Raw genomic sequence first — 122266 nt, forward strand, 5'->3', positions numbered from 1 at the left:
AGTGGTGGGATCTGGGACATATCCTTTATCTTATATACGCTATTTTATGCCTGCACCATACCACGACATCTCCCCGTCCATCGATGTAGCTGTTGTTGTTGTTTCTCGCCTCTTTCGCCAATAGATTGTGCCACCACACTTTGGCATTTTATAACATAAACTTTCATTTGTTTTCTTCCATTTTTCGTTGTCTTTTTTATGCTACCCCAATACGAGTTGATTTCAAGGGTATATTTCTTTCGCGAAATTTTAACTAACGATGAAAAAGGGTATTACTTTATGATCTTTTCAGTTGAATTGAAATCTAAAAATCAGAGAACTTCCTTTTGTATTCAACGTACTCTAAAATATTCTAGATTATTTCAAGAAATTTTAAATCAAACGTATTACCGGATATTAGATGGTCGAGATCCTTTACAAATAAGATCATATTCGTTTTTTTATTTCTTGTATTTTTTTGCAAACATTTTTGTTGGCCCCACCATCGTTGTTGTTAGTGCTTGTAATGCGCTCATGTAGTTGCCCCTCATTCTCTATATCCTTCCTCCTTTTTCAGCTGGGGCGCATATGTTAAGCCACGAATACATAGAAGATAGTCTGATGTCTTGACATCTGTCTACCAGGCCGGGTCCACAACCATTCCCACCCCGCCACACCAGCCCACTCGGCGAAGCCACCCAGTTTTTCGGCTTTGACAATCGTCCAAAAATGGAGATTTGCATGCACATCAGCATTGGGCATACATTTATCTCGCCCGCCAGTTGTTGGCCCCTTAATGCTATGGATGCCAAATGGGAATGGGAAAGGCAACGATAACAAAAGTACGAGAAAATCATACTTAAAGGCTGTGAAATGAGAAAACTTAATTTTTGGATAAAGAGATTGATGTGAACATTTAAATTTGAAATTATACATATATTATATGTGGTTATGTGTACTCTATATTAGCAGTCAAGACACAAAGAGAATACAATTTTAATTGGCAGCCTCAAACTACATACCACATAAAGGAGCAGACAGGAGGACACCTAAAATGGTATACTGATACAAAATCTTAAAGGAGAGTATAATGAGAAGAACAAGAAAGAAAGCCGAAGTTCTTATACCCTTCCAGTTTGCATTTAAATTATTAAAAACCGATCCATGTTGGTCAAATTAAGATAAATAAAAACTAACTATCAATAATAATTCGGTTGTGATTCAATTTAAACAGCATTTTTCGGAAATCTTGTAAAGTAGTTCAATATCAGGGTTAAAATATTTAATATAATATGAATTACAAATATATATTTTGAGAAACAACGAAGTAATGTGAACTTTATATATTTACCTATACATATTACAACATTATTTCAATTACAGTTTCCTCCACATTTACATAATAAAGTTGTCAAATTTTAATAAAATTAAAATAAAAATTGTAAAATAATACAAAATACAAACAATAATACCTCAAAGTACGTAAATTGATGTTAAAAATCGGAAGGAATATAAAAATTTGATGATGATGTGGATTAAATCAAGCCAAATAGACCCTCCGAATATCAGCTGATCCAAAAACAAGGCTTGTAGGAATATAGTAATCCCTGGCCCTATAGGTTATATACAATAACAGAGAAGAGTAGTGTATCGAGTCTGGTCTGAATGCATCTTAACTTGGCGTGGATAACGGACAACCGGCCGTATTGATTGATTGGAGTAAGTGCAACAGTTTATTTGCATATTCTGTAGAATTTTATTGCACAACGGTAAACAGAAGTGAATTACTGCAAAAATATGCAAAATATTTAAATTGCCAAAATATCCCCTTTGCGAGCACATAAATAAGAGTTCATAGATGTCAAGGGAGGCCGAGGGGATACTATAGATATCCAGTTGCAGAAGCCAAACAAATGTAAACTCGCTTTGTAGTTTATTGAAAATTTAATAAAGTGCAGCCCACAAAGGGATGATTGAGGGAAAAGGCAATGGATGCGGAGAGGAGAAGAAATATCCAAATAAATATGCTATTGGCCTTTATTGCATTTCAATTTGCTATCAAAGCATCATCATCCTTAGACTCACCAATGGACATGCATTCATATTCGGAGTTATGTTTACTGCGTAAAGGACTCCCTCGGCAACACGGTATTTTGTGGTATTTAAATGGAATTTAAAAAGCATTTCTGTTCGGCATGGAGATCCAGAATTTGCTCAGGTATGCTGACACAAATCCTGCCACAGGCAAGAAGCAGGCCGAGACTGCGACCTGCAGCTGCCTTCTGTCATCTGATTTCTTTGCTCTTTTTCGGATCAATAAATGTGGCTGGAGGACACAGAATTAGTTTGAAATAGTAAGAATTTTTATGCATTTTTGGCAGAGTTTATCGAAACATAAAGGGTAGTTATAAGCGACTTAAGAAACCCATTTGCTAATTGATTTGGCCATGTTGGTATGTCTATCATGCGAGCTTAAAAGAAAAGAGAATAACAAGCTCAACAAACTGCTAAAATCAAGAAAAACTATCGCAGGCAATTGGAAGTTATTAAGGTTTGATTTTTGAGCAAAATTGCTACTAATGAAATGAATGAAAATAATGAAAGATTTAAAAGTCATATGTTGATTTATGTAGATTATATAAACCGACTTTATAACTAAGCTATCCATCCAAATATTTCATCAAATACCTATGATTTTCTACACATTACAGTATCAATCTCCAAAATAAACCCACAACATGGTAGTTGTGCTTTAAAAAATAATTCAAAATTCCCTGAAAATTCAATCTTACAGATACCAGCAAGGGACCAAGATACGCAGACAGAATCAAACTATACACAGAACCCGGAACGAGGGCCCACTATGGCTTTCATTGTTGTTCCGAAGACAAAATCAAAATCCAACAATATGGCAATAAACGAATTTTCGTTATAACAATGCAGTTGACCTCTCCGTCGATCCTTGGCCACCAACCCATGCAAAAAGTGTCCGACCGCATGCAATTTTGTTTGGATGCCGATACCCATGGCCAGGCCAATGGACCCTGGCCCTAATGGCCGATGGGGCCGGGACACGACAGCCACAGCCACAGCCACAGCCACAGCCACAGCTGAAATTGCGGGTAAAAAGAGGGAGAGGCAGGGGGACCCAAAATGAGACTGAGGCATAGGGGGCGGTGCCCAAAAATGTCCCTAGGTGTTGGCCACATGGGAGCCGACTGAACGCATCTATTTGTATTTTGTTACAGGACAAGCTCTCAATGGGCATATCCCTTACTTATCCGCCCAACGACGGGCCAAGAGAGGGGGTTAGGTTCCACACAGAACATCGGACAGAGACTTTTATTGAAAATTTGCTACGACAAAAATTCATAACTGCAGCAGAAATATACACGGAACAAAAAAAGAAATTATAATTTCCAATCAAAACCAATCAAATAAATAATTATTAACCTTTTTCATATTTAAACTTATTGATTTTGCGCACTTAAAAATACGTATACTTTTTTAGAATTTATAACATTTAAAAACAATGCACCTTGTTTTTTGTGCCGTGTAACATTTAGGTTTTGCATTTTAAAATCAAAAATGGAAGGTCCCACAGACCTCCCCCAGAATATAGAGTTGGACTCGAACTCCGCTTTTGAAAACACAGAGAATTATTGAGTTTTTGCGAAATGCCAAGCAATACGATTGCGGTGCTAATTTGGGCTGCAATGCTTCAGTTTCAGTCTCTCCGACTATATAGTCTCCGTAGTCTCCCATATCCGGCACTTGTTTGGTGGTGACGTTGCCCAGTCATTGAATCGCTTCGATTGCCGCCTGGGGAATCTAATCAATGGCCAGTTGGCCAAGTGGCCGGCCGGTGGCTCTTGAGAAATCAGTCAGTTTCAACATGTCGTCGTGGGTTGTCTCTACCACCGAGCTGCACGATTGCGGCGCGACTGGTGCATCCTCCTCTTATCCGCGGCGCCTGATCCTGCTGGTGTGGCAAAGCCTGGCGGAGAAGTGCCAAAAGCTCGGGAACCTTATGCGGCGCGAGACGAATAAACCGTTGCCCAAAGAGCTGCGCCGATCGCTGCGTCTCAACAAATCGGCGCGTCGGAAAGGCTACCACAGCTGTGAGAGCGAGGCAGATAAAAGGTATTATGAAAGTCTAGAATAAGTAAATTCGAAGAATACAGAGGGGCTAGATAAGCCCCATTTTTCCATTGTTATTGTTTACCTCAAGGTTCGCCTATGTACAAAAGCTAAAGTGGACCTCTATGTGCTAAGGCTTAGGGTATTTAGGAGATAAAGCAAAGCAAAGACGAATTTGTAAGAGAATATGGTGTAAAAACTTTAAAGTTTGTTAATTTCGAATTTCCTTTAATAATTTACCTATTTTAATATAAAATAAATACCCTTACAAGTTTTAAGTAAGTGTCAACACTGCGTATGAGTTATAACTTTATTAAAATTATATATTAAGTCGTAATCTGAAAACAAGTACTACCGAATGTTAACTCCAATTTTCGTTAATATTTCAGACTAATGAAAGAGCGTTTAAATGAGCCCGCCAATATATCCATTCGCATGGGACCTGCCTACGACTACAGACCCTCGAACTTCTAATCGATGGGCGGATATATACTAGAAGGATTTAAGGGGAAAATCGAATTTAAGAAATCTGCATTATCTGTAATGTTAAACGCTCGCTGTTAGTGTTAAGTGTCTGTTGTAAATTCTTTTATTAAAAGCACAAAGTTTACATATTTTACAAGCATGTCGCAAGCTTTGCCACAGCTGATGAAATCTCAGAGCTTTCATTGGCACTCATGGCTTTATTTTTCTCTTCGGTCAACTTATTATAAACTTGCTCTCTTTAGCTTTTAGTCGACAGCCGGTACTCTTCGCTACGCCCACACAAAAGTTTATTGCCCCGCTCACAACAAGTGGACGTGTCTGTATACCCTACTAATTCGAGTGCATGAGTATTTTGAACATATTTTGTATACATTTTATGTATGAAATGGAAAACATGCTCTTATCCTTATATAAAATTATTTATTTTTCAATTGCATTAGCCTAGGTAAATTTGTTTAACTTAAAGTACAATTTAATTATATTTTGAATGTTTTGTTCTCAGCGATTTCTTATCAATTAAAGTGTATTTAGGAAGCAACTTTTTCTAAGAGTTTTAATAAGTATATTTGTTGTTTAAACATTATTTATTCACATTTAATTATAAAAAAGAAGAAAGTCAGTAAGAAGAAAGTAAAACGATATCTCAATTTTTTATTTATGATCTTATTCTATTTCCGCCAAAGTTCACTTGGTTCTGTACATGTCCACTTTGTAAAACGGGCTTTATATAAAAACATTTAAATAACAAAATTAATAACTGATAGAGCATTTAGCTATTTGCGTGACCCTACTAGTAACTCAAACTTCTGGCTTTTCCTTTCTGCAGCCACCAATACTAATTCGAGCCGTCTGTCACTCTCACTCTCTGCGGAACACTCTCTCTTTGGCTCTTACTCAGTTGTCTTCTACGTCACGGAAAGCGTTATCTCCTCGGTGTTTTTTGTGTGGCGGCCGCTTAGTGTGAAAAACGTGTTCGACGCGGAAATGGCATTGATAGTGAAATTTTAACCGAATTTTACGGGAGCGTGTTGTTCATTATTCGGCCAGCAATCAAACCTGTTACGGACATTCTAAAAAAAAATTCGATCCGGAGCAAAGTGGACTTTGATTAGAGCTACGGTACCTTTTTGACCTGCCTCTAATTAGTTAATTTTCACCGCCACAGCCACGGCAATAAATACAATTAACATAAACCACGCAATCAGTTCACAATGAAGCTATTTTCAACATTTGTTTATTTACTGGTCGCCTTCTACAAGTTCTTCAAAAAATTCTTGTAAGTGCCTAAATTATCTAATAATATTAAGGGAGTGCCTTTTTTGTCTGGGTGTGATGTATCCTTTGTCCTTTTTTGCCTTTCATTTTACAAAAACAACAAATATTTGAGCTTATTGATAAAACAACAACGGAGACAGGTCGCATTTCGTTGTTTGGCGCTGCTTTTCGTAAAGAAAATTTCCTTTGTTTAATTTTTCCGTCTTGGTCTTCTATTTTTCTTTTCCTTAATCTTTCTTCTTTTCTTTTTGTTTATTTGGTTTGTGTTTGGACTTGCAGTTTATTACACAAAAATACAAATTTGCTCCAAACCGCCGACGAGTGCGAGCGAGAGAGGAGAAAAAAGCCCAACCCGCTCATTGTGTGCTCTTTCCTTCTCCTCTTGTCAGTATTTCCCTCTCTCATCGCTCTCTCTTTCACTGCCCACCCCCTTTATCTTCCCCCTGTTGACGCCATCGCATGTTATTGTTTGGGTTTGAGGCCGCTTGGAAATTGGCTGTGCTTTCTTTTTGTTCCATATGGGGAGATTGGGGTCTTTTGCATGTAATTTACTCAAGGGCCTGTGTGTTTGCTTGTGTGGGTGCGAGGGTGTGTGCCTGTTTGTGGGCTGGTGACAGCAGAAATGGTTTTTTAATTACTATAACTGTTCTTTGTGTATCCGACCTCTGAGGGCGTTGTGTACATTATTCTCCACAATCACAAAAGATCTGTTCTGATTAAAGTGAAAAGCTCTTGTCGGCAAGACCGTAATTTAATCACAAATAACCGGAATTTTAAATGATTCCACTTCTCGGTTATAATGATAACGAACGGAATATAATCATGCTACAATAGTGATTGGAAATGAATGGAAATTTAGCTGTCTGTCAGAAATGGACGTTGGTCCTTGGCTTCTGAAGACGCAGACCAATTATATTACTTCCTCTTCCAGATCCGTAAACTAGAAATTAAAGTTGAATATAACAAGATCCTTTTGGCTTTAAGCTTAACCCACTAATCAAATTTGAAACGCATAAAATAAGTATTGTGTTCATGGTAAGGTTCAAGTTTCTCTTTAGAAAGCACCCTTTATGGGGCCCCAAAAAGCAGGCAATATTTTCAGATATGCCAATTCAAAAAGGACTTCAGCTAATGCATAACTATAAGAAAGTAGCTGTGCGCTACCTTGGGGGTTTTAATATAAAATACTATAATCTTAGAATATTGAGCCCAGACTTATGTAGAATTTATGTGTTAAGTTATAGCAATGCCGTCCCTAATTGTTAAAAATTAAAATAATATTGAAAACAATATGTAAACCCCTTAAAACATTAAATTTCAAAATTACTACGAAATACTAAATAAATAATCAACATACTAAAATTGTATAGTTGCGGTTGCTTTCACACCATCCAAGGTGCCTTAGGACTACATTGATAAGTACAGTCTAAAATCGCTCATGATTGATTGCCTAACCTACCCCAAAGTTGATTAAATTCCTGACACAACCGGAATAACTCAGTTGTTGACTCTATATTCAAAAAGTCACCAAATCGCATGTAATCCATATTACGCCAATACTAAACTTATTATACCTCAATGGACTTTTCTAAAAAATCCCACTGTGATAAGAATGTGTACAGCCCGGAATTTAAAAACAGTTCAAATTCCAACATTAACAAAAGTGAATCGTTGTCTATCATTTAAACATATATGTACATAAATGTGTACTTGTACACACTTCGAGTAAAAGGCACGCGTATGCCATTTTTATTGCCAATTTGATAAGGTCCCAAAAAGAAGTCTGGCAGACGTGAACACATGACATTCAGTTTATTCATATGTATATGTATATAGATTGCTCATTAGAACTATGTACATATTTATTATACATAGAAGATAAACGAAGAGCGAACTTTATACCGAAGCATTTAAACAAGGCCGCGGTTGGTCCACTCGAAATCCTTATCTAATCTGAATGGCTAGACCACTGGCTGCGAGTAATAAAAATACTATATGTCATGGAACTAAATAGTTATATTACCTCCTAATCGCCGGCAGTCGCACTCACCAGTGACCTTGACAGGCCAACTGGGAGCGGGATTCGCGAGAACTACGCAAATGCAACCGCCACAAACTAATTGAAACCAATTAGATCCAGGCGACGTCACTTTTTTCTGCATTCTCCGTTCTTATCAAGGCGCAGTAAATTAAATCCCCATTTGAACGTTTTACAACTAACCCGTGCGAAGGAATTATGCTGGGAGAAACATTTTCAAGTGCCGCCGGCCAATGGCTCTTGGTCCCCACAATAAGTGCTCCCGATAAGATATATACACACCTCAAGCCAGACACCAAACCAGACACGATCCCATGTCATTGGCATTGTTATCAGTGCCAATTTACAAGTTGTTCCCGGTTGACCCACTCAGGCTCCACAAAGTGTGTGGGCATATCAAGTGAGTCATTTGATTGACGACTTCGAGTCTTTGTTTGGGCGAAAGTGATTGAGAACCGCCTTTGAGCAGTGGCAAAGATAAGGCCTATATAAAATGCTTTGGCATTGAATAGGAATTTGGAAAGTTGATTAATAATCGTAGAGTTAAGATATTTAAGACTACATTTTCTATAGCTAACTTGATTTTTAAATCAAGTTAAAGGGATTCTCCTGGGAATACTCAGAAATATATTTAAATTTTGGGTTCGGAGATTCCTCCTGCACACATTCCCGATTGACACAATATTAATTTAAGAGAATGCCGTTAAAGGTGCCAAAGTGTTGATCACAATGTAAAAGCTATTGCTAAGCCAAACTGAAATGGAATCAAAAAAGACCCCAAAATCCCACTATAAAACCAAAACTCGCGTATTTACGGTGGTGTTACAGACCCTGAGAGAGCGTGAGCCATTGAACTTATTACGATAATGAGGTGGCGATCGTGAGAGCGAGAGGGTTTCTTACTCACCGATTGTGCAACTGTGCCTCCGGCAGACAGAGAAGCGGCGACAAAGCGGGATCTGGGAAAGAAGAGGGGCCGGGGTCTCTTGGCGTTATCCTTATCAGCTGCTGGTGAGAGCGAAAAACGGAGAGCGTAGGTATAAATGGCGCAAAGCACGTACCACCAAGTTTAGTTCTTTGCAGCTCGCCGAAGCATTTGAATCGTTTTGAACTCGCGCGCTCGCCATCCCCACCAGATCCCACCTCGAACCGGGACAGGCCTCTGCGAGCAGTTTGGATACTCTCTACCATTGCGATCGGTACCTAACCATGTGTGGTAGGGCCTAGTGCCGGCTGCAAAATGGTGAGTCCACCACCTAGATCCATTTGCCCCACTGAACCACTTGCAAAATGCGACACAAACCTTTCGGGGGCCAAAGAACGGGGCGAAGTTCCAGCATTTTCGTGTCCAGATGGAATCAGCTTCTGCCGGAGTGGAACCAGTTATTTCCAAGCCAAGCCGACGCGATATTCCCCATATGTAGTGCGCGTATGCGTCCCAATCTGTCGCTAGGCAGTTGTATAACAAAAAATAATCGCAGAGCTCTAGCAAAGCGTTTAATATATGTCAATACCCTGTACTGGGCCAGATAGAGCCCTAAGGAAAACGGATATATTCCAACTGCGGGGGTGTTAGAGGATAACGCTTGACAGTTTTGGTTTCGACAACTTTCTATAAAGTTTCTTTGAACACATAATATATGTATATGTGAAAATATTCTAAATCACTGGATTTTTCAACTAAGACTAATATTATTTATGCAATTGATTTTACTTAAAACTAATAGGAAAAACCTCCCGTTATATGATCGATCTATTTCAATTCGTAGAATCAGTTAAATAACCCTTAATAACCAGATGTGCCTCATGCAGGTCATCTGATAGTCGAACATCCCAAATGGTCAAATGTTAAGTCTCCTGATAAGCTTATCAAATCGCAGGCGTCTCTCCCTTTCTTTTTCGTTTTTTTTTTTTAATCTATATCAGATGCTCGATCGATGCCCCATCAGCCAGAGAGAGCAGGTGTCCAGCAGCTAAAGCTGAATCCCCAATAAAGTAACAAAGTATACTTTAATATATGTATATGGTATATTCGAATGTATTCCTTTTATCTCTGCCACGAGGGTTACGCCTGTCATAAATTGAGCGGACCTGTTGCCAAGTTCATGTGCCATTTGTACGAGTCTCTCCTCAGAGCACCACACTCACGTACATATAGCCATATAAATATAACTCAATGTCGGCCGCTGCTCTTGTAGATTCCGCTCGACTTTCCGCAGTGCATTGCCAAAAAAAAAAGAATAGAATAGTGACCCGTAGACGACGCGTTTGTATAGAAGTCACACCCGCGGAAGGGGAAGTAAATATTATTTTCAATTAGTGGCATATCGAAAATTGATTCTGTTATGTACGTATATATGTATATAAATAAACATTGAAGTAGATCAAGTTCAATACCAGCTGAGCAAAGAGCAAGAGAGCATGTTAGTAAGGGTATATAGGTTAAACAAGTTTAAAAAAAAATTATTTAGTATAAGTTAATATTTACGGATTTTTTTTTTTTTTTTTTTTAATTCTTTGCGGAAAATAGTCTTGTATTTTTAATAATCATTAAATGTAGTCAAACGTGAATATACGCGACATAATTAAAACTTAGTTTCCATCAAGTAAATCATATGTAAAACACGAAACTCTTGCCTACTTTTAGGCAATAGCTAAAAACAATAAATTAACTTAAAAGGAAGATTTTTATTGTATTATAAAGCACTATGAAGCGTCTCATGTTCTCAATCTATTATACTGACAAACAAATTAATAAATAAAAGGTTAGATCAATAAAAGCTTTAATTTAATCAACTTTTATTAAATAGTTTTCATGCTAACTTTCAATCATTCATATTCCCGTTTTGCGGAAATAAACAAAAGTCAGTAGGAGGTTAATTCAATTCACTTTTAGTTTATTAGCCAAATAAAGTGCAATCAATTTGTTCTTGAATTAATGCAAATCATGAAAGTGCATAATAATTTATTAGCTACAAATTAGCATTGGTTGTATTTCTTTCCCCGCACTCTGTGTTGATTCCATTTTGGAGAGGAACAAACTGAGGCGTAAAATTAATTATGTCTATGCGAATGCCAAGTGACAGGCGGCTGACATACTGTGTAATTAATCAATCGTGGCTGATTGGAAATTGTTCTTTATTTATCTGTAATTGCTTGTTTGCGGAATACGGAATTCCTTTGGCATTCTTTGGCACACTCCACATCCAGCGAGTTTGAGGTTCTCAAACATTTTGTAAAATTATATAAATTTGACTGATTAACAGGAAGAACTTCCTTTAATTTATATTATCTGTAAACATCGTTTCTGAAATATTTGCAATTATTTCAGTCATGTTTTAACCTTACAACAGCTGCAAGTTCAACTGAAATCGTGTTTGTTTGTTACGCTTTCGAAATAATAACAACTCGCACTGCGTTCTGATTCATCGGGTCAAGTTTAAAGTCAGTTTGTGACGACGAAAGTAAAGCAGTAGTAGGTAGTATAAGTTACAGCCTCTATTTCGCTTATAATAAATTTGACATTTTGGAAAGTAATCAAACAAAATGTGGTTTGCCTTTACCCGAGCGTTTGAATCAACACAAGCGAGAGAAGCAGGCGAGAGCAACGGTTTTAATTTTTGTATATTTCACTAGTCCACAAAGGAAGCATTATGTTTTCGAATAAATATTATATACCAAGCCTAAATCTTTTCAGAATCTGAAAAAACCTTCTCTTTTTCGCTTATGATATAAGAAATGTAAAGAAAACTCTATATAAATTATTTATTTTGAAGTCAAAAAAGTTAAAGTCAAGTAATAAATGATAAATTAATAAGTATACCTATAATTTGATCATTAAGTACATAATGCTTAGGCTTAAATAAATCTTATAACTACAAGAATATTTCTTTCAAAAGAATATTTATTTTCAAAGAAAATTAGTATTAAAATTTTACTTTATCATGCGAAGATTTTTCGTGTAAACCTGTGTTACCTATGACTATGAACAGCGGCAATCTGTCTGCTCGCTTAATGAAAAATGAGAGCGCCGCGGATCAGGGAACTGAGCGGCAGCTGGCACTTGATTGCCTCGATCTCGGCTAGAGTCAGCCAGAAGATATAAATAAGGAAAAGCAACGCACGCGCGTATTAATTGTTGGCTGTTCTAAACGGTCGCAAGTGCGCTCGAGTAATAATTGCTAGAAAATTACGCATACGCCGCGTGGTCAATGAACAGTGCTAGTGCTGGCTTTCGAAATAGAAATAAATGTCAAGTGAAATGGATAAAAAGAGCGGCATACAGGAAAACTATGGCCATCGTCGCCAGCCAGCTCTGGGCAAGGCCATGCCAGTAACATCCCTCTTGCTGAATCTACAGCTGGACCATACAAATCCAGCGGTTTACAGGCGAAGTGATGGTGGCGCAGAGGTACTCCTAGAAGAGGATGAGAACCCACCGAAATTTTTCAGGGTTACCGATGAGCCACCCTCGCCGAATGGCGGGGATTCCCCGCCACCCAATCACTACTTGGACAACCAACAACTGGCCGGGAGCTTACAGACAATGGATATCCCCTGCCGGAATTGCCTGCAATTAGGTCCGGATCACTTGACCGAAAGCGGCTCGGCCATCAACGAGATGTGCCAGCGCTTGTGTGGTCCACAATGCAGACAACCTCAAGGCCTTACGCTCGCTGGATCTCGCCAGGATTTCCTCAGGCAGTATGAGATCGCGGAAGCTGTGGCCAAGACCTCGGCCATGACCTCCACCGTTCAGATGAAGCAACGTCTGGCCGCGCGAAAACTGGAAATCGAGAAGGAAATGGATGTGGATGTGGATGTTAATGGAGGCGTGGCTAGCGCCCATATAAATATCAATCTCGACCAGAGTTCCGCTGCAACTGGAGACAAGGTGCCGCCTGCGATCGTTGAGTTTGAGCCGCCCCGCGACCTGCTCTTGTACCTGGTGAGGTAAGAGACTGGTATATTGCGTAGTACCTGAAATCTGGCACATAAGCCGGCCGACTGCCTGTCGTGCTTATAAATCAAGTTCATGGCTGGCAGCGTGTCAAGTGTTCTTAGGCGAAACCTCAAAGCCTCAAAGCCATTTAGCGGCAATCAAGTAAAACAACGACGTGCTCTCTGAAAGCGACAAAAACTAACCTTGCACAATTTTCGCGAAAGTGATCATGGCAAAATGTACAGGGTTGTCGCTATAGTTTCGCCCCAGTGAAAGGAGAAATAGAAATGAATGCCGAAAATGTCATAAAACAATAATTCAGAAGATGAACATTTAAAAATAAAATGATCAACTGTAAAAGGAAATCCAAATTATGTGAATAGTAAAATATATTCTTTTGTGTAACACACACAGTTTTTTCAAAAGCCAAACATAAGGAGATATACATTTCGTATATATTAGTTTTACAACAAAAAATATTAAAACTATATTAATATTTTTAGTAATATTAAATAGTTTTCGATATTTCAATATATTAAAATTTAAAATTACTGGTAATATGAGGGATAATACAGCCTAAAAATATTCACCTTTGTGAATAACGTATTCTGAAGGCTTGCATTGATTTGATTAGGAAATAGAACAAAACGGATATATGTATATGGCTTATTGCATATTGTAATAAAAAAGTGCGCAGTACTGTAGGGTAAATATAGATCAAATATTTGATACATTTAAATTCTATAATTACGATTTTTAGGGTCAATCAGAAGTCGTATACGGAAATATTATTGAGAAAATTGTGTAGTCCTCCTCTATTCGATCTCGATATACATATGCAGATATATGCACATATGTATGTACATACATAGTTTTGGAGTCAGTTTGTATTATCTTTTTTTGCCAAATTGATAAGCTTATCGAACACACAGCTGGGAACTTAATGGCTTTCCATTAAGTTCGAGCCTCTTCATAAGTAATAATTAGGTTTTAATCGTGTCAACGTAAATGAATTGAAAATATCCTATCTATTAGTATATATATATATATGAAATAATTTCATTTGGGTCACGAACGCGTCTGATAATAGCCCCGAAAGTGACACGTGCCTAATTATTAAGTCACGTTGAGCATTCCATTCTGATATTTGTGGGTATTTTGCAAGTAAAGTTCAGCCAGAACCCAATAATATTCTAACCCTATTATATAATTCATTTGCCTTTCTAGGAAACACAGATGGGGCCGCGTCTCTTTGACATTGCTATACTGACACTAAATATAAAACATGTCAAGTTATCTTAATACATGAACTAGAGTTTTCAAAAAGAAAAACTAAACGAAGAATCCCAGAAAAAGAAAAGCAGAAACCGCTCTAAAACTGAAAGTGATATTTTACTTGGTCCAGAGAGAGAGTAAAGTTGCAGATACAGTTCAAAATGGAGTTTCTAATGAAAACATCGCGTCTGATCGTCACATCGAAGACGTTCGCGCGACGTGTGGCCGTGCCGATTCCCAGGTAAAAATCCCCCAAATCGGATGCAGATACAGATACAGATTCAGATACCATACCGCAGACGGAGGCAGAACTCATTACGCATGTAACTGCGTTGCTGTATAAATTCTGCAGATACAATTGTATCTTTTGTCTGTCGCATTTGCATTTGAGAACATTTGGGATTCTGCTTAGTAATACAGCACAGTCGGGCATTATCTAAGGATGCTGCTGGCTATTTTTCCTTATTTTTTTTTACTCGTTTGAAAGGTATAATAGTTTTGTTAAGATTTTTACAGTCTTATTACTTTTCTAAACTAATGGGATGGTCGATACAAATTAAATTATACAAATATTATGTTGTAAATGTAATGTTAAATTACTGGAAATTCAAGAATAATAGTAATAACATACATTGATTAGAGGGAGAGATATCTAAGTTCAAAGAAATTTAATGTAGAATTAGGTAGAAACTTAAATTTAATGGGTATAAGAACTTCGGCTTTCCGAATTCGGTTCCCTGCCAGTTTTCCTTTTTTTCCATGCATATCTCCGCGAGGCGAACACTTTTGTTTTCATTAACTACAGCCCCCCAGCATTCTCCACACTTTCGCATAAATGTTTAACAAGCTGTCAGAATCAGAATCGTTTTTCTGCTTAGCATTTTCGCTCTCGCACGCACGTGAGCCGTACTGCGAGCCATTCTGATCTTGTTCTGGGGTATCTTTCAGATACATCTCTTATGCGAAATACTCGTTTGTGCGTACTGTGCCTCTCTGTCACACTCTCCCTGTCGGCTTGGGTCTTTCTCCTTCTCTTTTTCGCACGTTCTCTCCCCGGCAATGATCTCTCTAATAAAACCCCGCACTTCGTTTGGCATTCAGTTTCGCCAAAGTCGCTTGCAAGCGCACCTCGTTCCGACACATTTCGGCTACCCAGAACCCCAGAAAATCTCAGAACACAAGACCCTAAATCGACAAACGCGCACGTTTCAAAATATCCTTAGATCCTTCCGGTCCTGCTGCAATGGAGCAAGCCCTGCAGATGAAGCGAGCCAACAAGGCTCCCTGCAAGAACGACCGCAAGGCCTTCCTGCAGAAGGTGATGCTGACCAGGTGAGAGAAAGAGAGAGATCTCGGTTCCGATCCGCAAGATCCGAGCAAATACGAGGTGATTGATTGCGGTGACAGGCCGAAGAAACCCGTAAGCCCGAAATCCAGTCTCCATTCGCGAATCGCGATCCCCAACGGGAACTGGTTTCGATTCGATCCGATTCGATTCGACTTCGATTTGATACGATTCTCGCGGAGCAAACCAGCCCAACAGCTGCGAAGCTATTGACCGAGCGACATTTTTCGCCTTTGTTTTTATTTCGCTGGATTTTCGCGTGGGCGGGCATCTCCCAGCATCTGCCAGTACCCCCCAGCCTCGTCGTTATCTCCCTTTCCCAATCAGTTCTCCTGGGGTCTTCTTAGAATGATAGAATATGTGCTAAATGCGGATAGCTTTGATTCATTCATTTAGTAAATTTAGTTTTAGCATGGGGTTATTAGTATCTTGAAATTATATCAAGCGTTATAAAGGGCCCTAAGAAAACTTAAATCGATTTAAAGGACTTTATTCAAGTGTTTTTTTATCTTAATTATCACAGTGCCTTTAAGTTATGTGTCACAAATTCGTAAAATTTTATATTTAGATGAATAAAAAAAGTTTTATTTTGTTTGTTAAAGTGTTTTACACATTTTACAGCTGTAAACAAAGTGAAGATTAAAATCTCAAAGCTTTTCTTTACTTCTAAAGTTAATTAGCATTGTTAAGAGCTCGATTTAATCAATTAAGTTTAATTGTTTTAATATCTTATTTTCAAACTTTTATCAAGGTATTATATTTTTTTATATTTTACAACATTAAAAAGTAACATTGAGTATATGTAAACCTTTTTCCCTAATAATATATTTTCCCCTAATCTGCTATATTTGCCATATAAACTAATTGCAAGGGTAGAAAATCATCGATTTACCAAAGAAAGCTTCCTTCTTAATCTAAAACTTAAACATAACATTTAACCTTCTTAAACATTTTTCTTTCTCCCACAACACACAAAAACAAACAAAATATTGCAGCCAAGTGAAAATGGGAAAATTTTACACAAGTCAGCGTCATAGTCATAGCCTATTCATTTTCAGCATAATACTGAGAAAAATTCTTTATAGAAAACCAAACGCGTTGTGAGTACCTTCAAAAATAAATTTGAATTTATGTTTTTGCTGTTGTTTGCTACAAGTTGTTTGTTTGTTTAAAAAGCTTCAAGTCGTTTTTTGTTGTCGATTGAAATGCCAAAAGAAAACATACATAAGAGCAATATACATATATACCAGATATCTTTGGTATGGCTATATATTTTTGTTTTAAATGCAATGTAATCGAAATGTGGTAAAAAGAACGTTTGTTTAGCTGATTTTTTTCCACCATTACTTTCGACTTTGGAAGCTAATCGAATTTCATGATTGATTTTAGAATGGGCTCATTCAACTCGGCGCCAAAGATCAACAATGTCGACTCGCAGGACGATGGTCTCGAGTTGCCCACGGGATTAAGCACAGCCGCCCTCCTGCAGCATGTCCAACAGTTGAGGAACAGTGGAGGCCTGGAGCAATCGTCGCTCCTTACCCGCGGATTTCTGAAACCGCTTCAGACGGCCGACGATGTCACCGACGGACTGCGTTGCCTGAAGCTCAACTCCGTGTCGAGGGGTACGGTTGCATCTTTGCGTCATTCCATCATGCGGATAAATTCTAATATATTTGTGCAGTTTGCAGTGCGCCAGTTGAGGGAGAAGCCTCGCAGAATATCCGATTGCTGCAGTGGAACATTCTCTCGCAGAGTGAGAAACAACTGAAAATTAGTTGTATGTCTTATACTCATTTTAGGCTTTTCGTAACAGCTCTTGGCCAGCACAACGATGGCTTTGTGCGTTGTCCTGAGGAGGCGCTCACCTGGGAGCACCGCAAGTACCTGATCGTCCAGGAGATCCTTCAGAACCAGCCCGATGTGATTTGTTTGCAAGTACATTCTTACCCCATTACTACCTAAATGGCAGTAGTGCTTTAACCTGCCTTTTTTGTTTCCAAAATCAGGAAGTAGACCACTTCAAGTTCCTCCAGACCGTGTTGGGCAGTCAGAATTATGCTGGAATCTTCTTCCCGAAGCCGGATTCTCCGTGTCTGTACATCGAGCAGAACAACGGCCCGGATGGATGCGCCATTTTCTACAAGCGCGACAAGCTACAGCTCCAGGGCTACGACACCCGCATCCTTGAGGTGTGGCGAGTGCAAAGCAACCAGGTGGCGATCGCCGCCCGGCTGCGATTGCGCTCCAGCGGACGCGAGTTCTGCGTTTGCACCACCCACTTAAAGGCCCGCCACGGCGCCCTTCTTGCCAAGCTGCGGAACGAGCAGGGCCGGGATCTCATCCGGTTTGTGAAACAGTTTGCCGGCGAGACGCCACTCCTATTATGCGGCGACTTTAACGCGGAGCCAGTGGAGCCTATCTACGCCACCATCCTTGGCTGCGATCTGCTTCGCCTGGGCAGCGCCTATGCTGACGTGAAGGTGGATCGCGAGAAGATCCTCGCCCAGCCCAGCGAGGAAGTCGCCGAGTTTGTGGCAGAGTCTATGAAGCGGGAGCCACCCTACACTACCTGGAAGATACGCGAGGAGGGCGAGGAGTGTCACACCATCGACTACGTTTTCTACACACCCGATCGCCTTAAGGTGGGACTCCGAATCAATTAGAATTTACATTCAAACTTATCTTTTATTCACTGTATTAGATTAAAAACTGTCTGGACTTCCCAGCCGGCGAACAGATTGGTAAGAACCGCACGCCCAGCTTTCAGTATCCTTCGGATCACTTTTCCCTGGTCTGCGACTTCGAGTTGCTTCCATCGATGGACAACGGAAAGGGTAGCGACAGCGAAGGTGAAAACGGCACAGAAATGGAGGGCAGCAAACACGGATCCTTTCAGTAGGAGCTTCCAGTTTCGAAATTCACCACTTTAGAAGTTTCAATTACATTACATCGATTGTGATATTAGTGTTAGATACATTTTAGCGTCATAAACGAGTGTTGCACGTCAATTTGCAGCTTTTACAAATGATAATCCAAAATTCACAATAAATAAAGTATATAAGATGGAAGAAAGTAAACCAAATTTTCAAGCGGATAGTTTTTATTTTGGGAAAAAACGTATAGGTTTCAGCTACCGTTTCTAAATTGTAAAATATGCTTTATTTTTTAAGCAATGCAGGTTGAAAAATTATGCAAAATTTCTTTTCTAAATGTTTAGTTGTTTAAATCTATACGGCTTTCGTTTGGAAACTGAAATTAAAGCTACGGCCGAGTTTGTCTGATTCTATGATACCCGGTACTCAAAGCTTTATTGTTAAATTAAAAGACGATTGGGTTTTTCGGCAACACAACCAGCGCAGAACCTAAAAAAAAGAGTTAAGAAATTAATTTCTCCAGTTCGAAGCCACGATTTAAGACTTAACTAAATATTAAACTAAAACTAAAGTTGTAATACCCTTCAAGGGTATTAAAAGCCTTGAAGAGTATTATAATTTCAGTCAGAAGTTTGGAAAGCAGTGAAGGAGACATATCAACCGCGGCAAAACAGTAAAACTTTTCTAGAATTACTAGGAGAATGCAAAAAGTCGAAAGAAAACGCAAATATGCTCCTAAAGTTTACTTTATTAGTGAAAAACAACATGTTAAGTATGGAGAAAAAAATGGGACAGGGATTCAAATTAAATATAAAATAAACTATTCGATATTTTTGATCGTACTTAAAAGCACATTAAATGGACATTAATGCATGAAAATTTAAAATTTGTTTCATCAAAAGAATCCTTGTTTATGCGCCTTGACGCGCAAGTGATTCTGTATTTGTCACGTTCGAATTCTTAAGTTTTTTTTTTTAATTTCTTGATAGTCCGCTGAGTACTCTCACTAATATGTAAGTTGGAACGGGACGGATCGGACAACTATATCATATAGCTGCCATAGAAAATTCGAAATCCGAAAATTTGTTGAAAAGCTATTATAACTTCGCAGATTTTCAGCACATTTCTATCTACTTTGAGATATTGCCACTTTTTATTATTTCAGAATTTCATTTTTAGTTTTATGACAATCGGACGACTATAGTATATAGCTGTCATAGGGACGATCGGTAAATTAATTGAAAAGAAAAAATATAACTTTGATGTTTTCCTATACATTTTTATCTTATCTGAGATGACCACTTTATGTTATCTCCTAATTTCAAATCTTAACTTTGTTTATTTTAATTGCCATTAATTAATATAATAATAACCGAAGATCAATACATATATTTCTGGGGTCCTGGTTGATCTTAAAAATATGGAAATGCTAATGTTTTTCTAAAGACAACACAATTAATAAAATGTTACATGTATTTGAAATCCGACAATAAGGAATGCTAAATCTTCAGGTTCATCCTTTTCTATGACCAATGTGCACCTAATTCGGGCAAGGCTCGGCTGTAAGTGGCCTACTTTCAGGCGGAATGGTACAAAATAGCCCGTTTTACGTTAGCTGATACCGCGGGGCGTATACATGATTTCTCAGCATTATAATTGCCAAGAAATCCATCAACAATCTGGGATCGTGTTATAAATTACCCAAGTTCGTCACAAATTCGTCGTCATTACTACACATGGCATCGAGAAACGAGCAAATGCAGCGCATTTTACGCAGCCGAACTGGTTACGTAACACAACAAATATCATTATAAATATATACTTTACATGTATTTAGCATATAACAATTTTCACACCATGTTCACACTAGATTTTAATAGGTATAGCTGTCCTGTGGAGACCTTAGAGCAGGGCCAGAATAGCGGTCAGCACAAAAGAGGTGGCAACCATTGCATAACCGGTGGAGTAGACCTCCTTGATCTTGAGGAAGCGCCCAGTGTCCCACAACAGATGGCGGATGCCGTTGGCCGTGTGGTAGCCCACCGGATAGGCAATGATGAACTTGATGGCGGTCAGCGTGGCGCCGCTTAGCTGCAGACCCTCCACCATGGTCACATAGTGGTTGATGTCGTGCGACGAGATCAGGGCACCGAGACCCAGCGCCCAGACACCCGCGCCCAGGGCTAAACCGGTGCCGCGATGCATGATCGACAGCATGGATGTTAGCTGCGGCTGGTAGATGGTCAGATGTGGCGACAGCTTCCTGCCCAGGCGCTCGTTCTTCTCGAAGAAGCTCTCATCCTTCTGGGTCGATCCCACCGAGACCACTTTCAACGACACCTGCCGGTTGGCAGCGGCCACCTGGAGGCCCTTGCGCAGCGCCGGCGAGCGGATGAGCGAGCTGGAGAGTGCATACCTGCCAAATCGGTATAAACTCAGTGTTTTGGTAATGCAAGTGCAGAAATTACGTACATTTCCCTGTTTTTCACTCTTTCTTGTATGGGTGAGACCGTATTCTAATCGAGGAAAAAGGCCACAGCCAGTGATGCCACTTCTCAGTGCTTATCCGCCAGCGATGCCAGACTGCTTATTTTATCGTTTTAAAAGTTTGTATTGGAACAACTGTTTTCATTTGATTATATCGGTTTACTATCGCAAGACATCGTCGATAATTTCAGTAATCTAGTTGTCAAGCAAAAACCCATAATAATTTTTATATTAAATTCATTTGGACCCTATTTTTACCGGTTCTAGAAAATAAATTAGTTATAAAAGGGGTGTAGACCGACAAGCTGGCCGTTACCCATTAGTTATTTTTGTTATTCCCCAATTGCGGCAGTCTGACAAAATTGAGATTAGTGTGACCAACCAGGAAATATCAAAAATATCTTTTACAAAAATATCGATACTCGATACATCAATCGTATCGTTTCGCCATTTTTTCATACTCATTCTTTTTTCGTTCCAAGTGCGCGTGGCAAGTCGTTCCCGCTGTGGTCCCGGTGAAAATTCGCAAGCGATTTAGACGCAGCCTTCTGAAGACTTCTCCCAACCAACGCTAGCACCATGAAGATCTACAAGGACATCATCACCGGCGACGAGATGTTCGCCGACACCTACAAGATGAAGTTGGTGGACGACGTGATCTACGAGGTCTATGGAAAGCTGATCACCCGCCAGGGCGACGACATTAAACTGGAAGGCGCCAACGCCTCTGCCGAAGAGGCTGACGAGGGCACCGATATTACCACGGAATCCGGCGTGGATGTGGTACTGAACCACCGCTTGTCGGAGTGCTTCGCCTTCGGCGACAAGAAGTCGTACACATTGTACCTGAAGGACTACATGAAGAAGGTGTTGGCCAAGCTGGAGGAGAATGCGCCCGACCAGGTCGATGTCTTCAAGACCAACATGAACAAGGCAATGAAGGACATCCTCGGCCGCTTCAAGGAGCTGCAGTTCTTCACTGGCGAGTCAATGGACTGCGACGGCATGGTGGCCCTGGTGGAATACCGCGAAATCGATGGCACCAGCCAGCCCGTTCTGATGTTCTTCAAGCACGGCTTGGAGGAGGAGAAGTGCTAGACGACGTCCCAGATCCCGGCAGCAGGCCTGTGCGTGCGGGCTCCCAGTCGCCGCCGACCTCTGGGCGGAATTCATTCCCCGGGCGGACCAGGAGCGGATCACCCAACGCTGCAGGCCTACATACTCATGCATACCTTCTACATATTTATCAAAAACTTAGTTACAATTTGAGTCTTAAATTTATGTTAATCAAGCTGACAAATCCCTGTATCTCGATCTGTGCGATTTTAATTGATTTTGGTTAGAGAGCCCATCAAATTATTTCGATTCTATGTGTTTATTGTTTAACTCAGAGCAGCAGCCACAGCGGAGCAAGTACGATAGCTAAAACGAATAAATTACGCCAACTATTGTAATTAAAATAATATTTTGATAGCAACACCATAACTTTGTATGCAATTTCAATTTCGCTGACGAATACAGAAACTGGGAACACAAATACTGAATTAAACGGAAACCATATACAACTGTAAATCTGCATGCCTGTACTTCTTTGCACTCCGATTCCATTTACAGTTACATATATGCGTAGGTAGACGCCGACACATTGCAGCCGTCGCCGGGGGTCGGTCGTGTAAGTGCAAGCGAGAGGGCTACTCATAGCCGTCTGAGTCATGGAGTTTTTTGGGCATTCTCAGAGTTATTGACCTTTGACGCGATGTACACGTGCGGGTATACGTCCATGTGTATGGGCGCGGACATGCGCATTGGCCTTCGGCATGGATTACTATTTTCTGCACGATGCAGTCCCATTTGCCCTAGTTTCGCACGTTGCATTCGCCCTAACCTCAATCGGCAGGCGGACCGCTTATCATTTTAAGAAAATGCGCTGCTGCTCTCGCCATAAGGTGGAATTCTATAATCTAGTTCTGGGGCGTCGAAAACGTTCGTTTTTATCTGCTGGAAGGGAGGGCTGGACGCACCAACACCGGTGCTATTCTTGTTTCAGAGAACGTGTGGACCTGTTGGACGTCGGCGGCGTCGCGTGAGAGACGCGTACAGTGGGATCCCGCTTGGAGGAACTTGAGTAACTTGATGTTTGGATTTTTTAGTTTTCAAATACATTTAGAAAAATAAAAAATTAATGTTTAATAATTACAAAATATTTAAATGCATAATTTACTTGTGTTTTAATTTATGTTCTTCAATTACAAAATAACATTTATCTTCCATGTCAGGTGGACAATTTGAGTTATTTTAAGTAAATTTAGATTTAAACAAGTATTTTCCATTGTACGAAACTAAAATGTAGAAATTTTGAATGTGCAAAAAAATGTTCATGGTATGTTAAAGGCAAATGGATACCCTACTATATATTAAAAGTCGTAAATAATAAATTTTAAGTAGTTTTTAGTTAGCTGTACGCAGACTTTTGCGTATACACTTTTTCTTAGCATTTAGTTTAAAATTAAAAATAAATCGTAAGACATTGTTGAATAATTCTAAAAAAAATAAGTCATTGAAGATAATTAAATGACGTTATGTTATGAAAAAAAAATTGCTTACAAAATTGTAAAAAATGGCTAAAGGTTTGTGTTTGAAGTTTGAATTTGAAATTTTTATGGGGTGTACGCAGAGATATGCGGCTGAGATATGAAAAGAGCCATTGTTGAAACTCATGTCCATCTGCCAGGTTTAAAGCTACGTAGTGATATGGATGAAACGTTGAAGATAGTCTTATTTTCTTTGCAAATCATTTTATACCCTGCAAGGGTATTCAAACTTCCTTTCCATAGCTAGCTGCATCCTTTCTTGTAGTTCAAAATGTCCCATTTTTATAAAATAAAAAGAAAATAATACTCGTCGTCTTATAATATAATATATGTTGACAGAGAATATGTGTTTATGATCATTAAATGGCTAAATCGAACGGCCTGGTGATGCCTTTTGGGTTCAGAATACCAACCCAACCGAAATTAAAACGCCATGACATTCGGTTTACGTATAAAAATGCTAATAACAAATTAAATTTTATTCGTTCATAATTTTGATGCTTTAAACTGTGGCAAAAACGGTTTACTTAATGCACTTCCACCGCACAGCGGAATGTTCGTGGAAATGTCAGTCAGATTATGTATGATAGGTATGCTTGTTTCCGGTTTTGTTCATTCTGAATTTAAAAAAAACTATATATATTTACTCTTGCACAATTGGGTTTGCTTAGCTTACAATTACACTAGTGCTCCTCCATATCGACTACTGCATAAGTTCCCTTTATGCCTTCAGTGTGTTTAGAATGGAATGAATGCCGAACGCATTTCAACAAATACAAAAGTTAATAAGTTAACAAAATTCGCAAAATTACTAAGTAGTACAACTGAAGATTACACTTTTTGTTTTGCTTAGCTCCTGGGGGATTTTTTGGAAGTGATGGAGTGGTGTGGCGCCCTATAGAACTACAATTTTCCGATTATGTTGATAACATCGACGACTTTTTGCACTACACACGCTCTTAAATATACACATCATTAATTGTACAAGGACGCCAGGGTGGGCCGGTCTCGCCTGCATCACACATAATCCAGCTGAATGTAGATTTGCTTGACGCCCACCGCCTCAAAGATCATCCGCGTGTGCGTGACCACATACTTGGGATCCACGTTCTTCGACACCTCCAGCTTGATGGCTCCCACGAAGACGTCCGAGCACAGGGTCCAGAAGTGCGGCTCCTGCACCGCATACACTCCGGCCAGTCCCGTCACCTTCTGGTAGCACTGCGGCAGGGATCGATCCAGAGCCGAAGGCTGGCGCTGCATCAGGATAAGTATGGATTCCTTGATCAGCCCCAGGACACTGAGTGCAATCAGCAGGGCGATGAAAATTGAACAGATGGGGTCCGCTATCATCCAGCCGAACATCTGCATCAGCACGGCCGAGATGATTACACCCACAGAACCCAAAGTATCAGCAAGGATGTGCAGGAAGACGCCTCTCATGATCTGTGAGTTGCTGCCGGAAATATCCCCATGCGAGTGGCCATGGCTGTCGTGATCGTGGGAGTGCCCGTGACCTAAAAGCAAATAAAAATATATAATATGCACATACAAGCGTGGAAATAGGTCAAACCCGAAAAAAAAGTTACCATTATCCAAGGTGATGGCCTGGTGATTGTGATTGCTGGCGTCGTTGTGGCTGTGCGAATGCCCATGGCCAGCGGCGCTACCGCCATGAGAGTGACCGTGTCCGTGTCCACCGCCTCCGTGCGAGTGCCCGTGCCCGCCGTGATTAAACGCATAGATGCCAACCAAGTTGACCAACAGACCCAGGACGGAGACGACAAACAGACGCTCGTGCTTCACCTCCGGCGGCTCAATTAGCCGCTCCACGCCCTCCGACAATATGAAGAAGGCGATAAAAAGCAGGAACAGGCTGTTCACAAAGCCTGCCAGCACCTCGGCGCGCACATAGCCGTACGAGAACTTGTCGTTGGCCTTCCACTTGGTGATTACCGAGGCGGCCAGGCCCGCCAAGAGGCCAGTGCAGTCAAAGAACATGTGGAATGAGTCGGAGATCAAACCTAGTGATTAGCAAATAAGAGCATTATAAACCCCGGATAAGATAAACGCTAATTAACATTATGTTTGAGCACCCACCCAGGCTGTTCGTCCAGATGCCATAGAAAAGCTCCACGAAGGCGAAACTCAAGTTGAGCAGCAGGAACAGGAACAGGTTGCGGGAATTGCGGTCGGAAAAGATGAGTCGCTTCCAGCTGTTGAGCTTCTCACGCACCCGGTAGCCGAAGCTGCTTCGGTCCTTGTGCGACAGCGGTATCATCTTGGCGGCTCTGCGAATAGAGACACAGGAAAAGAAACTAAAGACCGGACCGTGTGATAACACTTTTGTTTGCATACGTGGTATTATCGGGGGGTTAGCTGTCGCGTCGCCCGCGTAACGCCGCTGGTTCTGACTCTGATTCTGGCCGGGCCCGAATGAATCTCTATCGGCTTGCGGCGGCGACGACTGTAGCGGCAGCCTTTTGATTTGCGAATTACTCCACAACGCAGACGCTTCCTGGTTCGGCTGGCTGGTCGTCTTGTTTGCACAGTTGCCGGCGGGGCGGGACAGTCGTGGAGCGGTGCGGGTGGGTGGATCGCAGAATGGCTTTCGCTCAATTCATTCTTGGCAGCCAGAAACCGAACCGAACCGTCTTTGCCAGCACCAATCTGCTGTGTTGTCATCAAAATAAAGGTAACCACGTAAACATATTTGCTGAGCGCACGCTTGCAACGTTTCGCCGTGAATGGCAAGGGCACAGCGTCCGTCTGGATGCTTACTGGGTTACTTTCTTTTTGGAGATTATAAAATTTTAAAATTTCCCTTATTTTTAAATTTTTGTTCTCTTTTAACTTTAAATTTAATAACCTAACAAAATATTTTCTAAATTCTGACAACAAAGGAAACGTTAGGGAAAGTATACTTTCTGTTTATATTCTTTCAGCATTTTTCATATGTAGTTAATTTTCTGAATATGTACATGTTTGTTCGCCAATTTAATATATGTTAAACGGCTTTCATGATTTTACAAAAAAAAAAAAAAAAAAATTACAGCGATATTTTTACCCCTGAATATATGAAATAAATAATTCTTGTGTAAAATATGTACTTTAATGTTTTTATTTTATTAAATATTATTATTTTTATAATTTATTAAATTAATTTGAATTTAATTTCCGATACCCAGAATATACTTACAGAAGTAAATATAAAAGGTTTTAAAGCTAAAAGAAATTAATTATTATTAAAAAATTAAATTAAATAAATTAAATTTCATTTAATTTTTTAAAGCTAAAAAATTTAATTTAATTTAATTTTTTAATTTTTAATTTAATTTTTTGCAACTAAAAAATTAAATGTAATTTAATTAAATGTAATTTAATTTTTTGAAACTAAAAAATTAAATGTAATTAAATTGTTTAAAACCTTTTATATTTACTTCTGTCCACCTTAATTGTGGAGCTCATGAAGCCCGTATCGTAGTGAATGCCAGCTAGTGCAGCCAGGTAAAAAACAGGAACAATAATTTTGTTAAAAATCTTTGTATACTTTAAGCTTTTCGGCCCTGCAACAATAAAATAAAATACAATGGACCTCACGGAAATGTAATCAATTTGGTTTTTGTTTAATCTGATATTGTTTCAATATTTAAAATCGAAACCAAGAATAAAAGTATAATTCAAGTATACAAAAAAAGGTAATACCAACCTTAAGATAAATTTCAAGTAACTAGCAATGTGTTCAAATCAACAGTCATTTAGATAAAAAACGAATTTATAAAAGTTAAATAAATAAAACAATTTTTTTGTACATCCCCGAAACCATGATAGAATTATACATAATTCTACTATGCCCGAAACAGTCGGCTCCCAAAAGTCCACATCTTAGATGAGACTTAAAATACTTTTGATTTAAACTTAGTAAGTCTCGATTTTGTTATAATATTTGCGAGTTCTTATGAATATATCTTCTGTAGTAATAGTTTTTTAATACCCCACTCGATGTAGTAAAAAGTACTTTTAAGAACTTTATTACCTATGTTTTGCCTGGTGAATAGTTGTCCACAGCTGTTCATGTTGTCTTTTCTTTAAAAACGACAACAAAATTTTAGATAAAAACACCAATAAGTTTTTTTTAGCCGGCACCTGCTCCGCATCTCTTTTTAACAGAGCTCATCGAACATTAAAACTTCAAAGAAATGTTCCTTACATCAATAAGAAAGCAAGTTTATTCAACATTTCACACACACGGCGACGTCCTAGTGCTCTCGAATACAATCATTGTTCAATTGTAAAATGAATGCGACTAAAAGAATGCGTTGGGTAAAACATTTACGCCTCATCACCCTTGGTGGCACGTGTGTAGATGACCTGGGAATGATGCTGCACGACCTGCTTGATCAGACCTGGAATGGGGGAGTGAGGGGGCAGACATTAGGAATGTGTTGCAAATAACATAATGGTGCAAACAACGTACCCTTCTCGCGCAGCTCGATCAGAGCACGCTTGGCCAGGGAGCCACGGATCTTCAGACGCTCAGAGACCACCGAGGGGGTGATCAGCTTGTAGGCGGGCACTTCCTTGTACAGCTTCTCATAGGTAGCCTTATCGAAGAGCACCTGGTTGTTCAGCTTATCCCTGACTTTTCCCTTGGACCACTTCTTCTTCTTGGCCTTGCCGCCGCCGGAGCCCTCCTTCTTCTTTTGTGTCTTTTGCGGCTGCTTGGCCGACGACTTCGCGTCCTTCTTAGGCGGCTATGGGATGAAAAATGGTTTCGAATTAGTTATTTGCTTACAATTCACTCACTTATAGATTTATTTATTGCCGGAGCAACACCTGGAGCTGGCCGCTTTCGAGGTTAGGGCATGCGTTTGTTTTTCGCCCGGATTTTCACACTTTTCCACGCAATTGGGATATCACATTCATGGCACAGCCCAAGGGCGACACTTCAGCCATGTTTTGGTCTGATTTCCAGGGCACTTTCACAGTGAAAAACCATTATTTTCGAAGAAATCTGTAGCAGCGAACTCACCATCGTGAAAAGTCAATGCAGAAAGATGGAGGGCGGAAACTGCCAGAGTTACCATCACTCGCGCAGGGTCGCACGCAGTTATACCGATAGTTTGCGCCGGAGTGGCAGCCCTTCAATGGTATATTTAGTATTTTTAGTTAGCATTCGGGATTTCTTCCTGCCTTATCGCCACGGTCACACCCATTGCTTAATGTCAAACAAATATTTAAATAAATAAATAAATTGATCGATATGCAGGAATTCTGCCGCACCTGTGGCCAGACTATTGTTCCGGAGCAGTGCCTGCAGATCTTTTCGCGGGAGGGACGGAAACTGTTGCACTGCGTGCGGTCTATCACAAACTGCTGGGTGTGAAGACGATAGAATCCCATTTGGACTCCAGTTAAAGATTGTTTACTCCGTTACAGCTGCAGAATGACCAGGACTCACCCAGCTTCGTGTGCCCGGACTGCCAGGCGCTGCTCAAGCAGGTGCAAAGGTTCCGCCGGCGGTGTGCCAAGATCGAGAAGTATCTCGTTAGGCGGAGGGCCAAGATGAATCTCGGCGAGGGTCCCGCTTCCGTAGCCATGCAGCTTCCCGTCCAGCAAATGGGAGCTCCCGATCCCCTGGGCATTGATGAGATACTGTCGCCCATTGACGTCAAGCTGGAGAACACGCAGGAACCCAAGGAGGAGGAAGACGCAGAGGTGTATCTAGAGGATTATTCCGATGAAGACGGATTTGACAACGATCCAGGCGATGATTTCTTGCCTCTGCCAGAGGACTACGGAGAGCCACAGACAGCAACGGTCACCACAGCCGACAGAAAAGTGGATAAAACAAAAGATAAGTCCAAAAACCGTCCCAGCAGGCATACGATGCGGCTGGGCAGAAAACTGATCCACGTTAAAGTGATCGATGATAAGCAGCCGAAGCGCATTGTGGACCGAAACGGGCAAACCGCCAAGCCGTGCATCTGTGAGCACTGCGGACGCCAATTCCGGGACACCAGCAATCTCAATGTCCACCTGCTGCGGCACACGGGAACCAAGCCCTTCGAGTGCGAACAGTGCCACCAAAAGTGCTACACACTTCACCTGCTGCGACGGCACCAGCTCAAGCACACGGAAGGACCCTACGCCTGCACCTTCTGCGGACTGGAGTACAGCACCAACAGTTCGCGTGTGAGACACGAAAGGTATGACCTGTACATGTCCCTCCCTTGCTCCAACTATATAACTTTAATTCCTGTAGAGAGGCCTGTAAGAAGGGACGCGCCCCGCAGTCCAAGTGGGAGATCATCAAGAAGGGCGAGCGCACCTTCCAGTGAGTTTTCGCAGCAACAATTACCCTCTCCGCCTTGCTAATTATTTTCCTCAATTTCCTCCAGCTGCGAAGTGTGCGATCTCTGGTTCCTGCGTGCTGGAAACTTCACCCAGCACATCAACTCCAGCAGCCACATCGAAAATGAGCGCAGGAAGCAGCGTAAAACGAAATCAATGCAACCCGTGGACATAAATACATAAAACAAGAATTCGGATAGGAAAACGATTTGTTAATTAAATTTCAACAATTTGATTGGACTGCTGCGCCTTCAAGAGGTTCTCCTGGTGCATTTTGCTGTTTGCATGTACCTTCATGTTGTACTTGTAGCGGAAATGAACATCACAGATCTCGCACCTGGAAGAGATTCAGGAAACCATTAACGGGGGGGATAAATCGATCGCTGTGCTATGCCAACCCACCGATAGGGACGCTCGCCAGTGTGAATGAGCTCGTGCTCCCGGAGCTTTGTTAGTTGGTAAAACCCCTTCAGGCACACCTCGCATTGCAGCGGTCTCTTGTCGTCGTGGGTTATTTCGTGGCGCTTGAGCGTGCCCGGATCCGAGTAGCTCTTGTCGCACAGCTGACACTTGTAGGCGCCCGCATCCGTGTGCGACTTGACGTGCCAGGCCAGGGCGTACTTCGAGGCGTAGTGTTTCTCGCAGAGTTCACAATGATACCGCGTTTTGGTGCGGGGCATGGGCTGGGGATTGATTCGTTTCACGATCCGGCGCGGCGGTGCTCCATGGACACCGCTAGAAAGAACAAAAGTAGGAGCGTGATCTACGACCTATGATATGCAAGATTACCCACCTTTCGTGTTTCTGACGTGCTCCCGCATAGGCAAACGTTGCTTTGCAGTATCTGCAGCTAAAGGGCGTCTCTCCGCGATGCTTGATTCGGATGTGGATGTTGCGCATGTAGGCATCGTAGAAGGTCATGGGGCATTCGGAGCACTGGTAGTTCTTGGTACGGGTGTGCCGGAGTATGTGGATTTGCAGATTGTGAGCCATGCGGAAGGCCTGACCGCACTGATCGCACACAAAGTTCGTTGGCCTGGCTCGGATCTGAGCTCGACGTATAAGATTCCTCTCTTCTTTGGTCCTAGCGTTGGCTTTTCTCTTCGGTTTTTCCTCGGGACCCACAGTAGTAGGTTTGGGGTCGGTTGTCTTTGCAACAGGCGCCTCTTTTCTTGATTTGGTCGTGGACTTTCCCGTATACTGGCTTATCAGCTCCTTGACAATCGCAGCTCCAGGGGCCACACTAAGCGGGTCGTGTGAACCCAACTCGGGAGATTCCACCGACTCTGGCTTCGAGTCGGTATGAGGGAGGTTTTCGTCCACCACAGGCTCCTCCGGATATTCGTCGAGATTTGAATATTCCGAGCCCGAATAAACATCTAGTTCTGATGACTCTTCCTGGACTGACTCCAGATCGGGTTCTTCATCAACTTCCAGCTTGGGCTCGGTGAGCTTCAGCTCAATGCCAATGCACATCTCCCGGAATTCGATCGCCAGCTGAAGGGACATCTGACAAGCGGGACACATGAGCTGGGGTTCCCCTTCGATTTTCCTGATCTATAAAAAAAACAAATTACTTTAGTGCCGCGGTTTAAAAAGTTCCTAAGTTCTCAGGACAAACCCAAACTCCGCTAATGACTTCGATGTGAAAAATCAGCACACTGTTGGCCGGGTCGAAGAGGTCTTTGGCATTGTCATCGACAACAAAGTCCTTGTAGCAGGTGCGACACTTCTCCCTCGTTTCTGCCTTTGCTGCGGGCACAAGAGGATCGTCCTCCACGAAAACAGACAGCAACTCATCTTCTGTCGGCTTGGGACTAACGAATGGGGGAGCCGAAGCAATTCCCGTGTTCAATCGAACATAGTTGGGCGTGGGAACCACTTCTGTGGCAGCACTGGACCTGGCCTCATCCTCTAGGAGTAGTTCAGCCACCAGTTTATGGTTACTACGCCGCTTTGAGCGCTCAACTCGTGCTCTTTCCGCAGGGCTTTCCAAGCCCTTGTTTATGCACGGAACCGCACCCGGGCGCAACGTTCTCTTCTTAGCAAGCCCTGGTCATAATAAAAGGATTTATTGTAGTTAAATTTCCAAAGACACAGGCCAGTACTTACCCATTTCGAATTTGATAGACCCCTCTATGTCCTCGTCTCGGAAGTGCTCGATGCAGATGCACGGATTTTTTACTTTTAAGGCATTCTCTGAGCCGCGGCAGAACGCTAGCCATTTGTTGAATAACTCCGGGGACTTGGGAAACTGGAAGAAGGAAACCGGCTGCGGGTCCCTGTGGGATCTGCGTATGGAAGCGTTTCTACAATTGAGCACAACACATCTCATTTTTGTGCGCAATTTCGTTTCTTATTTTTAGATTATGTGCCGTGTTCTTTAGTAAATGAATTAATTAGTAAGAACTGCAGGTGCCAGACTACTTTATAGACTTATAATGTCCAGTTGAAGTGCAGTTTAACAAAAAAATAATAATAATAAAAAAAAAGTGTACAGTGTGAGTGTGGTCACTGAGCTAAAATTAGACCAAAAAAATATACCGGCAGCTGGTCACACCATATTGGCGTTGCCAGACTGACCCATAAAAAAACAACGATTTCATTAAGAATATTAAAAAAATTTAATGAATATTAAAAATCCGTGCTTGACTATTTACTAAATAGTATTTAGTTATATGGCCACTTATACATAATATATAATAATTATTACAAATTTAAAATACAAAACAACATATAAAAATAAGTCTAAATTGTATTACAATATTACAAAAATATTCTTAATACTTAATAAAATAGATTGTAACCCAATTGAAACATCCAGATATTAGGCGACTAACTGTAACCCCTTTTAGTGACATCAAAAATAATTATTGTCTTTTTTTTAATTCAAGAAGAATTATAAATCCCAGCAGGGCAGTAAGAACAAACCCCTAAATGTTTGGTATTAAGAAAATTCTTTTTTATTTGACTTTCTTACAAACAGAGGGACACTGTTTCTGTGCTCGACAATTTAAACGATATTTAACCTTTCCTGTGCATCAGCTTATTAATGCAATATATTCGTACATGGATAAATACATATGAGTAAGTAAAACTAGGACTAAAAAATACACAAATTTAGGTGATTATACGTAAGTAAGTGGAGGTTGGCTCTAATGCTTAGCCTTGTCCACCCGACCAGTCTTGACTCCACTTAGCTTCTTTTTAGGCGCTTGCTTGGCGGTCTTCTTTGTCTTCTTCTTTTTGGTCTCGAAGGAGCTGAAGTCGACAGTATCCGAGTCATCCTCGTCACCGTACTTCTCCATCAGACGGTCCATAAGTGTGCCGAAGTTGTTTTCACGCTGGTTGCGACGCGCCAGAATCATTTGTTGCAAGTCGCCACCGTTGGCCGCCAGATCCTGGTCGTCCTTCTCCTTCTTTTGGCGCTTCATGCGCTGCTCAATTACCTCGGCCTCCTTGGACTCACGGGCGTACTTCTGGTGGCGCTTCTTTCGCTTGGCGGCAGGCTCCTGGGTGAAGATTTTGTACTCTGGCACATCACCGGCTGCAATCATGCCCTCGACGATTCTTTTAATGCGCGGCTCGTCCTCCACCTTCATGAAGGGAATATGGTTCATCAAGTAGTTTATGCAGCCCTTGCCCCCCAGATAGGCCTTTGTGATGTCCCTGCGCTCCATCTCCGAGTCAATGTAATCCTTCTCAAAGTTGTTGATGTCCTCCTCACTGATGGGCTTGAATATCTTGCTCCAGAGGTCCAGCCACGAGGACAGCTTGTTCTCGACCCCGTCGTCATCATCGATGAGGCCCTGCTCGTCGTACAGGGCGCGCTTCTGGGTGTCCGTCAGCACCTGGTAGAGCTTGGACAGCACCTTGAACTTCTCGGTGGCCTCCTCCTTTTGGTCCTCGGGCACTCGGTCGGGATGAACCAGCAGCGACACCTTGTGATAGGCCTTCTTCACCTCCTTCTCGCTGGCTGTCTTCTTGAGGTCCAACAGCTTGTACACATCCCGCGTCCCGAAGAATTTTTCGCACAGCTCCAGCGTCGACATTGCAAATTTCGTTGTTTTTACTTTTCGGCACGAACACAAGCTCAAAATGCGCCAAAACGCTCCATTAATGTGACCGCACAAAGGATGAGCAAGAAATACTAGAAAATTACAGACCAGTCCGAGTACATAGCATTTAATACGGCGACTACCCGTATCGATGATTTTTTTGTTTTGTAAAAGATTATAATAATATTTAAAATATCACTGAAAAATATCGATATATTTAATACTTTTGATATTTTTTGTTCAATTTAAACAAATTGGTTTTTCTGCACAATTTGGGGATTCCCTTAACTGTTGACAATTTTTGTTGAATTTTCAACGATTCTGCGATTCAACAGTTAAGAGAATCCTCTAAATAAAAAGACGACAAGCTTCTGCATGTTTATTTCGCAAGTGCGACGACAAATTTGACGAATTTCCACTCGTCTTAATCACTTTTTCGCAATGCTTGCACTTCGCTGTGCCGTTTGTTATGTTTATGTAATTAGATTTTACATTCATATTCTTTTTTTTCAAAAAAGTTTCCTTTTTCCACCGAAAACAAAAAAATATATCAAAAAATATCAACAAAAAATATCGTGATTTCGATATTTGGGCAAAAAAAAATCACGATATAAATTATTGTTTTTAGACAAAAAATATTGATATATTGATATTTTAATATATTCCATATTCGACTAAAAATATCGGCAGGATTTACATACAAACAGTCCGAGATCCCGTTTACGAATTACCCAGCAGAAAAAGAAGCGGACATAAGCCCAAAACTATCGTTTCAAAATTATAATACCTTGTTTGTATTCCCTTGACGACTGAAAATATCGGCATCGGAAAACAAATGTTTCCATACAAACTGCTTATACGATATTTTCAGTCATTTAACGAGTCTGAGGTTGCTGAAAATATCGACTTAATATGGGATCATTAAAAATCAAAAATAATGATAACTTTTCTTTTTTTTCACTCAAAATAAAACAGATGAAAAGAAAAACTAAAAAATTATTATTTTTCATTATTTGTATAACAAAAAAAATTATTATTCAATTATTTATAACAAAAATTATTATATTTGATTTAGATTAATTCTTTTTGATTTATTTATTTTTTGCCAAAAATAATGATTTCGTGCTGATTTTTATTATTTTGATCATAAATAAAATTTTTGGTAGTTTCCCTAACGGTTGAAAATATCGGGGATATTTCCAGATATAAGTCATTCAGTCCCCAAGGCAAATACCCAGAAAGTTTTTGTCTGCTGGATACTGAAAATATGGGCGATAGTTAGCCGATAATTTCAACTGAAAACTGCAGTTCAATACAAACTGTTGAAGGCCTTAGCTGCTATGGCTCTTTACCCCTAGTTAGCTCTGAGTTTATAACTATCTGTTAGCTTTAGATAAATAAATAAATAACTTCATGTCACTATGAATAGCTAGTTTAGCTACAGAGCCAGGGCAAAATGAATAATAAATAAATAAATAAATACTGAAAACTGTGACTACAGACGGTTAAATTTGATAATCGGTATTTATATCGATATTTTGACAGCTCTTCCTCTTCGGTCACACTAATGCCACCGCAACCAACTTAGCTCCGGTGGTTGTCACTTCCGTTCTTTTTGTTTCATCGTCTGAACTGAACAGACGTCATGGTAAGTTTCTTCCCCTGATAAAATAGTTGGATAAAAGTGAAGTTTGATAATTGAAAAATTGCAATGCGGTGAAAGGCATCGCAGTGAATGTGATTGCCCTTGATCAATGCAAAGTGAACAACATGATCAGAGTTTTAAACGAATTTGTGTGCGCAACGTCCACGTGTCGGACATAACCTGGTGAATTTTTTCTTACGGCTTTTTCTGTCCGTTTTACAGTCTCATCGCAAGTTTTCTGCGCCTCGCCATGGCTCCATGGCCTTCTACCCCAAGAAGCGCTCGGCGCGCCACCGTGGCAAGGTTAAGGCCTTCCCCAAGGACGACGCCAGCAAGCCCGTCCATCTGACCTGCTTCATCGGCTACAAGGCCGGTATGACGCACATTGTGCGCGAGGCTGACCGTCCCGGTTCCAGTAAGTATCCATTTCCCCAATTCAAGCAGTCTCAGACCTTTTCCATGATGAGTAAACTAGAAGATTTATGGTTAGAACATTTATGATTAACCGTGATTATTTAACTAGGGCGGACTGACTAAGCACATGTTTAGTTAATCCTTGTTGAATGCGCTGGCACGTGTTTAATTGAGTTTCTCTCCCTTTGCAGAGATAAACAAGAAGGAGGTCGTGGAGGCCGTCACCGTTCTGGAGACCCCGCCCATGATTGTGGTCGGTGCCGTCGGCTACATCGAGACTCCCTTCGGTCTGCGTGCCCTGGTCAATGTCTGGGCCCAGCATCTGTCTGAGGAGTGCCGTCGTCGCTTCTACAAGAACTGGTATGTATTCAGGTCCACGTGTGGCATTAATTTTAGCCTTGGTGTCGCCGCCATTTTGTTTGGCCGGGTGCAGCATGCAAACCACTCACGAACACATGCACAAACCGCGTGGTTTCCAGTACAGACTGTATGATGATAAGATGGTATCTGAAAGAGAAAATATTGTTGAAAAGCCTTCTACCATCTCTGCTGCCTTCCTTCTGATCAGTTCTGTAAGAGAAACTGCGTGTGGTTGGTCTTCACATCAAATATTGGTTTTTGAAAGTTCCGAGTATACATTTAAATAGCTAATCTCCTTTATATTTTACTTTTAAAATGCTTAGATTTTCTTTTAAAATCCACAACCTTGCATTAGAAAGGTTTTGTTTGATTAATTCATTCATTATTTTGATCACAATTCACGCAAAATTAGTTTGATTTGAGTTTTACAACCTGTGTTTGTGTTTTGTGAGTGCCATGCTAGAGACTATACTTTATACACTATAAAGAACCCCTAATTAAATGTAAAATCAAATCATAAAGTTCTTCGATCAGCTTGCTGAGAGAGCTTTTCAAATCCCTGAAAGTTGTGTGAGCTGTCAAGTTTTTTTTGGTCTCTTTGAGCTGAAATTACTTGCCGAGTAAGCACGGCATGGAAGACTGCATCTCCGCTCGCCATTTGATTGCGATGAGGTGTGCTTCCTGTTCTGTCTCGCCCTCCCCTTGCAAACAGCGGCTAAGAAGTTGGAGTTGTTGAGACACGACACCCCAATGGATTGCGCCACATCTCGCTCGTGTTTCTGACTTGTGCATCTCCAACTTGACCATCGTCTACCAGGTACAAGAGCAAGAAGAAGGCCTTCACCAAGGCCAGCAAGAAGTGGACCGATGATCTTGGCAAGAAGAGCATCGAGAATGACTTCCGCAAGATGCTGCGCTACTGCAAGGTGATCCGTGTGATTGCCCACTCGCAGGTAAATTCAAAAATATTTTCTTTTACCTACATTACGACGTCCTTGGCCTTGTTGCGCCTCTGCTGCTGCTGGGTCCTCGGACTCGGCGCCTTAGGTGCGCCTGGCCTAAAAAGCATTTGCGCTGTGGTTTTCAATGCACAGTTTAGGAATGCAACGTCGCAGAGCAAACTGCCCCTCGGGTGGCGGAGCTTGATATATTCCAGTAACGGTGCGGAGCCGCTCAGGCTATGATAGCGCGGTTAAACCATATCACGTACAGTCCCAAACATCAAGCATCTTGCGATTAAAAGAGGCTAACCAAAGTCCTTTTTCTTTTCCTTAGATCCGCTTGATCAAGCAGCGCCAAAAGAAGGCTCACGTTATGGAGATCCAGCTGAACGGTGGCTCCATCGAAGATAAGGTCAAGTGGGCCCGTGAGCATCTGGAGAAGCCTATCCAGGTCAGCAATGTGTTCGGCCAGGACGAGATGATCGACTGCGTCGGAGTGACCAAGGGTAAGGGCTTCAAGGGTGTCACTTCCCGTTGGCACACCAAGAAGCTGCCCCGCAAGACTCACAAGGGTCTGCGCAAGGTGGCCTGTATTGGAGCCTGGCATCCGTCGCGTGTGTCCACCACCGTGGCACGTGCTGGTCAGAAGGGCTACCACCACCGTACCGAGATCAACAAGAAGATCTACCGCATCGGTGCTGGTATCCACACCAAGGACGGCAAGGTAAGCACTCGAAGCCAAAGCATTTTAATGATTATACTCTTCGGCTGGTGTATTCTGTTGCACTGATGATAAAAAACCAAAAAACAACGACATCGAACTATAAAAAGCTTGATAAACCGTGATATTTATAATGATAGGACTGATCACAACAGACATCAGCAGGAAGGGATTGAGTCCCAAGTGTCGCTTTTAAATTAACGTGGACTAACCAAATCCTAATTGTTTGCAGGTCATCAAGAACAACGCCTCCACCGAGTACGATCTGACCGACAAGAGCATCACCCCCATGGGTGGCTTCCCCCACTATGGTGAGGTCAACAACGACTTCGTCATGATCAAGGGCTGCTGCATCGGCTCCAAGAAGCGCATCATCACTCTGCGCAAGTCCCTGCTGAAGCACACCAAGCGCTCAGCTCTGGAGCAGATCAAGCTCAAGTTCATCGACACATCGTCCAAGATGGGTCATGGTCGCTTCCAGACCCCTGCCGACAAGCTGGCCTTCATGGGTCCGCTCAAGAAGGATCGTCTCAAGGAGGAGGCCGCTGCCACCGCCAGCGCTGCTGCCGCCGCCGCCGCCACCACCGCGACTGCTTAAGCTTCTTGACACTAAGTCGTATCACCTGCTTGCTTCTACCGTCAATTGCTGCGGTAGGGCGGCAGTTAATAAAAATATTTGGTTTTCAATAAGCTAATTTTTTAATGTTTTCATTCAGCAAGTATCAGAGGGGACTAATTGTCTTTTAAGACGATTGGCGAATTAAAAAGAGGGCCGAATGGTCCAAGCTCGGCTTTTTTTTAAAATCATGGATGCACATGGGCGACATTTGTACGCATTTAAATTGAACAAAAAAACATCTGCAGACTTTATTTTAATTTTTGAAAATTTGAAATATATCTCTTGGTAGCACTATAATTGGTGCTAATCGATTTTGGGCAATTCTTCGTTTTCAATGTAACTATGGTAACGATATTACTTTCGAGAACTTTTAATTTTTTTTGCCACAGTTGTCTGGAGATTTACCCATATACTATTTATAATATGTGTATATTGGGTCGAAAATACGCTAATATTAGGATGGTCTTTTTGATAACCAACTTATGTATACTCCCACCGCCTTCTCTAGTTCCCAATTATTAGGCCAATTACATTTGTAGGTTTTAGCACTTTTTATCTGCTTGAGCCTTATAATATGAATAAAAAGCTTTAATCATCAATCGTTATTGTTTCGTTGACTAGACCACCTTGGTTCCCTCGACGACCTGCTCGTTGTCATAGATCTCCTTGGCGTAGCACAGGTTAGGGTAGTCGAAGGCGGCGCCGTAGCGGTTCTTGCATCCGGAGGTGGACTTCTCGCCGGGCGTATAAACAGGCTTACCAACAATGTTCGAGGTGGCGAAGTTGCAGGTGAGCACAAAATGGTTGTAGAAATCCTTGGAGAAGCGCACGGCGGCGCATCCCACATGGGTGTTCTTCTCAGCGACGGCAATGGTGAACTTGGCCATGTTCTTGTTGGGGAGCTCCTCCGGGAAGCTGGACATGATGTCGGGAGAAGCATTGGAGCTTTCTGCGAACCAATTCTCGATCTGCTCCTTAATTATTTCCGCGTCTGTGTACTCTGCTTCTGCGCCACTGTAGCTGAAGATGGCGTTATTCTGTCCAGCATACGCGAATCTCTCCGTGCTGCGGCACTTGTCCGGCAGAGATTCACAAGTCCTAACATTAAGGAGAGCCAGATGGGCAAGTTCCTCGCACCAGGACATCTTGGCCATGCGCACGGCCACGGGTAAGCCTTCTATTTTACCTCCAGCAACCTTGTTGCGAATCTCATTAAAGAGAGTAAGAATAAGTTTGTGGTGGGGTTCGATCTTTACATCTCGTACATCTTGGGGACAGTTCTCGCTAAAGTTCTAAGGGAGACGAGTGAATGAGTGGATGTCGGGGGGACATTCGGTAACTTACTCCCTTGTTATTGCAGGCAATGTGCTTGTCCAGGCATGTGGGCAGGGCGCAGTAGTCCACTGCTTTGGCGGCAGCAACCAAAGAAACTGTCAACAGCAGGAACCCGAAAGCCTTGGCCATTGTCGTCTAGCTTTGCTCCTAGCACTTTGCTGTAAACTAACTCAAATGACCGGCTTTTATAGTCGTATCGCAGCCTGGTTTGATTTTAAATGTTTATATAATTAGTTGGAAGAACGATTTGAAAGCAGAGATTCTCCTGAAAACAGCTGCACACTTGACAGGTGGTGCTTTGAAACTTGGGGAGCGCATTTCCGTGGTCCTCTTATGTATAAATAATGGCTCTGGGCTGGTGGCAGTTCAGTTGTAAGCCAATTTCCAATAGCACCATGAAGGAATTCTTTGTTCTAGCTGTCCTAGCTGGAGTTGCCGTTGCCGTGGACTACTGCGCCCTGCCCACGTGCCTGGATAAACATATTGCCTGCCATAACAAAGGAGTAAGTTATCGAATCACAGACCCACTTTTAATCACTCAGAGTCGTCTCCCTTAGAACTTTAGCGAGAACTGTCCCCAAGATGTACGAGATGTAAAGATCGAACCCCACCACAAACTTATTCTTACTCTCTTTAATGAGATTCGCAACAAGGTTGCTGGAGGTAAAATAGAAGGCTTACCCGTGGCCGTGCGCATGGCCAAGATGTCCTGGTGCGAGGAACTTGCCCATCTGGCTCTCCTTAATGTCAGGACTTGTGAATCCTTGCCGGACAAGTGCCGCAGCACGGAGAGATTCGCGTATGCTGGACAGAACAACGCCATCTTCAGCTACAGTGGCGCAGAAGCAGAGTACACAGACGCGGAAATAATTAAGGAGCAGATCGAGAATTGGTTCGCAGAAAGCTCCAATGCTTCTCCCGACATCATGTCCAGCTTCCCGGAGGAGCTCCCCAACAAGAACATGGCCAAGTTCACCATTGCCGTCGCTGAGAAGAACACCCATGTGGGATGCGCCGCAGTGCGCTTCTCCAAGGATTTCTACAACCATTTTGTGCTCACCTGTAACTTCGCCACCTCGAACATTGTGGACAAGCCTGTCTACACGCCCGGCGAGAAGGCCACCTCCGGATGCAAGAACCGCTACGGTGCCGCCTTCGACTACCCTAACCTGTGCTACGCCAAGGAGATCTATGACAACGAGCAGGTCGTCGAGGGAACCAAGGTGGTCTAAGGAACGAGGGATATGCATGTAATGATACAAATGTACACAAATTGTTGAATATGGAATAAATTCCTGAAAAAAGTAAATTTGCAAGAGAAATAACGGCTTTAGTACATCAGCTGTTTTGTCAGCAAGTTGGCAGCGCGCATTTTTGGATGTTCACTTACCCATTACTTACAGAATCAAAGGTATATTCGGCATAGCAGATTTGAACACAAGAAAACAAAAAGAAAATAATTTAAAAGTCTTAATACCAATATTTTACCATCATAAACTCAATTTCTTATATTAATACGGTTATATAAATGTAGTCTATATAAGGGAAGTGTTATTTTCTGGTAGTCTTTCATATTGCTGGATATGCTGCAGTCCAAACAGTTTCGATTAATCCGTCCGATTGTTTTTGTGGGAAATATTCTGCCGGGTCGAAATGTTACGCGAAGCTTTAAGGACAGGCAGCAGGCGATGGTACAGCTATAAGTCTGTCCGTCGCCCTAACCTTGGGGCCAGCAGTGCCCCAAAGGTTGAGCCGGTGACGGAACAACCGGGAGATGCATCTACAACAGGAAATCTGGCCAAGCAGATGCGGGCCAAGATTCTGGCAACTGGTCCCATAACAGTGGCTGAATATATGCGCGAGGTGCTGACAAATCCCCAAGCCGGCTACTACATGAACCGGGATGTGTTCGGGCGCGAGGGCGACTTCATAACTTCGCCGGAAATTTCACAGATCTTCGGGGAGGTGAGTTATTTCCATTTAGAGTCCTTTCATTGAGACCTTTTCTTCCAACAGCTCGTGGGAGTCTGGCTGGTGAGCGAGTGGCGCAAAATGGGCAGCCCATCGCCATTCCAATTGGTGGAACTGGGACCCGGTCGCGGAACATTGGCCAGAGATGTGATGAAGGTGATCACAAAATTCAAACTGGGCGCCGAGTTTTCCATGCATATGGTGGAGGTTAGTCCCTTCCTGAGCAAGGCCCAGGCCCAGCGGTTTTGCTATACACATGACACCTTGCCGGAGGACTCGCAACTGCCTCACTATCAAGTAGGAACCACGGCCACAGGCACCAAGGCCTATTGGCATCGCCGGCTAGAAGATGTGCCGCCGGGATTCTCGCTGGTGCTGGCCCACGAGTTCTTCGATGCTTTGCCTGTGCACAAGCTCCAGCTGGTCGATGGAAAGTGGCAGGAGGTGCTTATCGATGTGGCTCCTGGGGCGGACAAGAACCTTAGTCAAGCCGACTTCCGCTACGTGCTTTCCCGCAGCCAAACCCCTGTATCGAGCGTTTTTCAAGCCATGCCCGGGGAGACCCGATCGTGCCTGGAATACTCCCTGGAAACAGAACGACAGGTTGGCCTCTTGGCCGGTCGCATCGAAAAGAATGGAGGCATTGCTCTGATCATGGACTACGGACACTTTGGCGAAAAGACAGATACTTTCCGGGCCTTCAAGCAACACGCACTACACGAACCACTGCTGGACCCGGGCAGCGCCGATCTGACGGCCGATGTGGACTTTAAGCTGGTGAGGCACACCGCTGAGAGCCACGGAAGCATCCACTGCTGCGGCCCCGTTGAACAGGGTCTCTTCCTGCAACGCATGCAGGGAGAGGCCAGATTGGAGCAACTGCTGGCACATGCCCTGCCCGAGAACCAGCAGATCATACGCTCCGGCTACGAGATGCTCACAGATCCGGCTCAAATGGGCAGCCGCTTCAAGTTCCTGGCCATGTTTCCCGGCGTTCTGGCTTCCCACCTGGAGAAATATCCGGTGGTCGGGTTCAGTTAGTAATTAATAGGAAGGACACCGATGTAAGATTATAAATATGTTGCACATGATTGTTAAACAAAATACGAATGCTATTTCTTCTGGAATGATGCGTTGATCGCCTGCATCTCGGTGGTGGTGAACTGGAGCACCGCTGAGATGGCGTTCAACATATGACGCTTGCCATCCGCGTCCCGGGTCACGATGTAGCTTATGATCACATTCTTCAGGTACTCCAGGTTGGCGCCCTCGCGCGTTTTGCAGCGCTCGAGCCTGGAATGCAGAAGGGAGGATTCAGAGTGAGCTTTAAAAGGAAGAAACACGAGACACACCTGTCCACCTGCTCCTCGAGGCATTCGATCTTTTCATGCATCTCCTGCTGCGACGTGACCTTGTCTTGGATGGCCTTCCTCAAAGTGGATTCAGCGGCGTATTTGGCCTTGCGAAGGGTCGTAATCTCGATGTCCTTGCGGGCCAACTCGTTGGCATAGTGCAGCATGTGGCAGTTTTCGCCCAGCGACATCTTCTTAGAGCGCACCTTCAGTTTTCTCTCCCGCTCGCGCTGCTCACCCTCCACCTCGACACTGTCGGCATCCGATGAGCCGGCCAGGCTATCGGCAGCGGCTTCGAGAGCGGGAGGGACCAGCGAGCTCCCCACACCGGTGGCCGAGTGGAAGACCTCGAAGGAGGTCTGCAACGTCTTGATCTCCTGCTCCTTCTCGTCGAGCAGCTGCAGCGATCGTTGGCGTTGCTTCTGGAGCAACTGCTCCAGCTCGTTGAGCTTGCAGCGTGTCTCGTTCTCCAGTTCGGCCTTCGCCTCCTGCCACTTCGTTCGCTCGCTCTTCAACGCCAAGCGCAGCTTTTCGCCCTGCTGTTTGAGCTCAATTTCCGCCTCGTCGATATTGCGGTTAAGCACTTGCACCTTTTCCTGCAACGTTTGAATGTGCGACTGCTGCAGCTGTGCCTTTTGTTCGAGCAGCTGCCGCTGCTGTTTGGCGGCCTCTAGCATTTGCTGAACTCCCTGGAGCTGCTGTTCGCAATGTACGTGGCTTTCGGCTGCCGTTGTGTTCTTGCCGCTTAGGGAGAGGATCTCCCCCAGATCCAGGGGATTGGCCGAGCGGGCATTGGCACTGGTTAGGAGCTTTTTGAGGCGCACCATCTCATCCACAAGAGTAGCCACATCCCCATCGTCGTTGACAGATTTAAGACTGGATATTGGTCGAGCATGCGCTTGTTCCAGATCCTGAAGCTGCTGCTTCAGAGCATGAATACTCTCCTGATCCTGCTGCCGCAGGCGGTCATAGCTGCCAACGGTGGTGCTGAGCTCCGCTAGGCGAGCTTCCAAACTGGCCACCCGGTCCTCGTGCAGTGCCGCCTGCCTGCGACTCTGGTCCTCCGCCCGCAGAACACGTCTCTGCTCCTGGCGAATGGCCACAGAATGCTGCTCCTTTAGCTGTTGCATCTCTTGGCGCACCTGCTGGAGGACAGCAGCGCTATCCGCATTGGCGGCAGTGGCCGCCGACTGCTCAGCTTTGGCCTGAAACTGTTTCAGCTGGGAGCGGGCTTCCTTTAGTTGAGATTGCAGTTCGCGAAGCCGACTGTTCTCTGCCTCGTTGCTGGCGAACTGCGTCTTAAAATTGTTTAGCTGCATCTCAATGTTGTCCTTGAGGTGCCGTTCGTCGGCATAGAGCTTCTGCAGCTCCCGAATCATAAGCATCTGGTTGTTTGTTTCCTTCTCGCGCTCCTGTCGCTCCACAATCCACTTGGCTTTGACCTCGTCAACGTCGCTCTTGGCACGGGCTGCCTGCTCTTTGGCTCGTGCATGCAGCTCCTGGATAGATTGCTCCTTCTGGGCAATTTGGCTGCGGAGTTGCTTCTTGTCCGCCTGAAAGGACGCCTCCATGCGTGACTTCTCCGCGGACAGCGTGGCCAGCGAGTTCATCAGTGTGATTATCTGCGTTTGCAGTTGCCCTTCGGCTGAAGCAGAAGCTGGTGCTGTGGCCGCTGCCCCCTCTTCCGCTCCATCCGCATTATCTGTGCTGCTGTTCTGGGATGCTACTTCTCTGGCCGGAGATCCGGAATCCCCAACGGCTGTGGCTTCCGCATGCGCCGCCAGGCTCGTCTCCAGCGCCTCCTTCTCCTTCAGCAGTCCCTTGTAGGCAGTGACCACGTCTGCAATTGGGTCAATATCACTGTGGGTGCTATAAGAAATCCCATTTTCTTTACCTTTGAGTCGCTTCTCGTATCGTCCCAGTTGCTCCTTCTGCGTGGAGACTAGGGCCTCCAGCTCTCTCTGCCGCTTCTCCATCTCGTTTCGTTGCTGTTCGTTGCCCTAAGTGTTTACCTTATTTCTCTCCCGAGGCATTTTCGCATTTCCTTCAATTAACAATTTTTTTTGTGGCAGCTTACCAGGCAGGTCTGCCAACTTGTCGGGGATGCCAACTTGTTCGGTCAGCTGATCAACTAATTTGTGTAATTTTAATTTAATAATATTGTTTATTAAAGCACTTAAATTTAATTATTTCTTAGAGGATATGCTGTTTCGATTCCTAAAATTTGGTATAGGAAATATAAATTATAATTAAACATATTCAAAACTAACACAGCTTAGTGATTTTTTAATGTATGTATTTCATGAATGAAACTAAATTTTTACATAAAATGTTTTTTTTCAGTATTTTTTTTATTTATTAACTCACATTTATGCTTAGTTATCAAAATGTTTCTCTTATAAAACATAATTTTAATATCTGAAAAAACAACTAAATCATTTTCCGTCTTAGGTTTGTAAATAAATAACGTATTAATTGTATTCCTAGTTTGTGGGATTTGAATAGTATCTAAACAAGTTCATTCGTTGTCCTTCTCATCCTTCATCATCTGATCAATTAGTCGCTTCCGCTCCTCGGCCTGTCGCATCTTCCTCATGACAAGGTCCTCGTAATCTGTAGCGGATGCCGTGCTTCCAGAGTTGGTTGATTTCAGTGGCTGCTGATCTGCCGCCGGCGGCGTAACCCACTCGAACTGCAGAGGCTTTGCAGGATCGCCCTTCTCGTACGCCAGCACCATGTCGCAGGCCTCACGGGTGCTCAGCTCGACCATGGCCCGACCGCGCCGCTTGCTGTTCACCACCAGGGCAACCACTTCGCCGTACTTCTTGAGGTACTTGAGAAGCTGCTCCTGCGTGTAATCCTGTCCGGGATCAGCCTTCCACTTAATCTTGATGCGATGCTGGGAGGAATCAAATTTGGTTGGCTGTTGCTGCAGTAATTGCTGCTCGGCGTGGCTGCGCTGCAGTTGCTCCCGCATCGCACGCTGCTCCTCTTCTAGCAGACGGGACCCCTCCCTTCTCAGGCGCTCGATTTGATCCTGCAGCAGCTCCTCATCGCTTCGGGCCACCGTGCTGTAGGGCTGGCTCTTTTGCAGCTTGTGTAGGGCCTCCCGCTCGCGTTGCTCTAGCTCCTGCTTGAGTTTCTGGCGCTTGCTATCCAACTGCCGGCTCCTCAGCTCCGCCGCCTTCTTGGCTCTCAGCACCTTGTCATAGGCAGCGCGGGCGGACTCGTCGGTAAGGATCTCAAGCGCCTTGGACAGCTCATGGAAGCGCTCGGCCGCTTTGGGATTGTCCGGATTCTTGTCCGGATGGCAGTCAAGGGCCCGTTTGCGATATGCCTTCCGTATATCATTTTGTTCAGCATCAATGGAGATGCCCAAGAGATCGTATAGGTTGATGTCACTGAACTTTTTGCTGGCCATTTTGCTGGAAGTACAACCAGTAGTTATTTATTTCAAAAGCTTTGCCAATTTGGTGTGTATTTCACCACTGTGAGCCGGCCAGCAATAAAATGAAAATACAAAATGTTTCGATTGTTTACAAAACGACGCGTCGCTTGATCAGCTGTTTTGGGTAGCAAGTTGGCAGCCCCGCAACACAACGTGCCCTTTTGCTTGGCGTGGAGTCTGGGAAAAAACCAATGATTTGACACCACCGGGACCAGGAGGAAGCGATAAGCACGGCATGAGCATCTATCACGACGAGGTGGAAATCGAGGACTTCGAGTACGACGAGGAGGAGGAGATGTACTACTATCCGTGTCCCTGCGGCGATCGATTTCAGATCTCCAAGGTAACCACGACGCGTATACGCAACATTTCCGGACTTGCCCGTAATATGGTAAATTTCCACTCCTACAGGAGGAGCTTATCGAGGGCGAAGAGGTGGCCACCTGTCCCAGCTGCTCCCTGATAGTCAAGGTCATTTACGATCCGGTAAGTGACGCATTCCCCCCCTAGGGTTGTAATTATCCATTAACTAAATAGTTCCGATTTTGTAGGAAATGTTCAAGGCTGAGGAAGACGAGGAGACGGCACTAAACGAGAAGCTTAGCGACCTGAAGCTCGAGACGAACTAAGAGTAAAGTGGCCATTGGTGTAATTAAATAGTTTTTATTTATATACTTTTTATATATAGACTTTGTTTTAGTGTAAATAATACGTTGACTAGTAAAACAATGAGTTCAAATTATTTAAGCTCGCAGAAACATTACAATTTGTTATGGATTTCGTCGGTTGTGTGATACAAATGATTTATACAATATCTAAAACTAAAAACAATTGTTATTACACAGTGTTGCACTGAGCACATTTCGGTTAACTGGTGGAGCAAACGCTCATATTCGATCCCAAAACGAAAATGAAGTGAGAATTTCTAAACACAAATCAAAGGAACTATGGCAGACCGTGTGTGGTATGTGGAAATGTGAGTAGTACAGAGTTACATACAGGGGAAAGCGGCTGGAAAAATATATATATGTGTATATAACATACACTTTACCACTTTCTGCTTACGGCTTAGGAATTCGACTTAAACTTAGCACGTAAATAATGCTGTTCGTGCATGCCTGGGCTTGGACTTTTTAACTTTGGATTCTTTTAGAGAGCGTGCTCGTTCAGCAAGTGAGCGGCGGAGAAGAGGCCACTGCTACCCCAATTAGATGCGTTTAGATGCCGTCCGAAAGGGTTCTTCGAGTGTAGGAGGGTCAGATACGACTACTGTTCCAGCCAGGATCCGGTGACGGCATTGGGTGACTTAAGCTTTGAAAAAATAAAACGAATTTTTATTTAGTTTTTTATTCATGTCAAGGTTGATTTATGCTCACCTTGATATTGAACTGCTTCAGAGTGCTTTCCAGGGCCATGGCATTGCCGGAAAAGTACGCTGCGATGGCATTATGCAGCAAGATCAGTTGCTTGTGCATCACTTTAATCTGTTGGGGGTATTAACTTAATTAGTATATCATCGAGTTCTCTTGAGTGAGGCCAGCTTACGCGATTTTCGTCAAGAAATTGCATTTTAACGGCCACGTCAGAGCGTAGTTTCTCGTACTGCTCCTTGTGTTGCGCATAGCTGCGCTGAGTTTCCTCTAGAGTTGCGGCCGATGGCGTCAGCTCCGGCTTTGTGTTCTCCAAGTCCATGCGGTAGGCATCAAATTCGATTCTGAAATACGGGGATTTATGGATAGTTGCATGTTTTTTTATATACATTATTTCTTTCTTCGATCCTTACCTGGCTGTTTCATATTGTCGTATCGTCAGCAGAGTGTCGTCGATCGTCTTGTTGCACAGCGTGTTTACCGACGATATGAAAAAGTTGAGCGCATTCAACAGCAGTTCCCCGTTCTTGGTCAGATTACGCTGAGTCTCAGAGTTGCAGGTAAACTCCTTCTGAAGCTCTGGGTTCTTCTGTGCCAGATCGGCGAACGAATCGGCCAACGCGTGCTGGGTGACGACCACGTGCTGGAAGTGCGAGCTGAAGGCGCGCGTAAGCCGCAAAATGGACAGATACTTGCGCTGCGTCTCGCGCAGCTGCTCGATCTGAGCCTCTAGCTCAGAGTCAACCGTTCGCTGTGACTTGCCCAGCTTCTCCAGCATAATCTGGCGCGTACACTTGTATGTGGATATGCTCCAATTCTTAAGGCTGTCGATTTTGGAAGCGCTTGTGCGTATGAGGCTGCCGCTCCCGCTGTCTGTGGGACTGAGGATCCCATTGCCAGAAGGCGGGCTTATCGGCGACATCGGTGTGGTGGGTGCTGTGTTGTAAATCGATTTAAGCAATGAGTCAGATATGGTACAACCGGAAACACTGATATGCTTGGGGCTCACCTGAATGATTTCGCAATGGCAAACTGTTGGGGGCACTGAAGGGACTAACGCCGCCGGTTCCAACTATGCCACCTCCACCGCCGCCAATGCTGTGGCTACTGGAGCTTCCAATGACCATGCTGCCGCCTTCGGTGCCCGTGTGCACAGCCCCGCAGCTATCGTTCAGCGAGGGTGCATCTTTCAGCATCTCGTGAATGCTGCGTTCGCGTTCCGCCATGTTAATCGCTCTTTATCGGACTCCAACCGTATTTAATTGCCTTCGGAAAATTGTTTTTCGTCGCGGTGTATGTGTGCGTGCTCAGTGGGTGGAGGTGCGGGCGGCTGCGGTTGAATTTCAACGCGGAAATCAATATCGCACGTTGTGCGAAGCAAGTCCCCAATGTTGATCTCCAATTCTCCACGCCAGGTTTTTTTAAAGGATCAGAATCTCTAAAAATTTGTTTTAATCTTCAACAAAACTGTGTTCCGCAAAGCTGAAAATAAATATGACCGTGCATTGAAAGATTTTTAAATACCGCCTGTCGCATGTCCTGCAAGCTGCCGGCTCTTAGTATTTTTATAAAAAAAAAGTGTTTTGACGGGTGGTCTTGAGAGAATCAGAAAGAAAGAGATTCAACTATTCAATTAGTTTCATGATTAATTAGGGGATAGCGATGGTTCCAGTAATTTAGCCATTCAGTTGTACAGGAATCCCCTAAATATATAAAAACAGAAAAATACATACAAGAAAAAAAACTTGGTATTTTGTACATAATAGACTGCTGTCTCACTAAAGCAAAACATTTTTTGGGGATTTTGTGAAAACCCTTATTCTCCTTGATTCGCATCGTATGCTTGTTATTCAATCCTTTCTTTCACTTTTACCTGCGAAAAATGGTTTACCTTAATATATTGCTCGGACTAGGCGTCGTGTTGGTGTCAGCTGCCGCTGCCATCTACTTTAGCCAACCAAGTTACCAGCAAACGCCGCCTTATCGCCATCGCCGCCGCAACGACGAGGAAGATGATGCTGGGTCTTTCTGTAGCGATACAAAAAAGCGACGAAACTTAGGCCAACAGCAAATGCGCGGCAGGTTTGTCCGGAAATCAGCAAATTCCAACAGAAACCATTGCAACTTGTTATTTAATTGCAGCAAGCCGGGCGACAAGTGCTCCGTGTGTCTTGATGAAATGGCGGTGGAGAACATACACAAAATGGAGTGTGGACATGCATTGCATAACGAGTGCTTCGAGGAATATCGCTACTTGCGCAGGAACTGCCCACTATGCAGCCAGACTGTAAATCCCAGCCTCCCCGGCGACAACTGCACAATCTGCCTGGACCCACTCAATAGGAATGACATGGTGTTCCTTCGTTGTCAGCACGCTATGCACCAACTCTGCTACGAGCAGTTCATTGATAGTGGAGCTAAAGTGTGTTCGCTTTGCAGGAAGGGACTCTAGGAATCCGCGAAAGCAAGCACAAAGACCGAAAAACAGGCTCAACAGTGAAACCCGAGAACCCTCGGCCTTGATCTTTAAAAGACAAAAGCGATAAGCAATCAAAGCAAGTCTGTCTTAGCGTTTAATTGTCATACTCTTTTTCTAAATAAACAACACAAAATGCCTTAGAGAAATGCCTCTAGTACGGGTGCCGCAATCAGACTCCAGCTCTCCCGCCAGCGCAGCTCCTGGAACTGCTGCAGGCTGCGTTGGAAGCCAGCTCGCGTCTCCAAAATGCTTGGGTTTTTCGGGAAGTGCTCGAACCAAATGCGTAGCTGTTCGGCAAGCTGGACGTGGTCTGCAAACACGAACCCGTTCTCGCCGTGCTTCACTAGCTCGTTTAAGCTGAAAATAACATTAAAAAGAGTTAAAAACAAGTGTCTTATGCTCTTATCTAACTTTCATTTCTGACTTATCTTGTGTTACAAATATTTGCTTTAGAAATGACAAATACCGAAGGGCATTGGGTAGTACTTACCATTTGAAGTCATAGGCGCATACGGGCAGGCCGCTTCCGAACATGTCCACTACCTTCATGGGTAGATCAAGACCACTGGTGCTCCAGTGAAGGCACACTCCTAGATCGGCGCTGGCCAGCACAGTGGGATAATCTTCGATCTCCAGCCATGGCGTGATCACAGACACCTTTTTCCACTGCAGCCGGGCGATCTCCGCTGCATAGTGTTCCTTTTGTGGCCCCTTGCCGGTAATGATGCACAGCAGCGAGGGATACACTAAGGGCTCGGCTTGGGCGGTCTCCTCATACGATTGCAGGGCCTTCAGAAGGATGCCGAAGTCCTCGTCCTGCGTCCAGCTTGTGCTAGATACCAAAACAGCATGGCGCTGCGGCTTGTATTGCACGGTACCATTGGCCAGCTTTTGCGTTAGTGCTGTAGCCTGTACCACATCGGACTGGTTGTTACCGACGCTTTGGAATTGCGGATAATCTTTGGCGAGCTTAAGGAACAGCTCGTGCTTCTGGGGAAGATCAATGGGGTGGAATTGCGTGGGTGCTCGATCATAGAGAACGTTAACGGGCCTAAATATGAGACAGATTAAAGATTTAAGGCGGTTGTCAGCTTAGTGCGGATAAATGATGCTCACCCAATCTTCCAGTTTTCCTGGAGGTCCTCCTGCATCGCCCGCGTCACACAGAAGTGCGTGTGCGCCTTGGAGCCGAAATAGCGCTCCAGACGCCGTACCAATCGGATCAGAGGACTTTTCTCTCCGCCGGACATGCCCAGGGCCAGCACTGTGTAGGTGTAGTTGTGCCAATCGATGGCCAGCTTGGTGCGGGTGAGGGCGCAGTACAGGTAGCACACAAACAGCGTGGGAATGCCGGGCGGATTCTGGACGAGCAGGAAGCTGGGTCGCCGTATGGAGATGAGGGCCATCAGCAGGCTGAGCGTCTGCCAAAAGGCCTTGAAGAGCAGTCGCAGCTTGGGAGTGAGGTTGGTCACCGGCACTGCCGTAAGCTCGTGGATGCGGCACCGCGGCTGCTGGGTAAGTCCCTCCAGAGGTCTCGTCTCCAGGTAGCCGATGATGTCCACGTGGTAGTTCTCCTCCAGTAGACTCTGGGCATGGTACTGCATACGTGGGCTACGGCCAATGTCTCCCAGCACTATGACGCACGCGTTTCGCTTTTTCGGCGGCACTTCCGTCATCGCGGGGCAGGGGAAACAAGAAATGATCAATAATAAAGGAAATTGCGCGTTTTGTTTGTGGTTGAAATCCTGCGGAGCAGTGTGGCTTCTCCATTGAAAAATCAGTGTTACCGTGACTTGGCCGATCAAAAATACCACCCGGCCGAGTAGTTAGTTCTATTTTAATACCGCTACCAAAAAAGTCTGGTACTTCTGGTCGCTCGGTCTGGTCTGGCAACGCTGGTCGCTCGGACCGAAAGGTCTGGCAACACAAAATTAAAGTTGATTTTTTTAAATTAAATTAAATAGTATTTCATTGCCGATTTTCCCGAAATAAAATTGAATAGGTAAAGCATTTGAAAAATAGATATTAAAATTTAGAGTGCGTTTAGAAAAACGTACTTATCTTTTTTTATTTTTTATTAACAAAAGCTTGAAATAATTATAATTATATGTATATATGCCAATCTTTTAAATAAGACGCCCAGTTTAAAATATTGCAATTGAACTTTTATGTTAAATTAAATTATTTTTTATAAGTCAGATTTTCTTTTAGTTTTTTTTAGCTGTTTATTTTGGTAATCGAGCTTTTTTTCTCAGAAAAAGTGACATCACTGCTAACCAAACATTCAAACTAGAGCTGGGCAATCATCGATGTTTACCTACATCGATGTTTCGATGTTTTTCGGAAAAAACATCGATGTATCGATTCATCGCCGCTGTTTTTTCCAGCTCTAATTCAAACATTCAAACATTCAACGAAGTCGGACGTGTTCGGGCGCGAGTGCGGCACTTTTTAACGGGATTTAAGCTCTGCGCTCCCTGTGTGTGTGTGCGCGTGTGCGTCGCTGTGTGTGTTTACCCGCGGAGCTATGCTACAATATTTGAAGCAACTAATGCTGATATAGAGGAAATTATCAAATTAAATGCAAAGTGAGACAAACGAAAAGCAAAAACCAAAGTAAATTTCAAGTCTGCCATATTGTGGTGTGTTCCGTTCATCAGAGAACCGCAAATACGCCGGTAAGTAAAATCAGGAAAATTGCTTGCAACTGCCGTTATTTTACGCATTTTCGCCGGCAAAACAAGCCGGTTTTCCACCCCCCATTTGGCGCCTGTCTACGCTGGTGTGTGTGTGCGTGTGCTTTGGGGGTGTGTTGGTGTATGTCTGTGTGTGGGGTTATTTCAAACCATCGAATTTCGATGAAGTGGAAATGTAAATTTTTGTACACGGAGCACTACTACTATTTCCCGGATAACCTTATGCAGGTTTGGTTTTTCCTGTATGCATCTTTATTTGCTTAGTATTATTCCTGTGCTATCATAAAATTTGTCACGCAAGTGTCTGGCTGTGCAGACGTACAGTGAAGCCTCCCGAGAAGAAAAGCTTTAAGTGTTTGTGTGACATTAACAGGATTCCTAAATTATGAGGAGATACCTTATACCGAACTTAAGAGCGTTGACTAGTTTATTGAGAACACAAACTCGGATTGAATGATTTTTCTCTAAGTAAAATTAGAACATTTTCGGATGAAGTCTACATTCCATTAATAATGGAAATTACCAAATTAAGTTTCATTTTTTACTTGAATCTTGCTTTGATTAGTTTACTATATCGAGTATGCACTGTAAATATGCTCGTGTGCTACACGTACTTTATCCCATTAGGCCCGTCTGCAATTCCTGATCCAGACGCGATACTCTCTCGCTCGTTGTCCTTCCGCTTCCTGCGTCCTTCGCAAAAGGCAAATAGCCAAACTGCCACCCCCAAGTAGGCGGTGGGTGGTTGCACTGCTTTCCTCTGGGTGGCTGCTTCTCAGGGGTGAGTGCCTGGCTGCTGCTGCTGCTTTTGTCTCGTGGGGTTGGCCGGGCCCGCAAGCTTCCACTGTTGATTTTTGATTTCTGTGCGGCTTTTATTGCGCTGCAGAAGTTTTTGCGCTCCTGTCGCCTTTTTTTTGCAGCTCTCTAGTTTCTTTCTTGTTTCTTATTGCGACCATTTGGCATAGAAAAGTTGTCGTCGGTCTAGACACAGGTCGTCTAAAGGACATTTTTTTATTATAAACAAATTTGTGCCTTGGAATAATGAATTTCATACATATGTATGTTCGATTTAATCACTGTGAGATGATTCTTAATAAAAATTAAAAGATTTTGGATTTAATTATCTGAGTTGAGCATAACAGACATACGGAAAGGTTTTATAGAACTTATAGTGGATCTAAAAGATGGATTATTGTGTTCATTATTTTATTTAATAAATAAACTGCACAAATAAAAAAAAAAATATCAAAGTTTAAATCGAGTTAGATCTGTGTTTATGTCGGTTTTCCCTTATAAAAGCGTACTCTACTTTATAATAATATTTTAATGAATATAATAATAAGCTTCATTCTTAAAATATCTAGTTATATGGAGATGGGTGCAACTGGCGGTTACTGCTCCTTCTTTCTATTTTACAAATTATTACATTAAAAAGAATAAATTCACATTTTCGGAATTAACATGTTTTGCTTTTATACACATTTCCTATTTCCTAAAATAAGTAACTGCAATTTTTCTCTTTACCTCGCTGAGAATGCATTTCAATGCATATTTTGAATTTATGCGAACAAAATTTATTTTTGTGCAAAAAACTAAGAACTAAAAATGTATATTTCATCTCTTTCAGCTACTCCGGCAAAACATATCAAAGACAGGATTATTTGTGACTGAGAAATTCACTTTAAACAGCGCTTGAGAGAGAATAACTTTGACAGGTAAGACTCCCAGCAAAGGGCATATGTGTGCGTATAGGAAGTGGGTGATGGTGCGAGGTGGCTGACTCACCTGAGTCAGGCATCCGAGGCAGTCAGCCTGAATAGTCGATTATCGCTGCATCTAATTTGTATGCCAAAGCCGTTGAGCTGCTGCCCGCATCCATCCCGCTCCGAACAGCAAAGGCGCGAGCTATTTGAATAATTCGCATCATGGACTCTCTCGGATGCCTGGAATAGAGTCTCCAAATGGGGCAGAACAGAGCGGATTCCGATGGGCAGCGGTGCCGGGAAGACGGCGCCGCATGCAGGCAGCTGCGTGAGCTTGTAAAATGCCAGCAGCACACAATGCCAAATATCCTAAACAAACTTCCGCTTTGCAGACGCCCCGACGGAGAAGAGGTGGCTATAATTAAAATCTGGTCGGAGAGACACCGGCAAGTGCAGCGCATCCAGGCCCCTTTTCCTATTTTCGTTGGTTCCTCCCATCGCCCCCTTTTTGATTTACGGTCCAAACACTGAAAATGCTGACAAAGGGGATGTTGGTGATTAAAAACAGTGTCGCTTTCTAAATGTATAAATCGAAAATAGTACAAAAATGAGTAAATAAATCATTAACATTGATTTTAAAGAAGAAGTTAATATAATAAAAGTACTCATTTGTTACATTACATAATTACATACATAATTCTATGCAACAAAATATCTGTACTTTAAAAAGTTGGTTTAATAATTTTGATTAATAATAATACCTATCTATAGGTACAAAATCCATTTCACTCTTCGCCAGCACTCAGTTTTTCTCCCAGTGCACTACGCAAGATCTCTTGCTGGGCACTGATCGACACCAAGTGTCTTTGACATTTTCGAAGTCACAAAGACAAAGGGAACTCGGGAATAGACAAGTACTTGTGCGGAGAAACTAGCGGCGGAAGTGCTCGTTCTCTTTGTCTAACTCTCTGCCAGCTCCTCAATTTGTATGGGATGGAGGGAGGTGTAGGGTAATTGGGTTCAATCGCCACACGTGACAAACATGTGGAACAACTTGGGCCGAACTGGTCTGGACTACGAGCTCTGTATCAAGAGGCAAATTACGCGGTCCAATTCAGGTAGAAAGAGACTGAGAAGTCGCCTCGGGTCAATGACTACAGTTCTCTTCTTAGTTTAGCAATTTTTAATTTAGAGTAAAGACGAATTCAAAATGAAGATTCTTTTAATTTATATCTTTTTTGTATCTATGAAGTTACGTAAATAAAATCTGGAACATTTGTTGTTGCTTAAGGGGTTATATACAGTTGTACCGCTCAAAAAAATGAAATTTTGTCGATTTTTTTTTGACATCATAAAAAATATTTTTTAAAAATGTTTTGCCGACGTTGTTTAGTACATGTTTCTGGGTACTTTATAAAATTTTTTCATAAAAAAATATTAAATATTAAAAATGTTATGGCCGAATTCCAAGATCGTCTTTTTTTCGATGTTGACTTGCGGTGGACATCATATCCCGAGAACGGTTCATCCGAAATCAAAAATTAAAAAAAATTTCGTTAGTATATTGTATTGCCTAGTCCTCTAAACCATGGATTTGTAAAAATTTTGATTAAAAAAAAAATGGCGACGGTTTTAACAAAAAATTTACTTTTTCAAGGTATAAGATTTTCGATTTTTATGCTCTAAAAAAAAAAGTTTAAAAAAAAAATTAAAAATTCTTCGTTAGAGGACTAGCTATTGTTATAATAAATAAGTGGTCCAAATTTGGTGTTGATCGGATTACTAGTTTTTTAGTAATCGTGTCCACCGCAAAGGTAACTTCGAAAAAAAAACGATTCTGAGATAATCGCGTTTAAAGTTTCAAGTTTGTTCCGGCCGACGTGCAGGTCGTGCGCTATAAATAGCTACAACTTCGGTTCTAAAGATCCGATCGTTATGAATTTTTGTGAGAGTATTCTCAACAGTATATACTTGAAGACTATGCAATAAAAAAAAAGTCGATTTTTTTTATCATCACAACTGTATATAACCCCTTAAATGCCTAGTGCATGTCTTTAAAAAGATTCAAACATAATCGAATATAATTCAAACATGTTAATATTTAAATATACTCCCATTTCTTAAATCTTAAATTAGTGTACCCTTTACTTATCCTTCAGTACTTAATTCAATATATTCAAATGTTACTGTGAGTTCTTTATATTTTTTAGGCTATTATTTAACATTAAATTTCTGAAAAGGCTGTACTGAAAAAGCAAAGTTTAACAAATATTTTATAAATATAAAATCCAGAAAAAAAATCCAATTTCCGTGTAGCCACTGCAAAGGAACTGGAAATTCCGTTCAACTGTCGGATGCAGATGCAAGTTGCCAGCGGGTCATTTGCGTTGACGCTTTTATCCCCGCACGTGGACACGCGAATGACTGAATAACTGACAGGTTGACTGACTAACTGACCGAATGAATGACTGACTGACTGAGTGACTGGCATGCAACAATTGCAAAGAGAAAGGTGCGAGTCGAGGAAGTGATAAACTTCTCTTCTTCCTTGGCTCTGCTCTCCAAATTTATGCAGTCCCCCTTAAATGGAGAGAGGGGGTCAGAGACTGGACGGTTCAGAGGCGGAGAAAGGGGATAACTGTGTGAGTGCCTTGGGCAGCGACAACTGCAAAGTGTTATTAAGTTGAGTTGTTGTTGTTGTTGTCACCGGTGTTCTGCTCTTGTTGTTGCCTTTGTTATGCCGGCATTTCAGTTGCTCCCTTGTTGGGAGTACAGTAAAATTGCTCTAAAAGAAATGTTTTCAGTTTGATTTTATAAACGGTGAATAGTTTTAGTAGTCATATAACTTAAAAATATGCTTTTTATATTTAAGTTTTTATTTTAATAGAAACAAAGAGAACAAAAGACCAACATTTAAAGCGAAAACGGTTGGAGTAATGTAATTCACAAGTACGAAGTCAGTGACATAAAATATTTATTGATGAGGGCTTTTGGCTTTAGGAGTATACTTACAAGCTTGCTGTCTCGTTATTTGTAGATTTATTAAAATGTTTGTTGTTGCTTTGTTTAAGTAAAAGATACTATCGAAATGCAGAAAATAATCAGAACCCACAGTTCCATAAAAAATATTATGATTTATCATTAATCCTTACAAAATAGGTTTAAAGATTAATGAAGAAAAGTGTCTCCTTTGGCTTATAATAAGGAAAACATTATCCTGTTAATATGTGCATAATATATTCCCTTATTTCTCTTAGATTATTTGCCTGTAGTGACTAGAGCAGTGCCCACTGTCAGTGCTCTCGCACTCATTGTTGGCACTTGCTTTTGCTTGTTGCCTTTGGGCCATATTTTGCACCTTTTACGTTTATTGTGACATTATGCTTTGAATAATGGACGACACTGCAGCAACAATAACAACAACACCAACAGCAAGAGGGCAAACACTTTTTAGAACACAAACCAAATAAACGATAGGATGGTTCCGAGGTGGTGTACTTTGTTGGGTTAGTGCCTGCCACTTTCCTTGTGTATTTTGCATCCTTTTTACATTATGTTTTGATTAAAAACTGAGCCACAGCTTCACCGCCGCAGCAGCTGGAACAAAAAAACAACTGAACACACAGAGAGAGAAAAATCACGAGAAGCGCAAACAAAAGCGAAGAGCAGAGCAAAGGCAAACAGGACATAACAAAGTGCGGTGTGTACCGAGTCCAGTCAAGGCAAGTGGGCGTGGCAGGTGGCAAGTGGGCAGGGCGCGGGGGTAAATAGCCTCCACTGCGGCGGTCACTTTCAGGACATCGGAGCATAAAATAAACATAAAAAATGCGAAAAAAAGTTATGTTGCGGCTAAGTGAAAAATGCTGATTAAAATGGCCAAGGCCAGGAGCCCCCGCAAATTTATTAAAAAGAAAATCCGAAGCGAAAGATGACATAACATGAATTAAAATAATAATCAGCCATCTCCCTGCTTTTAATATCTTCATAGCTGTGCAAATATCTCAGATGTCATTCTCAAATATCTCGATGTCAGCATCTGCGCCTCGTTTGTTTGAATTTAATTAAAATGTTCTTTGTGGCATATAGTCAGAGTATTAGCACTTGAAAATAGGAAAAAGATGAATGAATATGAAATGATTCTTGTGTTGCCTAAAAGCTTTGCTTTATAGGCTTTAAAGTTTAAACATTAAACAGAAGGATTGTAATATTTTGCAATCAATATCCTCCCATTTGCAGTTAAAAAATCCTCATAATTCTGTTAATTTCAAACACGACTGTATACGTATGTACCAGTTGAATCGAGTTTTAATGAGACGCACATGTTGGCCATGTTTAACATAATTTCTTTTGTTGGCCACAAAATGCTCATTTTTCATATCCAGCTTTGAAAACCAATTAAAATTACCCCCTAAAAAATGAAGGGAACAAAATGTTGTTACATGTTCCAGAGGACACGGGACCACGGATATAGGATACAGGACACGCTTTCCTCAGCTGAGCCAATGGCTTGTCACACCTCCCAAAAAAACGCAGGAAAAAAGGGGAGAACAACCAAAAGAGCAGCGAAACCCGACTCCTCTGCAGTTGGTAAACTCCGTTGCCGCAGAGTGAGTGAGTCATTATGGTGGCAACAGGGGTTTCTGTGGCCAACAGGGCGTCGAGTGGTCGAGGGATGGGGCTTTGGCGTTGGCGCCTGTCAGTTTTCGCAAATGAGGTTTAGCCATCTTCCCAGAAGGATGTGTGAGCCCTGCGTGTGTTTACGGGGCAGCTGCATTGTCGGGCAATTAAGCGCGGTCCCTGCCCGAAACTAAGCTCGTTTGCACTGAGAAAAAACATGCTAAGCCCGGCTTTTGACGGGTGATTAAATTAACAAGGAAAATATAGTTAAAAAGATACTTTTTTCCTTAAGCATTATTTAAGTTCGCTTGTTTTTACTCTACTTGAATTCTTGTAAATAAGCTGAGTTTGGTTTTAAGTTCATAAGTTAGGACACATTTTAAATATACTTCTTAATTAACTGTTTAAACAAATAACAATTTATATCTATTAAATGGGGTTCAATTAAGACAAAGAGATGTTCTCTAAAAATAACAAGAGGACTGGCTTTCTCTCGTTATTAGATCAACTTGTTTAAATTAACAATATAAATGAACAAATATTTTTCACTGCGGGGTGGAGAGGTGCAAAGGCTGTGATGGGTCTATTCCAGGTTCCTCTCACCTTCCACCAACCTCTACCCCTGTCAACTTCCCTCCCCTGCCTCCACCTGGCTCTCTTTTTCACTTTGCCATCTTCAATTTGGGTTCATTGTCGTTTCTCGTGGCTTGTAATCAAACAAATGACTGCGCCCAGGTGTTGCCGCAGGCGTAGCCACACCCACCCAATACGCACACCCACAACCAGCGGCACACACCCCCACGTTTCCCGCTTGAAACTCCGTCCTATCCCGACCAATTTGAAGGCATCCTTGTGCCTTTAAAGCTTCTTTCATTGCCTGTCAGTTGCCGGGCTTTTGGTCGTGTATCGTTCCTAACGTGCGTTTGCCTTCATTATTGGCTTTTGGCAGGCTCTTCTCGGTCGGCACCTTCTCCTCCTGGAAGTCATGCGTCCCTCGTCCTTCCCGTTTTCCCCAGTCGTCTCTGCCTCTTTACTTTTAATGATGCGCAATTTGTCGTTAATTTTTTGGGCATTTTATTTTATGTTTTATTTTTGCTTCTCATCGTTTTCCAGCTGAGTCTTGCTTCTGCCACTTCCTGTTTCTTGGCTAATACACGTGGCGAAAAATAAACATTAGCAAGATAAATCTTAGAAATTATTACCATGTTAAATTAAGACCAAGTATACAATTTTAATAAAATTATTCAAGATTAAACTATATTATTTTGTGCACACAAATCGAAGCTACATTTAGCTATAATCATCAATACTTTTCTTACAGTGAACTTCTACTGTTGATTTGTCTTTGTTTTGCTTGGCTGTGACTTTGGGGAATTTTTGTTTTATGTGTTTGGGTCGTGCAAAACTTTCTTCGACGTCATCATCATCATTTCATTAATGGCATTTTTAGTTGTTACTCTATTCACCAAGTTTCTGTTGTCCTTGTCGCCATTGTGTTGATCTATGCCCGTTTTGGGGGGCTATTAAAATCTGATTATGTGCTCCAATGGGATTCCGAATACATAGATGGGAAATAGCGGAAGCCCTAACATTTTCCATTAGATTTTCCACAACGTTTCCCGGCTTCCGCTCATTGTGTTCATTAAGTTAAGCACTCGTTGAGGCTAAATGGCGCTTAAAGGATTCCCAAAAAGGAGAGCAAATGGCAGATAGCAAAAGAGCGTAGGGGGAGCGGAGTAATGCCGGCCACGTGGCAAACCCTTTTACGACTTCATTTTCATTAGCGGCGCCATTGCAAAGTGCAAAATCCAGGCAAACCCCACAATGAATAACTCCCCTTTTGGGGGGCGAAACTACCACCAAACTACCAAAAAACTAAAGTGAGCCAGAGCCAGACCAAAGCCAGAACCGCCAACCGAAACAAATGCCCCGCGGCATTGTGGCAGCTGCGCATCTGTTCATCTGCTCATCCACTGCAACTCCTGCCGGCGGATGCGCTGCACCACCTCATCATCGTTCCAAAGCGGAGTGGGAGTTCCAGGGCACCGCCAAGGGATAAATAGCAGCACAGCGGATTCATGGGCTTTAGTCCAGTTGAATGTACAGTCCCCTCGCTGGCTGGCATCAAATACATTTCCAGAAATATATTATAGGTGTTTATTTATAGTATTTCCGGATGCTTCGGGGTTATTTCCATAAATTACTGAAGATGTTACGTTAATTAGCTATTCAGAAAATGTTGTGGAATTGCAATGCGCGTGAATTCATTATCATACATATTTTGTAACTTATTGATTAAATAATATCATGTCAATGATATTTATTAGTGTTTAAGTAACTGGGCTTCTCCCACAAGACACTCATACATATGTTCTAAGAGGGTTAAGAGAGTAAGATATATTTCAAAAAACGGTTTCTTTCATGGTTTAAATGCCTGTAATAGCCTGAATTCCTCTTAAAGTGTTCTCAGGCACCCCAAAATATCCTTCAGCATTCAGGCTGCATTTTTGTGAATCCCATTCCAGACCAGGCAATCATTTCTTTCCCTCTTCTTCTACTTCTGGTTATTGTTATGATTGCTTAGAGTGCTGAGGAAAACAGAGCTGGGAATTCCGAAGGAGTTGCTGCTGCTCAACAAGCTTTTAGCCAAGAGGCGGCTCATTTCACTCGACGCCTCATGGAACACCGGGCATTGGCCCAAACGCCTTTCTCTCTCCATCCTGTATTCCAAGTTGCCCCGATAGCTCCTGCACGTTGTCTCTACTCGCAGTCCAATCCAATTGCCATGCAAATGTGCAACAATTGACAACAGAAACAGGCGCCAGACGAGATGCCATAGATGGCAACGAGTGGCGCTTGGAGGAGGAGTCTGGAGAGGGGAAACATGACGCACATGGACATGGACAGACAATTAAGTGTCAAGTTTTTCACGAACATTATAATGGTCACAGAGCAGGGGGGGGGGGGGATTGAAATAGCGGGAAGCACTGCAACTAGTGACGACGAGTGTTTTGTGCTGTTTTACATTTGCCTTTGTGTGGAGATAGCGGATGCATAACTACACTGAGGGAAGATGCAGTAACCTCAATACAAACAATTCAAAAATAATAATTCAGAATATGTATTTTACCTATATTTCTTTAAGGAATGTTCAGAGTATAGTTATTCACCTTTTCTTTATTTGGGAAAAGTGATTTAATTTAAACTGTTTTTTGCAGTGTATTTGGATGTCATTGCTATGACATTTGTCAACTGGATTGCGACAAAAGCAAAAACAAAAACGCCCAGATCCAAGGGCTAGAGTTTGAGGGAGACAGACGACACAACAGGGCGTATGTGTAACTTCCGGATTTGCTTGTTGTTATTGTGCTTTTCCTTGTCTTTTTCTTTTTTGTTTTTGTTTTTGCTTTCATTTTTTGATTTGGGATGTTGCCTCGCTAAAGTGGATTATGCTAGTGTGTGTGCAGTAGGGATATTTCATTTTCCTAGCTCCCCTATATCCCATTTCCTTTCCAGTGTTCCTGCACCTCTGCCACTACCACTACGAAAAAAGAAGCACTCTGAAAGCCATGCAAGCAAACAATTGCCTAACAAAAGCCGCTTACATACAACACTTGAGGCTCGCACAATTCTGGCTGTTGCTTTTTGCCTTTTGCTATTCGCCATTTGATGCTGCCAACTAGAGTCTGACTGCAGTTAAGTTACAATTGTTCGCTTTGTTGCACAATGTTTTTTTTTTTCGACCGATTCTGCTTGGGGTTTCCCATTCCGGCGTACCCATTTATATATATGTATGTTAAAGAGTGTATGTGGAAGGAATATTTGTTAGATTTCATTTATAAATATTGCTTATAATTAATATAATTATTATTAATGCTCTCATAAATTACTAAAATCATTTTGTTTTCTTTTTTTCTAGGTAATTAAACATTGGTCAGGAATTTGCTGTGTTTGCTATAAACTGTGAGTTGAAAAATAGGTTTAGAAATAGTCATTAATATATTTTGAATTATCGTAAAAAATTCATATTTATCAGCTAAACTTTATTATGTACGCACGAATAGTATACCCATAATCAAACAAAAATTTTACCTATTTTGCTGACGATTACTGTGTCGCTGAATTCGTACTTGGGAATTTTAGTTGGCCTTGTGTGTGTTTTTTCTTTTCCTTTTGTATATTGATTTCAAATACTTTCAAAAACTCGAAGATATTAATTAAATGAGAATATTATTAGTTTAGTACAGAGTACCCTCGATTCGAACCCATTTTCATATCAGGGAACATTTTCTAACTCTGTGTTGGTTCCCTTCCATATAAGTAATATGTAATTGTGTTTGGTCTGCTTGAAGGGAGATGCACACATTCAGTGGTAACGAGAGCCAAAAAGAGAAAGGTATACCACGGGAGAAAGAGACGGAAAAGGGGAGTGAGACCCAACCACCAGCTTTGACACAATGTTTTCCGCTTTTCTCCGCTGTTGTTTTGCATTGTTTCTGTTTTTTTTGTGGCGTTGTGTGCCACAGTGTTTAAATGGTATAAAATGCTAATCGCATTTGGCCCACACGGCGTTGATTTATGCCTGTTTCCCTGTGTGTGTGCGTTTGTATGAAGGAACGAAAGGATTCCCTTGCCCATTTGTGTGTAGGTGTAAAGGATTATAGGGAATTTGGCTGCCACGGCTTAAAATTTCATGTTAATTATAACGAAATTCAAAATTAAATCATTAGACATAAATCAGTTGGCGCACCAAATAAAAAAAAAATCATTTCAAAGAAGCGGGAATCCCGAACGCACAAATTCTGCTGCGAATGGAAAACGAAAAACACAGACAAGGAAACCTCATTTGCATATATGCAAGTTAAATTCATTTGCATGAAATGCGACGCCGCTTACCTCCAGTCCAACAGAAACAACAAAAAAGTAGGAAAACAGGACCCAAACAGGAGGTACGGGAGGGGATATGTGTGGGTTAACTTGGAGCACCAGGACCAAAAGCAGCGACAACATCAACAGCCGTGGAGACTTCAGAACGTTCACACTTAAGTGCCGAGTAGCTAAACAGTTCAGATACAGTGCTTGCCAAAATGAATGCTGTCCTAATGCGTTAACTTAATTTTACTGCTGACACTGCAGATGTGGTCAGTATACTACTTACGCTTAAATATTCCTACAAATTTACATGTTTTATAAATTGAAATTATGATTAATAAACCCTTTCAGAATGACTTGTTTAAATTCAAAGCTAAATATTTGTATAACCTAACTCCAAGGTTATTTCATATTTGATGATCTTGCAAAACATTAAAAAAACTTTAAGATTTAAGATAGGCGAATATCGCAAGAGGTGGTCAAAAAGTCCTCAATATACTGGAATCGAAAGGACCGTTCAGGATGGCGTTTTCCTAATACTCTCTCGCTTTTTCTTCCATGCTTTTCCTGCAATGTACAAGGAATAACGTACTCTGCCCTCTGATAGAGTTCCGCGAAAGAACGAGAGAGGAGTTTAAGTAGGAAATTTTATAAGACTAAGTAGACTTTTAATTCTAAAGCGGACTGTACTGTGCTTCCTGTAAACTGCAATACGTCAAGTACATAATGTGGGTAAATGGGATCCACACCGTTAGGTGGGTGGAGGTAGTCGGAAAAGGACGACATGAGGGTAATGAGGAAAGCGGAACGAAAAGGAGATGTGGCTATGTAGCTGCTTGCATTCTCATAATGAAGCATCACGAACTTTTGTATTAAAACTTATTAAATTTCTGCGGCTGCCGTTGCCTTTGCAGCAACTTGTACTGAAATACACTGGCAGAAATGGCAAGTAGTTTATCCACCTCCTATTGGAGCGCTCAAGTTCTCTGGCCCCCAGCACACTTCATCGCGTATAGGGCTTAATTTTGTTTAATTATTTGTTACGGGCAAGAGCCATAGCTCGAGGTTCGTTCCGACCTTTTCACATTATTCTTTTGGTCCGAATTCATTTTCATTTGTGCAGCCCGTAAGTTTTCCCCATCGCCACATGGCATCCTGAAGTCATTTTTCGCCGGCTTTCCTCTGTCTGTCTCGCTTTCCGGGCTCCGCCTCTCCCAATCTTCCTGTCTCCCTCCACTTAATCCTTGTTAGCTTTCGTCGTGAGCTGGTTTTTCTCCGTCTGTCTGTCGCGCTTTTTATGCAAATTACTTGCTTAAAGCTTAAAGAATAAAAAATAAAAAGCAAGTGCAGATTGGCGCTTTTCCATGGAATGGAATGGAAATTCCTGGGAAAAACAAGCGCATAAAGCCAGTCACGTCACATATGGCTGTAAGCCGGGGGAAAAGTATGCCATTCGGCTTTGGACTTATCGGCCGAGACTCTTTGGATACTTGGATACCAAAGATCCTTTCCTGCCGCATTGATGTCCTCAAATGCGAGTTGCGTGACTTGTGTGACTTTTATTTTTCGTATCATCAACGAAGCCACTTGCGCCAAGTCATCAGGGCCCCATCATCTTCATCATCATCATCATCTTCTTCCGCTTTCCTGTTGACAGTTGAGTATTATAAATGCCAACGAATTGCTACCTCCGACTTCAACGTCGCCCTTAACTTTTTCGCTGCTCTTAACTCTGCTCCCCGTCCTTATTAAATGGAGCATAATTTATGTGCGGATTCAATTTTATTGCCCAAAAAGGGACTTTTCATGATATGCATATTAGGAGATTGTCCCGCTGCTATATAATGTCTGCATTTGAGGGAATAAAAAGTAGGGGAGTGCTAATTGAAAGCTAATTAGTACAAGGTGCGCCCTATCAGGTTATGTAACCTGATAAGGGATGTCTTCTGAGGATCATTGTAAAAGTTTGAATATTCCAATTAAATATTCTTGTAATCTCCTCCACAACCATTTAATTTGCTTTGCCCCATTGCTATGTGGGTCACCCTGGTGTCCCAAATTAAATTGTCTAACCCGCAGCAAACTCAGTTCAATCAAAGTTCCTCTGAAACCAACCCCTAAACAACCCTTTGGGTCAACCACACCCACCACCATCACCCAGCCATCAAGTTCAAGGCATGCATGTAATAACCAACTCAATTACCGGCTTCTGGCTTCTAGCAATTCGCTATCGATTTAATAATTGCCTGATGCCTGATAAAAGTAAAAATACATGTCAATCGATAATATCCATTAGCCATAAACAACCGATAGGAGGTTCTGCGTAGTTTCCTGGCCCCGAACCAAACCCATCGTTAAGAAATCAAAAATCGATTAAGCGCCCCCCCCATGCGTTCACCGGGTCTTCCCCGTTTTCATTTGCGGCTGGCAAAAACTTTTAATTACGTGAAAATAAAAAAAAAGGGAATGTGTATCGCTGTTAATATGGCAAAAGTTCTTGAAATTTTCATCGCAAATTGCCATTTAAAATGCAATCACATTAACCCCAGACTTCCTTTGATCAATTGAGCCAATTGCGGAATGCTTAATTGCTGGTGCTTAATATGCTTTTGCTTTGGGTTCTGTGTGCTCTGCAGCTACTTTTATTTAATTTGTAGAGTCTCCTGCCGGGAGAAATATTATTTTGGGAACAAGGGTAATTAATTGTTACCAAACAGATTGAGTATTTTTAATAAAACGTTTTTTTTGTTGGTATTCTGAAAGCGTTTCATGAGCTATAAGAACCACAGTTAATCTCTTTGTAGATATATTAATATTATTACCAAGAAAATGTATTTTAAACCGATATCATATTCTGTATCTCCTTGGTCACATAATTTAACCTTATCCCGAAACTTTGTACAACTTAAACCTTGTTGCTTGGTGTAAGTATAACCGACAAAAAAATATATAAGGCAAACGAGTTTCATCTTCCTGACTGAACTGCATCTGAAATCTAACAGCTGCCTTTAAACACAGATGAAATCTCCAATTGCCTGCGATGCCTGATCATTAATTTGAACAAAGCTAATGCCGAAAATTATATGGCCAACGGTATCCGCCAAAATTTGGGTTACCCTCGACCGCAAAAAATACAAATAAAACGGGTTTGACTGCGACTGGTTCGCGAAATAAGTTCCGCTCCCTTTGGCCCAAAATCGTTGGGAATCCAACAACAACAGATGTCGGCGATCGCGATCGAGTTACCTGCGATGGCTCTGCTATATGGTGTCTCCTTTGATTTGAGTTGTGGCAGGTGCAAAAGACGATCCACGTATGGATCTGGGCTTTAGGGCCTCTGTCTCGGCACACACAGAGAAAATATTGAAGCAGAAAATATATATTTTATGGGATATAGCAACTTATTAAATATTTACTAAGTCCTCTTGACATTTGGGTTTTTGTAAGACTTGCTATAGTATTTTTTCCTAACTTTTCTGTGCTTGAATGTTTAATCTTGTTTTATATTTAACTATTTATTTAGCATATTAAGTAAAAATAGATTTAAATATCAGCTTATCAGGCTTATATTTCATTTATTTAAATTCATATTAGGTCGTCACAAAATCCATTTGCAAATTAAAACTATATACAATATTTCTCAGTGCTTCTGTATCTGTTCCTGTCCCTGGCTTTGTGTCCGTTGCTTTAACTGATTTCCATTGCTTTGGCACACCTGCTATCCTGTCCTTGTTTGCGATCTCCCCTTGAAGGAATATATGTATGTATGTATGTCCCTATTCTTCCTTAAGCGATGTCTGTCTGTCTTTCTGTCTGACTCACTCGCCTACCTGAGTCGTCGTGATCCTTTGTGGCCATAATAGCCTTTTCGCAATTTGTTTGCTTTGGTTGTTGTGCACTGCGTTAATCGAAAGTGCTTAAGTGTGTATCCTGCGCAGGACTCTCGAAGATTACGATCTGCGGCTTAGGGAGGATGGGTATGGAACGACCTCTCGTCATTGTCCGTGTCACAATAATTGCCATCAATTATTCGACTACCTGCTACTGTCCGCAGAGAAACTCAAATCAGTAGATCAAAAACTGAACTCGAAAAGGGAATGTGTTAATTTCCTTGACTGCCCTTTTGTGAAGTATTCTTTTCAGGCGTCAATTGAATTACTTTCATAATATATCGATCTGTAGGTACAATGCAAGAAGAATAAAATAGTGAGGATATTTATATATATATCGAATATAATCCTAAAGAGACATATAAATACTCCACTGTCCACGGGTTTAAATAACGTTTCCTCCATTTTTCCCCCTTCGACTCTCTGCTCTTATCATGGCTTGATGAAGTGATTCCACTTCAAGTTCACTTGACCAAATGAAATTTCCTTCATTAAAACTAAACTTGAAACTGGAGGAGGACCAGTTGAAGAGCTTGGGGAGTGGGGTTAGCTATCTCTGAGTAGATCTCCCAACACACCCAGTTCATCTTGCTTTTTCGGCTTTTACGTCGTGCCGTTCGTTGTCGTTCAGATTTACGAAAATTACAATTGTGTACACGAGGTACTTCAGCTTGAACTGTCGCTGTTAGTGTTTGCTCCACCCCCTACTGGCCTGCTGCCTACCAGCCACCCACCTCATCCTCTACTCCCTACCACTACTCTCTGGAATCCCCAAGTCTCGACTGCATTTGCCAGTGTTATTCAAACGCCATTCGCCGTCGCATTGTTTGACAGTTCTGTCTCTACTACTCGCCCTGCCCCTCGGTTTCCCTCTATCTCGATGTTACTCCGCCGAAAACCAGATGAAAAAAGAAAACTTTATTTTCCGACAATGCACACATACACACAGTCAGACATACACACGGAAATCGTGGAGGGAAACTAAGCAAAACCAAAGTAAACCAAAAATCGATAAGAATAACAGGCGGAAGAATATCAAGGGAATTTCTTTTGCTCGCCGAACTTTGAGACCTTTTGTACAATATATAATGGAACAAACTTTAAGTGCAGTTAAAAGCGGTGTTGAGATAATTTTAGAGAAACTCTATACATAAATTCTAACGATAAAAACTATACATATATATAAAAAATTTAGACTAAAAAAGCCAAAGTAAGAGAATGATGAAAAATCCTTACATTGAAAGACTTGACTTACTTTACAAATCCACTGATATGAGTTCGAAAATTATTGAAGCACTGGGATAGAATGAGTTTCACTCTGACTCAGATTACAATTAAAATGAGCTCTGGACATAAAAACGGTTGTGATGTATTCAAAAAGATGATCCTTATTGTTATAATAGTAACGGGAATTGTGAAATACCTTGAGCCAAATGTCAAAACTTTCATAGAGCTGAACGGCATCGGAAGAGTTCCCCCTTCGTTGTTCGTGGTTAGCCAATCACATTCCCATTCCATATCCATCGCCACCACCTGTCCATTTTTATTTCTGGCATCCTCCCACGGATGTGTCTGCCGCTTCCTTTCGTTCATTTACGTTTGACAGACGCTGAAAAGTACGTGTTTAGCTGGTGTCCTCCGGGGGAATCGAGGAGCCTGTCGGAGGAGCCTGTTTGAAAATCTTTGTCGATAACCGCATTGAGGCTGTCTACTGTCTCCTGTCCGCCAGAACTTAGTCATTCTCCAGGAGCTGGAGGAGGAGGAGGAGCTCCCTGCGGGTCCATGCCTATCAATTGAGGAAATATCACTTCAAGTGGCCCGGCCATAAAACACAAAAACCCCTCCGAAAAAGTGGGAGACCAAGTGGTAGCCCGTGTGCCACTTGAGTCGCCTCGAGTGCAAATGAGAAAAGACGGACGAGTGGTCGGAGTAGGTCCGGGGTCGTAGAAGTTGTAGTCACAGTTGGAGTGTCCTATGTCCTGCGCCCCTGTGTCTCTCTGCTGTCCCTGGATATTTATCATTTTGCACTCTGGACTCGAGTGACAAACGAGTGGAAAGCCAAAGACACATACAAGGAAAATATTGAAAAATGACTCGAAAATAGCCTCTGGTTTTTGGTCTCCGATTTTAGGGTTTCTGGTGTCACATAATAACGGATGCCAGACTTCATTTCAATGGATTACAAATTGTCAAAAGGCCAGATCAAGTTGTTAGTAAAATAGCAGGAATTTTATTCTGACGAAGACTTTTCATTTACTGATGTTAAAAGCTATTTTAGTATCAGGAAGTACAGGAAGTATATATATTATTTGATAATATTGTCTAGAAACGAAATATTTATATAAGCCTGAAGACAAAGAGCCTATATCAAATAACAAAGATTATTAGTTTTTCTTTACTCTAAGTTCAACACTTTCCATTTTATCATGACCTAATTGAAGGTGGTTTTAATATCACCAAAAACTTCTCTATCTAATGGTGTGAGTATTTCTATTTGTTTTGCGAGTGTGCCTATGCTATCTATGTGTGTCACTTAGTCAACTTTGGTGCTTTCCCGCTCCCTATCGCATTTCACGCCCTCTGATATGTACATTTCCCAGCGATTTCCACTAGCCTGTGACTAGACGAAGGTGGCAGAGGGACGGAGAGCAGACCGCTCTCTTTATCTCTGCTTACTTTACCACCTTTTCCCGGACTCTCTAATTTAGATTCAGATTGCCCGAGTGGTCCGAGTGCTAGAAAGTTGGCCTAAAACATTTTTGTGATTCTGTCCGCCCGCACGGAAGTTTTTCAAATTTTTGCAGGAGTCCAGCTCTGGTGACTCCTCGAGTTCCCCCATCTAAGTCCTTCCCACATTGCCTTAGATTTTGGCTTAATTTATGTTTCTATGTCGAGACCGTTGGTCTGTTTATCTGTCTCTTTCCTTGGCCCACTCTCTTTTTCTTTCTGTCTGTGTTTCGTTCCCTGTCTAGGTTCTTTGGTCTGTGCTCCATTTTTAATGCTTTGAGTACACTGGAATATGTATAAATATATAAGGGAAAACTGTATATAGGAAACAAGTTTTCCTATAGAAAAAATATATGGAAAAGGCATGGTTTTTGTGATTATTCTTACGATTATTGGAGCATTTTTCGTATTAAAAATTAAATGTTAAGACTAAAAGACTTAAGTAAGAAGTATTTTACAATAAAAAAAAAGGATTTATATTTTTTATGTATGTAACTATGTATTTCTGTCTTAGGGTGCCTACAAGTCGTGAATATATTTTATTTCTTCTCCAACTTCTCTTTTCTAGAATTTAGCTTAAAGTCTCATATACCAGGTATTCACATTCCCTCTCCTTTGCAGCTTCTCCTGTTCCCTCATGAAACTGCTGCTGTGAATGCTTCCTTAGGTCTGCCTCCATTTTTACGGTCCCAATTTCGAGTTCCTCGCAGCCCCATTTACCGGGGGCTTTAAGCTTTTGGTTGCATGATAAAGTTGCCCAGATTGCGTCAGATCTTAATGAGCAAATGCAGCGGCAGAAGGAACAGGCAAGAGAAGCAGCAGCAGGCACAGGCACAGGCACAGGCACAGGCACAGGGACATTGGAGCAGGGATTTGAGGACATAAATGGGGACGCAGTTACTTCCGCGACCAGTGCGGCCGCCATGATTAATCTCAACACTTTCCGACCCATTAATTTCACTCAGCCGAAGGGGCAAGCCGACGGTAATGGATAGGGCATAAAAACAGGGGGACTTCGAAGGGGTCGGCGAGTTGTCATGCGAGTGCTTCAATTCGCATTACTTCACACTCCTTTTTGCAGCTGCTTTTTTGGAGGGGTTTCAGGCCTACAGCCTGTAAGGACTACTCACCTTCCCTTAATGTGGGACTCGACTCGGTGTCCAGCTCCTGATGATGATGATGGGCAGATGACGATGAGGTGTAAAGGTAGCAAAATGGCAGATTGAAAGTGCTCTCATCTCATCAAAAACACACATTATAAACAGTCTCGGCTGGAAATTGCAATTTGTTTGGCTAGAAAAAGGTGGTTTTCCGGTCGTATGTATGTACATATATGAGGAATGCGTGTCATAAAATGAGTAAAATATTGCCCCAGGCTGAAATCGACATGAGAGCCTGCCGAGGGTGAACTAACTGGGGAAGGACGACTGGGGAGTATCGATAGGGGGAGTAGGACATTAAGACGTGACCTGGGCGGGGGGTTTCATTTTCAGCCATTGCCATGGCTACACCCTAATCTATGTCCTGCCCTAAAAATGGGGAGGAAATATATATATATTTATTTATTTTTTCTGCTCTTCCGCTATTTTATTTCTTTTTCTCAAATGCCCTTTCAACGGGGATTGTTATTTTAAAAAAGAGCTTAACATAAATGGAAAATATATTGTTTGGGTTTGTGCAAAATCCATCCTGAATTTATTGGTTTGCAATTTTAAAATTAATACATATTATTTTATTGGTTTAAAAGGCTTAAGGTATTCAAACTCAAAAGAAAATCATAAACAAGCACAGGATTAAAAAGGATTATAATTAATTCAAATAAGAAACCAATACTTCGTTAAAATCCTATTTTACTTTTTGGGTTTTCCTTCCTTTATATTTAAAGAAATCCTACAATAAGTTGATATTATCTACAAGACTAAGGATATCGATTTCGTAGAGCATTTAAAGCCTCGACTCTGTCAGTTTACCTTATTTACGGCTTGGTATTTCTAGATTTTCTTTTGCGCACCGTTGTCGGGCTGCGAAATTACATTTGTACCTTTAATTTATTGATGTTTGAATGCGCTTGCCTAGTCAGAGGACATTCCATGGTACGGGGGAGTGGTGTTCGGGGGTGTGTCGTGCCTAGCAGCTGTGTGTGTGGGAGGGTTGGATGGGTGGGTGCAAGGTGTGCGTGGGTGTTTTTCAAGGTGCCGATATGTGAGGGGTCACCTTACGGGGCCCAGTTTAAAGGTTCATTTGCAGAGCACCCGTTCGGGGCGTGAAAATGGCCAACTAATAGAATGTCTTGACCCGAGAAAAGGGTTCCCAGCAATTTGATTTACAGGCCTGGCCTAATGGCAGGATGCGAATGTGCCATGTGGGACCCGGTCGGTGGCGGGCATTGTTGGGGAACGTGACAGCACGAAATGCTAATGAAGTGGGAAATGGAAACCGTTTCATTTGTTTTATGCCAGGTGGGAATACGTAGTAGTGGAGGATAGGGAAATCTGCTTCGGCAAATTGCTCGTGGGATGGAGCTCTGCTGAGCTTGGGCTTAGTCAAAGGTTGGCTCCTGGCTCCTTGTCCCTTTAAGCCGCCATTCAAATGGCCATAAATTATAAGTGACGAAGGATCTAGCCTCTTTGTTAACTTTGAGAACTAAATCCATGCAGCAGCAACGTTGCAACTTATTTACATGCCACACCAGTCTTCCCATCCTTTCCTTCTTATACAGACCCCTCTATATATCCAACTATTCCCTGCCAGGACACTCAATCTGTGCTGCCAAGAACTTAATGCCACGCGCCAGACAACAAAGGAACAGAGTCCCGAAAAAATGTGGAGACCATGCAAGAAAATGCAAAATTTATCATTTGCTGCAATGAGCCAGGATACGGAGCTCGGCAAGGATTCCCATCCTATCCTTTGACATGCCACCAGTTCTGTGTGTGTGTGTCTTTGTGACAGGATGTGTTACGAAAAATGTTCGTGCAAACTAATGAGGACTTTGGTGATGGCACATGGTTGTACCCTGGGTTCATTGCTGAGAAAAATAAATGGTAAAGGTTCATATAACTTGCCCTTTATGTTATGTTTTTCGTCTTTACTATTGCTTCTTGAAATTCTTTTGATATTGAATAAATTTATATTAATATAAAATAAATAATAAATGAGAAAACCGACTGCTATGAATTGTCTAACTTTAACAGAGTCACTCCCTCGTATTTTATCTTACTCTTCCATCTTCAAAATTTTGTATACTTCTCGAATAAAATGTGGAGTTCATGCAAAGCATAAACGAGGTGGCGACCAAAACTTTTCCGTTGACAATAAAAAAGTTTAAAGTCCTCGTGCACCATTAACCAGACCGAGACAAAGACCCGGCACACACACTCCCGGAGAGTCCAAGTTGAGTCACCCCGTAAAGTCTCGAGATTGCTGGAGCCAAATGTTTGCGTAAATTTGGCTGCAACAATTTTGCCAGTGGCCAAAAGGACAATTTAGACGAAGGATGTGAGGGGTGTGAGCGAGCTAGGTGACACATTCCTCTAATGGCGACCAAGTGCCTGCATCCACTCGGTGCTTGTTGACTTCTCTCCTTTGTTTTTTGGCTCCTGGTGAAAATTTTTCATTTTTCAATGCCAACGGACAAAGGAAAAAAGGATATATTTTTGCCAACTCTCACTCTTCCTAGTTCTTTCCGCATGGCAATCATATTGGGATCAGCATTGTAAATTGCCCGACTCGACGCTCATATTTCTTTATTTCTTCTGGTGATTTTGATAAATGAGGCAAGGAGGCAAATCCGGGAGATGGAAAACTCTCCCCAGGCACAGCTTGTACAATTTGATTGCCCCTCGCCACGGCGAAAGTTAAACGTTATTTCCTTATTTATTTCCCTCAACTTTCCAGACTCCCCAGAACCCTTTTTGCACGCATTTCCTTTCGCTTTTCCTGGCTTTTGTTGCCCCAAAACATAAATTTGCTTTGTCGCAGCTTCCGTCTGGTCATGTTTTATTTTTTGGTTTTTTTCTTTCACTCCCACTCCCCGCCCAAACAGTTTGACAAGCTCTGAAGGAACCCCCGCCCCCCAAACATTGGTGAACTTTTTTCCCCGCCCATTTTTCCGACTTCTTTTGCAAATGAGATTTCGTTCAGTTTGCCGTGATAAATTGTTGATGCCGCTGAATGTGTTTACACGGGTGGTGCGGGTCGGAATGTGTTCCGGGGGTGATAAGAGGTTAAATTCGGATTTTTGGGGTATGACTCTCTGGGTGGCATTTGGCATTTTGCTTGTTAAGAAATTTTTGGTTAAGCTGAGTGAGGAATTTTCTCGTTTTTTTTTGTGTTCGTTTCATAGACCTCCTTTTAATCCATCTCAATGAACCTAATATGGAAATTATTCTCAGGAATGTGCGGACCGCAAGGATCAACTGACCTTTGATGGGAGAAAGGTAGCCCAGAAGATTCTTTGAATTAAAACAAGTTAAAGTAGGGATTGCCATCTGCTGAATAGAAAACTTAACTTAATTTTTGAACATCACAGCTTAAACTAGCAGACTTTTGCTGTAGGACAATTATTCAAAGGAACACCGAGTGAAGCGTTGAAATTCGAATGAAATATGCAAATGATTAAGCAGCCGAGGGCCTGGCAATGGGGTTTTCAGTGGTCAGTCGGTGGAAGTAATTGTTAAAATTATGCGCTAATATTTTGCATAGACCACCAACAACAGCAATAAAAACAACTGCGACAGGAGCGAGTGTTGAACTCATTTAGCCATTAACTAAGCCAAAAACTGAAATCCAATTAAAAGTTAAAAGCCACAAAGGCAAACCCCATTGAAGAGTCTCGGTGGGAAGAGTGGCCAGAGAAGAAGGCAAGGTGTCTAACAGTGTACAAAATTAGTCATAAAGTTATTATTTATAAAGTTATATTAATAAAATCTAATGGGAAAATTAAAGAAATGTTAAGTGGTGCCTGAGGTTCAGGGTGCTCAGGCTTCATTTTCATTTCCAAAGCGGTTACTCCAAACATAATATAGCAAAAATTATACAAATAATATAACAATAAATTAAGGAAAACAATTTTAAATTGAAGAAAAAGTAGAGCCACAAGATTGACCATCAACTTTTTAACTCGGACTTCGTTTTAATGCATTATATCCATAATTGTTAAAAGGAAAGTTCTTAACTATTATTGTTATCCATTCACGATCTTAAGAAAACTCTAAAAGAATTTTTCATATTTTTCAGTGTAAGATCTTTAAGTAGTGTGCTTTTCCTTATTTGCCTTGCTGCCTTGGTCAAGTTGAAGGCTTCCGGCGAGCTTCAGACGAGGCCAAAATGAGAGGCGAGCAAGGAGCTTAGCATATTATAAATAACATCCAAACACGCAAACCGTTTGGCCAGGTGAAAACAGAAAACCAAGAGGGAAGCCCCCGAACGAGTTAACGAAGCCATTGGCCGTAGTGTTGCGTGCCCAAAACTCTTTTGGGCCAAAACCAAACCAAGCCGAACCAAACCGACCCGAAAGAGAAACTTTTCCAGCTGCAGGACCAGAAGGAGCTGAGCGCCAGAGCTACGGGTAGCCGTAAGGAACTTTGATTAAGTTTTCCATCGACTTAAAGTTCCTGCCTGCGAGGCGGCGAAATTAACTAACCCGGAAAGGAAAGGAGGCAAAATACTCGTACTATGGAGCAGGAGACGTGCCTGGGTTCTCTATGAGCGCCAGCCGGATAAGTATGCTATAGAGATTCTCGCAGGCACGTAAACGCATTAAAGCGGGAGCGAGTGAGACGAAGTCAGGGCAGACTGAACCTCCTTAATGATTATTGTCTTAAAATTAATCAAAGTGCGTGCCAGAATTGGCAAAACTTTTCGGCTAACATCCTAATAGATTTTCGTCGCTCCACCCAACGTCCTTGTTTTGTGTTTGTGTTTTGCATTTAATTGATATCCAAAAATTGATGCGGAAACAGTGAGGGCTCGTTAAGTGAGCTAGTCAAAACAAATATTTGAGATTGACAGATTTCATTAATTCCAAAACAGTAAATTGCGTTTTAAAATGTTTGTATTAGAGGCGGTGGTAATGCTATGACGTTATGCTTTTTAATTACTTTGTCTCAACTTCAGCGCTATTTAAAAATGTTACTGGAAACGTTGACACATGCAGTCTGATTGAAATAACATATTTAATTTTTAAATATTTTATAAAATAATATAATTTATTCCAGAGCCACTGGAAATTGCTATAGCCTTCTTTTAAACACCACTTCAACTTTATTGCATAAGCCACGCATAGTTTTCCAGCTGCAAAAGTTTACTGTGCTAATCCCACAATCCATTCCCATTCCCATTCTCATTAGCTTCAGGTCAAACTTTCATACTTTCGTGGGAGATTAATTAAATTACAAGCAATATTTGCTATGCAGAGGACAGCCTCGGCCGAGGGCTTTGTCTCCGAGCCAAGCAAATTGTTCCGGCGTGTGGAAAGTTTTGCGGGGGATGGGGCAGGATATAACTTTCCCACTTGCGGTATGGTACTGTATGTGCTGCTGTGGGTGGTTCCGGGGTTTCCGGGTTATGTGGGTGGTGCTCGGGTGTGGCCTGCCACTGCGGTGGCAATATTTGACACTGTTTGTGGCCGATTTGTCGTCTGATATGCTTGACACTTTGTGGCACAAACGCCTGGCTTGAATGTCATAGGACACCTGCGGCGCTTGCTTTCGATTTACTGTTTGATTTTCGGAAAGCCGCACTAAGGCCTTCTCCAAAGAGAACAAAAAAACGAAAAACATCAGCGCTCAAAGGCAGCGCAAGTCATTTGCATAAGGCTGAGGAGTCACACTTTGCAAAATGTCACGCAGCTGCCTCTGACTGCCTCTGTAGCCTAACAAGAAACTCGTCATTGACAGCTAACTGCACTGAAAAGAAATCTATAGCCAGAATCCTTTGAAATTGAACTTCAATCAGGAACAAGATTGATCTGAATTCGATGATTCATTTTCACTTAATAATGTTTTTAAGTGCGTAAAAATGAAGTAAGTTTTTGTGTTCTTTTAAGAGAAACTACTTGAAATAGAAACAGAAACATGACAAAAATTCCCATTTCTTAAGCTTTTACAAATCTCACAAAAGTAAGCTTGAAATATTTCCCTCAAGTCTGCAATTACGAATGCTAACAAATATAGGTCGATGCTAATAAAAACAAATTTCCCTCAGTGTTAATTTCTCTCGCGGTTTTTTTTCTTCTCCCGTCAAATGTCAACCGCCATTTTATGTATTTTTAAATATAGAAAAACAGCCAGGAAAAATGGTAGAAAGGAGGAAAAAAGTCGAAGCACATTTTTCAACTGTCATCAGTTTAAGCTGATGAAATTGCTGACAGACAGGCACGTCCCCCCCCCCCCTTGATCCCCGCCTCATTTCCAACGCTCCTCTCGCTTCATTTGCCATCATCGTCAATAATATGACATAAGTATACTTCCAAGTAATGTTCCTTCGCCAAAACTTTTTCCCTTTTCAGCTGGGAGAGCGCCCGCTGGGGGCTGAGCCTCGCTGATTTCATAATGTTTTCCCACTGCTTTTCTATTTTTTGATTTAGTGCTCGACATTCGATGTTTCGTCCTTTCCCGCTCGCTCTGTGGCTTTGGCTGGAGGTTTTTATTTGCCAACTTGATGTTTGTGTTTTTATTAGCTCTGCTGATTGTGATGCTATTTTTGACACTCGATAAAGTCAATAAACATACAAAATGGTATTGTTAAATAATGGTCTTGGCTGAAGAGGGGTGAAGGAGGACTTAAGAAGGGACATTGTTTTAATTAAGGTCTACTGTTCAGATTGATTGCTTGCGATAGCCTAAATGTTTTCTTAATACGAAAGTCTTATAAAGCTGTTAAGTGAAATATATAAAATCGTTAGCCCCAACTGCCCCCTCTCCTACTAAGCCACTGTCCTGTGGCCAATAAGTAATCATCATTATATATCCTCGCAGACGATAGGCTGTCCAGCCAGGACATTTATTAAACGGATGGCTTTGGCTTTATTGCTTAACCGTGCATTTGATTCATCGATTTCTTGCTGCCGTCATAAAGCAATTTATTCATATTTCCATTTCGGATTTTTCCGGATTTTTGTTTTTTTCCAGCATCCAACCCAATACGAATTGAAGCAAACCAATCGGAACCAAAAGTGCGTTGCGGTTCCGCCAATTAATATCGATGGTAAGTTGATTTTTATTCACGAATATTTATTTACCTTCTTGTTTTTTAATGCATTTCCCATAAACTCAATTTCGCATTGCGATTTCATTGGATATATACTCAATTAAGACTATACGCTGTATAAATATTTTTATATATAGAGTTTAATGGAATTTATGAGAGCTGTTTCTGTATTTATTTTTGTACTTCACTAGGTTGTAAATCAAATTTATATTAAGTTTGAGTTATTTTCGATTACTAAAAATAGAAATTAAATAAATTAAAAAATATAGATGGTGATATAATACATTTTCTCAGTAGTTCTCAATATTTTCCGACTCTAAAATAGTTTATTAACATTGTTATTTGGCAAGCACCTACATAATTTATTTACTTGCAATTCCTTGAACAAATTGAATCAATTTTTCTAAATTATTAAGCTTATAAATTCTTTTAACCTTTTTGGAAGGACATTTGGGAAAAGTTTGCCTTTCAAAACTCCCCAAATCGCACAGATATTAAATCGATAAAATGGCAATAAAAAACAGCCTGAGCTTGGACCCAGCACATTTTTTACCATCATCCTGGATGTGTTTGGGGTTTTTCAAGCGCTCTCTTTCTCTGTATTTGCTCCATTTTTAATGCAGTTTGTTGAACTTTTCCCGTGCAATTTGTATTACTAATGCGAACGGCAAACAAAGATGAGTTGGGGAAAAGTGCAAGGAAAAAAAAAACAGAAATGGCAAGCCAATGAGTCGAATGATTCGGGCAATTGCAATTCCAAAGGAGCAAACTACTGCTCCTTCTTCTCCTCGAAATATCCTTGTCGCTGCCCGCTTTCCCTCTGGCCCCGATATCACCCTTCGGTTTGAGCCGGAAAGATGCCCGTAATAATTCACTTCTGGCCAGAGGGAGCCTGGGAAAAGGATTAAATATGCAGCACAAGTCGAGGCCAGGAAGACTTTTAGTCACACGGAAGGAGCATGGAAAAGCTCGGCAGCAGCTGAAAAGTTTAGTTTAAGTGTATGACGACAGCCAGCAGAACTTGGCTCGAATGCGCTCATGTGCAAAAATGCCATTGTTTTGGATTTGGTCGTAAACAAAGCGGTGAAGCGAAGGCAAAAAATTTCCTCTTTTTCTCTAGTCCCTTCCTCGGAGCTCCAAGGTGGGTAAGGTGGCAGGCATTGGCAGTCCTGTCCAAGTCGGAAAATAAAACAAAACGGAAGCCCGTGACTAGTACAGCAAATAAGTGAAAAAGGTTGGTCAAACTTTGAGACTTGGTTAGCACCCTGGAAGAGAGTCCTTCAAAAGAGTATGCTCTTCTAATTGATTAAGCTGTGGGTTTTCGAGATTTTTACTGGATAAAGCATAGTTTGAAATTAGATTTGAAATTATATTTCCTAGGAGAACATATAAAATATAGGAAATATTATAAAAATTTCTGACGTTTTCTTCTCTTTGAATTTCTTAAAAATCTCAAAAAATACTTTTTCAAAGTTGATATTACTTAATTAATTCGAGTGTATCCTTGTACAATCCCTTTTTTTTTGAGGGTATGGACAAGTAACAATAGAAACGGCAACGACAACAACAACAATGTTCTTTCAACACTTGAAAACTTGTACACACACACACAGATGGGTTTTGGAACACACAGGACTCAAGGCATAGGGAAAGGGTACGAGAGTGTGTGAGCAGGCGTCGTGTGGGTTTTGAACTAAGAATTCCAGATCCTTTCTGGTTCCATTTCTACTTGAGGAGTGTGGGTAAAAAAAGGCTATTGGGTTTTTGGGCTCTTGCTTTTGCTTTTGCTTTCAGCTTGCGTAGTTTCCAGGCGGGAGTGGTGATGGGAGGCTTGGGGCTCTCTCCAGACTGTGCCACAAATGGCGTCACATGCTAAAAACCCAAATAGCAACCACCGCAGCAGCAACAACTACAATGTTGAAAATGTTTGCCTGCAATCGCACTGCAAAACTTTTGAAATGCTACAAAAAGGACGAAGGGGGCGCAGGACAGCGGAGGACATCTCGAGTGACTACAAGTCATAAAGTACACAACACAACGGGGCAAAACACCGAAAGGACAATGCACAGACATTCAAGTCCTTCTCAGTCCGGCTCAGACGACTGCACAAAATGTCCCCCAAAAATGTTCGTGTCTCGTCGGGGCTCGCTGCTCGTTTCTCGTTTCTCGTTTCCTTTCTGAATTGCAGTCACATTTTTGGCATATGTCACCACACCATATGCAATTACAGGGCTCCAGGCAAGCAGTTACATTGAAAACATTTTAACCAAAATTGAATTTACTCTCCCAGAAAATGGGTATTCCTTCATCCCCTGGAAAACTAACAAAGCCAGCCCATTAATAATTCTGAATGGCCTCCAACAAATTGACCATTCGAAGCGAGCCTTCCCATGCCCCCCGCCCTCATGTGAGTAAATGCTTCACCAGAAGTGCCAGAAAACAGCAACAGTTCCGCAGAAATGGCTTATAAATTATTATGGGGGGGAGGGTGAGGGGACACAATGGAAGTAAAAGTATTTGTTCGTTCACTTTCGCAGTAGAGCCGAGTTTATAAATTGGTCATAAAAACCAGAAGCGCTGTAGAAAAAAGCACAACTTTGCGACAAATTGTCGAAAAAACTGCCACTAAAATATGGGCCAGACTCGATGGTTGGCCATTCAAATTGTAGGGATTATAGAAAAGCTTTTAAGGCGTGTTCTTGAAAATGTTTAAGGTATATTTATTTCTTTTCAGGTTTTTATAAAATTTATTTATTGAAAAACATTAAAAAAAACATTATTTCCGTTAGGGCATGGTAAAAGAAAGCCTAAAATATATACGAATAGTGGTAAAAGCCTTCAATGTGATCTCTTAGCTTTAGAATGTTCAAGAAAAATATACAAAAAATAGAATCCTGTCCAATATGCCCCAAAGTCTTGTTCTCGATGGTCATTCAACAATGTTGTAAATGCTTTAGTCAACAATTGGTGGGTCGGTTTATTTTTGTAAAATAGATTCTCTCTAAATATTTATGCTTTTAGTTCGGACTTCAGTTCATAGTCCGTTGGAATTTTCCTTTTTCCACTCTGTTTGCCCTTTTGTTGTTGGCCAATATCTCGGCTTTGTTTGCCTTTCATTTTGGCAAATTGATTTGTCCGTTTAGATGAATATGCATTGTGTACATTCCCAGCGAATACTTTGTTTATAAAGATGGTTAGAATAACGGGTCCATTTAGTTGATTAATTGTCAATCAGGACCAATATTTGGATGGCAGGGAAATCAATGGGAAGTGGATGTGCCACTTGGGCTGATTTTAAAATGTATATATATATATAAATATATTTATCGCTGATCCTGCGCCTCTCTTTTTCTCTCCCTCTCTTATCTCGTTCATCGGGACTTTTCCTTCGTCATGTGGCAGCTGCTTTCACGTTGCAAATAAATATTTTATGGCATTTTGTATGCGCTCTCTCTCTCGCTTTCCCGCTCGCGCCTGCTTACAAATACAATATGGCCGCCGCCATTTTGGCATTCACTATTTCGCCATTTTTACCATTCCGCCATATTTCATTTCCGCTTCTTCCAGTCCGCATTTGTTATTGTTGGTTTTTGTTCTTGTTCCCACTGCCTTTGTTTGTTTGTTGTTTGTTGGCGCTGCCATGGCGCATTTTGTGAAAAGTCAATTATTTATGCATGTCACGTTATTTTCTGGCAAAAGAGCACAAGAACTGAGGGAAAAGAAAAGAGCACCCGCCGCACCGAACCAAATCCAACCAAACAATCATGAGTAGGGTAGCCCAGAAACAAATAAACAGTACCAACAACAAACGAAACCAAAAAAGAATGAAGAAATTTGCGCTAAAATGGCCAAAAATTCAAATGTCACCGCCAGCAGTAACCGCATTTCCCCCCTTCTCCTTTGTCCCTCCTCTCCTTTGCTCCCTTCGAACTTTGCCACACTTTTCTCATCGTTCCTATGGCTTTTCCTCCTCGCATTTCCACCATCAACATTTTCCCATTCGTTAGGTGGCAAGCTGATTATTAGATTTGTAATCTATGTGTGTGTGTGTTTGCTGGTGTGTTTGTGTATTTTGATACCCGATACTCGAAGGATATGAGTGTGTATTGGAATGGCGGAAACTGTAGATAGGAGATTTAATACGTACTTTTTTTTTACAAGTCTGTATAATATTAAAAATTTGAACTATAAATAATATAATAATAATAATTTAAGTAATATACACTTTTACATCTGCAATCTTTTATAAGAGCTCTAAAATGATAAAATGAATATGTCCTCTAGGCAGGCACCAAAAATCTACAATGATTGGTTCTCAGTATATATTATATGTACTGCCAAAATATATTTGTGGGCTGGGTATTCAATGGTCGGAACTGAAATAAATACTTATTATATTTGCTTAGCTCTGTGTTTGCTTTGAGGAGAAAAGCACGAACATAAAGCGGGAGTGAGCTACAAAGGCAAGGCTTCGACATCAGGACAACATATGCCATCGAAGGCAATTGAATTGTAATTTGATAGAATGAAAAATTTCTTCATTTGCTGCCGAAATAATTTTTCATTATATGATATTTTGTCAACTCAGCGCCGAGAAGAGTAAGAAGACATACACTATGAAAATAATGATATATCTTTGATTTTCAGAAATTCAGAGTTGTTTAAATGCAAAATCATTCAATGGTAATATTGTTTTAAATTTTCTGAGATTAAAATTATTAACTAATCTAGGCTTATAATTGTATTAATTAAATTAATGAGACCAATTAATTAATTAAGAAATTTTGATCAAATTGGTCATAGTCAATGTAATATTGAATATATTTAGTTTGATATATTTTAAGTAAGATATCGATATATAAAAAAAATATCCGAAAAATAACATTTCATATTTTATAGCCGATATATCAGACAAAATATCGATTATTTGCCAATATATCGCAATAACATTTCGACTTCCATCTTCCTTCGCCTAAATATCGTTACACCGATATTTTCCGCCATTTCCATTGTTTTCTTAAAATTTTCTCAGTGTTTAATGACAAAAAAGCCAAGAGCAGGGGAGTTTTGGTAGACCAAAATATTGACAGCTACTCAAGAGTCAGACAGCACGCCTCATTGCAATTCCTCAATCCAGCCAGCCATGCATCAGTCAATCAATCTCACTCCGCTGTCATATTATGAATTGACAGCTACCAGTCTGGACATCGCAAAATATATACGATGTGTGAGCTGTTTTAAACAGCAATTAAATGGATTTAAGCAAGCTCTTGTGTGTCGGCGGCAGTCAAAAGGAAATGTAATCAATTGAATTAAATTTAAATGAAATTTAATAGAAAACAGTGCACAGAAAAAATAAATAAATAAGTGAGTAAAAAAGCGAAGAGAAAACAATGGCCAGAGAGCATAGCGCCTGTGCTCAGTGGGGCGGTAAATTGAATTGTTGTCACCACAATTTACACAGCCACGCCTTTGGCAGCCACGCCCCTTCTTCCGACTCCTCTGACTTGCTTTTTCATCTATCCATCCTTACTTTTTTGTTTGCTGTTGTTGGTTTTTGTGTGCATTATCGGGCTTCTTTTCTTCTGTCATATTATTACATTATTTGCCATTTGCTTTGGACCAACTGGCACACAAGTTTTTCCTCGCTTTTCCCGCCTAATTTCCCGCCAGACTCCAAGTCGTTCTTTGTCCCCGGCCCACGGGGCGTATGCGTATTGTAATCAAGTCATAAATTTGCTCGACTGCGAATTGGTCTAAAGCGTTGCCAGGCATTTTCCTGGCCCATAAGCCACTGAAAACTGCTTTTCAGGCCGCACGTGCCCTACAAACCCACACATACAGACACACACACACACCCCACCGAGAAGAGCGATTCAGACACATAAAGATTTATCTAAAGGGCTGGGGAAGTCTTTTTGCCTCGTTTTGGTTTTCAATAAGAAGGGATTAAGTTGAGTAAGAAAACTACAAACGACAGGCGAGCTTTTTACCTCCTTCGCAACCCATGAAAGCCAATAAAAAGCAAAGATCGCATATCTATAAACCCACTTTTATAGAGGCCACCCCCATACCAGCCCCACAGAACCCCCATTTATCCAGGGCGATAAGTGTTATTTTCAACTGCCAGCTGTGATTCTAAACCTCTCTTCCCAAAAAGAGGAAAAAAAACGAACGGGAGGAGATGAAGAAAGTTTCATGTTACCAGAAGATGTTCCTCCCCTTATCCCACATCTTGCTGGTAACTCGAATTTCGCCCGGCTGCGTGTGCATGTGTATGTCACTTATACATTTTCTTATCTCGACATTAAATTTGTCTGCTTCAATTTGGAGGAAATCTTTAACTTTGCTCCAAACAAAGTTGAATGTAATAAACTTCAAAAAAGAAAAAAAAGAAAGAGGGAAGAGGGAAGAAAAGCGAGCGGAGGAAGAGAAGAATGACAGAAAGAGTCAAGCCCAGCGGCAAATAAACAACGGGGAAAAAAATTTGAAAAATTTTCCTTCTGTTTTCCGGGATTCTCTTTGGTGAGGTGGAGTCTGAGCGGCAAAGGGGCGGGCAAATTATGAACAGCTTGCGTCATATGAGAGGCACGCCCACTTAACTCCCTAAACCAAAACGATTGCGGCACTTGACTTTAGCACCCTTAGCGCCCTTCCCTCCAGCCCTCTTTTATTTTTCTTTCCTGTCCGCCCCTCTCCCCTTTAAGCATGGAGTTTGAGGCTTTGGCTTCATTTAATTTTCATAAGGCCAAATGGAAATTTCATTCTTCATTCTTCAAGTGGCTTTCGACCTGCAACTTAACCAACCAAGAAACCAAAAGTGGCTGATGAATCAAAGGGAATGCGAGTTGACTTTCGCTGGAATTTCATGTAACTTGAGGTTCTTGAAATGCATCAAAACTAATTTGGAATTCAAGCGAACCAGGTTTATGTTTTTCTTTTGTTTAGTAACGTTATTAAATGTATATTTTTTTGTAATATACGTTAAATAACTATTCGTAGCTTGTTAACCAGGTTAAAAGGCTTTACTTCAATGATTATGTTGTTATAAAATATATTATAATAGCGATATTATTATTATAAATTATTACTAAATATTAACATGTAGGATGTTTAGTCTCCATTTAAAGCATTTACATTTGGAGTTCTGTGTTCTTAAATAAAATCAAATATCCCGGCCTTCGAATAAGCTTATTCCACTCTACATACATACCAGTGAATAATGCTTATAAAAATATATTTTAGAATTGTGTCTATTCCTCTGTTTTGCCTTTAGGTGCAAAGACAGACTTGTAGACTTCTTTTCAATGTTGTACCTAATATTATGTAAAACTAATTTGAAGTTGCGGGAACTCAGTCCTTTGGTGTTTTCCCACAGTTCCGCCATCTCCTCCTGCTTATCCGCCAGTGTTTTGTGCAAATTCCTTTTAGAATTTCAATTAAACTTTGCGTCACTTTGTCGCAGCGCTTCCATCGCTGCCAGCAGCTGTCAAGGCGCCGCCTAATGGAGCTGCCCAACGGAGGGTGTGAGGTACTCAGGAAGGGAAGGCGGCGGATCCCGCGTTAGCTGTCAACATTTGTTCAACACAAAATTTCAGTTTAGCATTTTACGCTTGACGCTTTGACTAATGGTTGGGATGAAGATACCGAGAGAGAAAGAGAGCTTACAACAAAATGAAAGAGAAAAAATATATAAAACAAAAACATTGAAAAAGCTTCTAATCCAACAGGAAACTCTTCACTATCAAAGTTATCTAAAAGAATTTTCTTTGTAATTAGGAAATTATGTTATCCCTGATACACACAATATTTATCTTTAACCTACAAGAACTGCAGTTAAATGTAAATAAAAAATGTTAAACAAAGTAATTAAAATAAAATGGAACAACAAAAACTTACACTTGGTACTAATTATCCAAAGGAAGATCTTTTATATCCAGAATATTTCCTTACAAATATTCTTTTCGGTGTAAGAAAGAAAAGAGAGCGAAAAGGGCGTTAAATGAATAATGCATTTTTATCCACAATTTAGCCAACTTTGGTTATGCACGCTTTTTTATGCTCGCCGGCAAAAGTTTTATTTTCCCAGCCACTAACTAAGTCAGCAACTTAAGCTGCAACTAGCCGCCGTACCTGGTCATACCCTCCTCCGCCTGCTTTTATAACTTAATTGTGCTCTGCACCGGGGTTGGTTTCCTTTTCTTCTCATCCATTACTCGATTTCAATGCAAATTGTTCAAGATTTTTCCTTGGTTTTCTCATCTCATTTTATCTTGGCCTATCGCTCTTATCTTTGTTATGGCCAAACAACTTCATTCATATGCATAAAGTGCAATCGAACGGAGGAATGAAATGGTGGTCTCTTTTCCATCCTTTTTCATTGGCAAAAGTCCTTTGCTGGGTACAAAAATATTTTCCATTTTTAATAATCGTAGCTTATAGACTTCCTCTATCAAACCGGGTGTGTGTGAGTATGTGTTTGCGTGGAGATAAAGATGCTGGCAAAGGACACGCTCACTCGCTCCACTCACCACTCACACAGGCTAAGCGCTTAAAGCATTATGGGAATACATTTTTGTAATTTTGTTTGTTGTTGTCAGCAGTTTTTATGAGTTTTCTTCAGGCATGAACTTTCACAATTCCCAATAAGTACCAAGTCACCCGCCCACTCCTTTGCATCTCTGTTCCTTTCATCCTGGGGCCCGCCTCTTTATGCATTTCACCCAACTTGATCAAGTTTTATGGCAAAATATTTACTGTGGAACGGCAGTATTGATTCTTAGGAGCTAGATTTATCAATTAAAACTAAATAAAATATACATTTACAGAGCTGCTTTAAATGTGTTAAATATAAAAACTTTTACATTATATATTTTCAAAGCTTCAGCATCAGTACTTTATCTATTGACACCGCGAATTCGATAAGATTAGGAAATGTCAGTTTGGTGGAATTTCCGATTAGCAATTTCCGTTTGCACACTTTCCCATTTCCCTTTCGGAGAGTGCATCAGGGCTTCGTGATGTCAGAGTGAGCCCATTTTTAATGTCCATGTTTGAGTTGCTCTGGCATTTCCTTGCCAAAGCCCTATGCTGCCTTTTCGTCCTTGCAGGCAGCGAGTTTTATGCAAATATGCGCAAATGTGTTCATTGCTTGAAAGTTTTTCCCCATCGCTCCTGGCTTTCCCCTCATCCTCTGGTGAATCTCTCCTGCTTGTGGCATTCTCGTGTCATAATCTCTGACAACTATCGGCATTCATGTGGCAGCCAGCTGAACAAACCCTCCCTTCCTTTGGGGTCTTCCCCGACCAATCCTCTTTGCAAACCCGAACGAACGCACTTGGCATCTGCATCTGCATGTCATTTGATTTGCTGACTTGGCTCACGCTTTTCTTTTAGAACACTGCGGAAAACGGAATATCTCTGCTGCCAAGAAGATCTATACTTTTGACCTAAAAGGGAAGCTATAAGACTTGTATAGTTTAAAGCTATATATACATTTTTACTTTTTTTTATCTGTTCAACTTGAAATTCAATCTTCTGATGAGTATTCTTTGACACTTGTCAAAGAAAATAAAACCTGTGGCAATAAGCCAAAAAATTGTGCTTATTTCTTTGGCTCATCAAAATAAATTGATAATGATTTCGGAGACTAGCTTAAACAATGCCATTTTTCCAGTGAAATACTTGCTAAAAGGAGAAGGGAAACTCGGTTTCTCAGGAGAAGGAGAGAAACAGAGGTGGTGCAGGAAAGCCAGCTGCCAGCAGCTGTGGTTGCATTTTCCGCTTTGTATTTCCAGCTTCGGCAACAACTTTGCTGCTCTCTCAAATGTGACCACTGGCCATTTCTCATCTTTCGCAGCTCCTTACTTATTTTTGCCCCTGTGTTTTGTCGATGATTTTTCTCTGGCGCTGGTCTGTCCGTTGAACCGTTGAATCGTCGGACCGTTGCCTCTTGCGGTTTTGTTATTAAGTGAAATTGAAACCCTCTGCTCTCGACTTGGGCTGGCGTCTCAATTTTACTGGCATGTGCAATTTTTAATAGCCAGTGGTGGTGGTGGTGATGGTGGGTCAGGTCGGGTAGCTCCAGTTTGTCCTGTCACTTGGCTGGTTGATCCTTCATTGCCCTGCGGTTTTGGCCTTTAGCTTGTTTTGTCTTCACTTCTCGCTTTGCTGTGGTCTGGGCCTGGGCCTGCGGGCCAAATACTTTTGGCTCAAATTTCCTGATTGATGATAGCCCTGTTGCCGCTTTGCACTCTCCTCCGGCAAATAATTGAACTTGTCATATAAATCCCAGCATTTTCAATTGTTTTTGTGCGGTTTACCCCCCCTGCATACTTGAAATTGCTTCAATTTATTGCTAAAATGTGCAGAAACGTACGGCATTGGTTGTGTTGATAATTTATTCAATGGCTTATTGATGGCTTTAGTGAAAATGCTTGTAACAGATTTTCCGATTTCCCCACACAATACAAAATCAATTAAACCCTGTCCAAGTCATATTATTTTGTCGTGTGTCCATGGGTTAGTTGCTGTATGTATGTCTGTGTGCTTGTATGGATTTAATGTGCCGAAATGTGTTTATGATTCAATATTGCTCATACGCCCCGTTGAGCTGCGGTTTTTGTGCCCATCGAAGGGCCGTCAATATAACGATGGCAAACAACATGCCAAAGTTGATTTTGAATTGGAATGCAATCATTATGAGCCATGGGCAGCCAGGCATCCTCGCCCTCTCTGCCTATTCCCCTTTTTAGCTATGCCGGAGGCTGAGTTTTTCTATTTTTCCGCGCTTTTGTTTTCCCTTCTGTTTGTTCGCCACTCACATCAGCTCGGCGACTCATAGCCAGTTGGTCAGTTGGTCGGTTAGCTGATGGGATATCACTACTGAACGAGTTTACAATAAACGGCGACCGAGAGAAGGGTCTCTGCTGCTGCCAGGGCATTGTGAAATATTGTTGTTCTTGGCATTCTAGTTTGGCTTAATTAAAAAACCAATTTTAGCTGCTGTAGAAGTTGAAAGGAATTGATTCTGAGTTGGCAGGGGAAAGCAAAAAAGGGAAAATAAATAGCCGAGAGCTAAAAATATTAACAAGAAAATAAACAAACGGAACATCGACATTGTTGATAGCGGAGAATTTAATACATTTGCGAAAAGGCACTCATGCGAACTGTAATCAGTCCGATGTTTGATTACACATGTTAAAAATATCGAGTTTATTTTATTTTTATTTTATTATTTATGAGAACGAATTCGAATTATTCGTATTAAACTAATTAGGTTTTGCTCTTTGGTATACAATGATTTGACTAAGAAGTAAATTATAAAGGAATTCTGAATAAATTTTTAGATGAAAAGGTGATATAGTTTTGCTAACATTATTGGTATTGATTAGGAAAACTTTTAAATTAAAAAATATAACCTTTCAATAAATTTAAAAATGTAATTATTTTATTTTGAACTAGCTGCAAAGTTTTGCTATAGAAATTAAACCGTTTCTGGAACAAAATTTTTACTAAACTGAATCTAGGTTTTACACTTTTGTGATAGATAAAGTCTATAGCTAATAGATCCAAAGTTTTCCTCCATCCTTTTCATATCAAGGCTTCGAATCGATTTTTGTTGTGACAACCATTTTAGAATATATCGTTTGTGGCCCTATTCCTTTACAAGAGTATTCTTTCCAATAGTCTAAGGAAAACTCCTTGACTGGCCTTAGATGGCCCCTGTTAAAAGGTTACATTTTCCGCTGCGCCTTTCGTCTACTTTTTGAGCAACATTTGATGAAAGGAGCTTTCATGTTGTTCTTACTTTCTTTGGCCAAGTGCGCAGTTCCAATTTCCCTTTAACCTTTTTTTCGTTCCCCTCTCTCTTCCCCTCTTTCCACTATAATTTTTTCCTTTTCTTGTTTTGGTTTTGCTTTCGCTGGAAAGTAGGCAAACCCGAAGGAAAATGTTCGTTGGCTCTGCGGAAATGTCAAAACAAAATGCCGCTTAATGTGGCGTGTCCTGCACCCACCTGTGTGTGTATGTGTGTGTGTCTATATGAGGCGGGTGGCTCAACGTCAAGGGGATGTTGTTGTTATTGGGGGGGATCCATCGATTTTCTTAAGCGGCAAAAGTTTTTGGTTTGAATATTTTTTGAACCTGCCAAACTCACTCATGCAATGTGCACAACAAAAGCAACAACAAACCGCTGACTACAACCATTGCACAATAACAACACCACCACCCCTTCTGTTAAGTTCCACCCTTCGGAAAATCCATTCGAATGCGATAAATTCGCCGGCATTTTTACGACCCAGAACCCAGAACCCGGAACCTGGGGGCCAAATGCTCTCTGGGAATGCAAGCGACAGAATGTCCATGGGGGGTTGCTTTTACGCAGGCCCTTCTCCTCCTTCTCCTGCTCCTTCCCAACCCTCATCCCCCTTCCCTGCCTGCGCCCCGTGTAACGCAATTTAAGCGCTCTCAAAATTGGTAACATTTCAACGCGATATTTGGCTTAGCCCGTCTGAAAGTGGTGGCATGTGGCTCATTTGTTGTTGCCCTGGTCTCGGGTGGTTTTCGGGGTATTGGTTTAAGGGGGAGGTTCCACGATGCCAGTGTTGGTTAACACGCCCCTCGATGCGATAATTTACATGCAGACAATGCGCCCCGCTTTCATTTGGTGCCATTTTATGCGATTTTCATTCTAATTTATATAGTTTATTATGTTTTATTTTAATTTTATTTGGCCGCTGGTAGCCATTTAATTGCAGTCATAAATTTTGCCACTCTCTAGTGGCTTGCTTATTGTTTGACTTTTGTTTATACGCTGGTAATTTCGGGTTTCCCTGGCTATTTATGGGTTTGTACTGACCTAAATGTGGGGCTGTAACTATCCGAAAAAAAGAAATTGATTTTAGTAACGCGTTTTGAGTAATGTTTTGCCTAGTTTTCATAATTTTGGTTAAAGCGCACACGGTCGCTTCAATAAATCAAAATTAATTGCCACATTTTTGACTGTTTCTACCTATTTCAGTTGATCCCGAAAAAGTAGGCAAACCATTTACAGCTTTTGCACGTACTGTGCCTGCTGGAAAGTTGAAATTGAAAAAAATGTCACCGTACGCTGTGAGAAAGGGGAGGGGTTGGGGGTCACGTATTAACTCGGCACATGTGTAAATCCAATTCAAAACATGCCACGTGCAACCCCCATCTCTTCTTCTGCAAGTCGAGCCAAAAACTTTTGCCAGCCAATGCAGAAAATAAATTCTTCTCCTTTTTTTTCTTCTACTTCCTTCATGTTTGTTCGCAACTCTTGCTGAAAACATATTTAACAAGTGAGTCACGATGTTCCGACGGGCATATAGAAATTTAAGGGATGCAGGAAAGCTAATGCACTTATAAAAAATTGGATTAAAAATTAAAGATAATCAGGAACAGAAGGGATAATAAGGTAACATTTACAAGTAGGAAAATGGCATTGGAGTGTTTTTATTTTTATTTTCCTCTAAATCTTCAAACTGCTGCTCAATAGATTTCTGTAGAACTAAATTAAATATTCTCAAGTTTGATACCACGGTTCGAAACTCGGCTGTAGTGAGTGTAAGTGCGAGCGAGATGCTAAGACAAGGTTGCAATTTTTCTTTATTGTTTTATAACTCTAGTGCTTATCATCCGATTGTACTCAAATTTTCAGAGTACGCCCGCACTAATAATATATTTTGAAATTTAATCAAAGTTGTTAACAAATTTGTATATATTTTTCTCCGAGTGCTTTCACTTTGGTCACGCTTTCAGTAACAAAACCAACTGCCAAGATGCAGCAAGAGAATGAGAGTTTGCATTGTGTTTGATTTTGAAAGGAATAAGTAAAACGAAAGTAAATGATGCGGCAAAGAAAATGCAACATTTTCATTTATGCAAAATGGCGAAATAGCAGAAAAGCCATCTCAATGGCAGCTTAAATAAATAAATATATACGCAGCAGGGGAAAATTGCCACTGTTATTCTTTGTCCAGCTCTTCAACATTGTCCGCTCGACCATCAAAAATAAAATGTGGCAGTTGTGGGTGGTGGGAGAAGGGTTGCGTGAAGAGAAACAAATGAAGCAGAAAAGAAAATGGGCCAGGGAGGAGGCCAAAAGAAGCTGCTTGGCCATATAAATTAGCCGGAGTGGGCCACTTGAGTATGCCAGAAGCAATGTGTGAGCCTGGAATTCGTGGACTGGGTTGCCAAGAGCCATTTAGCATATTTTGTTGTATATTTTCCCCTCTGTTGAGGGTGGCTGGAGGGTGAAGTGAAGTGGAGTCTGCGCCCTTCGAGGGGGGAAATAAGAAAACCCGAATGAATGACTCACCCACGGAGAGGTGGAGTATGTGAAAGTTGCAAGACGTACTGAGAACTGTGCTAACCAAATAAATGCAGTTGAGTGAAGTTTTTAATTTGCATTAACATCAGGAGGGAGAAGTAGCAAATACGAGACGGAGCTGTGCTATCTTTTTCTGCTTCCACAGCAAAACATTTTAATTTTACGCCACGACTCACAAAGGAAATGCCAGTAAACACAAGAGCACTGTGCAAAATGAAATGAAATATGAAATGTTTGAAATTAATTAAAGATTATTTTTGGTAAAAGTTTTCAATTAAATAAACTTAAGGGAGCCTTCTGTTTGTAAGGCTTTAAGATATCTATAAAATCTAAAAGTACTTTCATACTGGTTTTAAGTCAATGGCATTCTTCCCATTAAATTTAAGTTGCAGAAGTAATTTCTTTCCGTGTACCTACACACCTCATGATGGCAATAAAGTGGCAGTTTCATCTGCGTAAGAGTCGTGCGAACGCGACAAATTGCCCCAAGGACGGGGGCAAAGTTCTTCTTCCCTGTCTATCTACCCCACTGGCTGTCGAAAACCACCCCAAAAACCACCTGAAACCCTCCCCCGTGGCCACTGCACTGGCTTAAGACAAAGCAAATGCCCCAAAGGAAGCCACCGGAGGAGATGAAGGCACCGAGCTGAAGCGGGAAAAGAAATGTAAACATCTGCATTTATGACTTTTGCGGCTGGCTAATCTGATGTTGAGTATGTCACAGGACAGGAAGTAGGCGAGGAAGGAAGGAAGTTCAAGGAGTGGCAGTGGCAGGTTGCCTTGGGAGCACATTAGCCACCCTTCCAGGAGAGGCAGCCACATGGCCCCCGGATCTGGACTCCTCCGCAGACAACAAACATGAAACAGAACTCGGTACAAAGTCGGTACTGAGCTGGCGGAGATTGTAATTAACATAGAATTAATATCAACACGAGAAACTGGCAAGAGCAAACGGAACTGGACTTACAGGATCTTATCTGACACTGTTTGAATAGCTGCTTGCTGGTGTTGTTTCGGTGTAAATTCTGTAGCAGATTGGAAGTAAAGTGTATAAGGTTTATCTTTTAATTGAGAATTGAATACCTTATAGTTTATTATACTAACTAAATTTCTTTAGTTACTTATTATACATATAACATACTAATACAAGAATCGTGTTTCTAGTTTATACTTATTTTTAACTGGGAAATCGTAAAATATTTTCTTATTTTAGAATGTGTTTTGTTTACTAAAATTCCAGTTGAAAAATCTTCAAGTCCTTGGGAGATTTATAGAGAACTTGAGAGTTTTTAAGAGAGTGAATACGCTATCTTAATTCCAAAAATCGTAAATAATTATAAATACACATTTTCTTCAAAATACCGATACATCTATTTGTTATAAATATAATTAAATGGTTCCAAAATGTTGTATAATTTGGATCAATATTTTCGTATTGCTAGGAGCAGTTGTTCAAGTGACTTTATTCCGACTCCACGGCGATTTCCTGTCCCTTGGCCATTGACATTTTGCTGGACACAACCATTATCAATTAAATCGTGTCAATTAATGGACAGCGAGAAGAACGAGAATAAAAACACATAGACCGCCCATTTGTTAACCGCGTGTTGCTGCAACACGCGTAATTACAAACAGCGAGAACGCGAACAAATTGCAAACATTTTATTATTTTTGCATAGCCAACAAGGGCCTGGGGAAGGCCAAGGAACTGCGTTTTCCATTTTCCATTTCCCGTATGTATTCCCTTTGGCCAACTCGCGGTTGTGTTGAACAAAACGCAACATTTCACTGAAAGGCTGAACCAGAAGCGGCATAAATGTTAACGGTTTTACACATGTTAGATGCAACACCGACACGCAGAGCTGCAAATAGTTTTACCTGCCTTACACATTGTAAGTGCACTGGAAGAAAATATTGGAATAATGAATAATTCGCTGTTGTGGTTAATCAGTTAAGCCTTTAATTCGTTTGCAATAATCTCTGTTTAGCAAGCATTGTTAAGCTTTGTGTGTTTTTAGACACACTTTAAGTACCATTCAGTTTTTTCCACACTGGTGTAACCAATTCTTTTCGACAGTGTTGTTTTGGCCTATAATTATGTTGCTTCCGATGTGGCAGAATACGAGGCGCGACGCATTAAACAAGGCCCCAGACAAAGGAGGCTTCTCCCCGGAGGATCTGGTTCTCCCGTCGCATTTTGTGTCTGTCTGTCTGGCAGCGAGCGTTGCCTTAATTATGCGACAGCCAACAGAGCCAGCAACACCCAGCAGGGGCAGCAGCAACACCCATCAGCAGGAGCAACAACTGCAACAACTGCAAGTCCCATGTGCCAAAATTGGTTTATAGACACCGCACGGGGAGAAACTCCTTCTTCAGCCTCCCATCGGATTGATTTATAGACCCGTTCCGCGTCCCTCATCCCCCATTTGGGGAAAATGGTAATCTTATTTAAATTGTTGCCAATTTGAACGCGTCAATTTGGCTATCGGCCAACATCCTGCATCGTCCCCGTAGGTGACTAATTAAAATACGGCTCGGATTTGCCGTCTGCCGTACCCATAATTTATTTACGCTTTAAGTGGGTTTTTAAATCCCGATGAATTTTTAAAGCGCTTTGCAGATTGATAATTGTCTGCCTAATTACATAATCGAATGCTTAATTAAAAAAGTGTAATCGCAATAAAATGGCTGCGGGTTTTAATTCGTAGTATTAATATGTTTGTTTGACAATAAAATAAAATAATTGTTGTCCCTAATTGGAAGTTATATGGGGAAAATGTAGGAGTATTTATAATTTTTTATATATTAAATAACAGAAACTAGTTAATGATTATACTGTTTTAAATGAACAACTAAAATAATTAAATTTTTCTTGCTAAGGAGGTTAAATTTCTAATCCGTGCAACTCTAAAACTATTAATTAATTGTTCGTTTAGTCATTAAATCTGTTTAAATGATCCACATAAAATTCATATTATTTATGGCGATATTAATTATTTTAATAGGGAATAATATTTCAACGCTCTATGCTTTTTAGGACATTCAATAAACTTATATTTGCATAAATACATACATATCCGTACGGTTTATGGCGACCACAACTAATTCTCACATTCATTTCTCTCTGTCATTGCAGTCACAGCGAATCAGTGTCAATCAAGGCGGGGGAAAACGGCAGAAATTTCCCCAAATATGCGCCGGCAAATAGAATCGTCGGACGCTATAATGAGCCATATCAGTGAACAAATATTATCCACGCCAACAGCCACTCGAATGGGAAATGGCCAAAACAATGAGCAGCAGTATCAGCAGCATCGTCATCATCACCATCGACAGCACTTGAGTAAATAGAAAATCAGCGTTCAGAATCAATACAGAATCAATACAAATAGTGAGCGGAGATAGACGGAAATTGATTGTCAACATTATTCGCTGTCGCGCCGCCGAGCAAAGACCTCAATAGATTGCAAAGAAGCCACCGAAGCGAGCGACGACGAACAAAGCGTGAATCCCCCAGCGAAGATGGGGGGCAAGCATCATGGATCCGGCCCAGGAGCCTCTGGAGGAGGCGGTGGCGGTAGTCTCAACTCGAGCCTGTGCAACTCAGTGCTCACGAACGCCACCACGGCCAGCAGCAGTCTTACGCAACAGCAGCAGCAGCTGCAGGCCAAGTACATCAAGTCGAAGCGCCACCAGAGCCGCTACACCAGCCTGCAGCATCCCGGCCACGACTCTGGCAGCTATCTGCACCTCAACTCGCTCTGGTCCATCTGGTATGGGGTGTTGCTCACCTTGTTCCAGGGCTATCTGGCCATGCATGGAGCCTACAGGTTCCTGGGTAAGTTCAAACAACAGATTTCATACGATTTTTACAGGTCTTAAAGAAGAGTAATTATAGCGAAGAAGGTATCAACTGTGTTCAGAATGGTTTTGTAATATTTTTTAAAGCATTTTTGACTACTGAAAACTAAAATATATTCTGTAAATTTTGCTATTTTTATAGGCTGCTCACTGATTCCCTGGAAAATAGAGCCCGTGGCCGAGCTAAATCTGCAGATAGTTCTCTCCGGAGTGGTCTTTATCCTGCTGCCGGTCTTTTTCACATCGGCAGTGTTTAAGGTGAGTGGTTGTTGCTGTGGTTATATTGTTTCAATGGGGTTTTAACCGGGATCATGCTCCTGCAATAATTAACTGTGCATGGGAGTGTCCGTCCTCAGTTGTCCGGGGTGTGTGTATGTGTGTTTGGGTATTTTGTGTGTGTGCTCGGTTGCACTCAATAATTAATTTTTTTGTGTTGTTGGCCTGGGCTCCCAGCTGCCTTTGTGTTTGTGTGAATTATTTTTAGTGGCATTATTCTCGTTATTAAATTTATTTGCAAACAAAAACAGCAGCAGAGGAGCACAAACAGAAGCAGGATCAGGACCAGAGCAGCATACGTTGCGGGTCCTTTTCAGTGCATCCGCAAAATGGCTGACGACACCCAGACACACTCGTGGCGAGAGTCCTCCAATTGTGTGTCCTGTGTGTGTGTGTGCTGCCCGCTCCCTGTGCCAGCTCCCCCAGTGTCTCTGTTTTTATCAGCATAATAAATGCAATTATGGCTTTCCTCCGTCGTATTTCCCCCTGGTCTAGCCAAGCACCTCTGGTACCCCTTTCTCAGCGAACATATATGCAGTTCGGTAGTGTTTTATAGTTATCATCTATCTATAAAGTGTATGGCAGACGACGATGTTGGCAGAGAGCTCGATAGAAAAATACAATCACCGACAAACGGCATTTACTCCACCACCTTTTACTCCTTTCCCCTTCCTTCGACTGCTAAAAGCCACTTAAAATGAAAGACAGGCGGAAAGAGAGGTGTGGGGAGATAGAATGCACTGCAAAATAAATTTATAAAACTTAAAAATGGTCAAGTAATTAAGAGTTGGTATTGATATGAAGATATGGAATTTTAAAGAGTTATTTGTTTTAAGTCATTATCAGTAAGAATAAAACAAAAAATATTTGTTTAAGGAGTATTATTATTCAAATAAATAAATAATTTAACCAACAAATGTTACAAAAATATACATATATGATAAAGAAGTTCTTTAGTTAAATATTAAAAACAAAAAAGAGAAAAAAACTTAAAATACTTTAAAATTTTTAAGTTATCCCATTAAACACAAAGATGTATTAAGTTGATTGCTCTTATTTATTATAAATAACTCCATTTATATTTGTACATTATAATTCAAAAAGAAAATATTTTGTGGGCTTTCTCCGTAGTTTTTTTTTCTGGTTTCTCTGCCGCTTTTGGCTTGGTCTGTGATGTGAGTGCTGTAGTGGCTGTCATTCCAGATCCTCGCCCCCATATCCTCGTATGTTGTGTTCCGTCCAGTTCCCGCTCCATCTGAAAGTTTTCACAAATAATTGGCTTGTTTTTAAAACAAGCGAAATGGAAGGAAGCTGCAGGCATCTGGTGTGGGAGATTGGGGCAGGAGTGGCTCCTGTATATACTCACAGACCCGCAATGGACCGGGGCCATTCGAAGTGACAGCAGGCAGACCATAGATCCTATCACGGGAGGTCCTTTTCCCCCTGTCCCCCTGTCATCGAAAGCATAATTCCATTAAGTGTCTGCTCCAGCCCCAGAACAGTTGATTATACTCCTTTTAAAGTAAGAGTATTGTGGTCTGGGGAAGGGATATATTGCTTGTTAACATTCTAGGATTTAAATGAATTTTAAATTAGCTGTGGTCTTTGTTTAAAAATTTTAAGACATCATTTATTAATATATATTGAATTAAGAATATTTTTCTGACGAATGTTTGGGCATTAGGTTAAATGGGTTCACATCTCATAAAATGTATTTTTCAATTAGTGTAGTATTTTTTATTATTTTATTTTCTATTGAAACAGAAGAGTTTTTAAATCCCAATTGCCAATTGATTCCTGAATTAATATTCATAGGCCCATCACAAAAATCTCTGCCATGACTTTTTCTCCACTACAAAAGAGTATACAAATTGTATGCAAATATTCCCTTTTTACCGCCGCCAGACAGCCACAAAAGCGGCAGCAGCATCAACAACACGAACAGCATCATCAAAAGCGACCAAAAAATGCTCGAAAAAGCTGCCTATCAGTCAGCGGCCAGACAGAGGGCGATGAAAAGCCGGGGAAAACGAGGGGAATTGGGGAAAACTACCGAAAACCGCCAACGAGCCGAGTCACAAAAGGGGTAAACAATCAGTGCTGACACTAGATATTGAAAAATATAAAAGTAACTGGTTGGAAAAAAAATAAATAGGGAAAATCCCAATATTATGAGAACACAGTTGGCTCTTCCCTTGAATAGTATTTGATGTTGAATATATTATTTTTGAACTTGTTTTATTAATATTAATTTTTAGTAGTAGGTGAAAAAGTAGTTTAATTATTTTAGGGTCATAGGAACGCACACACACACGATGTTTGAATGAAATTAAGGTACCATTCGTTGTACATTTATTTAAAATTTGTAGCTCTTGTTCTTATATATTTTTCACCGCTTTAAAAATGAGCTTCATCCGCAAAACTGACAAATTGGCTGCACCGGCTACAGACAGATAGCGGGGGGATTGCGGTCCATCACACGTCGCCGAACGTTTAATAAAAGGCAACAGCAAGGACAACGAACAGAAATTGGTTGCAAACTAAAATCCCAACATTGACCATTGAGGCGTGGCTATCGGAGCCTGGCCAGAGACCCAGAGTCCCGAAATCAGGACAGGGGCAGGGACAGGGACTGGGAACAGGAACATAACAGAAGTTCATAGTTTTTGCTTAGTTTCTCGCCAGCAGACCACCAGACCAGTCACAATTACGACCACTCTTCTACGAGCTGGAGGGAGTATGTGCCGCCCGCCCGCCCGATAAGGCTTTGGGGCAATTGGAAAGTGGGAAAAGCGGTGGTTAGCCGAGTCACCAGCTGGGGGAAAGTCGAGTAAAGTCGGCAAAAGAGCAGGCAACAACGGAGCTGCAAACTGTCACCGCCATAACAACGAGATGCGAAAACTTTGCGACTTTCATATTTGCACAGCATTTGAAATTAAACGAATGAAACGACGGCGTGGCATAGCAGGACCGCACCCCAATCCTACCATATATAGTATGTTGGGAGAGAACAACTAACGAAATGGTTGACCAACACCTCCTCCTATCTGAGGTGGGCTGTTTCGAGTGAAAAACTTTGAAAAGCCGGAAACGAGCTGGTTGATTTGGTACTGGATGCCAAAAGTTTATGATCCTCACTGAGAAGTCTATTATGAATTATCTTAGTTTCATTGCATATAGCAAATAGCATTTGTTGGTCTTAAACGTTTAGTTTGGTATATTCTTAATAGCTTTTATTTACTGACAACAATAGGATAATATTGGTCCTTAAAAATATAATCTCTTAGATCATTTTGCTCATACGGAAAGAGAAAAAATCGAATCACCTCACTCTTCTTCCTGTTTATTTATCGGATAATGTATCGATACTAAAATTGATTTTTTAACATTACTATGGTATATATTTGCGATAAGTTTCTTTTAGATATCGGATCCATTTCAATCGAATTATGTTGCATATTTTGCTATAAAAAACAAGATACCATTTCACCGATAACATTTAGACCTAGAATTCGATAATTTCAATAAATCAAACAGCGACTTTTCCGATATAATATTGATCAAGCTTATTTTAAAACACAAAAAATATGTTCACATACAAAATTCACGCAAACTGCACTTTTTTTTTATCGATATATCTAATCGGACTTATCCTTTCGATTAATCCCTAGCTGGCATCCATGTAGATCTACACTTTTGTATATATATATTTACCAGGCTAAAATTTCTTATAATAGAACAACCAGCTGCCAGGATTTTGTAAACCGTAAACGTTAATGAACGGCTGCACCACATTCCGACAAGAATTTGAGTTGATTCGACGGCGGTGAAGCAGCCGCGAAATGTTGGCACATTTAAATGCATTATCATCCTGGCACTCATCGCCCTCCCTGGCCCCGCCCTCCGGCTGTGTGCACTTCAAATGCATTTTCGCTCTTTGCAAATTGCAATCATTGTTGCTGCTCGAAACGGACCAAAACGAGGCGAAACCAAAACCAAACCAGACGAACCAAACAAAACCGAAACCGGAGCGCAGAAAAACAAAGTGAACGAGTCGAGTCGAGTTCCATTTTCCGGTCCCGGTCCCGGTCCCGGTCCTGGCCTGGCTTCAGTTCCAGCTCCAGCTCCAGATGCAGATGGAGTTGGAGATCCACCTCGAGCCGAAGCTCCTTCATCATGCTGATGTCTGCTTGTTTTTAATTTAAAAGCCCGACATCTCGCATTTATTTATATAACGTGCACGTGATTTTTATGCTCTTTTTTTTTCCACCCGCGCTAAATAAATGGCGAACGAGCGTGAGCATATATCTGTATGGATATATATATATGGGAAATAATAGATGCATGTATATTGCATGTGTGCGCGTATATAAATATTTCATTTTGCCATTTGTCACGTGCAACGTTTCCTTTATTTAGTTGCTGTTGTTTATGCGCCAACGCGCCGTATGCGCAATGCTTTGGTTTTTCTCACGCCGCTCAAATCGCTTGCGAGCCCATAAAAAATGCATTAAAACAGGCAACATACAAAAACACTTTTTGTGCGTATTTTTTTTTGCAATTTAGGTTTTCACTCTACACATGTTCAATTGAAGTTTCGTTCCAATTTTGTTTTGTGTGAATTTTGTATGTGCATATGTATATTTTTTGTATATTAATTGCCTCAAGGCCCTAGGGAGGAGAACACTAAACTGTCTGTCCCTCTGTCGGTGTCCTTGTGTGCGGTCAACCTCAGTGGTTGGCAAGGATATTGCTCTGACAGTCCCTGCGGCCAGTCGCCTGTTGCCGGCAATTATGAAGTGTTTTTGCCAAACGAAACAACTGGATAATTTATGCAGAAAATATACTGATTGAACCCGAGGACTCAGAGCCAGGGAATTCGAATTGTGTGGCTGCTAATATGCATAAATGATGGGACAGTATGATTTTGATTAGTATTAAGTTATACGTTGATTTCGACCAAGGACATACATATCAAGTTAAATCTTTAGAAATTCAATGGTCAATCTATCTATATTAACTTTCCGTATATTGAATTTTGAATAGGTATTTGTTAGTTGAGCTAATTACGGGAGTATGAATAGCTTTTTACCTTTTAAATTATCATGTGCTTATCATTTTGTACGTACTAATTTATTTGATTCATATCCTTTTTTTAATTTAAAAATCTATTGGTTGCTCCATTAATTAAACTCAATAAATGTTTTCAATTTAATGTTAGTTAGGCCTTTGTTGGAAATATATTTTAAATTTTTTACAACTTGGAAGTGCAAATGGCTCATTTGATTAATGGTGATTATTAAATTTAATTAAGCTGCGATATAATGAACATTTTTATGTTCATTTTTGCAAGAAGTTCTGTCCTTTACTAAATTAGTTCACCTAATATTCCAGAATATTAAATTGCATATGATATGTACGTTTGCCAGGAAGTTGAGTTGAGCATTTTGGGAAATTTTCAATTTCCGTTCGTGAGCCAGAAGCGAAAGCAAGCTTGAATCAATAACACTAGCTTACAAATTTTGGTATGGAAAATTTCCTTAAAAGAAGGATAGTTGGGAACCATATAAACATTATTTTATCGAATTATAATCTATCTTCACCACCTTTTCTGGATAATCCTTTACAAAAAGAATTAAAATGTGGGATTTAAAATAAAAAAAAAATTTTTGATTTATACTTTTTATGTACAAGCATCATCAGATATATTTTCCTGTAAAAAATAGAAAAGTAACCAAAATTTCATTAAGAATAAGCTCATGACAAATTTAAATTCAAATTCTGTACTAGTGTCTGCAAACTAGTGTATGCATTCATTGCCAAGTCCTCTGACCTCCTAACTTAATCCCGCCCAAATGGCAAATCATTTGCATATGTGAACTATTTTGGCACACACACACACTTGGCACACACTCACGCATACTCCATCTCCCCCATCCCCTGTTCCGACCCACTGAATCCAAACTGCATATTACATTTTAATAATCTCAAATTCTGTGAACTGTTCGTCGACAGGTTGGCAACTTGGCGAACGACGGCATCAAACTGGCCACCGGTGCCAGGGAGCGCCGCTGCACCCTCTCGCCGCAGGATGGCCTCGAGGAGGAATCGCGGGGCGGCACTCTGCGTGCCCTGTGGACACATGGTGGACCCACTGCGGCCTTCGTTCACATCCTGATCGCCCTCTGCCTGCTCCTGCCGCGTCTGCTTCTCGAGGCTCGCATCATCGAGAATGGATTGCTGCCAAAAGGTAAGCTTAATTAACCCGGGGGCACACGTGTGTGGCACACACATTGTATGGCCGAAATCAAGAGCGGAAGGTGCCCATAAGTATGCAACGGAAATGGGACAGTGGAAAAGTGCAGAAAACTGTTGCAATGTTTTTTTTTTTTTGCACTTCCGGGTCTTGATTTTCAATTATTGAACATTATATTTGGTTCACTTGTAAAGGTTAAAGAAGTTTATATATTTCGAAATTAGTAAGAGGAACAACTAGTAGGATAAAGATTTATAGGTACCTTGAATAACATGTGATGTTTTATCAGATATATTATTAAAAGTCTTAAAGTCTTAAAAGTCTTTAGAATAGGGGAATTCAACATTTCCACTAAAAGATTACCAAGAATACTACTTCTTTATTCATTTGGAAGAGAAACAAAGCAAGGCTTTGTTCTTTTGTGGTAGCAATATTTTATGTTTGGATTAAATTAGCTTAGAAAATGTCTTATGGGTTAATTTCATAAAATCCTCATGTAGTTTGCAATGACGACCAACAGAGAAGTGTTACTGAAAGGGTACTCAAACTTTCGACGCCCTCAAAGTAGCTACTTTCAGTGCTGTTTTTTATTGCATGTCGATTATGCATTTCCCGCGGATAAAGAGGGAGCAACAGCGAATAACCCGCGCACAATGTTGCCGAGCACGAATTGCATTTATCGCCATTTTCATTGTTGTCAAGCATACGCCACGTTGTACATTGTCATATTGATGACGGCTATGAGTCGCGCGCTGACAACTATTAAAGTGAACATGAGTGCAGTCGATGGGTGGGCTTAAATCAATCATAATTCCCATTGTCAATTCAACGAATTCATTATGGCTTTTAATTCCATTTATTGTCCTTAAAACGAACTGAAATTGCCATCAATTTGGGGCATCCTTTGGGAGGATGGCATTCGAGCGGGCCAATTTAAATATGTTGCCAGCAAAACTGTTTAACCAAGAAGTTTAGGATGCTCCGAAGGACGCTTAACAAAGTGAACTTGGGGGAATATGCGAGGGAAGCTCGAAAAAATTCCGAGGAACAGCCGGAGCAGCCGGAACAGCAGCTTCAAAGGAAATCGCTGGGGAAATCTGCTGGCCAAACATCTACACTCCGTGTGTGTGAGTGTATGTGCTTCTGTGTGGTGTATATATGGTGTGTATGTGTGTGTATATTCATGACCGCTCGGCAAACAAAAACACAAGCGAAGGAGCGAGCACACAGGCTAACAACCGCAGGAGTAAACACTACCCACACGAGCACACGGACAGGCCAGGACAAGGCAGCTCGAGGGGAACAGGTTGACAGGGAACGAGGTGGCCCATTATGGCCAGCAATAAGCCATGTTAATAACAAGGCAGCGGCAACAGAAACAGCGACGGTGCCAGCGGAAGCCAGCCAAGCGACCCAAAACTGTGCAAATGTTGGCCAACTGTCGGCAGGACACCAGTCGAATGGGTCCTGGGCCACAGCAGCCGTTGCAGGCAGGCCTCTGTTTGTATATCATCCCGGGGGCCCCGTGAGTTTGTATGCCTGTGCGCAATCGGATCGAAGGGACTCACATGATGCCGTCGTCCTAGCACAGTAAACTAATTCCACACTTAATGACAGGCGGGGCAAAAAAAAAAAAAGGTAAATGAAAATGTAAACTTAGAATGAGCTGATCCGGATGGAAATGTGATATCGAGGTTTAAGGATCCTAAAAGGATTTAAAATAAAAAATTAGCAATAAGTGCTCAAGGAACCTTGTCTATGGAAAAGTTAATCTTGACAGTCTTTGACATTCCTATGGAAGCTGGGTGACAACTCCCCTATACAATACTCGTTCATCACTGTATTATATAGAATGTCTCCCAACTTTCTAAAGCACTTCAGAAAGTTCACATACTCTGCGCCCATAAAAAACGAACGTGAAAACTCCGCTAAATGGCCACGAATGGGGAACGTTGCATGTTGACGGGGTTGGCAACAATGATGGAAGGTTACAGCTGCAGCATCGGCAGGCAAATCAAAATTAACTACACTTGAAGTGGGTCCGAGTTGGAGTCCGAGTTCCATTCGAAGTCCCCGGACAGCAGTTGGTAGCGAATTGTATGGGGTTTATTGAACCAGAGGGAAAACGGAAAAGAGAGAAAGACGATGACCAGCAGGGTGGGACAGGGCAGTGGGAGATTTCATCCTGTCCGCGCGGAGTAAATTAAAAATGTGGCAACGACAGCGGGGCATCGGGCTGCATTGGCATCATAAAAACCGTGACGAGGCGGGCTTAAACTCAGGCCGACTGGCTCACTGACTGACTGACTGACTCGCTGGCATGTCCCGTGGCCCTCTCCATGTGATTTTTCAATTAATTTCGATGTTATTTTTGTTATTTCTTCTATTGCACCTCCTGCAGCTGCTCCTGCTACCCCAAAGTCGATCTCTTGTCGCCGGCAGACATTTTGCGGTGCTTGGGTTGCGAAATTCATGCTGGGCGGGAAATTGTTTTTCCAAAACCCATCCGCCGCCGCCACCCGCTCTTAAATTAGAAAATCATTGGCACAAATAAAATGTGCAGTCAAAGGCAAAGTTGCACTTGGCGAAATGGAGTAAATGGCTGCGACGGGACCTGGTAGAAGGGAGTAGTTGGTCAAGCTAAGTGCAATGCCTTGTCGCGCGACTCCTTTTGGCCGTTTTCACGCTTGGCTAAATGGCTTTCCTCCGCTCCTTGCTTTTCCTTTTTCTGCCTCTCCGCAATTTGTCAACGGGTCTGACATTCTTAAAGACTTAAGCCGGCCAAGATTGGCCTGTCGTGGCCAGTTGACGATGCGCTTATGTCTGTAAGTTGAGGATTATAATTTCCGCGAGCAATTAGACAATTTTTCACTATCCATTGATTGATTGATAGGCTTTGACTAGAGCTGAAAACTTGAAAGTAGAAGTTGGTTTTTTTTGTTAAATCATAAAATTGGGACCACAAAAAGAGTAAGTAATGGGCAAGGAGAATCGTAAAATATTCCTTTTAAAAGTTTCCCTCAACTCACATTAAAAGGCTGCAAGGAAAAGCCATTAAAGGAGTGGCAGGCAGCGAATGCATTTCATTTCATGATTATGTTTCATAAAATTCCCCAAGATTATTAACGACTTTTGAGAAATTACGTATACGCAATGTTAGCCCAGGCAGCTGTTAAAACTGGACCAGAAACTGGATGAGCAGGAGAAGCTAACAAATCTTAAATCTCTTAAACATATTAAAGTCTGTAGTTATAAAAATTCCGCCCAACTTCTCTCAGGCCCAACACAACGCCTCATTTACATGCCAAAGTAAAAGGAAACTTATTAAAATAATATAATAAAAAAGTTTCCAACAGCCGCCAGCTGTCGTCAGCAGCGAGAAAAGAAAACAAATAAAGCGTTAGGTGTTCCAGGGATGGCAACCTCATGGAAGTGGTCACAATTCATTAATTAATCTCATTAATAGATGACACAAAAATCACTCGGAAAGACATTTTATGGCGAAATCACTTATACGCCATGGCGTACTCATAAATAATTAATGCAGACATCTCGGGCGGGAAACAAATGAAAATCCAGATGAGATCGGGGAGTGGATGGATAGCAGTAGGCCCCTGCCAACACTGCGCCATATTGAGCGCATAAAAGGCTGCTAAACAGGCTCGCTCAGATTACCACGTAGCCTGGCCTGTGAGGGGGCGAGGGGTGCGATTGAAGACGGGGTGGATTTCCCTGACGGGTGGTCCGGAAGTGGCTGACTGCCCACTGGGGGTGCTGGCCTCCGGCACAGCAGCGGTTAAGATAATGTAACTAGGCCGAATTTGAATCGTTTGATTATTGTGCAATGTAAGTTATTAATTTTTATATTAAGGCCTTGGCTAAAGCAATTATTAGTAGTTATCAAAGTTTAAAATAAATATAAATAATCAGTATTATAAATGAAATTTCCACATTTTCAAAAACCTTGTCACCCTTACAAGCTGATATCTATAAATCTGACCGCAACTGTACATTGGCTCTTGCTTAGAGCCGAGAACTTATCATTATTCATGCTAAAGACTTAACGAGCGCGAGTTTGAGATGGCCGCAGGAGGCGGCGGAGGATGTGGGATCGTCTTATCACAACTATTACCGCAGCGGGAAGGCAAGCGGAAAGAGGGGAAGTCCCTGCCTCCGGTGGGCGTGGCCCGGGTTGGATTTGCGCATTTTCATTACTCTTATCCTCAGTGCTCTGGACCGCTCCGCTTCGCTCCCGAGTCGTCGTTCGTCCTTCCTGCGTCCTCCTTTTGGCCGCTCATTCTCGTTGGTGTTATTGTCATTGCCATAATCAAGGGGGGGAGTCAGAGGAGGCAGGCAGGCTGTCGCAGGCTGGCAGGACGACTTTGCCTGCGGGTTAATCTTCAGATTCTCGGTGTTGTCGGTTTTACGAGCCACTTGCCGCTCCGCCAGCATCGTCTTTGGCAATAACAACAACGACGACATATTATTATGGCAGCCATTGTTGTAATCCCGCCTCGGTTCGTGTCTTTTGGTCTTCGCCCTCGGTTTCGGGCCATTGTCTTTAATATTTGTTCAGCAATTCCCTCATTCTGGTTGGATTTTTTATTTTATTTCCAACCGCCCGCCGGGTAAGTGTCCTTAAAGCAGCGCAACCCAACTAATAAATTATTTTATGAAAGTGTTAACTTGGCGATTTTCCGCTTTTCTTTCTCTTAACCACTCCATTATCAACTAGGCCACTCTCTCTCTCTCTCTATATATAGGAAATATCTGTATGCCAAGAGCAACATCATAAAGTAAACTAATTAGAAAGCTTTATAGGAATTTTCACAAAGCTCAGCGCCATCTTAACTGGGCTAAGACAAACAAATTTGTGGCTCTGAGGCGGCTTTAATTGGGTTTAGTGTCTACGGAAGTTCGAGGCTAACGGGATGAGTGTGAGTTTTCATGGAATGCCCGAGGGGTTGAGCACAGTAAGCAGGTAGAATATTCCCAGGGGCAGAAAAGTTACCTGCCTGCATCCCAAAAGGCTGCAATGGTTAATAGAAGTGTCCGGACTTAGTCGTGAGTGATTGCCTTTCAATTAACATGTTCAATGTTTTGGAATTTTACCAAAGCCGCCCAGCTTACCACAAGATTTCAGGCTAAAGCAGAGTATCCTTTCATGTGGTATTTAAATATTTGTGTACGCACTTAAGGTGAAATTTAAAATGTTTTATCTTAACTCTCTTTAGTTTTTCTTACGTTAACAAGTGATTTTGACGAGCTGAAGAGCACTCATATCCATCTTGTAAATTCTGAGCCCCCTTACACGTGTGTTTATTGGTTCGACAGATTGGAATCCCGGCACCGCTTGACCAGTCGAGGGATGTGGTAGCATTGCCAAATCCTGTGTAAAATCCCCAGTTCCCAGTTCATTCCAATAAATCGCACACCGTAGGGAGCGCCGACACCGTAATAAACATGGATATTAGGCTTTGCCCCGGAGCAAGAGTTAAGCCTCTGCAGAGCACAGAATCCTGCAACCTAAATGGGGAAACACATATGAGATGGGGATATGGCAGATAGCATAAGTCGATCGGGGGCAAAAGGCTGGGTGCGACACGTAAACATGTTGCAAATGCGCGCCTAATTAGGACCTTCAAATCTGGCCGGGACAACGGGAGAGGTGGTGGCTAATGGTCGAGCTGTGTGCATTGTTTTGCCATTTGGGCTGAATCGAACTGAAATGGGATTGGCAGAGAAATAGTTTTGCTTTCCTTTTTTCCTTTCAATGGCCAAAACAATGGTTCGCACAGTACAGCTTCCCTTTTGTCTGGACATTCCAGTTGGCTTGGTCTGCGATTGGGTTTAGGTTAGCTTTTTGCCTTGATTGGGATTAGGGCTGCCAGAGAGAGTATCGATATATCGTGTCGGATGGATGACTTAGGTGAAATTCTAGAGTGATACAACAAATTGTTATTTGTATTATTTATCATTATATCTTATTGATATAATATAAAATATAAGTACAATACGAATTTTTCGATTGATATTCGACGAATCGGGATACCAAATTAAGTTTGCAACCCAAAAGCGTTTAATATTATCGGTAATATCGATTATTATTCTATAACGGACACTTTCCTAAGGATTCTTCTTTTAAACTTAGCAATAATATAATTAGTTTCGGCATTATAAATTATTCAAAGCTAGATTAAAAAGCAAATCACAATAAAAATTTTTTGTTGTGTTACTTCAACTTTTAATAAAATCGATTCTATCGGAAATATCGATTATAATTCTATAAGTAATGTGGATTAAACGTTTCATTTCAACTTTTTGTTGCACTCAGTGAAGTTTTTGCTCCGATAGTAATATCTAATCTGAACATATATAATAGTTTTTTTTATCTTAAACTTTTAATATTATCAATGTTATTATGGGTATATACGATGCCTCAAAGTAATGACCGAAATTTGATTTGGTAAAAATGGCGATGTGATTTTTTTGATATGCTTTCAACATAGTATCTGGATCGATTTATCAGAACCGATTACCTTTCCAGGGTGTATGCCCATCTCTAATAAGGATTCATTGGGATTCATGGCAATTCGGGCAAAGAAAGTCAGGCCCGGAGGAGGCATCAATTTGCTTTTCTCTTTTCCGCCTCACAGACACACTCGCATCTAATAATCAACTGGGCGTGGATTATAGAGGCCCTGCTAGTATCGATGCCTCATTTAATTAACGATTGCCACACAGATGGGGAGAGCGGGCGAGTGGATGAAAATGCTGATGGCAGATGGAGAATAGTCCTGCATCCTGTTCATTACATCGCCTCATGTTTATTCAAGGGGTGTGTGCGAGTGCAAGTGTGTATGTTTGTCCTTAACAGGTGCTTACCATGTAATCCTGCGTGATGTATTCCAATTAGATGCCAAGCATCTTGGCTGCTGCCTGAGTTCAAAGCAATTAATTCTATATACTTGAGCAGCCATCAATCTCAACCCCTCATCTCTGTTTCCGTTTATTGCAGAGCAAATTTGGGCCACTGAATTGGACTTTGTTGTGATCAATCGACGCAATTTGATGGCCATGTCGGTGGGACCCACCCCCACATCCGCATCAGCAGCCTCCAAGCAGCAGCACCATCACCAGCAACAGTCCAGGCTGAACCTAACCGCAACGAGTTTGGAGCAGGACGAGGAGGACTACTTCAACGATACCATGTTCACGGCCCTCCGTGGAAAGCAGGTTCCCTTCCCGGGTCAGGGTCCGGGTGTCGGGGGCAATAACAACTTGTTCGACCTGCGACCCGACAAGACTGCTGCTGGCGGCAGGAAGGCGGCCAAGACAACAGCCACGACCAGGACAACTTCGACCAAGCTGGAGGCTGGCAGGGGCCAGTACTTTGAAGTGCCCGATTTAATTAATCAAGATATCGACGAGGAGGAGCGCCAGGAGCTCGAGGAGGCCATGCGGGGGGACAACGACGATGACGGGGAAGAGCAGGAGGAGCCGGATCCGGATGAGGGCACCGTCATCATGCCCGATTTCGATGAGTTGATGCCAAAAACAACCGCTGGTGGCAACAAGTTGAATGTGGAAAATTGGCAGACGCTTGGGACCCTCGGAAAGGAGAGGAGCAGCAGCACGAGTACTAGTACCACTACGACTCCTTCCACAACCACCAGAACAACCACAGCCAGCACCACCACAACGGCAGGGACAACTACAACTAGTAGCAGCACTACTACCACGACAATGAAACCTCCTATGATGGCAACCAGCCGGCAACCGCAGCACCATCACCATGGAAAGCCGCGGAAGCACCACAAGCACCACAACAAACAACGGCAGCAGACACCGCGTCGCCACCACGTGGCCTCGCACGAACAGGCGATCCTCGAGAGCTTTCCGGAGGAGGAGACCACCACTCGCGACAGCAGCATTCACCGCGTGAAACCGGAGGTCCTCCCGGAGGTGGCCATCCCGTCGACACCTGTATCCACCTCCAACTCGAAGATTATAGCCATTAAGCCGAAAAACCAAAAGCGGAGGATCTCGAAACGAGCTGCCGGAGTAGAAATCGAACCGGAATATTTGCTCGGTGACTCCACCATAAGTTCTAGCGAGTTTGTGGCCAAGTCCAATGAGGATGAGCCAGAGGAAAGCGAGGACTTTGAGCTGGAGGACGGGGACTTCCAGGCGGTGCCTGCCCTGAGCCCGGCGCCTCCAACGCCATCACCCGGCAAGGGTAATGGGCAGGATTACGTCCGACTGGATGGCTTCGCCGGCATGCTGCAGCTCTTCTTTGGCATTGACAAGCCCATCGATGTGGCCATTTTCTCGCAACCGCCTAGCGCGGAGTTTGTGAATCTGTTGTGTGCCCTGCTGGTCTGGTCGGTTCGATATCCGGCCGTCTTTTGGAACACCTCAAAGGCCTTTGCCTGTGTCTTTAGCCTCCAGATGGTGGTGGCTGCTCTGGATATCATCTTGGGCTATGTGGGTGTCTCCAATTTGTACAAGCTGCAGATCTATGCGGAGGCCATGCCAGTGCATCAGCCGGGACTCATTTTGAATGCCGTGGTGACGCTGGCCCTGTACCTACTATCCACCGCTTTGGTGTTGGCCTCCTCGATGGTGATGTACTTGTACGGACACGGACGCCTGGCCACGCGAATGCGGGATCGATCCATCATCACTCTGAAGAGCAACCAAACCTGGATATATTTCGCCCACTGCGCCTCCCTGTGCTTCGTCCTGGCACTGGCGGTGGTTAAGGCGCCGCTACTCAACGATCTCAGTGCCACCTACAAGAACAACCTGCATTGTCCCACTTTCTTAGCGGGTGAGTAATGGTGTGAAATGGATTTATGTGGCCAGATCCTTCTGGGGTTGGTTCTCAAATATTATTTGTATATTTTGTGAGGAAATATAGAGATTTCATTCGTAAAATTTGATTTCTTTGTTTAACGCGTACCACGGATTAATGAACCTTGTGAAATCTGCATAATTTGATATCCAAATCAATGTGAACTAACATCTTGAACTCTGTCTGTGGTGTCTTGTGTGGCCTAAGCCAATTAGCGGCCTTGTTTAGGCTTGGGCTTTGGGGTTGACCGGGCCTTAATCGCCGGGTACATAACCCGAGCGCCCATCGTCGAGACAAAGGCCTGACGGCAAAGGTATTGAGTGACACTCGAAGCGAGACAATCAAACTGCAGACTCGGTCCAATTAAGCTGTCAGACGCCTGCCTAAACCGAATTACGTTTCAATTTCTGCTTTCACATGCACTGATAAAAATTTTAACAGAAACCGAGGCTAACTTATTTATTTATTTATTATTATACCCTTGCAGGGTATTATAATTTCAGTCAGAAGTTTGCAACGCAGTGAAGGAGACGTTTCCGACCCTATAAAGTATATATATTCTTGATCAGCATCAACAGCCGAGTCGATCTAGCCATGTCCGTCTGTCCGTCTGTCCGTCTGTCCATCTGTCCGTCTGTCCGTCTGTCCGTCTGTCTGTTTCTACGCAAACTAGTCCCTCAGTTTTAAAGCTATCTGAATGAAACTTTGCATAGAGTCTTCTATATACTCTCACTGCTATATATGTCGGAACGGGCCGGATCGGACGACTATATCATATAGCTCCCATACAAATGTTCGATAAATTTTTAGAAAAAAAATTATAACTTGGCTGTTTTTCAATATTTTTGCATCATTTTTGAGATATAGCCACTTTATATTATTACAGAATTTTGGTAAAAATTTTATGAAAATCGGACGACTATATCTTATAGCTGCCATAGGAACGATCGGAAAAAGAATAGGAAAAAAATTATAACTTCGTTGTTTTTCAACATATTCTTATCTACTTTTAGAAATAAGCTTCTTTTATTATTTCAGAATTTTGGTAAAATTTTTATGAAAATCGGACAACTATATCATATTGCTGTCATATAAACGATCTGTAAATGTGGAGAAAATGTAAAGCTGGGAATGTAAAACTGTAACTGTCAAACTGTAAACATAATAAGTATAAGTAAAATGTAATGAAACTCTGTTTTGTGAGTGTTTTCAGCATTTAAATTTATAATATAAACATCAAAACCAATCTGCAAGGGTATACAAACTTCGGTGTGCCGAAGTTAGCTTCCTTTCTTGTTTTTATTTATTATCTAGTCAAAAGACGTTGTCTTGGGCATCATTTGAGACTTAATTTACATTCCTCCTTTAAAGTAATCATAAAAGAAATTTATAAAACAATAAAAACTAAACAGAAATATAAGAAAAATGAATTTGCAACGTTCCTCAGATAGAAAAACGCTTAGAAAAGGCTTTTAAAATTATTAGTTTTTGTAATTCATTTAATATTAAACCATTTTCGTTCAGTGCCCCTTTTCATAACCGCTCTTTCTCTATTTTCGCAGCTCTTGTTGGGGTAACGCACCTGCTGCTGTGGATCGTCATCTGGCTGTGCCTCACAATCAAGCGGCGCTGGCACTTCAAGCTGCCGCCGTTGGACAGCTCTTATGGCGGCCTGCTGGGCAAGGCCAGTGCCCAGCCGCTCCTTATGGCCAGCGGCCAGCGGACGGGCAGCAACTCGAGCAGCAGCGGCTGCAACTCCACCAGCACCACCGTGAACGGGGGCGACTCCTCCAAGCCGGACATGATGAGCACCGCCACCAGCACGGAGCTGGGCATGGGAATGGGCGGGGGTGGCGGAGGCGTTGTGGGCGGGGTCATGGGTATGGCTGCCCAGGAGGACATCTACTGGCCCAAGCTGACGCCCAGCTCGCCCAAGCTGAAGGTCACCTTCAACGAAGTTACGAGTACGTCTGATGATGTCCTACTAATTGGTGACCAAGAACAAACTGATGGCAAGCGGTAAAAAATCGTTTTTTAGCTACAACCAACAAAAAATATAAAAAACAACCAAACAAAGAGCATTGCGGGTTCGAAGCGACGTACTCCGTACTCCGTTTTTGTCCGTTCTCTTGACTCTAACCTTAGCAACTAGTTTCATTTAGTTTTCGTTCACAAACACACACACACACACACTGCACCACCCTCAAGACCACATGAACCACGCCCGTTTCCAGCACCAAATAATCAGGCATTCCATGTGATTTTGTTTTCGTTCGTTTCCTAGACTGCTCTGTTCATTCATTTGTAATTTATCGGTGTGTTTCCTCTGCACGTCCCATTGGGGAAGCCCCTGGTTTTGAAACTAATTGCCCAACACTAGTCATTAGTGCAGCGCTCGTCGCCACTCACCTAATTTTCCCTCATTTTCCAGCACTATTTTTCAGTTTTAAATATTCGTGCGTGCTTCTGACATTATTCGCCTCTCTTAATATTACCCACATTTTGCGTTTTTGTTTAGTCTAAACTCTTTTGTTTGTCCACTAAAACGATTGCTGTTCCATTTAACATAACAAAACGATTTATCTATATACATATACTATATATATATAGTGAGACATGTATGTATAGAGGATGAAGGATAATGATGAGAAACTATTTTGTTCCGCTTGTCGCCTGTTTTTTAAAAACGATTCTTTTCATTTCATTTTGTCAATTGTTTGATTTACTAGAACTTAATTACTACTAACTCTAGCTAATTGAGTGTGGGCGAATTGTATTTCAATTAACAACTAAATTACTACTAAAAACAAATCGTTCGCACACTGTGTGTTGTTGTTGTCGATGTCGCCGTGTTGTTGTTGTTGCCGCTGTTGGTCTTGGTAATTTGTTTAACTAACTGGAAAGCCATTGAACTAATACAGATAGCGTTGAAACGGATTCAATGGGAAAGAGAATGAATTTTAAAAATATTTATAAATTGCTTTGAAAATTTCTATGGCTTTCGATTACATTTTTGATTAGGGTATTTGAATGCTTTGTAAAGTAAAATTCTGACGAGACTTTTTTGTTATTAGTAAGGAGATATTAAATAAAATTATTAAAGTCAGTCAACTAAACTTTAAATAGAAATAGAATATAGAAACTATCAAATCCTGAATTGTAGTAAACTTCTCCCTAAGACCTAAAGGCAACCAACACAAGGCGACAATCCCATTTGATCCTAACACCATTCCTAACCACTCTGTATCATCCTTTAGCCATACGAGCCGTGGAGCCTCGATATGTTTTGCCAGTGCTGCGGGGGAAATTGACGACGGCGAGTACGCGACACTAAGGGCAGCTACCGCCGGCGCCGTTGTGGGCATCACCATGGGCAGCATGAAGAGCGGCAGTGCCGGCGGCGGCATCAGCTCCACCTCCGTGGGGATCAGTCTGCTCCATCTATCCGAGTACGACGAGCTTCCGCCGCCGCCTCAGCCGTCGTCGTCAACTGCTAATCACCAGCAACAGCAGCGGCATGCCCAGCCGTTTGCCCATGGACAGCCCCATGCCCATGACTATGCCAACCTTAGTGGATTGGGCGGCATAAGCGATGACAACATCTCTGAGGAGGGCAAGCTGCTGGCCTGCGTGCGCGACGACAGCATCACCTACGCCTCCACCAGGGACCTAGAGCCTCCGCATCCGACCGCTTCACAGGCTCCGCCTCCTCCGCCGCCGCTGCCCGTCAAGGGTGGGCCCACTCCACAGCCGCCGGCGATTCTGCCTCACCCAGGAGCAGCTATCTATGGTCGGGCCCCCCAAGCCATGCCCGAGATGATGCAGTTGTCGCCCGACCACCACCCAAATCCACTTCAGCATTCCCTGCAGCAGCAGCAGCAGCAGCATCCTCTTCAGCCGAAGCAGCTGCCGCCGCCACACCATCCCCTCCAGCAGCAGCCGAGCAATCCGCACCAGCATCTAGTCAGCCCCTTGGCACCGGTCACGGTCGCAGTTCACACCAACGAAGCGCATGTAAGTGAAGGAAGCGGAGTGTATTCCTATTGTGGTTTCCGAGATACTCTAGCATATCAATGGGGAATGGGGGATGTCAACTACTAAGTAAGAGAGGTTTTAGGTGTGAGAAATATCTAAAAGACTTGGACTAATCTAATACCTTGGATTATAACTTATAGGTCACCATTTAAAATCACTTTTTAATTACGATTTCTATATACTTTATTGTTTATTATTTTAATTTTTATTTTGCTCAGAGTTATACATTTTCTATTGAGCTTAACTGTTGGTGGTTTCTTAAAACTTTGTAATATTTTGTGTGTGTTTATCTTATATCAGAAGAAAATGTAGTTATTAAAGCCATAACTTAGCATAGTCGAGCGTTTATGAGCATTGTAGATTTGTCTGACAGATTCCGCCTTTACAAAACAAAACAAAGAGTTAGCCGGTCGTACAGCTAGGGTATTCCCCTTCAGTGCAAGGCGCAGTGAATAATTTTGTGCTGTTGTTCGTGATTTGCATGTGGTATTGCAGAGGGAGGCGCGGCGAGGCTGCGTTGCCATGTAGGGGCGTGTAGTATGTCACGCCCTCGGAGCAACGGCAACGGCAGCAGCCCCGAGATTTATGTTTGCTGTTATGAGACAGCATAAATCAGTGCCAGTGCCACAGACAGCGACATGGATTGGGGGATTGGACTGGGTGACGGCGACAGTGTCCGAATTAGTGCTCCACTTGATGAATGGCCCGGGCTGTGAAGGGTTCCGAGACTGGCCCCGATTTGATTTGACTTGATTTCATTTTCACTTGCAGACCGGTCACAACTGAAGCAGAGCCCCCGCCCCCCTAGATCGCTCATTATCCTAGCTGCTCCTTGACCACTTTCACTGACCTCCCGCTCTCTCTCTCTCTCTGTGTCTCTCTATCCCTGTCCCCAGATCGCCTCCAGTTCCACACCCCGTTGCCTGCGCCGCGCCGATTCGGGCGTTCCCAACGAGGCGCTGACGCCTCGCAGCGACACCACCTCCACCACCGAGAGCACCAACACCACATCACCACCGGAGCGCGCACCCTCCGAGTCCTCCAGCGGCGTCCACTCGGGTGAGGAGCGTGAGCTGGAGGTCATCATACGGCCGCGGGCCAGCAGCAAGCCGCCGCCGCGTCCCCCACAGCCGCCCATCCAAGAGGAGCCCTACGGTCGTTGCACCAACATGCGTATGTCCAGCTTTAACGCCGACCCCCCCGCCATCCCGTCGGCGGCCATCAACAGTGCCACGCTGCCGCTACAGCGAACGGTGCCCGAGCAGAGGTTCGACTACACGGCACACTGCAGCACGATGCCGCTGCCGGTGGGCTGCCACAGCCAGCAGCTTGCCGGGAGCGGTGGCTATGCCTCCACCTCGGCGATGACCAGCTCCATGGGCGGCGGCTCCATGCCACCGCCTCCCCCTCAAGTGTCCAGCTTCAAGACGCCCAGCATGCACTATGCCAACGCAGCTGTGGCCCTAGGCAACGGTAACAACAACGGCAACGCCAACATCGGGGGTCAGCCACCGCATACCACGCTACCGAACGGGGTGCGATACTCGAATCCGCACTTCCTGCGCCGCCTGCCGCATGTGACCAAGGCGGCGGAGTCGCCGTACGGACACCTGGGCTACGGAGCCGGCCACCACGCATTCGCCAAGCTGCCGCATGAAACGCATCCCACCATTCCGGAGGATCGCGACTCGGCCAACTACTCGATGGCCTCGGACCAGGACTGTGGGCTGTATGTGACGGCCCAGCTGCACTAGGATGGGACTGGAGGATCATCTACTATACCTTGCTATAACCTTAGATTCTAGCTTTGCAATCCTGATTGCACTACGACATACAAACCTATAGAGTTGCTTTCCATTCATGTTCGTTTGCGGACTTCTTTACATCATCAAATCCAAAAAGCAATTGTTTTTCAGCTGTAGCATGATGATCCAAACTACCCGATATTGCAAGGATATTTTAAAAATATTTAATGCAAGATGTTTGAATTTTGTTGAGTAGAGAAAAGCTTTTTCTTTTACCAAGAACTACGAATGGGTCAATGTGTGTTGTAGTGAAATTTAAGCTGAAATCCCATAGATTTAGGATCCTGGAATGTCGTATAGCTTAATCCGTAATGTTCTAAGTTAGCCTCTCGGTTTTTGTACAGCTCCGGGCCCCCAAGAGACGCCATACCAAATCCACTAATCTTCCAAAGGATCAGCTGGTGACCGAATCAACCTTCATTTGCTTTGCCCACACGATGATCCACTCAAGAACGTGGCACAACCTGCCACTCTGAAGACCCACGCAGAAATTACCATTTAACTATATCTACATCTAAACTACACCTACATACATCTACGGCTAAATCTAAATATATATTTATATTTATATTTATACATATATGCTATGCTCGTATACAATGTGTAAGATAATAAGCTAATCGTGTTTAAGTAATCAATGTAAACTAAAGTTTATCATATCATATATGAATGAATATCTATAGCTTAGCGTAAGGCCCTAACATATACAAACTAATCTGAAAGGAATAAAATATCATAGCTCGATCATGTGCAAGCACTCAAAGTATTTTCCCCTAAGCAATTTCTCTAATCGAAACGAAAACAAAAACAGAAGGAACAAAAGGCATACGAATTTAAGCTGCAATTCTATGGTTTTTACTGTAAGGATACACTGTAAAATGGCAAATAGTAATTTTATGGCACTAACTAGCCAACACGTTATGCTTCTCCAGCTAGTCGGCATAGATGACAGGTACCCAGCAAGGCTTTCGGCATATGTACGAGTATTCTCTATGGTCTCTCAACGCTTACTGTTTAAGATGAATGTAAAATGTAATGTAACAAAGCGACAATATGAATATTATCTAATGTATGATACTAATGACTACTATCCGCGGCCCATACATACATATCTCACATGCACAAGACTCTTGACCTTGGACTCCTGCACGCTGGGGTGTCTGAGCTCCCGTACACCTGCTTATTAAGTTTTATTTATTGTGCCCCTGCGTAAGTAGATAAATATCTTTTAGATCGGATACTCTCTTTAGAATCATCGAACTCCAATTCAGCATATTTCATGGGTAAGACGATTGCGCAGAGAGCATTCGATCGACCGGCCGTATTTATTTTCGTTATAAAGACTGATTAGTAATATAATACATTTCGAAATGCACTCCCATCACAGAACTTTTTAGAAGAGATCCGAAAATAGCTTGAGAAAATCATTGCAATGATACGATAGAGGATAGGCCATAAATATGTATAGTTTAGTATGTCGTCATCAACTTGGTTCCTTTGAGAAACGCACTAAACTAAACGAAGTATCAGCAGCTAAAGAAACAAACAACTTTTGTAAGATAATTTCGAATCAATTAAAGATTAATTCATAGGAAATATCCAAGAGAAATTAACAACTTATTTAATAACCTGGGTTGGGACATTTTCTGCGCCTGCAAGGAAAACCTGTACATGAAAATAAGGTTGAACCCAATACCCGTATGGCGGCGCAAGCATCCAAGAACATTTACATTTAAAATTATAAACCAATAAATGTTTAAATTTATATATACATTATACGGATTAAATGGTTTATCAATGGTAAATAAAGAAATACCACCGCTTTATGTAAAACCCCAACGACAATCGTCTTTTATTGCGGGCGGAAGAAAAATACCTGTGGGTAAAATGCAATAAAACTCGGGGGTTTTGCTTTATTAGAAAACAATTTTTAATGAATTTTCTTTTGTTTTGTTCTTTAAATGTTTTTCATTAAATTTTCTCATTAGTTTTAGTTTCACACAATTCAAGTTTCTGTGTTCATCAATATTAATAATGCCTTTTCGCAATTTTTAATATAATTTTAGTTTGTATTTTTATTTTTGGTTTTGTTTTTTACATATTTCTTTCACAGTTTATTGTCGTTTCTCGACCTTCGATTGTTGTCGAGATATTAAAATACAATATAAGGTGTTCAGGGCCCTCAGCGAGAGCGCTGAGCGTCGCCTTTTAATCAATTTAGTTCAACATTTGCAATAAATGATATATTTTCGTGTTGTTGATCTTCTTGTGTGTGTAGTGTAATTACGTAGCCTGTCATTCAGATTGAACTTAGTAAATAGCGTTTTGTTTCTTGTATTGGTTGCCATTGAAATAACTTGCCATAATATATCATTTGCGTCATTAACGATTTCTATATGCTTTTGTCTCTTGTCTTTGTCTTTGGTGTGGCTTAAATGTAACGAATTCTATAGGAATCCTAATTAGAATCTCTTGTCTGACTTTACGGTAGAAAAAATGCCCTTTACAAAATCTTCGTTCAAGTGCGCTCTATAATTGTTCCTAAACTTTCGCTATTAAATTCACCAGCCAATCGCTTTCGAAAAGGGCATTTCGAACTCGACCCTGCCAAGGTTGGTTGTAGTTCTGTACTTCCTTCCGCTGGTTTTCTGATTTATCAAAGCATTTCTGAATGATCGCTTAAGGATAGCAGTGGAAAAAATATAAAGGTAGAGATAGAGAGAGATTTTTTAGAGTAAGAAAAGTATTTATGGGGCTCGTGAGGAGTGGAGTGTACAAATCTGATTATCCATAATGTATGTGTATCGGTACCTATGTATGTATGTTCTTCTGATTTCTATATCGTATAATTAGTTTCTGGAAACCTCGCTGGTAGTTTAACTCTTCCCAAATATCTGAAGCGCGATCTCTTCCTTTCTGATGTCCGATCCTGTTCTGTTGTTGTTTTGCAGCAACATTTTGAATGCACTTTCCCTGTGTCCTGGCGTTTCCTTACGTATCTCTTAGTTGTTTATCTCTGATATAGGAAGCTGTTGCTTGGATGGATATGCACATGTCAATTTACTATTTACTCTGCCCCCGTATGCGTGCTAACTGTGTGTAACTGCTGCTGCTGCTGTGTGTAGTTGAATGAATGGACGGAAAGGTTCAACTCAATATCCGTAGCCATGAGTGATGGGAAAAATAACGTCGTTTACTGGATAGGAACAATAGCTAAGACAAACCTATCTCCCTGACCTACATATGTCTGGATATATAAAAGTAACTGCTCAAATCGGTCATCTGTCGTCTCTCTGATATGTTTGCTGAAAGTGATCCTCCTGACCGGAAATGCATTGCAAAATGTTGCCCAAAAGAACGCCGAAAAAGTATCGCAAACCAAGATGCAGTAAATTGCAAACTATTCCTCCCATTTCCATTTATGCTAATGTACGTGTACGTGTATCTTTGGCAAGCAGGTAACGATTTTTACAGCTCACACTATTAACTTGAAGGTACTTGATGCGTTTCGAGGCAAGTTGATTGGAACAAAGGCCAAAAACGGATGCTATAGCGACTCTAGTGAAGCAAGGGGGCTACAACAAAATCGCGGTATAGTATTATTCA

At 41.9% G+C, this 122266-nt stretch overlaps 20 protein-coding genes, 2 long non-coding RNA genes and 2 other non-coding genes across 33 annotated transcripts; 13 read left to right on the forward strand and 11 right to left on the reverse strand.

The window, feature by feature from the left end:
• Nucleotides 1-3836: 3836 nt before the first annotated feature.
• On the forward strand, nt 3837-4741 carry LOC108084829 (uncharacterized). The gene is made up of 2 exons (XM_017181191.3): nt 3837-4122; nt 4509-4741. The coding sequence occupies exons 1-2, from the start codon at nt 3875-3877 to the stop codon at nt 4591-4593; spliced, it is 333 nt and encodes a 110-aa protein (XP_017036680.2). The 5' UTR covers nt 3837-3874; the 3' UTR covers nt 4594-4741.
• An 829-nt stretch (nt 4742-5570) lies between these two features.
• Nucleotides 5571-18565, forward strand: cu (NADP/NADPH phosphatase nocturnin). 8 transcript variants are annotated; one of them, XM_017181239.3, is made up of 8 exons: nt 9007-9161; nt 14088-14376; nt 16476-16580; nt 16870-17105; nt 17165-17236; nt 17297-17418; nt 17490-18125; nt 18185-18565. In XM_017181239.3, the coding sequence occupies exons 2-8, from the start codon at nt 14297-14299 to the stop codon at nt 18380-18382; spliced, it is 1449 nt and encodes a 482-aa protein (XP_017036728.1). In that variant the 5' UTR covers nt 9007-9161; nt 14088-14296; the 3' UTR covers nt 18383-18565. The 8 variants fall into 8 exon arrangements, with proteins under 8 accessions (XP_017036732.1, XP_017036728.1, XP_017036731.1 ...); XM_017181242.3 differs by lacking the exon at nt 16476-16580; XM_017181240.3 differs by lacking the exons at nt 9007-9161; nt 14088-14376 and adding an exon at nt 16077-16231.
• A 1599-nt stretch (nt 18566-20164) lies between these two features.
• On the reverse strand, nt 20165-20980 carry SdhC (Succinate dehydrogenase, subunit C). Its single transcript, XM_017181246.3, has 2 exons — nt 20829-20980; nt 20165-20772 (listed from the first exon to the last, which is right to left on the reverse strand). Coding segments are annotated over exons 1-2 (516 nt in total). The 5' UTR covers nt 20831-20980; the 3' UTR covers nt 20165-20258.
• A 315-nt stretch (nt 20981-21295) lies between these two features.
• Nucleotides 21296-22415, forward strand: Tctp (translationally controlled tumor protein). Its single transcript, XM_017181245.3, has one exon. It carries the CDS (start codon nt 21423-21425, stop codon nt 21939-21941), a length of 519 nt encoding a protein of 172 aa, XP_017036734.1. The 5' UTR covers nt 21296-21422; the 3' UTR covers nt 21942-22415.
• Nucleotides 22416-23873: 1458 nt separating this feature from the next.
• Nucleotides 23874-26278, reverse strand: ZnT86D (zinc transporter 86D). Of its 2 annotated transcripts, XR_011445174.1 has the most exons (5): nt 25793-26278; nt 25535-25725; nt 25024-25458; nt 24111-24951; nt 23874-24051 (listed from the first exon to the last, which is right to left on the reverse strand). XR_011445174.1 is itself a non-coding variant. In XM_017181284.3 (4 exons), the coding sequence occupies exons 2-4, from the start codon at nt 25713-25715 to the stop codon at nt 24452-24454; spliced, it is 1116 nt and encodes a 371-aa protein (XP_017036773.1). In that variant the 5' UTR covers nt 25716-25725; nt 25793-26278; the 3' UTR covers nt 23874-24451. The 2 variants fall into 2 exon arrangements, 1 of the variants encoding a protein (XP_017036773.1); XM_017181284.3 differs by having other exon boundaries at nt 23874-24951.
• A 1358-nt stretch (nt 26279-27636) lies between these two features.
• On the reverse strand, nt 27637-28600 carry RpS25 (ribosomal protein S25). Its single transcript, XM_017181175.3, has 3 exons — nt 28467-28600; nt 27912-28188; nt 27637-27840 (listed from the first exon to the last, which is right to left on the reverse strand). The coding sequence occupies exons 1-3, from the start codon at nt 28467-28469 to the stop codon at nt 27767-27769; spliced, it is 354 nt and encodes a 117-aa protein (XP_017036664.1). The 5' UTR covers nt 28470-28600; the 3' UTR covers nt 27637-27766.
• A 31-nt stretch (nt 28601-28631) lies between these two features.
• Nucleotides 28632-30043, forward strand: LOC108084883 (transcription factor Ouib). The gene is made up of 4 exons (XM_017181278.3): nt 28632-28814; nt 28874-29643; nt 29700-29771; nt 29836-30043. Exons 1-4 carry the CDS (start codon nt 28698-28700, stop codon nt 29969-29971), a joined length of 1095 nt encoding a protein of 364 aa, XP_017036767.1. The 5' UTR covers nt 28632-28697; the 3' UTR covers nt 29972-30043.
• Nucleotides 29980-32302, reverse strand: LOC108084882 (zinc finger and SCAN domain-containing protein 12). The gene is made up of 5 exons (XM_017181277.3): nt 31901-32302; nt 31410-31840; nt 30582-31345; nt 30191-30523; nt 29980-30125 (listed from the first exon to the last, which is right to left on the reverse strand). The coding sequence occupies exons 1-5, from the start codon at nt 32121-32123 to the stop codon at nt 30005-30007; spliced, it is 1872 nt and encodes a 623-aa protein (XP_017036766.1). The 5' UTR covers nt 32124-32302; the 3' UTR covers nt 29980-30004.
• Nucleotides 32303-32811: 509 nt separating this feature from the next.
• Nucleotides 32812-33984, reverse strand: LOC108084814 (J domain-containing protein CG6693). Its single transcript, XM_017181174.3, has one exon. The coding sequence runs from the start codon at nt 33838-33840 to the stop codon at nt 32944-32946; it is 897 nt and encodes a 298-aa protein (XP_017036663.1). The 5' UTR covers nt 33841-33984; the 3' UTR covers nt 32812-32943.
• A 1405-nt stretch (nt 33985-35389) lies between these two features.
• Nucleotides 35390-38622, forward strand: RpL3 (ribosomal protein L3). Of its 2 annotated transcripts, XM_017181267.2 has the most exons (6): nt 35390-35494; nt 35714-35906; nt 36097-36265; nt 37083-37218; nt 37541-37930; nt 38160-38622. In XM_017181267.2, the coding sequence occupies exons 1-6, from the start codon at nt 35492-35494 to the stop codon at nt 38523-38525; spliced, it is 1257 nt and encodes a 418-aa protein (XP_017036756.1). In that variant the 5' UTR covers nt 35390-35491; the 3' UTR covers nt 38526-38622. The 2 variants fall into 2 exon arrangements, with proteins under 2 accessions (XP_017036756.1, XP_017036757.1); XM_017181268.3 differs by lacking the exons at nt 37083-37218; nt 37541-37930; nt 38160-38622 and adding an exon at nt 36788-37068.
• Nucleotides 35724-36137, reverse strand: LOC138928902 (uncharacterized). Its single transcript, XR_011445319.1, has 2 exons — nt 36026-36137; nt 35724-35962 (listed from the first exon to the last, which is right to left on the reverse strand). It is a non-coding gene; the product is annotated as an uncharacterized lncRNA (long non-coding RNA).
• LOC121501948 (small nucleolar RNA U43) lies at nt 35951-36028 on the forward strand. The gene has a single exon (XR_005990752.1). It is a non-coding gene; the product is annotated as a small nucleolar RNA U43 (small nucleolar RNA).
• LOC121501949 (small nucleolar RNA U83) lies at nt 36392-36473 on the forward strand. The gene has a single exon (XR_005990753.1). It is a non-coding gene; the product is annotated as a small nucleolar RNA U83 (small nucleolar RNA).
• A 456-nt stretch (nt 38623-39078) lies between the features above and the next one.
• On the reverse strand, nt 39079-40051 carry LOC108084877 (antigen 5 like allergen Cul n 1-like). Its single transcript, XM_017181269.3, has 2 exons — nt 39891-40051; nt 39079-39838 (listed from the first exon to the last, which is right to left on the reverse strand). The coding sequence occupies exons 1-2, from the start codon at nt 40008-40010 to the stop codon at nt 39164-39166; spliced, it is 795 nt and encodes a 264-aa protein (XP_017036758.1). The 5' UTR covers nt 40011-40051; the 3' UTR covers nt 39079-39163.
• A 159-nt stretch (nt 40052-40210) lies between these two features.
• Nucleotides 40211-41190, forward strand: LOC108084870 (antigen 5 like allergen Cul n 1). The gene is made up of 2 exons (XM_017181262.3): nt 40211-40384; nt 40439-41190. The coding sequence occupies exons 1-2, from the start codon at nt 40226-40228 to the stop codon at nt 41111-41113; spliced, it is 834 nt and encodes a 277-aa protein (XP_017036751.2). The 5' UTR covers nt 40211-40225; the 3' UTR covers nt 41114-41190.
• A 239-nt stretch (nt 41191-41429) lies between these two features.
• Nucleotides 41430-42956, forward strand: LOC108084869 (protein arginine methyltransferase NDUFAF7 homolog, mitochondrial). The gene is made up of 2 exons (XM_017181260.3): nt 41430-41846; nt 41898-42956. Exons 1-2 carry the CDS (start codon nt 41535-41537, stop codon nt 42891-42893), a joined length of 1308 nt encoding a protein of 435 aa, XP_017036749.1. The 5' UTR covers nt 41430-41534; the 3' UTR covers nt 42894-42956.
• On the reverse strand, nt 42918-45307 carry GCC88 (GRIP and coiled-coil domain containing 88 kDa). Its single transcript, XM_017181259.3, has 3 exons — nt 45099-45307; nt 43205-45044; nt 42918-43145 (listed from the first exon to the last, which is right to left on the reverse strand). Exons 1-3 carry the CDS (start codon nt 45178-45180, stop codon nt 42965-42967), a joined length of 2103 nt encoding a protein of 700 aa, XP_017036748.1. The 5' UTR covers nt 45181-45307; the 3' UTR covers nt 42918-42964.
• Nucleotides 45308-45572: 265 nt separating this feature from the next.
• On the reverse strand, nt 45573-46755 carry LOC108084881 (dnaJ homolog subfamily C member 17). The gene is made up of 2 exons (XM_017181276.2): nt 46691-46755; nt 45573-46629 (listed from the first exon to the last, which is right to left on the reverse strand). The coding sequence occupies exon 2, from the start codon at nt 46623-46625 to the stop codon at nt 45723-45725; it is 903 nt and encodes a 300-aa protein (XP_017036765.1). The 5' UTR covers nt 46626-46629; nt 46691-46755; the 3' UTR covers nt 45573-45722.
• Nucleotides 46756-46860: 105 nt separating this feature from the next.
• Dph3 (Diphthamide biosynthesis 3) lies at nt 46861-47394 on the forward strand. The gene is made up of 3 exons (XM_017181275.3): nt 46861-46995; nt 47064-47138; nt 47204-47394. The coding sequence occupies exons 1-3, from the start codon at nt 46888-46890 to the stop codon at nt 47279-47281; spliced, it is 261 nt and encodes an 86-aa protein (XP_017036764.1). The 5' UTR covers nt 46861-46887; the 3' UTR covers nt 47282-47394.
• A 244-nt stretch (nt 47395-47638) lies between these two features.
• On the reverse strand, nt 47639-49502 carry Arfip (ADP ribosylation factor interacting protein arfaptin). The gene is made up of 5 exons (XM_017181274.3): nt 49032-49502; nt 48436-48958; nt 48198-48366; nt 48029-48136; nt 47639-47963 (listed from the first exon to the last, which is right to left on the reverse strand). The coding sequence occupies exons 1-5, from the start codon at nt 49246-49248 to the stop codon at nt 47919-47921; spliced, it is 1062 nt and encodes a 353-aa protein (XP_017036763.1). The 5' UTR covers nt 49249-49502; the 3' UTR covers nt 47639-47918.
• A 167-nt stretch (nt 49503-49669) lies between these two features.
• On the forward strand, nt 49670-50647 carry LOC108084892 (uncharacterized). Its single transcript, XM_017181289.3, has 2 exons — nt 49670-50104; nt 50165-50647. Exons 1-2 carry the CDS (start codon nt 49905-49907, stop codon nt 50472-50474), a joined length of 510 nt encoding a protein of 169 aa, XP_017036778.1. The 5' UTR covers nt 49670-49904; the 3' UTR covers nt 50475-50647.
• Alg1 (ALG1, chitobiosyldiphosphodolichol beta-mannosyltransferase) lies at nt 50583-52292 on the reverse strand. The gene is made up of 3 exons (XM_017181287.2): nt 51618-52292; nt 50992-51552; nt 50583-50858 (listed from the first exon to the last, which is right to left on the reverse strand). The coding sequence occupies exons 1-3, from the start codon at nt 52175-52177 to the stop codon at nt 50639-50641; spliced, it is 1341 nt and encodes a 446-aa protein (XP_017036776.1). The 5' UTR covers nt 52178-52292; the 3' UTR covers nt 50583-50638.
• A 519-nt stretch (nt 52293-52811) lies between these two features.
• tinc (transmembrane protein tincar) lies at nt 52812-119932 on the forward strand. The gene is made up of 11 exons (XM_041775595.2): nt 52812-53179; nt 54825-54912; nt 63437-63480; nt 79139-79214; nt 96707-97408; nt 97574-97689; nt 103723-103957; nt 110982-112796; nt 114383-114839; nt 116078-116834; nt 117752-119932. Exons 5-11 carry the CDS (start codon nt 97093-97095, stop codon nt 118607-118609), a joined length of 4554 nt encoding a protein of 1517 aa, XP_041631529.1. The 5' UTR covers nt 52812-53179; nt 54825-54912; nt 63437-63480; nt 79139-79214; nt 96707-97092; the 3' UTR covers nt 118610-119932.
• Nucleotides 68016-75878, forward strand: LOC138928952 (uncharacterized). The gene is made up of 3 exons (XR_011445363.1): nt 68016-68153; nt 75401-75482; nt 75538-75878. It is a non-coding gene; the product is annotated as an uncharacterized lncRNA (long non-coding RNA).
• Nucleotides 119933-122266: the final 2334 nt, after the last annotated feature.

Source organism: Drosophila kikkawai, chromosome 3R (assembly GCF_030179895.1).
Source record: "Drosophila kikkawai strain 14028-0561.14 chromosome 3R, DkikHiC1v2, whole genome shotgun sequence".
In the NCBI taxonomy this organism is placed as follows: domain Eukaryota; kingdom Metazoa; phylum Arthropoda; class Insecta; order Diptera; family Drosophilidae; genus Drosophila; species Drosophila kikkawai.

Coding starts and splice junctions, on each gene's coding strand:
- LOC108084814 (XM_017181174.3), bottom strand. CDS start 33,840: ATGTCGACGCTGGAGCTGTGCGAAAAATTCTTCGGGACGCGGGATGTG.
- tinc (XM_041775595.2), top strand. CDS start 97,093: ATGGGGGGCAAGCATCATGGATCCGGCCCAGGAGCCTCTGGAGGAGGC. Junction 97,409..97,573: donor TGGAGCCTACAGGTTCCTGG/GTAAGTTCAAAC, acceptor CTATTTTTATAG/GCTGCTCACTGATTCCCTGG. Junction 114,840..116,077: donor GAACAAACTGATGGCAAGCG/GTAAAAAATCGT, acceptor ATCATCCTTTAG/CCATACGAGCCGTGGAGCCT.
- Arfip (XM_017181274.3), bottom strand. CDS start 49,248: ATGGCGGAACGCGAACGCAGCATTCACGAGATGCTGAAAGATGCACCC. Junction 48,959..49,031: donor GCCATTGCGAAATCATTCAG/GTGAGCCCCAAG, acceptor TTTACAACACAG/CACCCACCACACCGATGTCG. Junction 47,964..48,028: donor TGAAGCAGTTCAATATCAAG/GTGAGCATAAAT, acceptor ATTTTTTCAAAG/CTTAAGTCACCCAATGCCGT.
- LOC108084870 (XM_017181262.3), top strand. CDS start 40,226: ATGGCTCTGGGCTGGTGGCAGTTCAGTTGTAAGCCAATTTCCAATAGC. Junction 40,385..40,438: donor TTGCCTGCCATAACAAAGGA/GTAAGTTATCGA, acceptor CGTCTCCCTTAG/AACTTTAGCGAGAACTGTCC.
- cu (XM_017181238.2), top strand. CDS start 12,168: ATGTCAAGTGAAATGGATAAAAAGAGCGGCATACAGGAAAACTATGGC. Junction 17,237..17,296: donor GTGGAACATTCTCTCGCAGA/GTGAGAAACAAC, acceptor TTTTCGTAACAG/CTCTTGGCCAGCACAACGAT. Junction 17,419..17,489: donor CCGATGTGATTTGTTTGCAA/GTACATTCTTAC, acceptor TTCCAAAATCAG/GAAGTAGACCACTTCAAGTT.
- RpL3 (XM_017181267.2), top strand. Junction 35,907..36,096: donor GGCTGACCGTCCCGGTTCCA/GTAAGTATCCAT, acceptor CTCCCTTTGCAG/AGATAAACAAGAAGGAGGTC. Junction 37,931..38,159: donor TCCACACCAAGGACGGCAAG/GTAAGCACTCGA, acceptor AATTGTTTGCAG/GTCATCAAGAACAACGCCTC.
- LOC108084869 (XM_017181260.3), top strand. CDS start 41,535: ATGTTACGCGAAGCTTTAAGGACAGGCAGCAGGCGATGGTACAGCTAT. Junction 41,847..41,897: donor TTTCACAGATCTTCGGGGAG/GTGAGTTATTTC, acceptor TTCTTCCAACAG/CTCGTGGGAGTCTGGCTGGT.
- LOC108084881 (XM_017181276.2), bottom strand. CDS start 46,625: ATGGCCAGCAAAAAGTTCAGTGACATCAACCTATACGATCTCTTGGGC.
- LOC108084829 (XM_017181191.3), top strand. CDS start 3,875: ATGTCGTCGTGGGTTGTCTCTACCACCGAGCTGCACGATTGCGGCGCG. Junction 4,123..4,508: donor GAGAGCGAGGCAGATAAAAG/GTATTATGAAAG, acceptor TTAATATTTCAG/ACTAATGAAAGAGCGTTTAA.
- Alg1 (XM_017181287.2), bottom strand. CDS start 52,177: ATGACGGAAGTGCCGCCGAAAAAGCGAAACGCGTGCGTCATAGTGCTG. Junction 51,553..51,617: donor CAGGAAAACTGGAAGATTGG/GTGAGCATCATT, acceptor TCTCATATTTAG/GCCCGTTAACGTTCTCTATG. Junction 50,859..50,991: donor TGCGCCTATGACTTCAAATG/GTAAGTACTACC, acceptor TGTTATTTTCAG/CTTAAACGAGCTAGTGAAGC.
- LOC108084877 (XM_017181269.3), bottom strand. CDS start 40,010: ATGGCCAAGGCTTTCGGGTTCCTGCTGTTGACAGTTTCTTTGGTTGCT. Junction 39,839..39,890: donor TTGCCTGCAATAACAAGGGA/GTAAGTTACCGA, acceptor CGTCTCCCTTAG/AACTTTAGCGAGAACTGTCC.
- Dph3 (XM_017181275.3), top strand. CDS start 46,888: ATGAGCATCTATCACGACGAGGTGGAAATCGAGGACTTCGAGTACGAC. Junction 46,996..47,063: donor ATCGATTTCAGATCTCCAAG/GTAACCACGACG, acceptor CCACTCCTACAG/GAGGAGCTTATCGAGGGCGA. Junction 47,139..47,203: donor TCAAGGTCATTTACGATCCG/GTAAGTGACGCA, acceptor CCGATTTTGTAG/GAAATGTTCAAGGCTGAGGA.
- RpS25 (XM_017181175.3), bottom strand. Junction 27,841..27,911: donor GATCGAGCTGCGCGAGAAGG/GTACGTTGTTTG, acceptor CCCCCATTCCAG/GTCTGATCAAGCAGGTCGTG.
- LOC108084892 (XM_017181289.3), top strand. CDS start 49,905: ATGGTTTACCTTAATATATTGCTCGGACTAGGCGTCGTGTTGGTGTCA. Junction 50,105..50,164: donor CAACAGCAAATGCGCGGCAG/GTTTGTCCGGAA, acceptor ATTTAATTGCAG/CAAGCCGGGCGACAAGTGCT.
- LOC108084883 (XM_017181278.3), top strand. CDS start 28,698: ATGCAGGAATTCTGCCGCACCTGTGGCCAGACTATTGTTCCGGAGCAG. Junction 28,815..28,873: donor GGTCTATCACAAACTGCTGG/GTGTGAAGACGA, acceptor ACTCCGTTACAG/CTGCAGAATGACCAGGACTC. Junction 29,644..29,699: donor TCGCGTGTGAGACACGAAAG/GTATGACCTGTA, acceptor TAATTCCTGTAG/AGAGGCCTGTAAGAAGGGAC.
- ZnT86D (XM_017181284.3), bottom strand. CDS start 25,715: ATGATACCGCTGTCGCACAAGGACCGAAGCAGCTTCGGCTACCGGGTG. Junction 25,459..25,534: donor CATCTGGACGAACAGCCTGG/GTGGGTGCTCAA, acceptor GCTAATCACTAG/GTTTGATCTCCGACTCATTC. Junction 24,952..25,023: donor GGCCATCACCTTGGATAATG/GTAACTTTTTTT, acceptor ATTTGCTTTTAG/GTCACGGGCACTCCCACGAT.
- LOC108084882 (XM_017181277.3), bottom strand. CDS start 32,123: ATGAGATGTGTTGTGCTCAATTGTAGAAACGCTTCCATACGCAGATCC. Junction 31,841..31,900: donor GTCTATCAAATTCGAAATGG/GTAAGTACTGGC, acceptor TATTATGACCAG/GGCTTGCTAAGAAGAGAACG. Junction 30,126..30,190: donor ACTGGCGAGCGTCCCTATCG/GTGGGTTGGCAT, acceptor AATCTCTTCCAG/GTGCGAGATCTGTGATGTTC.
- GCC88 (XM_017181259.3), bottom strand. CDS start 45,180: ATGGAGAAGCGGCAGAGAGAGCTGGAGGCCCTAGTCTCCACGCAGAAG. Junction 45,045..45,098: donor ATACGAGAAGCGACTCAAAG/GTAAAGAAAATG, acceptor ACCCAATTGCAG/ACGTGGTCACTGCCTACAAG. Junction 43,146..43,204: donor CTCGAGGAGCAGGTGGACAG/GTGTGTCTCGTG, acceptor TCTGCATTCCAG/GCTCGAGCGCTGCAAAACGC.
- Tctp (XM_017181245.3), top strand. CDS start 21,423: ATGAAGATCTACAAGGACATCATCACCGGCGACGAGATGTTCGCCGAC.